The 144179-nt window shown below is 40.7% G+C and overlaps 1 protein-coding gene across 1 annotated transcript; it reads left to right on the top strand.

Moving 5' to 3' along the window:
- Nucleotides 1-59946: 59946 nt before the first annotated feature.
- LOC136851833 (uncharacterized) lies at nt 59947-117108 on the top strand. The gene is made up of 2 exons (XM_067126148.1): nt 59947-60082; nt 114921-117108. Exons 1-2 carry the CDS (start codon nt 59994-59996, stop codon nt 116236-116238), a joined length of 1407 nt encoding a protein of 468 aa, XP_066982249.1. The 5' UTR covers nt 59947-59993; the 3' UTR covers nt 116239-117108.
- Nucleotides 117109-144179: the final 27071 nt, after the last annotated feature.

The raw sequence follows: 144179 nt of genomic DNA, 5'->3' as shown, positions 1-144179 counted from the left end.
TTCAAGAAGTTGACATGCAGATAAAAATTGCCCTCTGACCATATAATCCTGATGGGTTCCGGCACTTGGTCTTCAAGACCTAAATTTCATAATCAATCAATCAACATGCCTGAGGCAGACCACTTCAGGTGTGTGCCCCAACCATCCTTTGATGCACCCAATAACAAGAACATCTCTGTATGTGGGAGTTTAAGGGAACTTGCGTAGGAGGTTCATGTAGTCCATCCACCAAGCAAGGTTCTCTGTTACTACCCTACTTCAGGGCATAAGGTTGGAGGGAGGGTCACTTGAGGCGTACCATGCAGCTTCAGTTGCCAGAGCACAAGCGGATGTGGCTTTGTGGAACGAGTATCACTGAAGATAAGCGACCAAGGACTGCATACCATAGCTGAACTGATTGTTCCTGTTGCGATAGGAATTGCTGAAACCCCCCGAGACCCAGCTGACCTGAATCTGACTGAAAGACTTACTGCTGCCATATCTATCGGCATACCTAGGTGCTTTGCCTACTGCTTTGGCATGAACTCTGACATCTTCCACTTAATCATAATTCCCAGGTTGCAACAAAACTACAGAGGACTGTCTACCAAAGTTGAGTAGGTTGTTCCTGTTGTTTAGCTGACACAAGAGTATGACCATCAGTCAGCATGCCCAGATATTTTGCTTTCTGTCAGTGTATGCGCTCTTGACTTCTCCCAGCTAATCACAATCCTTAGGTCATGACAAAAGTAGCCAGTCATCTCTGTAACACAGCAAGTTTATGTTCAGTATTGCGAATGGGCCCAAACTGACTCCAGAGAGAACATCTGGGGACTGTTTTTAATTGATTCAGAGGGCTGATGGATGGGCATCTGGAAGTATGCATCCTTCAGATCCACTGACTCTAAAAGTTGTGCTCTCTGATAGAATCCAACAAAAATATGCTGCTTCCAATTTTAACCAAATCTGTAGGACAAACTCATTAAAAGAAGAGAAGACCAGTGACCAGTCTCCAGCCACCAGTCTCCTCCGCCAGGAAGAGATGAGAGTGAAAGCCCAGAGAATGATGGTCTATGAATTCCAGCACATTTTCGAACAATGCCTCCCCTTCTGCTGATGTGGCTAGAGCTTTCGGAGATCCTGGGGGTAGTTTGGGAACAGTATCAGTAAAAGAGACAGAGGTGGTGTCTGTCCTTGAAGGGTGGGCTGTTATTATACTGAAGAACACAGACCACCCATGGCTCCATCTCCTGTCTCTGCCATCTTGCCTAAGACATGGTAGGCATCCCCTGTCTTGGGGTTGCTGGAGGGAACTGGAAACCTCACTGTCCCCCCACTTTCTCCTTCCCCTAATCAGAGATGAAGGGGGGAGGCTCAAAGGGCCGTGAAGGCTCTTAGCTTTTCCTAGATGAAGATGTCTGGGTTCCTTGTGTTTGTTTTGTGGAGAAGCCCCTCCCATCATCAGAAACAAAATACAAGCCCAACCTCAAAGGCTTGGCTTCAGTGTCCTTCGTCACCCCGGAGGACTTAAAAAGAGATTGTATAGTGGTTCAAGATTTCTCAGCTATTAGAATGCCTCTTTTCCCCTGAAGTCTCAGCTTTGCTCTTCAGAAAGTGTAAGTGAGAACCCAAGACCAATTTGTTCCACTGATCAAGACTACTCTCAGATCGATTTGTTTGGAGAACATTAGTAGTTTGTGCAAGTTCTGCCATATTGAACTCTCTCTGGTGGGCCAACAGTGGGAAAGTAACTTGCTCAACCTATTGGACAGCAGGGAAACGTACGGTCTATAGATCAGACTGATTCAAGACATCATTAGCAAGCAATGACCATAGCAGTCAGAATGACTGCTTTGTCTCCTAAAATACTTTATTGATGAGACAGGCTTGATAAAGGGCAGTGGTTTCATCCCTGTCCTCATTAAGCTCACATTATACCAGACACTCTCTCCCTTCCAACTGAATTAAAAGAACCCTTCTTCTTCGTTCATTTCCCTTCACTTCTAGACTGAACAAAAGTGCACACCATATACACGTCTAAGCTATTCAAGAAAAAGTGCGTTCTTCCGGCCAGTTACCCAATTTCAACAACTTTCCAACTCACAGTGAGAAATACTCCAGTATGAAAAGTGATGATTTGTAATTCTGTAGGAACAAATGCAAATTATCTTGAATTTGCAATTTGTTCCTATGAGAAAGTAAACCATATTTTATAAGGAGATTCACTATCTTAGGTCAGAGATATTGTTTGGGAAACTTGATTGGAGCAATACCCCTACTTCGTGAGCTCTAGTGAGGTGCATGAAGCAGTCACCTTTGCCAGATGACTCATACAACCAATTGATGACTGAAGCCAGGATCAGTTGATATGCTTAGACACTTCCTTTGTGTGCTTATCAGTATTAACTTACATTTAATGATACTCGGGCCCAAGATGTTGAGTCCTGTGCAGGTAGTACAACTGTTTCACCTACAAAGCAAGCCCTAGACTTCACTCTATTGATGAGATCAGGTTTGATGAAGGCACTGTGATTGCTTCCCTGAGATCCTACGCTGGCAAATGATCCTGTTACTCTCTCAAAACTGCCTTCGAAACTCAGGCTGAGGGGGAAGGACCCTTGGGCCATAACAGATCTCATAAATGCAGAGTGGATCCTCTCCCAAAAGAAAGGCATGTATACCAGCATGCCCTTGAGAAGGAGGAAAAAAATACATGTTTGAGTTTCTTAACCGTACCCCATACACAAGTCAGCTACAGTAGAGGATGTGTCAAGGTAGGAGACAGCATCAGACTCTTCTCTGTACCCCTTACAGAAATACAAACAGGAGGAGGCTAGGATAGTTGTGTTCAGGAAGTAAACAGCCACTCAGATTCTGTCAACTGTACCTCTGGCAGATATTCCCCACTCCCCTCCCCCCAGGTGAGCAAATGCTGTTGCCAACCCCAGAAGGAGGAAGCCATTCACTCAAAGTGCAACAGAAATTCTAATGAGAGGGCTTGTGAGATCTCTCCTTTCTTTCCAAGGAAGGAAGTAGAGGCATAAGGCAAGGAGGACGAGTCTTACTCTCCTCAGGAAACAGCAGCAAGTGATGAATTGCTTGGAATCCCAAGTGGAAACTTGTTGTTTAGTATTCCACCAAACCCACTGATGAAGCATTGGTAGGTAGTTACAATGCGGAAGATGGCGGGCATCATGTCCTTCAGCGCATTACACTTGTTATATTATATATAAGATGAGTAGAAAGGTCTTATTGTTTATATCTTTTTATATAAGATAAGTAGAAAGGTCTTATTGTTTATATCTTTTTCAAAATACACACCTTAGCATATATTTTTCATTGCTGTTAGATATACATTTTTCTTTATAATTGTGTCCTTGTAAGAGCAGCCACTGTCTGCGTTTATTACTCCCTTAAATTTTTACCGTGTTTTCATTTATTTGAAGTGTTTTTGATTACAGTGTTTTTCCTTCCTGTGGGTTTACTTGAGGCTACGTTCAGGTAGAGTGTACTAATAAAATTAGCATATTTGCATGTATGCAGAAAGAAGTGTTAGGAAAAGGTCAACGGCAGGTGATGATGACGATAGGAATGCGCATTAATGGGCAACTCATACAAGGGATAGACTCATAGCAAACGTCAGAAGGTCTTTTAGCTGCGAACTCACAGACCCGGATATATGGTTACAATAGGCATATTCTTTCATAGATTACATAAAGAGATATCAGTAGCTGGACAATATTCACAAGAACATATAAATTTTGGTCTGGTAACACACAGGAAGATTTTTAGATTATCAATAGACAGTTCTACTGGACAGAGCTGTATGTAAATGAGGTTTTAACATTGCGCTGCATTTTTTGGTTAATATTCAGAGTTATTCACTAATAGATACATCTGCTTTAGTTACAGATGAGATGTATAAATAGCAAACGAAATTAATGAATTCATGCTGAGTACAAGGTATCACATTTACAATTATGAATATGTACTGTGTTGAGTTGCAACTTGCTATATTGACAGCCTTGTTATTTGATAGGTTAATTAAATGGTTTATTCTTTTATCCAGCTTCGACACTTCATGTATTAAACCAGCAGCTACGTCTACTCACCTTTTTAATTTAGTTTATTTTACTGATCGGAATATCTAGTATTACAGTTAAGATAAGTTATTATGAATCGGATTGCAGAGTTCATAATTACATATCACATATTTTTAACAACTGCAAATCCATTTTTACAACTGCAAATCCATTTTTACAACTGCAAATCCATGCTTAACATGCAGACAAGCAATAACTTTGGCAATACAATGAGAAGCACTGAAGTAATTTCCATATCAACCAGAGTAATGTGGGTGTGACAATTTTTATATTAAGCATAGTACCTGTAATAATTTTCAGCTTAAAATTGTCGTGCCCGACTAAAATATTTATTCCCTCTCACCTGCAAGATTCTCTAAGTGTAGACTCCGTCGTCACTGCATTCTCGAACCTGCGATCGTTGAAGGGAAATTATCCTAAAGTACTGGTATCTCTCAGAAAGGCGTAATAGAGATGAGAGTTTAGTTTCCTGATTTAATGACGAAAGTTGATTACAATTTAAGTACAATTTTTAGTTACAGCTAGGAAAACGAAAACCCTCTATACAATTCAGTCTGTTTTGGGAGCACGAAAGCAAGGGGAGATATAACTCTCCCTGGTGGATGTTAACTCGAATCTGGTCTGCCTTGCTGATCTTCTGTCTCTGGAACCCCTGGGTTTCTTGTAATCCGCAATCTCCTCATCCCTCCAGTTTCCTATTGGAAGAATTTATCTGCAAGGCATCCCCTCAAACAGTTGATCAGTAAGGACGTTGATGGGTGTTGTTCAAGTCTCTCCTTAGAGGATTTGATTGGAAATGATCTTAGGAGGGGGTGTAAAAGACCCTTCCCTAGAATGTGTGATTGGAGGGTGTTGAAGTACATCACTTTGCCCAGCCCCCATTTTCATGGAATTTCCATGAAAACGCCTCCTATTGAAGGCGGGGTTATAGATCTGGCTGGCGTTAGCTTTTTGACGAGGTGCTGAATAATCCCTGAGTAAGCTAAATCGCAAGGCCATAGTTTCCAAATGTTACGATCGGTTTTATGGCCCTGGGCACGATATACTCGCTCACTGTTTTGAGTTCGTGTGAATCAGCACTTCTTAGTCTCTCGATGCGAAAACAACCCAGGCTTAATCATTCTTCTTTCCCTCTCTTCTCTATCTCTTTATTCTCCTTCTTTGTCTCTATGTTTTTTTTCTCTCTCTCTCTCTCTCATTTTCTTTCTATTCTCCCTAACTAATTTATCTAACAAAATGAATTTTAAGAAATATAAGCAGAACGTTCATCAGAGCAATACACAGTAAAACCCCCATATTTACGGGGAATGCTTACTACAACCCCAGTGAATAGTTAACATCCGCGAATAGTTAACACTTCCCCCTAAAAACACTTATAACTTCCTATCTTGAAAGTTCAAATACCAGATGTATACCTTAAACTAGCTATATGCCTTAAACTATTATCCTATTACTGTACTGATTGATTATGAAATTTAGGTCTTGAAGACCAAGTGCCGGAACCCATCAGGATTTTTCAGCAACATAATGAAGGTGAAATATATAAATTAGTGATATGATTGATAAGGAATAGGTGAATGATGACATGCTAGTAAAATTCAGTGTTAAAATATGAACATAAAAAATGAAGAATGATATCAGATAGAACCAACAAAAAATAGATATATATTAAACTTTTATATTCAAAATATATACTTAATATATACAATAAATATGACTAAAATCTATATTAAATACACTAAAATCATATCTCATTAAAATAACCAGATTCTTTCAGATAACCCATAAGATTATCTACCTCAACGTTGTCATTTAAAATTACAAAATAGTCTTCCCAGTTAGTAAATACTTTGCCCTAAGGCAATTAAATTTAGGACAGTGCACCAGCATGTGCTCAATGGATAGCTGACCACCACAGTGAGCACAAACTGTGGCACTTGCTCCCTCTAAAATATAGCTATGAGTGAAGCGGGTATGACCAATCCTAAGCCGTGTTAGGATAATCTCAAATTTTCTGTTACGATTAAAACCCAAACTCCAAAAATCGATACTTTTTTTAACGTTTCTGTACTTCCTATTTGTGGATAAAACTGGGGAAGTCCATCCTCTGCTGCCATTTTGTACGAATGTATCGTCTGATAACTGGACGCATATCCAAATGTGGCACCTTATTAGTTAAAAGATCACATCTTGCAGCATCCTTTGCTTTACTATCAGCCAGTTCGTTCCCTTCTAGACCAGTGTTCCCAGGAATCCAGCAAAACTTTACTGATTTGTGGTGAAGAGAAAGATAAAAAAGCCATTCCTGAGCCTTTTAAATTAAGGGATGGGTAGGGTTAAACTTCTTTAGGGCCTCTAAAACACTCATTGAATCACTATATATTACTGGGGATTTAAATTTCTTAACAGATGCAAGATTTAAAGCATTAACTATGGCTATTGCTTCAGCAATGAATATGGATGAGAAGTCTGATAACTTTTTCTATATATGATTTTCCTCACACACCATTGCACATCCTACTCCATCTTCCCATTTTGATCCGTCAGTATAGATTTTCCTGTCATTTATATGCCTCTCATCATGCTCCAAAATCTTGTTTCTGACTTCTTCTTCCGAATGATTTTTCTTCTTTGTCTCTTTAATGCAGACATCTATTGCTGGAATAAACCACGGAGGAATAGCAGGATGTTTCACTTGTAGAATCTTCTGCGTTTTTATACTTTCATCCTCCAGTTCACCCAGCTGTCTGATTTGAAATGGTATTGAAGATCTAGATCCAAAAATACTCAAGTCAAACTGTTTTAAGATCTCAAATGAAGGATTCTCCTTTGAGCTTTCCAGCCGCATGGTGTATCTCAGACCTAGCTTATGTCTCCTTAAGTCCAGTGGTAGCTGATGGAAATCTACATTAATACTTTCAACAGGTGAAATTCTAAAAGCGCCAGTGCAGATCTTAGCCCCATATTAACAACGGCCAATTCCTTAAGTTTATTCTTTGAAGCAGATGAGTATACTTGGCAGCCATAGTCTAACTTAGTTAAACATACTGCATTATAAAGTCTTAACAACGATTTCTTATCAGCATCCCAATTAAAATTAGATACTACTTTTAAAATATTTAGTGATCTCTTCACTTTCACTTTCAACTGGTCAATATGATTATTCCAAGTGAGCTTTTCATCAAAAACCATTCCTAAACATTTTACTTCAGTAGAGTAAGGTAAAATAATTCCATTTAAGGTAAGAGTTGGAATGGTTTCCTTAGTTCGGTGTCTGTAGAACTGAACAGCAACAGTTTTAGATTCGGAAAATCGAAACCCTTGCTCATTAGCCCACTTGCTTACTTTATCGATGGCTCTTTGAATGAACTTACTAGTAGATGCTGCATCATATCCTGTGCAGTACAGAACCAAATCATCTACAAATAAAGAGCCTTTTGTTGGCGGTGATATCTTTTCTGTTACTCCATTAATGGCAACAGCTAAGAGGGTGACACTAAGGACACTACCCTGAGGACTTGACTTATTAAAGATTATCTGGCGTCACAACTGCTAATGGTTATTGACGCCACTAAAATGGGATATATAAAGCCCATATATATATATACCCAAGCAAATAAATACATTTATTCGCATATACATACATGCAAAAACAAAATACTACTTTAAAATAAAGCATTAAAAACTTATTTAAACCTGATAAAATAAACCAATAGATATTCATAGAACCTATTAAACTTAATCGATTATAGTAAAAATTAGATCTTATTTAAAATACCAATATCATTTATACAACTAAACAGGCTACTTTCGTGAAAATCAGCCCCTAAAATCTTGGTAAGGGGAAAAACCACCATCAGTTCCCCTGCAACTTGGAGGAAAGTACCTTTTTTTTTCACCTGACAGACTGGGGCACTCGAGCTATCAGGTGTCTGACTGTCAGTGGCACCAAGCAGCCATTACAATAAGGCTGATGATCCACACTCATCAGAAAGCCATGTGTCACTTTTGTATGACCTATTCTAAGCCGACTGAGTATTACTTCCTTTTGCCTAGTCATTGATGAATACTTCCAAGGAAAGATGGAGTTAGCTATTTCTTTCATTTTTTGGTTTTCTAGCTCCCATGCAAATTTCCAGGAATCAAGGAATGCTGATTTAATGACTGGAAACATATCATTTGCAGGGAGGGCACACCTAGCTATATTACGTTGGTTGACAGCTGTTTTGGCAAGTGAGTCTGCTGCTTCATTTCCTGTCACACCAACATGTGCAGGAGACCAGCAGAAAGAAACCTTATTACCACTGATCTTAAACAACTGAAGCCACTCTAAAATTTCAATTATGATAGGGTGAAGTGAATTAAAATGACCAATAGCTGGCAAGACACTCAGTGAATCACAACATATAACGAAGTGTTCTCTAGCTTGACAGGCTATCTCTTTAAGGGTGGTTAGGATTGCATGACACTATGCTGTAAAAATGGATGACTTATCTGGCAACCATCCACTCTTATTAAAATTGGGAAATACAACCCCATAGCCAACGCCTGCGTCACACTTGGATCCATCTGTAAAAACTAAGACTGAACCATCATGGTCCGCCGAATGTTCTAAAAAGGAGATTCGCAGCATCTCAGCACTCACTTCTTCCTTGCCACCAGTGAAGCACCTGCAGTGCTCCACAGAAGAAAGCTTCCAAGGGGGCACAGCAGAATTCTTGACTGGCCAGACTTTGACCTTTGGAGGAAGATAATCTGTATCCAAATGGTTTTGGATAACATGGATTACGTTCATAGAGGCTAAAATATTTATCATTAAAAACTGCTTGGCAAGTTAATGAGCCAGGAATCCTCTGGACTCTATACCAGTATCGGACAAGTGATATCTGACGACATGAATTCAAAGGCAGTTCCCCTGCATCTACTAAAAGGCTTAGGGTTGGAGATGATTTAAAGGCACCACTCGCAATCCTGACTCCAGCATTATGTATCGAATCTAAAATAATTAGTTTTGTTTTCGAGGCCACTATGGCTTTGCAGAGGATTATTAGGAGATTCCTATCTGCTCCCCAAGACGTATGAGAAAGCATTCTTAAAACATTCAGAGCTTGCATACACTCAACTTTCAGATCTTTTAGGTAAGGTACCCAAGTCATTCTTTTGTCAAACAATAATCCCAAAAAAGTGTCTCTTTCTTACATGATATCCTCTGGTCATGTATGTAGAGATCAGGATTAGGATGTATACCTTTAATGCGGCAGAAATGTACGCAACAGTTTTCGACATAGACAATTGAAAGCCCCTTTTTTCTGCCCATTCAACAACTCTGTTAATGGCCAACTGCAGTTTTCTCTCAGCCACTGCCATTCGTGAGGCTGCAAATGATAAAGAGAGGTCATCAACAAATAGGCAAAACATTACAGTATATCTTTAGGAATCACAGAGGCAATGCCATTAATGGACAAAGCAAACAATGTCACACTGAGGACACTATCCTGTGGAACGCCTTCTTCTTGGCTGTGAAGAGATGAAAATGAGTTTTTGTACATGCAACTTACCCGTCAGATATATACTTAGCTATAGTCTCCGACGTTCCCGACAGAATTTCAAAACTCGCGGCACACGCACAGGTAGGTCAGGTGATCTACCATACCCGCCGCTGGGTGGCGGGAATAGGAACCATTCCTGTTTTCTAATCAGATTTTCTCTGTCGCTGGTTCCGTCAACATCTGTTGGTTCCTCCTGCTTTGATTTTCGTTTCTCGCTTGCTGAGGATCTGTTTTGGCCTGATTTTGGTGACGTATTGGATCTTTGGTTTGGCATATGCTATTGTGGACTGTTTTTTGGATTTGCTTTTTGGATTGTTCATTAAGATGTCTGATGTTAATGTTTCGCCTGTGTTCTGTGTGTGTGCTAGGCAAGAGTGTAAGGTGAGGTTGCCGAAAGCTTCGGTAGACCCTCACACTGTATGTATGAGGTGTAGGGGGAATGATTGTTCTTCGGACAATAAGTGCAAGGAGTGTGAGAATTGTCTGATCAAGAATGGAAGGTTTTGACTTCTTATTTGAAGAAGCTTGAAAAGGATAGAGTTAGGAAGGCTTCCTCCAGAAGCTCGAGTAGGTCTCGCTCTGCTGAGCACGAAGTAGAGATTAACACAGTAGACTCTCCTAATCCTTTGGTTTCAGCCCCTTCTCCCTTCATCGAACCTGTGGATTCGTCCTCTGAAATGGCTGCGATGAAAGCGGAACTTCTTTGGATGAAATCGCAACTGCATGCGATGAAGGAAGGTAAGAGTGACAGTGATATGTGCAGTGTCCCCAGTGCAGTGGAGGGGGCGTCTGATCGGCTCCGCATTGCTCCTAGGCCTAGACCTCTTCCAAACTCCCAGGACCAGTGGAGGAGGAATGTCGAAAGCCGCAGGGAGGATGTAGAGCATCCCCAACGATCAGGCGTCCCTTCGGCAGACCCTGTAGTTGCGTCCCAGGCTGCCTTGGATCGCCATAGAAAAGGCATCCTGAAGAAGTGTTTCTCGTCGTCTGACGCGTCTTCTCTGAGGCGCGGTTGGAGTTCGGCTGAGGAGTCGCGCCCTCTGAAGAGATCCTGGAAGGCTCCTAGAGTAGAGCTTTTGGACTCGAGCCCTGAGCGCTTCCCCGAGGATTCTCCTATAGTCAGGAAGAGAGCTCGTAGATCCCCTCCTCCTCTCAGCAGGAGTTAAGGATTCGACGAAGAAGATTTTGATCGGCCTCCAGGAGCAGTTATCAGCACTTGTTGGATCTCTTGCAAAGGATACCTCGTCTCTCGTAGGAAGGATGACTTTCTTCCTATTAAGAGTTCCAGGAAGCTCTCTTCTTCAACTCGTCGCTCTTCTCCTGCCAAGCTTCCTTCTACTAGCAAGTTTTCTTCGGCTCTCTCAGGCGCTCTCTTCTCCTTCCGCAGGCGCTCGTCTCCCAGCAGGCGCACTTCTTCCAGGCGCTCATCATCGGAGGGAAGCGCCTCTCCTTCCAGGCGCACTTCGCCTCGCAGTACTTCTCCTTTGGACAGGCGCTCGTCGTCTTCCAAGCTCCCTCCTTCCAGCAGACACCGCTCTCCTGCCAAGCTTCCTCGCTTTAGGCCCTCCTCTCCTGGAAGGCTCTCATCAGTGGACAGGACCCCCTCTCCTGTCAGGCGCCCGTCCGGTGTCAGGCGCCATTCTCCTGGCAGGCACTCTTTGTTGGACAGGAGTGCTTCTCCATCCAGGCTCGCTTCTCCTGATAGGCGCTCTTCTTCTTTTAAGCCTTCCTCTCCGCCTGCTGCATTGGAGGAAGTATCAGAGGAGGAATCTCCTAAGGACGCTGGAGTTTCAGATTACAAACGGTTGGCTTCGGTTCTGATTCAGGAGTTTGGAGATTCTCTTTGTCATGCTGCCCCTCCTTCTCCGGGATCTTTGTGGGACAGCACCAAGTCTGCAAGACCCTCTTCGTTCGTCAAGATGCGCCCTACGATCTCGATGAGGAAAGCCTTTAAAGGAGTCGGAGAATGGATGCAATCTAAGAAGGATGCAAGCAAGACGGTTTTCTCTTTCCCCCCTTTGAAACTTTTGGGAAAGTCAGGAATGTGGTATGAGACCAAGGAGCCTATGGGGTTGGGGCTCCCCACATCAGCAGACGCAGATTTTTCTAATCTGGTAGACTCCTCCAGGAGACTTTCTCTTTCTTCAGCGAAGGCGACTTGGGGAATGAGCGAAATGGACCATCTCCTCAAGGGTCTTTTTAGAGTTGTGGAAGTATTCAACTTTATGGATTGGTCTCTTGGAGCTTTGGCCAACAGGACTCTTCAACCCCGAATTCCTGTGTATGGATGACTTTGTGAGTGTTTTGTCTTGTTTGGACAAAGCCGTGAGGGACGGTTCATGGAAGTCGCTGCCTTATTCGGAGCTGGTATACTCAAGAAGAGGTCAGTATTCAGCTCTTTCCTCACGAAGTCCGTGTCTCCTCTTCAGAGATCCTCTCTTCTGTTTGCTCCTCTTTCTCCCCACCTTTTTCCTCAAAATTTGGTGAAGGAGATTTCTCGCTCTTTATCAGAAAAGGCGACACAACATCTTTTGGCCCAGTCATCGAAGAGGATCAGACCTGCTGTCCCTTTCGCCAAGAAGGAGAAGGCTCCCTTTCAGGAGCCCTTTCGAGGTGGTCCTTCCAGATCCTCCTTCAGAAGCAAAAGACCCGAGAGAAGAGGAAGGTCTTCCTCTCGTCCGATCAAAAGGACTAAGTGAGGAACGAGTACTCCAGACGACAGTGGGTGCCAGACTGTTACAATTCGCCGAAGTCTGGGCACAGAGAGGGGCGGACGACTGGTCCCTCTCCATTCTAAGAAGAGGGGTACCTTATCCCCTTCAGGAAAGTCCTCCCTTAACATCAACTCCCAGGGAGTTATCCGCCAGCTACAGGGATCCTGTCAAGAACCAGGCTCTTCTTCTAGCAGTGGAACAGATGCTAGAAAAGGAAGCAATAGAACCGGTTCAAGACCTCCATTCCCGGGTTTTACAATCTGCTTTTTCTGGTTCCAAAATCCTCGGGGGTTGGAGACCGGTTCTGGATGTAAGCTCCTGAATTTCTTTCGTGATCAAGACGAAGTTCAAGATGGAAACTACCTCTTCGGTTCTTTCAGCTCTTTCGTCCAGGGATTGGATGGTTTCCCTGGACCTGCAGGACGCTTACTTCCACATTCCCATTCATCCTTCCTCAAGAAAATTCCTGAGGTTCGTGATTCAGGGAAAAGTTTTTCAGTTCAGGTCCCTGTGCTTTGGACTTTCCACGGCCCCACAAGTGTTCACGGGCATTTTAAGGAATGTGGCACGCTGGCTTCACTTAGAGGGAGTGAGGATATCAATGTATCTCGACGATTGGCTGATCCGAGCTCAATCAAAGGAAAGTTGTCTGGAGTACTTTGTCGATCACCTAAAACTGACACAGTCCCTTGGACTATTAGTAAATTCAGAAATCCCAGGTTGTTCCGCAGCAGAGCATTGTTTACCTGGGGATTCTGATGGATTCTCAGGGGTTTTCTAGCCTTTCCATCCCAGGAGAGAATAGATCGCTGCATAGAAAAGGTGACAGTCTTTCTAAGGAGAGAACATTGTTCGGCGAGGGAGTGGATGAGTCTGCTGGGGACCATTTCCTCGCTGGAACAGTTCGTCTCCTTGGGAAAACTTCATCTGAGACCGCTTCAGTTCTACCTAAAGGAGAGATGGGACCAGAAGTCTCAGGACTTAGCAACTTTGTTCCTAATTTTGGACAAGGTAAAAGAGGATCTCAACTGGTGGTTAGACCCTCGAAAATTAAGCAAAGGACTGTCTCTTCAGTTACCGAGCCCTACCCTAGTGTTGTTCTCAGACGCCTCGAGTCGGGATGGGGGCAACACTAGGGTCGAGAGAAGTGTCAGGCACCTGGGAAGGAGACCAGGTGAACTGGCACATCAACAAGAAAGAGCTGACAGCCATACATTTGGCTCTCATCAAGTTCGAGTTCCTAGTCTCAGGACAAGTAGTCCAAGTGAACTCAGACAACACTACTGCCCTGGCTTATATAAGAAAACAGGGAGGAACACACTCCTTCTCCCTTTACGAAACGGCAAAAACGTTGCTGTTATGGGCACAGGAGAGGAAGATCAGACTCCTCACCAGATTTGTACAGGGAGAAAGGAATGTGAGGGCCGACCTTCTCAGCAGGAAAGATCAGGTCCTTCCCACAGAGTGGACTCTCCATTCAGAAGTCTGCGGAAAGCTGTGGAATTCCTGTGGGGAAGGCCGAATATCGACCTATTTGCAACCCACTGGAATGCAAGACTGGAAACTACTGCTCTCCGATATCGGACCCGAGAGCAGTTGCAATAGACACTCTTCTCCTAGAATGGACAGGATTAGACGGGTATGCTTTTCCCCATTCAAGATCCTGGGAGAAGTGGTAAGGAGGAGTTTGCGTTTCTTCGGAAGGCGCGAGACTGACCCTGGTAGCTCCCTTTTGGCCAGCTCAAGATTGGTTCACAGAGGTACTGGAATGGATAGTAGATTTTCCCAGATCGCTTCCACACAGGAACGATCTTCTCAAACAGCCCCACTTCAACAGATTCCACAAGAATCTCCCGCTCTCAGTCTAACTGCCTTCAGACTATCGAAGGTCTGGTCAGAGCGAAAGGGTTTTTCGCACAAAGCTGCAAAGGCTATTGCAAGAGCCAGAAGATCCTCAACCCTTCGCGTCTACCAGTCGAAGTGGGAGGTCTTTAGAAGATGGTGCAGGACCAATAAGATATCCTCTTCCAGTACCTCTGTGACAAACATTGCTGATTTCCTTATCTTCCTGAGGGAACAATGCAACCTCGCTGTATCCACAATTAAAGGATACAGGAGTATGTTATCATCAGTTTTCAGACACAGAGATCTGAATATCTCTGAAAATAAAGACCTTCATGATCTTATAAGGTCTTTTGAAACGTCGAAATTCATGACTTCGAAACCTCCCAGTTGGAATCTAGACATAGTCTTGAAATTCTTAATGTCTAAGAAATTCGAACCTCCTCATCAAGCTTCCTTCAGGGATCTCACCAGGAAGTCACTTTTCCTCTTTGCCTTGCCTCAGCTAAGAGAATAAGTGAAATACAAGCCTTAGACGGTTCTGTAGGTTTTAAGGAAGGTTCTGCTATATGCTCCTTTAAACCATTCTTCTTAGCAAAGAATGAAAATCCTTCTAAACCATGGCCAAGAACCTTTGAATTAAAAGGTCTTTCTTCAGTGACAGGACATGAGTTGGAGAGGACTCTGTGCCAGTCAGGAGCCTTAAATTCTATTTGAAAGAAAGAAATTACTGGGAGGATCGGTCGAAAGTCTTTGGTGCTCTGTCAGGGATCCTTCAAGAGCGATCTCAAAGAATGCCCAGCTTTCTTTTTTTATTAAGGATGTCATCAGGGAAGCTCATCTCTTCATGAAGGATGAGCACTTTTCAGCTCCTTAGAGTGAAAGCACACGAAGTGAGAGCCATTGCTACATCCTGGCTTTTCACAAGACGTTGTCTCTCCAGTCTATTATAGAGGCAACTTATTGGAGATGTAATTCAACGTTTGCATCTCATTATTTGAAGATATTAGAGTAACGTATGATAAGTGCTTCTCTCTAGGAGCATACGTATCTCATGGATTCGGTGCTGGGACAGGGAGCTGAATCCAATCCTATTTAGTTTAGTTAATTAGTTGTTTTTAATTGGCTTGGTGTGTGTTTTTATGGTTGGTTGGAAGAGGGTGGTGGAGTTATCTTCCTTTTCAATTCTTATCACTAACAAGGTTAGGCTTGGTCAGGTGGTCGGGATTGGTTGTCATGTTCCTTGTATTTTTATGGACACCTAGCTCTGTCATATAAGAGGATAGCCCCCATTGATATGATTCAGGTGTAGGCTCGGTCATGTAAGTGGGTCAGCCCCCTTTGACACGATCCATAGGCTCTGTCATGTTAGTGGGTCATCCCCATTGGCACGATCCAGAAGGGCTGTCAGTCATAGGTCACATCCTCTCTGAAGCTCCTGAGGCAAGCAGACTCATAGACAGTATCCATGAAGTCTTCTGCCCAATCAGGTAAGAACCATGGTTTTTTGTTTATCCTACAACATATGTTGTTTTCCCGTTTTTTAGTTATTTGCTGTCTCTTGCCCTCCTCCAAGGGTGCCATTCAGCTAAGTATATATCTGACGGGTAAGTTGCATGTACAAAAATGATATTTCTGAGTCCAGTCCTGTGTCAGCCGGTGAAATTCCATTACAGCACGAATTTCTAGGTATAACAATGCTAGATATACCAGAGAAAAAGAGCTTTCAGGAAAGCTGGGGTTTGTTACCTACCCAGTCGATCGTCTTTTAGAAGACGTCGGTATAATGAAGGGTGAGTGAAATACCACTACCACGGAAATATACTCTCTCCTTATCAAACCCCGAAAAGAGCGGAGAGCCGTTACAGCTCCCACACTCAACACCCGCCAGGACTTTATTTTACCAGCGCCACCTACTTCATTCCATTTTCTAGCACGTGATAATTCTGCTTCTTTTGTGTGCTCGTCCCTTTTTGGATTGTTTTAAATCACCTACAATGGCTTCGAGCACCTTTTCCATCTCTAAGTTAAGTACCATCTTCTTGTGGGGTTTTTGATCTGTTTTTTGGCTGTTTGGTCTCATAAATATGGGGATCTTCTTATGACGCCACGGGTCCCCCTCCTCAGTTTGTTTAGATCACATTTACTCAAAAATTCTGTTCTTTCGGTTGGAGTTTTTTCAAAGGTCATCGCTATTATATAGATTTTTGCCCTGAATTCTTCCTGGTGGTTCTTGTCCCAACAATTTTAGTTTTGTTCATGAAACTTACCTGTCAGATATATATATAGCTGTATTCTCCCGGAGGTGAGTCCGACAGAATTCACAAAACTTATGACACACGCAGTGGGGAGTCAGGTGGTTAGTACCCATTCCCGCCGCTGGGAGGCGGATATCAGGAACCATTCCCATTTTCTATTCAGATTTTCTCTGTCGCCGGTGTTGTCAACACCTGTTGTCTGCACCTCCGTCATAGGATTTGCTTTTTTGTATCTGATTGTCTTTGGTATTTTGACTTTGGATCGGTAGATCGGCATACGCTTTTTTGACTTTTCTTTGGTTTTGATTTGATTTGAATTAGACTATCATTATGTCTGGGTCTAGCTCTGCTAGTTACCGTGTGTGTGTGATGTCTGAGTGTAAGGTGAGGTTGCCGAAAGCTGCGGTTGACCCTCACACTGTATGTTCTAACTGTAGGAAGCATATATGCATGTTGAATGATAGGTGTGATGAATGTGCTTCTTTGTCTGAAAATGAATGGAGAGCGTATGATAAATATGTGAGGAAGTTGGAGCGTGATCGACTGAGGAGGTCTTCCTCCAGGAGTGCTTCTCTTTGCGGAAGTGTTGATGTCGGCCCTAACTCCCTGTACCTTTAGATCCTAACCCTGTGGTTTTGTCTCCAGCCCTGAGATCGTGCCAGTGGAGACTAATATGCTTTCCGCCATGATGGAATCGATTCGTGCATTAGAATCTAAGGTGTCAGCTCTCCAAGAAAAGTGTTGTGAAGTGACTAGTGCCCCCAGTGTAGTGGAGGGGGCGTCAGACCGGCCCCATCATGCCTCTAGGCCTGGACCTCTGCTGGACTCCCAGGACTCAGGGAGAGCATGTCGAAAGCCGAAGGAGGGTGACGGGAACCCCACCGGTCTGGCGTCCCTTCGGCAGGTCCTGAAAGACGTTTCCCAGGCTGCCCAGGCGCGATCTCGTGTTCGGGTCCTGAAGGACTGCTTCTCGTCTTCTGACACGTCCTCCCCACGCAGGGGTTGGAACCGTCAGATAGACTCTCGCCCTCTTAAGAGAAGCTTTAGGGAGGAGGACGCTTCACGCCCTCTCTCTCTACTCTGTGCTCCTCGCCAGAGTTTGTGGATGCGTTCCCCCAAAAAGAAGTACAGGACGTCATCCGAAGAAGACGTTTGAGCGCCTCAGCGCCCAGAGACAGAGCTCTCCCTCCTCAAGAGAAGAGGATTAGGACGCCCCCTCGTCCCTCTGCCTCCAGGTTCCGTGATTCTCCAGAGAGAGGCGTCACCAACGAGGACCCTTATTGCCTCCATGCAGCAGCAACTCTCCTCATTCATTGCAGAGAGAGAGTCCAGGTCCCGTCCTCGTCGGAAGGATGTTAGACTTCCAGTGAAGAGATCTAGGCGTTCTCCTTCTCCTGCTCCTCGTTCGTCACCTTCGTCTGCTTCGCCTGCCGCTCGTCGTGAAAGGAACCCTAGACTCGTCCCCAGAGGGTGTTGGGGAGGACCGTCTTGACGTCACCCCAGGACGTCCTCCCCTCCCTTCGTTCTAGACGTCATGTTCACCTTTTTGTTGATGACGCCGTTTCCCAGGCTTATGGGACGATCCTTGTCATGCTGCCAGACGTGGGCGCTCTGAGGGCGATCCTGACGTTCGTCATGCTGCCAGACGTGACGCTCGGCTGGACGTTCGTCATGCTGCCAGGCGTGGCAAGATTGCTGTCATGCTGCCAGACGTGGCGCCCCGATGGGCGTTCATGACTCCCTTCAAGACGCTCCACCTGCCGTTGCTGTCGGCTCTCGTGTGGTTCCTGGTTCTCCTGCTGCTTTGCACGCCAGTTCCTCTTCCAAGCAGAGGTCCCTGTCCTCCAACTTCTCTCTGCACTTCCCCGCCCGATGTTGGAGATAGACTCAGGGTCTCGGAGTCTGAAGATGAGATTAAGGATCAGTCCTCGCCGTCGGACTACCAGATTCTCGTCAAGCTGTTGAAGGAATTGTTTCCCGACAAGTTTCTGCCGGCAGTACCTCTCTCCCTCCTTCTCAACTGACTTCGACTAAGTCTAGGAAAGCTCCGGGATTTCTGAAGATGACTAAATCGCTTTCCACTACTAAGCGGGCCTTCAAGAAAGTCCATTTGTGGATGGACTCCCGCAAAGCTCAAGGAAAGTCTTCTTTCGCCCTTCCCCCTTCAAGACTCTCGGGAAAAGCGGCGATGTGGTATGAGACCGGAGAAGACTTAGGCTTACGTCTTCCTTCCTCATCTAAGGGAGACTTCGCCTCTCTCGTTGATTCGAGTAGGAGGTCTCATCTGTCGACGGCCAAGGTTCCCTGGACTCTTACGGAGATGGACCATCTTTTGAAGGGCCTTTTCAAGACGCTAGAAGTTTTCAACTTCCTTGACTGGTGCCTTGGAGCTTTGGACCTTAAGTCTCGGAGTCAGGACTCGATCTCCTTGTCGGACCTTTTGAGCATCTTGTCTTGCATGGACAAGGCGGTCCGAGATGGTTCTGACGAATTGGCCTCGCACTTTGCGACTGGAGTGCTCAAGAAGAGGTCTCTATTCTGCGGTTTCGCTTACGAAGTCCGTCTCCTTGGCACAGAAAGGAGAACTGTTGTTTGCTCCCCTTTCTAGTCATCTTTTCCCAGCTTCGATGGTAAAGGACATCGCTGCAAGCTTGCAAGAGAAGACCACACAGGACCTGTTGGCTCAGTCATCGGGCCCCTGCGGTTCCTGTGACCTCGACGACGTCAACCCGTCAGCAGTCACCCAAGATGAAGAAGCCCTTTCGTGCCGGATCATCTTCAAAGCCTTCTTCCGAGGAAAGAACCTCTCGAGAGGAAAAGCCCTTGCTAGAGGTAGGGGCAAGAAGTGATGTGATTCTCCTCCAGATACCAGTGGGTGCCAGGCTTCTTGCGTTTTCCGAGGCCTGGAAAGTGAGAGGGGCAGACAGTTGGTCCCTTTCGGTTTTAGAGAAAGGATACAAGATCCCTTTCCTTTCTCCCCTCCCTTAAGCCTTTCGCCCTTGGACCTCTCTCCGTCGTACGGTCCAGAGAAAACAAGAGATCCTGTACGACCTGCTGCGGCAAATGCTCGTCAAGAGAGCAGTAGAACAGGTCTTAGACCTGAATTCCCGGGCTTCTACAACAGGCTGTTCCTGGTCCCGAAACAGTCGGGGAAGTTGGAGACCTGTGCTGGATGTCAGCAGCCTGAACCGCTTCGTCGTGAAAGAAACTTTCAAGATGGAGACGGCTCAGTCTGTTCTAGGAGCCTTAAGACCAGGGGATTGGATGGTATCCCTCGACCTTCAGGACGCCGCTTTCCACGTATCGATTCATCCTCAGTCAAGGAAGTTCCTGAGGTTCGTCTTGAAGGGAAAGGTGTATCAATTCAGAGCTCTTTGCTTTGGCCTGTCCACAGCTCCCATGATTTTCACCGTCATCATGAGGAATGTAGCAAGGTGGCTGCATCTGGCAGGCGTCGTGTGTGTCGCTCTACTTGGACGACTGGCTGATTCGAAGGCGTCATCGAGGGAGAGGTGTCTGGAGGATCTTCAAGCAACTTTGAACCTGACGAAAGAACTCGGCCTGCTGGTCAACTTCGAAAAGTCACACCTGACCCCAACACAGTCCATCGTGTATCTGGGGATTCAGATGGACTCAGTGGCTTTTCGGGCTTTTCCGTCCCCGAACGTCAACAGCTGTGCTACGGAAAAAGTCCTAGCCTTCCTAGGGAAAGAAACATGTTCGGTGAGGGAGTGGATGAGTCTGCTGGGGACCATTTCCTCACTGGAAAAGTTTGTTTCCTAGGGAGACTACATCTCAGGCCTCTTCAGTTCTTCCTGCAAGACAACTGGGAAGACAAGGAAAATCTCGAGTTGTCTCTCAAACTTTCCTCGAGGTGAAGGAGCATCTCAGGTGGTGGTTGGATCCCTCGAAGCTTTCAGAGGGCGTGTCCTCAGCCTTCCGAACCCCGACCTAGTGTTGTTCTCCGACGCGTCAATGTCGGGGTGGGGAGCAACACTGGGGAAGAGAGAAGTGTCAGGCACCTGGAGAGGGGAACAGGTGACCTGGCATATCAATATGAAAGAATTAGGGGCGATTTTTCTAGCCCTTTTCTTCAAGATCAAGTGTCCGGTCGCACAGTCCAGGTAAACGCGGACAATACCACAGCTCTAGCTTACCTGAAAAAAAACAGGGAGGCACTCATTCTCGTTCCCTGTTCGTCCTTGCAAAAGAGATCCTGTTGTGGGCGAGTTCCAGGAACGTTACGATCCTGACGAGGTTTGTAGCAGGCGTTCAGAACGTGAGAGCGGACCTGCTAAGTCGTCGTCATCAACTGCTCCCGACAGAGTGGACTCTAAACCAGGAGGTGTGCCAAAAACTGTGGGGTTTATGGGGTCGACCCTTAGTAGACCTGTTTGCAACATCAAAGAACAACAGGCTTCCGCTCTACTGCTCTCCTGTCCTGGATCCAGGAGCAGTATCAATAGACGCCCTTCTTTGGGACTGGTCTCGTCTGGACCTTTACGCTTTCCCTCCCTTCAAGATCCTGGGAGAAGTGGTCAGGAAGTTAGCGTTGTCGCAAGACACAAGGATGACTCTGATCGCTCCGTATTGGCCTTACAAGGAGTGGTTCCGGAGGTAATGTCGCTACTGGTAGACTTTCCAAGGGTGTTGCCTCTTCGTCCAGATCTACTCAGACAGCCCCACTTCGAACGATACCATCAAAACCTCTCCGCTCTCGGTCTGACTGCGTTCAGACTATCGAAATCCTGGCGAGAGCGAGAGGTTTTTCAAGCAGGTGGCAAGAGCGATCGCGAGAGCCAGGAGAACATCTTCGATCGCGGTTTACCAGTCGAAGTGGGCGTATTTCGACAGTGGTGTAATAGCAGAGGGATTTCCTCTTCCTCGACCACTGTGAGCCAGATTGCAGACTTCCTTCTTTTTCTTAGGGAAGTTCCGAAGCTGGCAGTCTCTACTATTAAGGGATATAAGAGTATGTTGTCGGCGGTCTTTTCGGCACAGAGGAATAGATATCGCCAACAATACGGACCTCCATGACCTCATTAGGTCGTTCGAGACGACTAAGGTGCATCAGTTTTTGGTTCCATCTTGGAACTTGGACGTAGTTCTTAAGTTCCTGATGCAAAGCCCCTTTGAACCCCTTCATGCTGCTTCTTTGAGGACTTAACAAAGAAGACTTTATTTTTAGTTGCTCTCGCTACTGCAAAGAGAATCAGTGAGATTCATGCAATATCTAAGTTAATTGGTTTTAAAGGATACGATGCAGTGTGCTCTCTTCAACCGTCGTTTTTGCCAAGAATGAGAACCCGTCTCACCCCTGGCCCAAGTCCTTTGAAATGAAAGGTTTGGCGGGTATTCTGGGTCAGGAACCAGAAAGATTGCTTTGCCCTGTTCGGGCTCTAAAGTTCTACTTGGACAAGACAAAGAGTCAAGAGGTCTTGCGGATAGGTTATGGTGCTCGTTGAGAAGACCTGACGTCCCCATGTCAAAGAATGCGCTGGCTTTCTTCTTGAGGTCCACCATTCAAGAAGCGCATAAAAGTTGTCAGGAGAGTGACTTGAACTTTTGAAAGTTAAAGCGCATGAGGTTCGGGCTGTTGCAACGTCAGTAGCCTTTCAAAAGAACATGGCTCTGAACGATATTATGAATGCCACCTTTGGAGAAGTCATTCTGTGTTCGCCTCTCATTACCTAAAGGACGTAAGAACAGTGTATGAGTCTTGCTGTTCATTGGGACCTTACGTTTCGGCTGGTACGATCTTGGGGGAAGGAGGCAGTACCCATCCTATCCTGTAATGTATGGTTAGGAATAGTTTTTAAAAAATTTTTGGTTGTGTTTTTATGGTTGTGGGGGTAGACTGTGGGGCAGTCTTCCTTTCCTTAGTTTTTAACTAGTCACGATGTTTGGTAGGCCAGGTGGTTATTTTTGTCTCTTTGCTTCCTTCTTGAGGGCTATGATCTGGTCACATAGTGGTCACGTCCCCGTTGACAGATCATCTGGAACTCTCCAACCATATAAGTCTCTACCTCGTTGGAAACTCCAGTAAAGCAGACGCAGACTTGGGTGACAGTAATCACGAAGTCAGCTATGCTAAAAGGTAAGGAACCAAGATGTGTAATCATCTACATTGTTTTGTTTCTCAATCCTATGCTGTCTCTGCCCACCTCCAATGGTGCGATTCAGCTATATATATATCTGACAGGTAAGTTTCATGAACAAAATGATATTTTAATGATAAAATAAGGTTTGTTCATACTTACCTGGCAGATATATATTCGTAGTGCCCACCCTCCTCCCCTCAGGAGACAACGGCACTATGAAAATCTGAATAGAAAATGGGAATGGTTCTGATATCCGCCTCCCAGCGGCGGAATGGGTACTAACCACCTGGACCCCCCACTGCGTGTGTCGTAAGTTTTGTGAATTCTGTCGGACTTGGAGGAGAATACAGCTATATATATATCTGCCAGGTAAGTATGAACAAACCTTATTTTATCATTAAAATATAATTTTTGTTTTGTATTTTTGGCCTGTCGGCCTCTCTTAGGGTGATGCTCCGTCCAAGTACCCCCCCCCCACCAGGTTGGGTTCTTTTTCATTTAGTCTCATAGGCTATTATGTTATTCTTGAAGATGGTGCTCTTCTTTTAGTTTTAGTATTTTTAGTTTGTTTTGTTTATTGTTTTTGGTTGTGTGGTTTACCTCTTGTGGGCCTCCCCCCCGAGGTAGGCTACGCTTCCTGTGAACATATTTTTATTTTGATTGTTTTTATATGATGGTTGTAGTGTGGGCTCCATCCCTTGCCCGGGGTGCGGAGATCAGGTTGAGGGAGTTTTGGTTGCTGTTTCCTCCGGGATCGTTTTACGGGGTCAGAGTGAGCCCCTTAGTCCTCTTCCTCCAATTTTGGGGGAATCGAGTTCTTTGGATGTGTTTCCTCTAGGCTAGTCGCCTACTTATCCCCTACTCGTTCCTGGTTGGCTCTCGGCACAAAATTTCTCTCCCTGTTGGTTCCTCCTCTCCTTTACACCCCTTTTCTCCTTCCTAACCTATACTAGGTTAGGTTTATATTAGGCTACGCCTGGGAGGAGTTGGGCTTTGGGCTGTGTAGCTCCCTGGAGTAGGCTTCCCTTCCAAGTTCATTGGGAAGGAAGGATGCAGTTGAGCGGGTGTCATGTTCTCCTTGTCTCCTGTCCCTTTCCGGTAGCCTACTCCTCTTCACTACCCCCTCCCTCCTCCCCTCAGCTTTGCGACTTCGTGCGGGTGACGCTAGATGGCGTTTTCTCCAGTCAGGGACTCCTCCTATTGGTAGAGGGATTCGCTCCCTCCCATACCGTCCCCAGCTTCGCTGTGGTGGGGTGGGTGGTTCGTTTGCTCGAGCGTGTTTGAATCCTGTCTCATACCTCTCATCTCCCCATCGAGCTCTGGTTAGCGTGAAGGTGTGGCCCCACCCATATGTTATAAACATAGATCCTTTACCCGTTTGTTTCTCCGGCGGGAGGTGATGGTGGGATGATTCTATGTCACGCAATGGGCGTAACGGACTCCTCCGGTCTCCGGAGTGTTACCATCAATTGTTATTTTTATTGTTGATTATTGTTGTTATTATTTTGTTTTTTACCATATATAAGCGTGATTCGGTCCCACACCCGGGGCTCCGCCGTTATTTTTCTGGCAGCCCTTATGGTTGGTTCCTGGTTTCTCGTTCCTTCATTCCCGGAGTCTCCGTCTGAATCTTACCTTCCACTCTGTGCATTTAAAGTTTATTGGCCCAGTTTATGTTGGTAGTTCTTCTACGCCGGAGTATTCGGTTGTAGTTGAGTTTCCCGGCCTTGCCGACTTTATTTTGCTTAGAGTGTGAGGTTCATGTACTTTTACCTTTACAGACTGTTACTGTGAGGAGCCGGGTGTACCGCCTCCTTCAACAACCCTACGGGACACGTGAGTGTGCCGGACCCACGCTGGTTGTGCGGTCCGACTGGACGACCTGGTTGTTTGGGACCCCGATGGCTGTGAGGTTTGCTTTGCTCTCTCCTCAACCATCCAAGATGAGTCGGTAAGTGAAAGTCTTCTTTCCTCCGGTCCATGCTCCTCATGCGATACGTTGTTTATATTCACCGTCTGACTTTTAATTCTTGACTAACTGCAGGTTTCCTTGCAGGCGGACGAAGCTTCAAGAAGTCTGCCTTGGAATCCCTCCGGGCCTGGGTGGCTGGGTTCGGCAGGAATGTTCCGTCGGGGAAGCCCTCGACGTCCTCGACGCCAGGTTGAGGGACTTGCTTTTTACCCCGCGCACGGGTGGCGGCTGCAGTGCCAGAAGAACTTGCCACCCCATCATTCAACAGATCCGTGATGCGACCCAGCCACCTCAAGTGGACATCATGTACGCCGAGGTCTCGGAGGATGTTGCCGCCTAAATCTCGACTTGGAACCGATGAATACGGAGCAGGACCAGGTGGTAAGTGGTGAGGTAAGTGAGGATATTGGGGCGGGCCCCCATTGTTTGACTCACCTGCTTCATCTGTATCTTCGTTTGCAGGTTTTGTGAAGTCTTCTTCTTTGGGTGATAGAGCTCCGTCTGCTATCCCCAAGTTGAAGACTTCATGGAAGGCGAAGGGCTACAAGTCCTCGACTTCCAAGAAGGCATCGCCCTTCCCCGTCGAAGGCTAAGGTTTCAGGACCGGTAGCCTCCGGGAGTAAATCTAGTTCCTCCGGCAAAGGCGCGAGTAAGAGGGCTGCAAACCAAGCCCTCCTCGCCAGCCTTCTTTTGATGCACAAAGCCCTGTACAAAAAGTTCACGGAGGACCTAGATTCTAGGTTTGAAAGATCTCAGATAAGTTTGCCAACTATGACAATATACTGGCAGGTTTGGCTCGCCAACCTAAAGGCAGAACCGCAGTATTCTATCCCGACACTGCGGACCTCCCGCCGTTTGATGTCGGAAACCCTTGGCGGTTCTTGCACTCCGGGCCATCCAACATGATGGCAAACTTACCTAGACGGTCTGGGCACGAGGCGGTTGGAGGAGTTGGAGTTTTTCCCCGATCTCTTGCCCCCTTATCCAGGCTTCGTGAAGGCTTACTGAAGAAGCCTGGATTCGATCAGACAAGGTACCTAGGAGACTGTCATCATCCCTAGAGACCAGGCTCAATCGACTCTCCTGCGCACTCTGACGGAGTGGCAGGCAGTGAACACAAAATTGACCCCTTTCAAGGGCAATTTCACGATGTTCACCCTGGGAGAAGATCTTCCCACTCCTTGCATGGACAAAGTTGCTCTGGCTCACGGCCCGAGCATGCTTTGACGGGAATCCCTTTCCTCAATTAAGGGAAACAGACCCTACTTCCCTGGTATTCCCAGGAAGTAATGAGTTCTGGGTGGACGCCCGTCCACTTTCACTGTAGGCAAGCTGGACCCTCTTTGCGCTTCCACGCAGTTTAGCGAACAGCTCCCTAAGCTGCCGGAATCTTTGTTGAAGGCGGAGTTTGAGGCCCGGACTAAGTTAGCCCGGTCCTGAGCTCCGGCTGTCTTACTGAGGCTACTGCCGTCTCCGGCTCGACGAACCCTTTTTCCAGGTCCTAGCTAAGTCTTTCCTGGCGAGCTTCCAGTTAGACTTGCATGAGTTTATTATGGCTAGGCTGGAGTGCAGAAAATTTATTTTTACTGACGCTACAATCCGCCACGAGCCTAACAAGCTCATTAAAAGCTCAATCTGGGGACCTAACCTCTTCCCTGAAGAAGAGGTTACATCCGTCATGTCTGAGGCTACACGGGCCAATCAGAGTCTCAACTAGCGCTCTCGGTGGGGAATTCCCACTTATAAGCGCAAGACCCCAGAATCGGCCGGCCCCAGACGAGAGGAGGAAAAAGGTTCAGGAGACATAAGAGGCCCCATCAGGCGGTGGTTCAAGCCGTCCCGGTCTCGGCAGTGGCCCAGCCATCTACCTCTAAGTCCCAACCCCAACAGTACGTGTTGGTCCAACCAGCGGCGCCCTCCTATGTATCCTCACCAGCATACAACCCTACATATGAAGGCCGTGGATTTTTTCACGGCCTCAATAGGGTTGCAAGGGGAGGAAGGGGCAAGGCCCCCCACAGAGGAAGACCTAACACCACCCCAAGAGGGAGAGGACGTGGTAGAGGGAACAAACCCGCTCCCTCCCACTGAGAGAACGCAGGTAGGCGGTCGCCTGTATTGGTTCAGGGACCAATGGACCTTCAGCCCTTGGGCACACAGCATTGTGTCAAGGGACTAGGTGGAGCTGGATCAAGAATCCTCCCCCTCTAAACAGATTTTACCAGCCACCCACATCAATCCTACAGGATTATGTAACAGAATTGCTCAACAAACGGGCAATACAGAAAGCAAGGCACCTAAAGTTTCAAGGCAGGCTATTCACTGTCCCCAAAAAAGACTCCGATCAGCAAAGAGTGATCCTGGATCTGTCGCGTCTAAATCTCTACATAAAATGCGACAAGTTTCGCATGCTGCGGTAGCTCAGGTTCGGACTCTACTTCGGCGTGGAGCCGTCACCACCTCTATCGATCTTTCAGACGCTTATTATCACGTCCCGGTTGCGCGGAACTTCTCTCAGTTCCTCGGTTTCAGACTCGGGAATCAAGCCTACTCCTTCAGGGTCATGCCCTTCGGTCTGAACATTGCACCCAGGATATTCACCAAGCTGGCGGATACGGTAGTACAGCAGCTCCGGCCCCAAGGAATTTCCCTAGCAGCGTACCTGGACGACTGGATAATTTGGGCTCCAACTGTTCCGGAGTGTCAAGAAGCCACGTCCATAGTCACCAATTTCCTAGAGTCATTGGGTTTTCAGCTGAACAGGGAGAAGTCCGCCTGACTCCGGAGTCTCGGTTTCAGTGGCTGGGTCTTCAGTGGGACCTGTCCTCCCACACGTTATCTCTCCCTCCTTCCAAGAGGAAAGAGATAGCATCTCTCACCAAGAGGTTTCTCAAAAATCCGTCGGCATCCCGTCGGTCCCAGGAAAGAGTCTCGGGTCTCTTCAATTTGCCTCAGTGACAGACCTGCTCTTGAAAGCCAAATTAAAAGACATAAATAGAGTGTGGCGGAGTCGAGCAAACACCAAGCTCAGGGACAAGGTCTCCTCTATCCCTCGAATCTTAAAGACAAGACTGCGGCCTTGGACCACAGTCAAGGGCCTGTCCAAAACAGTTCCACTTCAGTTTCCCCCTCCGACACTAGTTATCCACACAGACGCTTCTCTAAGCGGCTGGGGAGGATATTCACCAAAACAGAAAGTACAGGGAACGTGGTCCACAATGTTTCAGCAGTTCCATATAAACACCCTGGAAGCCATGGCGGTCTTTCTAACGCTGAAGAAAATCCGCCCTCCCAATCGGATTCATATCAGGTTGGTGTTGGACAGCGCAGTGGTAGTTCATTGCATCAACAGGGGCGGCTCCAAATCAGGTCGAGTAAACCAAGTGATGGTAGCTATCTTCTCCCTGGCGAACAAGCACGGTTGGCACCTGTCAGCCACCCACCTAGCAGGTGTCCGGAACGTGGTGGCGGATTCCCTGTCCAGGACTACCCCGTTGGAGACGGAGTGGTCCCTGGATGCGGAATCTTTCCAATGGATTTGCCGCCGGGTTCGGGACTCCAAGTGGATCTGTTCGCAACGGAGAGCAACTTCAAGCTCCCTGTTACGTGGCCCCAACCTGGACCCTCAGGCGTTCGCCACAGACGCAATGACAGTAGATTGGAACAATTGGGAGAGGATTTATCTGTTCCTCCAATAAATTTACTGCTGAAAGTTTTACACAAACTAAGGACATTCAAAGGTCAACCAGCTCTAGTAGCCCCTATTGGCCGAAGAGCAGTTGGTTCCCTCTCCTTCAGGAACTGGGATTGCGGAGTCTTCGGTTCCCAAGCCCATTCTGACCCAGACAGTACAAACCAAGACTGTGTCAGCTTCCTCAAGGATTCAAGATGCCCTAGCTTTATGGACTTTATAAAGTTCGCAGCCCAAAAGGAGCAAACATTGACCCTGTCAATACTCTGTTTTTAGAATCAGATAAAAGAGATTCTACTATTAGACAATATGACTCAGCAGTCAAAAAATTAGCCTCCTTCCTGAAAGCATCTGAAGCCAAAATTATGACGACTAATTTAGGAGTTTCCTTCTTTAGGTCACTGTTTGAGAAAGGTCTGGCTCCACCACTATTACCACAGTCAAGTCGGCATTGAAGAAAGTATTTCTTTACGGCTTTAAAATCGACCTTACAGATTCCTATTTTTCATCCATCCCCAGAGCATGCGCTCGTCTGAGACCAGTATCACGTCCACATTCGGTTACTTGGTTTCTCAATGACGTCCTTAAGTTAGCATCAGAGTTGGATAACTTCCATTGCTCTTATCAGGATCTGTTAAGGAAAACCTTATTTTTAATTAGTTTGGCTTCAGGTGCTAGAATTTCAGAGCTGTCAGCTCTCACTAGAGGTGATAATTTTGTTAACTTCCTCCCATCCGGAGAAGTCCTCCTCTCCCCTGACCCTAGATTTTTAGCTAAGAACGAAGACCCACAGGACAGGTGGTCTCCTTGGAAGGTGGTGCCCTTCCTCAAGATCAATCTTTATGTCCAGTCCATACTCTTAAATCTTACCTCTCAAGAACTCCACAGAGTAAGTCGGTCCTCTTTTTTATCAGGGAGAAAGGTGGTACTCTTTCTCTTAATGGTATAAGGCAACAAATTCTGTATTTCATTAAACAAGCCAACCCAGACTCAGTTCCTAAAGTTCATGATATTCGAGCAGTGGCTACTTCTATTAATTATTTTCATAATATGGACTTTTCAGAGTTATAAAAATATACGGGTTGGAAATCACCTCTAGTGTTTAAACGCCACTATTTAAAAATCACTTTCGAAGCCCTGAAATATTCTACTATAGCAGTGGGAAGTGTCATCTCCCCACCTTAAATAATTATATCCTTTCCTTTTCCCCCCGCCCGCCTACCTCATTTGCTTCTCTGCTTATTCTCCTGGTTGTTTATGCCTCACTGCCTAGCTCTTCATATTGATATATTTGTATTTGCTGATGGAAAAGTGTAATCTGACTAGCCATAATTGTTTTCTTTTGGGGTACTGGGCAGTTTTGTTTGGCTCCACGTACCCCAGATATTTGTGTGTGTTATATTCATTAGTCTTGTCTCTTACGTGTTTAGCCTAAGTTTACATATATAGTTTTAAGGTTGTTTTTGCTTGTTCTGTGCACATTTCATGTTTCACTACTTTTAAGTAATTTTAAGATTTTGAGTTTTTTTTCCCCATCATACCGGGGACCTCCATTGTTTTGTAGTGCTAAGTTTATTGGTGTGCCTTAAAATTAAGTTACCTTACTTTTAAGTATTCTTGCTTCATGGAAGAGATTGCTTAATTAAAGTTATTTTCGTTACAATTTTGCTTTTTCTTCAGATTACCCTCCTTTTTCCAGTAGTAGCAGTCTTGGCATGATTCTCTATCTTTATTTCACCGGCTGACACGGGACTGGACTCAGAAAAGGGATTTTGACAGAGGAAAAATCTATTTCTGAGAAGGTCCCGTGTCACCCGGTGACCCTCCCTGTCTAGTCCAGTACTCCCCTACTTGCACATGCCAAGTCTGGGGTTAGTGCTAGCATGGAATGAAGTAGGTGGCGCTGGTGTCGCCGTCCTGGCGGGTGTTGAGTGTGGGGCTGTAACGGCTCACCGCTCTTTTACTGGGGTTTTGATAAGGAGAGATCTTTCAGTATATTTCCGTGGTAGTGGTATTTCACTCACCCTTCATTATACCGACGTCTTCTAAAAGACGATCGACTGGGGTAGTAACCCCAGCTTTCCTGAAAGCTCTTTTTCTCTGGTATATCTAGCATTGTTATACCTAGAAATTCGTGCTGTAATGGAATTTCACCGGGTGACACGGGACCTTCCTCAGAAATAGATTTTTCCTCTGTCAAAATCCCTTTTTTATGATAAAATAAAGTTTTGTACATACTTACCCGGCAGATATATACGATTAATGTCCCACCCAGCCTCCCTCAGGAGACAGGTGGAAGAGAAAATCTGATTAGAAAACAGGAATGGTTCCTATTCCCGCCATCCAGCGGCGGGTATGGTAGATCACCTGACCTACCTGTGCGTGTGCCGCGAGTTTTGAAATTCTGTCGGGAACGTCAGAGACTATAGCTAAGTATATATCTGCCGGGTAAGTATGTACAAAACTTTATTTTATCATAAAAATATCATTTCCATCTTTTACCCTGAACCTTCGAGTTTTTAGGAAAACTTGGATAAATAATGGTAATTCTTCAAAGAAATTCATAATCATGGAGGGTCTTCAAAATGCCATATCTCCAGGTTGTATCATAAGCTTTCTCCAGGTCAAAGAAAACTGATACATGATGTTTCCTGGAGATAAAAGCCTCGCATATTGAATTTTCTATATGCACTAAGATGTCAGTACAGGAGAGCATTTGACGAAAACCACATTGGGCTGGAGTTCTAAGGCCCTTCCTTTCTAATACTCATATAAGACGCACAGTGGCCGTTTTTTCCATCAACTTACAAATAAATGCATGATGTTAGAGCAATAGGACGATAACTAGAGGGAATAGCACCATCCTTCTGTGGCTTTAGAAAAGCTAATAATATAGCTATGTTCCACACAGCTGGAAATGCACTTTCTTTCCATATTTTATTGTTGATACTGAGCAAAAACTTTTGTGTTCCCACTGGAAAATTTTTAATCATTGCATAAGTTATGTCATCTGCACCAGGAGCAGATTCATTACATGATGACAAGGCAGATCAAAATTCATGAAAGGTAAATGGCTGGTTATATGATTCACTTCGCATGGGCGTAAAATCGAGAATCTTATTTTCCTTTTGAATATGTTCTCCATAACAAGGTGAACTTGGGTTTTTAGATGAAACTTTAGCAAAATGGTCAGCAAAAACCTCACTGACATCCTTCGGATTGACAACCATGTTTCCATTTACTAATAACACAGGTGGAGGTGTTGGTACATATTTGCCACTAATTTTTCTTATTTTGTTCCAGACTTCAGGTAAAGGGGTTTACCAATTAATTTTTGAGATAAAATCTACCCATGACTGACGTTTGGCTTGTTTTACTTGATGTCGGAATCTGGCTCGTGCCTTCTTAAATAAGATTAAATAATACGAACATGTATTTTGGCGATAGCGCGTAAAAGCTGCTCGCATTGCTTTATGAGCTATTTGATATAGAAGGTTCCACCAAGGAACTGGCTTTCTTTTAAATTTGCCAGTTGTACGAGGGATTGTCCTCCGGGCAGCATCAATACTAAGTTTACAAAGGAAATCCAGGGCATCTTCCAGTGACTGGAAATCTTCGATATCCATTTCTAAAAAAGTTGGGGTTTTGAATAATGCCCAGTTCGCTTTATCAATATCCAACGAGGTGATCTTGGTGTAGCAATTTCATCTACTACACTAATAAAGATCAGAAAATGATCACTCCTAATCCTTCACTCATTGCACTCTAGGAATAATCAAGATAACAATCAGGGCTGCATACAAATAAATCTATCACAGGAAAAGTCCCAGTTTGAATATGAAAATGTGTTGGTTCTCCAGAATTATGGACCACAGGCTCTTGGTCTTCAATAAATTGATAAATATTGTTTCCTCTAGAATTGGAAATTACATCACCCCACAAGGGGTGTCTTCCATTAAAATCACCAACAACAAGAAAAGGTTTTGGAAGCTGATTTACTAATCCCTCTAATTCTCGAATCAGATTATGATAGGTTCTATTTGGAGGTAAACACAGTGAACATATGGTATTTTTCTTTTTAAGAAAAATCTGAACAGCAACCGCTTGTAAATCTGTTTGTTTGCAGTGGGTGTTTTATGTGAGCTGTATTATCTCGCCTAATTAACATAGCACTTCCACCATGAGTCCTTCTTGCTCATCATGATCAGAATGATAAAAGATGTGTTCTTTAGGACATATGATTTTTTGTCCAAGCATAGTCTCTTGTAGGGCAATGCATATTGGTAAATTGTCTTTGACTAAAATCTTTAGAGACTCATATTTGGCTTGCATCCCCTGACAGTTCCACTGCAATATTGAAAGCCTGTGATCTATTACTATTGATAAATAATTATTATCTTTTACACGTTCTAACCTGGGGACCCTGAAAAACAATTGACTTCCGAGAGGAAGGTTTATTACCTTCATTTTCACTTTTATCTTTTCTTTTTTCTTGTGTTCTCTCTCTCTTTTACTATGATCTGATCTGGGCAGAGTTCCATTAGACGTAGTCGACCGTATTCCTTTTGGTATCTCTGCTGTACATGATTTAGGAACCTGTATTTTTGGTTGCTGGAGTGATGTACTATTTTGATTATTAAAAGAATACCCTTCTTTAATATCCAATTCTTTAGGTTTACCATTTCTATGTTTTTCTCCACGTGGTGTTGTCTCAGTCTGGTTTGACACTGTGACTGCAGCGGATGGTTGCTGTTGCACTGCATTAGTAGCTGGTACTTGTACACTGGGCTGCGGCTTCTTTACTACTGAGGAAATTGTAACTCCCGGTCTTATTTGGAGTTCGAATACCTTCTTTCTGGCTTCTTTAAAACAAATCCTTTCCATAACTTTAATTGTTTGCACTTCCTTCTCCAGAATAAATTTCACACAACTTTTTGAGGATGCAGGATGATTTTCCCCACAATTGATACAAGGCAGTGGCTCACTGCATGTTCCATGTGCTTCTTTGCCACAATTACAACATAAAGCAGGTTCTTCATTTATTTTCTTTCTGCATTTCTGGATCAAAATGACCAAACATCTGGCAGTGGTAACATCTCAAAGGTGATGGTATGTATGGTTTTACTTTGAAGTCCAGCCATCCTGCCTTGATAGGCAATTTATGGGTTTTAAATGTGAGAATCAGCGTTGCTAGGGGAACAATCTGATCCCCAACCATTTTTCCTCATTCTGACCACCTTCGCCACATTCTGTTCCTCTAATTCCTGCTGAATTTCTTCTGTGCCCAATAAAAGCAATTCAGGAGCATATATTACTCTTCGACTTTGGGTATAAAAAGGATGAGGGAAACATGTAACTTTTCGCCCTACTAAAGTATTCATCTTAGGCAGTTTTTCACTTTGTTCAGGTGAGGAGACTTCAAGTAATAAGGTCCCATCATCCTGTGGACGAATTTTTGATTCACAGTCACATACATTACTAATTTCCCTACTTGCTTTAAATACACTGATATTCCGCAATACGTCATCTTCGAGTTTAAGAACTATAAACTTATTGTATGAAACTAATTCATATATACCAGGAAAAATTTCCATTTTTCTTTTATTAGTCCTCTGTTTATTTAAGTTCTTTGAATTCATTTTTGCATTATTCTTTCCTTCCAAAACAAGAGAGGAAAAGGGTTCCATCGTAACGATGTTTGAGCCCGAATTGTCTGTTACCAAGTCCATTTCCATGCCAGGGTCAAAAAGTGAAGGAAGGGGTCGCCATAAAAAAGGAAAGATATAATTCGTCCGGGTAACCCCCATACCCACCATGGAGCCACAATTAGAAGAAGGGGTTATCCCTTTGACAAGGGCCTCCCTAGGGCTATTTCCCAGATATATACCCCACCCTCAGTGCTAAGGCATCATGATGTCCGTCGAGATCATGACCCGGCACCGAGGGCAGGGTTTGACATGAAACTTTCCCCTCGCTCGATCACGTCGGGTACTCGAGTTCTACAGGTGAGGTGGCGTGCCGTCCATTCTCACCTTCCATTAAAGCCAAAGCACAAGTCAAATCTTATCCAGAAACAAGCCAAAAGTCGTCAACATAAAACTCATACCAACTAGGAGGAGGAGGAGGAGGTAGAAAAACAAAAAAAATTTACAGAAAGAGGGAAAAAGGCTGACTAATTTTGTTAGACCAACAGCTGAGTCCTCAAGGACTAGTGAGAAAAACATCACCAGGCATCAGGGCCCAGCTGCTGGTCCCTAAGCCCCCTACCCACGACAGGGGGTCAGCATCTAGGGGAACTACTCTGAGGAACTCCCTCTTCTTGTAAGAAAGGTCGTGATACATGATTCCCAACTCTTACCTCTATATATCTTTCTGATAAAAACGAATTTATAAATCTGATCATTTTTCCTTTAATGCCTACCTTTTACAACTTTTTTACAATACCATAACGCCATGTGGTGTCATATGCCTTTTCCAAATCAAAGAAAACTTCTATTGTTTGGCACTGTTTAGCAAAACCTTGTTGAATTTGGTTTGAGAGCCTGAGCAAGGGATCTAAAGTAGATCTAGTTTTCCTAAAGCCAAACTGGAATGGAGAAAGCAATTTATTTGTTTCTAAGTGCCATACAAGTCTGGTGTTAACCATCTTTCCCATCAGCTTACAAACACAACTGGTGAGAGCTATTGGTCAGTAGCTGCTAGGCAAAGCACGATCCTTGTTTGTTTTCTTCATGGGGAGGATTAATGATGATTTCCAGCTCTTCGGAATAACGCCAGTTTCCCAGATTTCATTTATTGTATAAAAAGAAATTTCTTTGACTTTTCTGGGGGATGTTTCAGCATTTCATAGAGTATTTTATCTTTACCAGGGGCTGATGGTTTGGTATTCTGCAAGGCATCTTTGAGTTCCTGCAGTGTAAATTTTGCATTATATGGTTCAAAATTATTTTCACTTAAATCAAGAGAAATCCGGGCATTTCTAATGTCTTGGAATTCTAGAGAATAGTCCTCACCACTCGATGTTCTCGAGAAATGTTCTAATTTTTCTGCGACCCCCTCTGGTTGGGTGATTAGGTCACCACTTAGGTAGGCAGAGGTTCAGGGACAAACTTGCCATTTAGCTTTTTAATTTTCTTCCAAATCATTTTGGATAGGTTTTTGAGCTAATGCCATTAATGTAGTACATCCATGACTCTGTTTTTACTTTTTTAAAATATTTGTTTTGCTTGGCCACAGCACGTTGGTAAATAACTTTGGCTTGGGCAGTTCCACTCCTCTTGTATTTTTTGCAGCATTTTCTAGTGATCTTTCTCATACTACTGCAGGTTGTGTTCCACCAAGGAAGGGCTGGTCTAGAGGGCTTCCCTTTTGTTGTTGGAATAGAGGCAATTGCACTGTTGATGGTGGTGTCATTAAAGTAATTATATGCCTCTGAGATGGATGGAAATGATTTTACATTCTGGTCCATGAGAAAAACTCACTAAATTTCTTCCAGTCTGCTTCATCTACCTTCCATTTGGGAGGTGACTCAGATGGCTGATTCTTAACTTTTTTTATATGACTTGGGAAGTGGTCACTCCCATTTGGATATTCATTTACTAACCATTCATAATCAGTGTGACCACTAGATGAGCAAAAGCTCGGATCGATAGCCAAATAAGTGTTGGAGTAGATGTTATGGTAAGTCATGGCTCCATTATTGAGTATAGTGATATTATGATCATCTATAATACCCTCCAGCATCCTACCCTTAGCATCTGTCGTGTTCCCACCCCATATGGGGTTGTGAGCATTAAAATCACCAAGACCCCCTCGATTTAGAACCACCTTGACGTGGTGAGGGGCTCTTGAACCCCAGGAATCTGTTCCCGGGTTTGAGTCCAAGAGTCCCATATACCATTCTGTATTTCTTTGAATTAATTTTTGCGAAATTTTCCGATTTTGCTAAAATTGATTAGACTTGATAAATAGGAAAAGATATCATAACTGGGATTGGGTTTATATCTGAAGCTAAATAGTGGGAACTTATATATGCTGACCATCAACTGCCCGATAATGTTCGGACCTTAGAGATATCAAGCAGAACTATTCTTTAGGGCTGGACCATGGATTACAGGGGGGCCCGGTTCTGGGGATAGGACTCTCGGCATTCTATCCGGTTTGCCCATAATGTGATTAGAGTGAGGATGATAGTATTCATTCTCATAATACCTTCGGTCCTAGCGAGTGGGTTTGGCTTACACTTGGACCACTATAATCATGTTGTGCCATCCCCTGTAGGGTAGGATAGGGATGCGGACATTTGGGAGTCAGCTCTCACTTGTGGAAGAATAATCACCATGAAAGGCTGATGATCTCTTTTTAAGGTTTTCAGGTTTATTATTATTTTTTTATACCCTCTCAAATCTTTATGTCTAACATTTATAATGATTCAGTACCCCTGGACCCTCTGGTGGTGCTGTTCTGGCACAGATGACGACCTCTGCACCCACCTTGGAGATTGAAATTTCTCCAAATATTGATGACTTCTCGAAAAATAAATTGACAAAAGCAGCAGTAACAAATATCCTGATCCCCTTTGACTTCCCTCCCTGGACCCTCTAGCTATGCTTCAATGATGACAACTTCAAGCAAGGTCACGGACTTCTAAGAAATTTTCATCCAAAATTAAATCCTCAACACAGCCAGGGTTTGTGAAAATTTGAGAATGCTCCATGTCCAAGACTTACCAGTCTGTTGTGATTATGAAATTGTCTCGACAGCTCTGAAATCATTTGGAACTGTTGTAGAGATCAGGATGAACTTTATTGATATTGAATCTAAATGGGAAGCATGGGTTACGTTTAGTAGCCATGATGAGGCTCTAATGGCTAGTAGTATGATAATTGCCATACAAACAGGGAGCTTTAAAAGATAGAGTTCCCAAAGACATGGAAGTTTATGTGCTGTCTAAATGGGCCTCAGGATAAACCAGCGAAACCAGAATGCAGAAATAAGGACTCCTAAACTTCCTATTTGGGTGATAGCTTCAGCCAAGGAGGAGAATTATAACTACTATAAATTTTGCAGGTTTCTTCAGAAAAAGGTGGGAGGAATAAAGTGGTGATATTTCTCGTTTTGGGTAGAACACCATTCTTATTTATGCCAAATTCACAACCCAAGCATATATGCTGACCTTGTTGGACATAAAAATGATGAAATGATTATGAAGATCAAGCCCCACTTAAGCTTTAGTTATGGGAGAGGGGTACTATTTGATAAAGACCTATACGACATGACTGAAGAAGAAATTCTAGAAATGAGTCCCACTTTAGTTTGGAGAGTGAAAAAGGCAGCTATTGCCAACATGATCATTTTAACCCTTGTAGACTCTGAAGTACCTTCTCATGTCATAACTGAAAATGAAAGGGTATGAGTACATCCTTTCCAGCAAAGACCAATGCAGTGCTATCATTGCTTTGAGTTTGGCCACCTATCGAAAAACTGCAAAAATGCTAAAATTTGTATAAACTGCTCTGGTGTCCAATGTGATGATGAATGTAATAGAAAAGCAAAATGTGTTAATTGTCAATTGGAACATAAATCCAATAACAAAAATTGTGAAATTTACAAATTTGAACTGTCTGCAGTAAATAAAGCCAATGCAGAGCATATAAGTATCGGTTTTGCAAAAAGATAATTAGGTCAACAACCTAGGAGCTATGCTGAAGTTCTTAAGGCACAACCCCTATCTACTGCTAGGGGTGCAGTGGCAGCACCCTTTATTGTAGCAGGTGCACCAACCGCTGTGGTAGTGGCCCAGCCATCTGGGTCAGGTGCTCAGCCTGTTGAGGCTAGAGCACAAGCCTCCAAGGAGGATAAGATGGCAACTAACCCAACCACCTTGGAATTGTCTCAAGAAGTCTCTGCCTGATTTAATGGAGACTGAGGAACAAAAGCACCAAAAGAGGAGATGTTCCCCCTCATCCTCTCCTCCAGTTAAACATGCATCACTTAGTAATAGATACGAAGTACTAAGCTCGATGCAAGAACCCCAGCCTGAATTTAAACAAACTGACAAGAAAGGGAAACAAAATGACACCAGTAATTCAACAGACAATAAACCAAACCTGTCAAGACCAGTCCTTTCCAAATCATCTCTTGATAATACTCAAAACAAAAGAGAGTAAATGAAAAGGCTCCACCAAGCCCAAAAAATAGTCTTCACATCAATACTACAATGGAACTGTAGAGGTCTCAGGGGTCGAAGTGAAGAGCTGAAGGTACTGCTCCATGACCACAGCCCAGGTATAGTGTGTCTCCAGGAAACTAAGCATGGAAGCACACAAGATAATCCTGGGTTAAATTACAGCATATATAATTCTTCACCACCAATCGGAGATAGAGCTAAGGGAAGTGCATCAATTATTGCGCTCAGGTCGTTGCAACACTCCTTGCTATCAATTAATACTCATCTCCAAGCTGTAGCAGTAACTTTCATTTTAGACAAGCAAATTACAGTTTGCTCCATCTATCTTCCTCCTGATTTGGATTTCACTTATAATGATATTCATTTACTGATCAATCAGCTTCCTTCTCCTTTCCTCCTCCAAGGTGATTTTAATGCTCACAACCCCATATGGGGTGGGAACGCGACAGATGCCAATGGTAGGATGTTAGAGGGTATTATGGATGATCATAATATCACTGTACTCAATAATGGAGCCATGACTTAACATAACATCTACTCCAACACTTATTCGGCTATCGATCTGAGCTTTTGCTCATCTAGTGTTCACAGTGATTATGAATGGTCAGTAAATGAATATCCAAATGGGAGTGACCACTTCCCAATTCATATAAAAACAATTAAGAATCAGTCCTCTGAGCCACCACCCAGATGGAAGGCAGATGAAACAGACTTGAAGAGATTTAATGAGTCTGTTCTCATGGACCAGAATGTAAAATCTTTTCCATCCATCTCAGAGGTATATAATTACTTCAATGACATCACCAGCAACAGTGCAATTGCCTCTATTCCAACAACAAAAGGGAAGCCCTCTAGACCAGCAGTTCCTTGGTGGAACAAAACCTGCAGTAATATGAGAAAGATCACTAGAAAATGCTACAAAAAGTACAAGAGGAGTGGAACTGCCCAAGCCAAAGTTATTTACCAATGTGCTGTGGCCAAAGAAAATAAATATTTTATAAAAACAAAAAGAGAGTCATGGATGTACTACATTAATGGCATTAGCTCAAAAACACCATCCAAAATGATCTGGAAGAAAATTAAGAAACTAAATGGCAAGTTTGTCCCTGAACCTTTGCCTACCCTTAAGATAATTGGTGACCTAATCACCCAACCAGAGAGGGTCGCAGAAAAATTTGGAGAACATTTCTCGAGAATATTGAGTAGTGAGAACTATTCACTAGCATTCCAAGAAATTAGAAATTCCAGGATTTCTCTTGATTTAAGTGAAAATAATTTTGAACCATATAATGCAAAATTTATACTGCAGGAACTCAAAGATGCCTTGTAGAATACCAAACCATCAGCCCCTGGTGAAGATAAAAGTCAAAGAAATTCCTTTTAAATATAATAAATGAAATCTAGGAAACTGGTATTATTCCTAAGAGCTGGAAATTATCACTAATCCTCCCTATGAAGAAACCAAACAAGGATCCTGCTTTTTACCAGCAGCTACAGACCAATAGCTCTCACCAGTTGTGTTTGTAAGCTGATGGAAAAGATGATTAACACCAGACTTGTATGGCACTTAGAAAGAATAAATTGCTTTCTCCATTCCAGTTTGGCTTTAGGAAAACAAGATCTACTTTAGATCCCTTGCTCAGGCTCTCAAACCAAATACAACAAGGTTTTGCTAAACAGTGCCAAACAATAGGAGTTTTCTTTGATTTGGAAAAGGCATATGACACCACATGGCGTTATGGTGTATTATAAAAAAGTTGTACAGTATAAGATGGGCATTAAAAGAAAAATTATCAGATTTATAAATTCGTTTTTATCAGAAAGATATATAAAGGTAAGAGTTGGGAATCATGTATCTCGACCTTTCTTACAAGAAAAGGGAGTTCCTCTGGGTAGTGCCCTTTAGTGTCACCCTCTTTGCTATTGCCATTAATGAAGTATTAGAAAAGATATCATCACTAGTAAAAATATCTTTATTTGTAGATGATTTGGCTCTGTACTGCACAGGATATGATGCAGCATGGCTCTGTACTGCACAGGATATGATGCAGCATCTACTAGCAGGTTCATGCAAAGAGCCGTCAATAAAGTAAGCAAGTGGGCTGATGAGCAAGGATTTCGATTCTCCGAATCAAAAACTGTCCCTGTTCTGTTCTGCAGATGCCGAACTAAGGAAACCATACCAACTCTTACCTTAAAATTTAATGGACTTATTTTGCCTCACTCTACTGAAGTAAAATTTTTAGGAATGGTCTTTGATGAAAAGCTCACTTGGAATAATCATATTGACCAGTTAAAAGTGAAAGTGAAAGGATCACTAAATATTTTAAAAGTAGTATCTAATTTTAACTGGGGTGCTGATAAGAAATCGTTGTTAAGGCTTTATAATGTAGTATGTCTATCTAAGTTAGACTATGGCTGCAGAGTATACTCATCTGCTTCAAAGAATAAACTTAAGGAATTGGACGCTGTGCATATCCATCATTATTATTGAAGAAAAGTTTAACCAGACCACTGAGCAGACTATCAGCTCTCATGGGACTGGCCCGAAGGATTTGGATGAAATGACAGGCCTAGGCTAGAAGCCTAGCCCTCAGACCAAATAGGTCACTCGGTTATGGTGAATGGATGGATGTATGAGTTTTAGGGCAAAAGCCCAGGCACTGGGGCCAACAAGGCCATTCAGCGCCGTAATGGAAAGAAAATAAATTATGTTAAAAAAATGAATTCATGAAGGAAATGATTAATAAATAAAATGAAGTGATGTGACCAATAAATAAATGGTATGAAGTTTAATGAATGATGTGCTATATACATAAAAAAATTAATGTCATTAAAATTCTACTTGATGTAATAAATTAAAATAAAATTAAATATCGTTAAAAATTTTAATACACTTTAAAAAAAGAGATGATAGCAGAAATATCTGCTTCATCTCCCAAAATATCAGACAGGGATTTACACTGAAAATATCTCTCTCTTTGGTTAAAATATCTGGGGCAGACCACCAGAATGTGCTCCACTGTTAGTGTCTCACCACAGTAAGCACACTCTGGAGGGCTGCCCCTTCTAAAATAAACTGATGGGTCAGACGAGTGTGCCCAATCCTTAATCTCGTTAAAATAACCTCTGTTCGTCTGTCAAGCTGGAATGACGAAGACCACGGTAGTACATTATCCCTAATATTTCTATATTTCTTATTATTGGCAAGAAGGGGAGAAGTCCACCTTTCTTGCCATTTACTTAAAAACATAAGATCTAATGGGACCTTTTAGATCTGTATGAGGCACTTTTCTAAAAGAGGTTTCTGATAAAATACTAGCAGCTTTCGCTTCCCTAATCTGCCATCTCATTTCCACAAACCCCCACGTGAGAAGGGACCCAACAGAAAGAGACTGATTTACGTCGACAATATATATGAAAAAGCCACTCCTGAACTTTTTGAATTAATGGATGAAAGCTATTAAATTTTTTAATAGCTTCTAAAGGTGCTTCTAGAGTCTGAGTATATGACAAAATTAGAGTCACTACTTTGAAAACTAAATCTAGGGCAGACACTACGGCTGTTAATTCTGGCAGTAAATATTGATGCAGAGTCAGGTAATTTAGCTGTGTATGCTGTATCACCAAGGATAACAGCGCAACCAACACCACTATCTGACTTAGATCCATCTGTATAAATTTTTGTAAAATTAGTATGGGTAACATCGTGCTCTAAGAATTTTCCCTAATCTCTTCTACAGTGCAGTCCTTTTTGTTAAACAGTTTCTTTGCATATTGATGCTTCTGGGATAAGCCATGGAGGATTTACAGGATATTCTACTTCCAGGACTTTCTGGGATTTAAGGTGATTATTCCTAACATCCTCATTCAGTCGAATTTGGAATGGTTTAGAAGCTCTTGTACCAGAAAAACTTTGAGAGTCTGTTTCCTTTAGTGCTTGAAAGGAGGGATTTTTGGGAGCACTTTTCATTCTAGCCATGTATCGCAACCCTAGCTCTTGCCTTCTTAGATCAAGGGGTAAATGATCTGTGTCAACATAAATGCTTTCAACAGGCGAAGTTCTAAAAGCCCCTGAGCATATTCTCAACCCCATGTTGTGTACAACATCCAGTTCCTTTAGCTTGGTTTTACAGGCTGAGGAATATATCTGACAGCCATAGTCTAGCTTAGATCGACACAGAGAGTCATATAGCCTCAGAAGGGATTTCTTATCAGCCCCCAACTAAATCCAGAGACAACCTTTAAAATATTCATAGATTGTTTAACATTAAACTTTTAGGGCATTTATGTGGCTAGCCCATGTTAATTTATGGTCAATAGTCATCCCCAGAAATTTAACTTCACTTTTCATAAGGAAGGATGGACCCTTTTAAACTAAGTGTGGGAACCTCTTCCACACGCTGGCACCTGGTGAAATCTTACTGCAACTGTTTTGGAAGAGGAGAATTTGAAACCATTCTCATCAGCCCACTTAGTAATAGCATTAATAGACCTTTGCAAATGTTTACATACAGACAAGGAATCATATCCTGTGCAGTATATTGCAAGGTCATCGACAAAAAGCGAGCATTTAACAGGGGACAAGATTTTTTCAATCACACTATTTATTGCCACTGAAAAAAGTGTTACACTTAAAATGCTTCCTTGAGGAACTCCTTCCTCCTGCATAAAAGGTTGGGAGAAGGAGTTTCCCACTCTTACCTTAAAAAGTCTGTCTGATAAAAAGGAATATATAAACCTGACCATTCTTCCACATATGCCCATCTTGTGCAATTGTTTCATGATGCCAATTCTCCAGGTAGTGTCATATGCTTTCTCCAAGTCAAAAAATATGCCAATGGTCTGACACTGTTTGGCAAATCCTTGCTGGATTTGGTTAGTCAGCCTCAGCAGGGGATCAAGGGTGGAGCGGTTTTTTCTGAAACCAAATTGAAATGGCGATAGTAATCCCTTGGTCTCCAGGTGCCAAACCAGTCTAGTATTTATCATTTTCTCCATCAGCTTACATACACAGCTGGTAAGAGCTATTGGTCTATAGCTGGTGGCTTGGGAAGCATCTTTATTAGGCTTTTTAACAGGGACAATTATGGATATTTTCCAGTCCTTGGGTAAAATTCCAGTTTCCCATATTTTGTTTATACCTAGCCTACATTATACTGAACTCTATTCACATATTAACAGTATTATACAAACATCAACATAACAAATGTGCATCTTTTTCATGGATCTTTTAAAAAGTTATGCTTTACTACGTTGTTTCCAATTGTATTATAAATTGTGATCAATGTTTTGTTTTGGGAATCGGTATTAGAGTGTTTATTTCGCCGCATTTAACCAAGTTCAAAGCGCTTTTCTTACTTCTAGTTAGCGTAAATTAATATGGATACTTTATTTGGGACAAGGATGTTTTTCTTTATACGAAATGTTTTTAAGTCGAAATATAAGTTAAATAGGTCTCGTTGTGAAATTAATTTAACTATTTTTTCGTTAATATATGACGTTTGTGGGAATCGCGGCTGGCTGTTTTGGGGGCTTTTTTTTTTTTAGGAAAAAAAATCAAGATTCCGTTTGCTATTTTCTCTTGATTTCATCATAATACGCCCTTTACGTATTTATCTTTTATTGGCGTGAAAACAGTAGTCATTTGTATTCTTTCATGCCCAGTAGTTTTGATTAAAATACATTCTCTCCAGTTTTATTTACGGTCGAGTTTCATCCACGTTGCCGATGTACGATAATTTATAGTCATTAGCAGCTTGAATATTGTTTTCTCAGCTTCAGCTACAACTTGCAGCTTAAAGTTACTGTAGCAGTATATTTCCCTGCCGATCTTTTCTCCAAAGCGAACAAGGGTATAGTGTAAAAAATATATCAGTCCTATTGTACAGTACTTAACATCATTTGTAACATAACTACAGTAATTGTGTATTACCGTACAATGGTTGTAATACAAGCGCAACAGTTGTTATCCGATACGATTATTAGCAAAACAACAGTTTCCCTTTCGGTTGTTTATGGCTGTATGCATTTACACAAGAGTATAACATTACTAACAATACATTTATCATTCTCTTTTACTTTTTTAACTAGCAGATGGAAGAAAGAGATGGAGGAAAAGAAGTTGGTCTATTGTAAGTTGGTCTCTCTCGCTGCCTGCGCCTGCGCGAAATCTAAAAGTATTTCCTAAATATTTTCGTATCGGTATTCATTGCTAACCCCATCGTAAACTCAAAATCTCGTAACTTGAGCACTACCTGTATTTGATAATTGTCTTTTCTTTATTGACCAACTTTAGTGATTTATGGGATATTTTAATTCTAGGATGAGGTGCTTAGCTACTGTGTTTCGTGTATTCTAGCCTAATAAATGGCTAATCCGGCACCCTCTAGGTCCCAATGATGCCGGATTAGTGATGGTCAACCTGTATAAGTGGATATTGGCTCCCATATACAAATACCCCGTCAAACTCAGGTGTTTGTATTTAGAGACGATATCCACCCACCTCTGCCATGTTGACCGTGTAATGCGTTTGTTGCATGCAGCCATATTATGACTTTTTATCACCTCACCGTGATTCATATACAATCAGTAAGCTACAAATGTCCTTTAATATCCAATTCGCTCTACCTCGGAAATAATATATTTTCATATATGTTACCGAAGGGGATTTTTTTAGTTGATAATAAGTTCGTCGTCCCGTGGGCTTGAACCAGCGAAGGACAAGAACTCAGAACTACAGTGGACGCATTAACCTATCCGGCCAGCAAGTGAGGTATAAGTGGATATCGGCTCCCATATACAAATCCCCCGTCGAACTCAGGTGTTTGTATTTAGAGACGATATCCACCCACCTCTGCCATGTTGACCGTGTAATGCGTTTGTCACACGCAGCCATATTATGACTTTTTATCACATCACCGTGATTCATATACAATCAGTAAGCTACAAACGTCCTTTAATATCCAATTCGCTCTACCTCGGAAATAATATATTTTCAGGTATGTTACTGAAGAGGAATTTTTTAGTTGATAATAAGTTATTATCAGGTAGAGCTAATTGGATCTTAAAGGACGTTTGTAGTTACTGATTGCATATGAATCACGGTGATGTGATAAAAGTCATAATATATATTTTCAGTTTCGATTATTTTTGGTCAACATGGCATAAGGTGGGTGGATATCATTGGTAAATACAAACACCTGAGTTTGACGGGGATTTCAATGATGAGCTGATATCCACTTATACCTCACTTGCTGGCCAGATGGGTTAATGCATCCACTTTAGTCCTGAGTTCTTGTCAATTACACTGGTTCGATTTTCAACGTTAACTTATTATCAACTTTTTCCCTTTTAACATATATGAAAATATATTATTTCGAGGTAGAGCGAATTGATATTAAAGGACGTGGGAGAATTATATATACACATATATACCTATATATATACATATATATACATATATATATAATTTATATACATAGAAATAACCAACATACAATCACGTGTGGAACAGAAATAATTTTCTGACTCACGTCGGGATCGAACCCAGGTCTTTCAGGTGGAAGGCAAGGGCACTATCCACTAGGCCATACAAGTCTAAAAGAAGTTGGAACCTGAGAGAATTTCACCCAAGGAATTACCTGGGCAAGCTAACTGCTTGCATACCAACGAGATTTCCACATATATATATACATATATATATATACATATACATATATACATGTATATATTACACATATACACATACATATGTACATATACATATATATATACAGTAATACTTCGATCTTAACCGATTCGAAAGGTTGGGGAGGAATTCACACACACACACTAACTTTTCACTGGAATCTAACTAATGGGCATATACGTGATTTTTTTCACAGACACGAAATTCTCGAGAAACCCTGCAGAAGTGGGTGTTTAATTTTTTTTTAAGTAATTTACAAGTTTTCATGCTTTTATGTGTAAAATCTGTATGAAAAATGCATTTCATTCTTTTATGTGTAAAATCTGTATGAAAAATGCATTTCATGCTTCTATGTGTAAAATCTGTATGAAAAATGCATTTGATGTTTTAATGTGCAAAATCTCTATGAAAAATGCATTTCATGCTTTCATGTGTAAAATCTCTATGAAAAATGCATTTCATGCTTTCATATGTACAATCTGTATCGAAAATGTATTATTTTTATTTTTGTACATGCATAAATATGATGCAAAGGTAATTTCAGCACATTCACTTAGTGTACTTTTACAAGATGTGATACCCATTTGCAAAGTTACTGCACTTTTCAAAGATGATACCCCTGCAGAAAATGCTTGTTTAATGTTTGAAGTACATTTATAAGTTTTCATGCTTTTAACTGTAAAATCGACATGGAAAATTTATATTTATATTTCTGTACATAAATATCATCTCATTATGTCCATTTGCAAAGTCTTTGAGTGTCACAAGGACTTTACATGACCTTGAGATGAGGTTGTTCAGTCGTGCTGATAAAATGAATTCTTTAATGTAATATCAGAGATGTAACTAAGAGTTGTATAAGTGTCATTCTTTGAAAATTACTGTATTCTGTTCACCTCGGAGAAAAGTGCTGGTGCAATCTGTATGTGCATGTAATTACAGCACGTTCAGTTGGTGTACTTTTACAGGATGTGATACCCTGCATTTTTCAAAGATGATACCCCTGTGGAAAGTGTATAATTTTTAAGTTTTCGTGTTTTTAGGTGTAAAATCAGAATGGAAAATTTGTATTTATATATTTGTGCATAAATACGATACAAAAGCAGTACAGTTACTTTATTACAGTATCTCTCTCTCTCTCTCTCTCTCTCTCTCTCTCTCTCTCTCTCTCTCTCTCTCTCTCTCGTAGTTAGCGCTCAAACATACGTTTACAACTTATTATTCTCTGTACGTCATTACCTGTACAGTATATAATTGGAAATTGATTGAATTTACCTGTACTGTACTACCTTCTATGAACATTATGTACATGTTTTCGATGTTTTAACAATTGTACTTTTGTTGACTGTGACGTTTTGCCTAGTGCCTCAAAGAAAATGGCTTTTACTCTAAGTTGACAAAGAAATGGCATCCCATGAATTAGGGTAACATTAGTACCACGCACCTACTGTAAATGTGCTATTTTGAAACTGTGCAGTACTCAATTTTTATGTCAACCATTTACTGTATTCCTTTTTTAAAAGCTAAATTTTAAATAAAATTACACTAACTTTAGTTGATTTAAAAGTTAGCTTCATACTTTGGGAGCATGATTAGGGTCCCAGTACTTAAACTCTGGAAATAAACATTTATTAGCATTTTTAAAGACCATGCCAAACTTCAGAAAATTCACCTTGCACGAGAGAGGAGAGAGAACCTAACATCAGTCATTTTTCAAAGTATGACTGTATATATATATATATATATATATATATATATATATATATATATATATATATATATATATATATTGATAACATATATGAAATATATTATTTCAGTAGAGTCTGATATTAAAGTCATTTGTAGCTTTGATTGTATTTCAATCACGGTGATGTGATAAAAAGTCAGATATGTAATGTCATCATATTTTGTGTAATACTATATATATATATATATATATATATATATATCATAATATATTATATATATATCATATACACATATACATATACATATAAACATACATATACATATAAACCATATATATATATATATATATATATATATATATATATATATATAATATCATATATATATCCAATATATATATATATAATATATAGGCAATATATATATATATATATATATATATATATATCAGTATATATATATATATATATATATATATATATATATATATATGATTTTTATCACATCAACGTGATTCATATACAATCAGTAGGGCTACAAATTTTAATACCCGTTTTTAAACCAAAATAATATATTTTCATATATGTTATCACTTTTTTTAGTTGATAATAAGTTCAGTATCCTGTGGGCTCAAACCAGCAAATGACAAGAACTCAGGACTACAGTGGATGCATTAACCCACTGTACATATATATATATATATATATTTATATATATATATATATATCATATATATATATATATATATATATATATATATATATATATATATATGTGTACATAAATACATATATATACATACATACATCATACATCATTATATAGATATATACATATACTTTCCATACACCATACATATATACATATATATTATATAGCAATATCTTATATATATATATATATATATATATATATATATATATATACACATATATATACATATATATACATATATATACATATATATATACAACAGCTCGAAGAACAATCCAAGGCGGGTCAGGGAAAGGCACTGTCCTTATGCATTTTATTATAACATGCCGACGTTTCACAACTCCTCATAGTTGCATTTTCTAGGCTGCAAACAGCGAACATGGCAATCAGTAAATTAAAATCGAAATCACAAATCAGCATTACAATTACAATAAAACGTTCACAATAAAATGACTAAAACCTATCCTAAAAGAAGAAGTAAAAGGCTGTAACAACCTACCCAGAGGGAAGTTAAAAACAAACTACTGCACTCACATTGAGTATTACAAAAGAGAGAGAGAGAGAGAGAAAATAAATAAATAAATAAACATGTAAGAGGTGTCAAAGAAACGAGCGGGTAAAAGTTACTGCTACTTTATTACAGATCCAGGCAGTTTATATAGCGGCCGACTGGCGCCGGTCCGCGAAAGATAATGGAATTGACTGTGACCTGAGGTCGAAACAATAAACAATAATATGCAGTGAACGAGTACAATTTACAATACAAAACATACAGAACTTCAATATGGATACAGTCTTGATGCCTGTGAATGAAGAAACATATGATACACAATGTGTGACATTTGTATAAATACCGTATAAAGTAAAATGGTTAAAAATGTGTGACCTGGCACGTTTTAGGCGTGACTAATTGAGTTTGAAGAAAATGGGAAGTCACCAAAGAAAACATGCTCAGCGGAGACTTAATTAATGGCGCCGCTAAAACACTATCGCTGGCGCCGATGTGGTGACTTTACAAATACTCCCAAGACGAGGGACGTGTCTGACTAATCCCTGTATCTGCTGGGATGCTGAAGGGTGCCGCGGCTCCTTGAAGATAACGGAGGGCCTCCCGCCTGTGAGGCTGCTGGTTGGCGGTCCCTTCCTGGGGCGTCGCCCCGCGCCTGCGGGGTGAGGGCGTGCTGGAGTGCGGTTGGGCGGAAGGGGTGCTGCGCGCTGCGGGACTCTCCGACAGGAAGGCGGGCTTTAGCGGTCTATTGAAACCCAGTCGTTCTTGCCAGGGAGTGCCAGCTGGAACGCCTTGCTGTTCCGCTCCAGCACGCGGAAGGGTCCCCTGTAGGGCTTAGTTAGTGGTGGACGGATGGCGTCGACTCTGACGAAGACGTGGGTGGCGGATGACAGCTGTGGCGGCATGAAGGTGGTTGATTTGTCGATGTATGAGCGCCTGCAAGGCGAACTTGCCGCCACGTCGCGGAGCCTCTGCAGTGATGGGGAGTGGCGTTCATCCGTCACGAGCTCTCACCCGGCACCACGAGGGGTTCCCCATAGGTTTGTTCAGCTGCGGATGGGGTGCCGTCGGCTCTGGGGCGGTTCTCAACCCGAGGAGGACCCACGGCAGCTGATGTTTCCAGTCCTCGGCGGTGCAGCGGGCCATGAGGGATGACTTTAGGGACCTGTGGAAACGTTCGACCAGGCCGTTGGCGCTGGGTTGTACGCTGTGGTGGTGTGGTGCGTGGTTCCCAGCAGTTGAGCCAGGGCAGACCACAACTCGGAGAGGAAGGCGGGGCCCCTGTCGGTTGTGATGTGGTCCGGGACGCCTTGGCGGCTAACCCAACTGGAGAGCAGGGCCTCGGCGCGCACGCGCTGGCGGTGGCTTCTTGCATGGGTGTGGCCGGGCCACCTCGTCGAACGGTCAACCACCGTCAGGAGGTATCTGGATCCGCCTGATGGGGAAGGGGCCCGACGACGTCGATGTGGATGTGGCCGAAGCGGCACTCTGGCTGCGGGAACTCGCCTACCCCCAACTGCGTGTGACGACCCACCTTACTGGTCTGGCACTGCAGGCACTGTTTTGCCCAGGACGTGGCGTCCTTTTGCACCCCGTGCCAGACGAACTTTTTTGAGAGCAGTTTGGCCGTGGTCCTGCCGGAGGGGTGAGAGGCCGTGAATTATGTCGAATACCTGGTGGCGGCGTGAGGCTGGAACCAAAGGGCGGGGCTGGCCTGTGCTGATGTCACAGAGCAGGCTGGGGCCTTCCGGGGCGAGGGTCACGTCCCGCCACTTGAGGGATGTGATGGCGGTGCGGTATGCTGGGGTTTCTGGGTCAGCGGCCTGTTCTCTGGCAAGGTCCTGGTAATCTACACCAAGCTGCACTGCGTTCAACTCGACTCTGGAGAGGGCGTCTGCCACGGGATTTTTCTTGCCGGGAGGTACCTGACGGAACAGGTAAATTCGGCTATGGCTGAGAGGTGGCGCTGCTGTCTGGAAGACCATGCGTCCCCTGCTTCGTGAAGGCGTGAACCAGTGGCTGGTGGTCTGTGAAGATTGTGAAGGGCGTCCCCTCCAGGAGGAACTTGAAGTGCCGAACTGCGCGGTACATCGCACAGAGTTCCCTGTCGAAGGTGCTGTAGCGGGTCTCTGCGGGACTGAACTTCTTGCTGAAGAAGGCGATGGGCTGGGGGGCGCCGTTGATGATTTGCTCCAGAACAGCACCGCAGGCAACGTTACTGGCGTCTGTTGTCAGCTGGGGGGCCTTGGGATCCTGGTGTGCCAAGGCGGTTGCCTTGGTGAGGGCGGCCTTCGTCAGGGAAAAGGCCTGCTGCTGGCTGGGTCCCCAAGACAGGGACTTCGGTTGACCTTTTAGGACTTCCGTCAGGGGGCCGTGGTGTGCGCGATCCCGGGATGAACCACCTGTAGAAGTTTACCATCCCAAGGAACTCCTGGACGGCCTTGATGGAGGTGGGGGTCGGGAACTTGGCTACGGCTGCCACTTTCGATGTAAGAGGGCGGACGCCTGTCGGAGACACCTCGTGACCCAGGAATTCTGCTTTCTGGACGCCGAAGGTACACTTGTCAAAGCGGACGACGAGGCCGTTCTCTTGGAGGCGCTGGAGGACTGCTTTGATGTGTCTCTGGTGTTCGCTGTGAGACCTGGAAAATATGAGAATGTCGTCAACGTAGCAGACGCAGAATTTTAGGTCCCCCAGGATGCTGTCCATGAGCTGCTGGAAGGTGGCCCCGGCGTTCCTCAGCCCGAAGGTGGAGAAGGCGAACACATAGGACCCGAAGGGCGTGATGATGGCTGTCTTTGGTATGTCCTCTGGCGCAACAGGTACCTGGAAATAAGATTTAAGAAGGTCCAATTTAGTGAATATTTTGGCCCCGTGAAAGGAGGCCGTGAGGTCCTGCATGTTGGGTAGAGGGTAGTGGTCGGGCTCTGTTGCAATGTTGAGCTGCCTGTAGTCGCCGCAGGGTCTCCAGGAGCTGTCCGGTTTCTGCACCATGTGGAGGGGGAGGCCCATGGACTGGAGGCTTTCCTGCAGATGCCATCTGTTCCATCTCCGCGAATGCTTTTTCGCCTCCTGAAGGCGCTGGGGAAGCCTGCGGAACTTGACATGTGTCGGGGCCCTTTAGTCACTATATGGTGGTATATGCCGTGCTTGGCTGGGGCCCCGGGGACTTGGCGAAGCTCGGGCTTAAATACCTCAGGGAACTCCGACAGTAGGTGTGCATACTGGTGGGGGGCGACGGCGCTGATGGTGGGTCTGGGTCCCGCTGTTAACGGGAGAGACCGGCAGGAGTCGGTATTGAGGAGGCGCTTGCGCCCCACGTCGACTAGCAGGCCGAAGTGCGCCAGAAAATCGGCCCCCAGGAGTGGGGTTCCTACGTCCGCGACGATGAAGTCCCAGGAGTAACTCTGGCCAAGGATGGAGATCGACAGGAGCCTGGTGCCGTAGGAGAGGATGGGGGTTCCGTTGGCGGCCGTCAGGAAAGCGGCCGGGTCTGGTGTCTGGTTGCGGTCCTCTGGATGCTGGGAAGACCGATTTAAAGGCCCCTGTGTCGACCAGCATCATCCTGCCGGAGACGGTGTCGCGGACGTAAAAACCTACTGTTTTTGAGGCCCTGGGTTCTTCGGCTGCCATGGCGGCCTGTCCTGCTGGTCGCCGCCACCCCGTTTTTGAACGGGTTGAACGAGCAGGGCGGCAGGCAGTTTCGGCCGTCCTTTCCGAACCACTTGTGGTAGCGACAGAAGCCCGGGACCTCCATCTGCTGTGGTTCGGTGGACGTCTGTTGGCGATGGCGTTGACGGGCTGCTCTACGTCCTCTTCAGGCTGGACGGAGCTGACCGGCTGTGTGGCCGGTTTTAGCCGCTGTGAAGCCTTGACGGAGTCTGTGAGGTGTTGCGCCGCCTCTATGAGGTCCTCGACAGGCATGGTGTAGGGGTGAGCGATCTGGTTGCGTACTTCCGGGAGGAGTTGGCGAAGGTAGATTTTCCGTATGAAGCTTATCTCCTGCCGCTTGTTTGTGCCATCCAAGTCTGGTAGTGACAGGAGATCCACGACCATGCCCCAAGCATCTCTTGAATTGAGGTCGTGGCGTGGGTTATTGGCAAGGTCGATAGCACAGGCGGCCCGCTCAGCGATGGGCAGGGAGTAAGCTTCGAGGAGGAACTTTTTTGTGGCGCTGTATGTGAGGGTGTGTGTTTCGGGTATTCGCGAGATGAGTTTTCTGTACACGTCCTCCGGAAGGGCATTGAGCACTGTGTCGGCCTGTAAGATTTCGTCCGTGAGGTCTGCGATTCTGAAGTGGCTCTCCACCCTGCGCAGCCACATCGATGGGTTCCCCTGCGTAAGCGGCGGCAGCTTTACGGTGAGGGCGGCCCGCGATTGTGTTGCCTGGCCGTCGTGTGTTTGGGGCGCTGGTGTGGAGTTGCGGGAGGACCTCGATGCGGGGGCGGGCGCGGGTGTGATGGGAGGTAGGTAAACCTATGAGTCCGCGAGGTCCGCGTTTAACTGCATGAAGGAGGGGACACCCGCATCCATGCTCGCTCCTTTGATCTCTTACTGGAGTGGGGTATTTTCGCGTCCAGTACGCACTTTCGTGCGCCGTGTGGTTCCGCTAGTGACGCTGGTGGGGTACGCCGACGAGTCAGCACGGCTCAAACGCTGGTTACAGCGCTGTGTTTAGGCCGCTAAGAGCGTTTTGGAGAAATCCTGGAGCCAAGACTGAGTTGCCGTGTCGAGTCCGTTAATGGCTCCGGGATACTCCAGGGGTCACCACTGTAAGAGGTGTCAAAGAAACGAGCAGGTAAAAGTTACTGCTACTTTATTACAGATCCAGGCAGTTTATATTGCGGCCGACTGGCGCCGGCCGTGAAAGACAATGGAATTGACTGTGACCTGAGGTCGAAACAATAAACAATAATATGCAGTGAACGAGTACAATTTACAATACAAAACATACAGAACTTCAATATGGATACAGTCTTGATGCCTGTGAATGAAGAAACATATGATACACAATGTGTGACATTTGTATAAATACGAATAAAGTAAAAATGGTTAAAAATGCGTGACCTGGCACGTTTTAGGCGTGACTAATTGAGTTTAAAGAAAATGAAAAAAGTCACCAGCGGAGACTTAATTAATGGCGCCGCTTTCATAAACACACGCTCACACGATGTGGTGACTTTACAAACTTGCAGACAGAGAAGAAACAACTAACAAGACCATCAGGCAATAAACAGTTAAAATAGAGGATGTAAAATGGGAGTTTAATTGTTTTCAATTTGATAATAATAGATTCAAATATTGTTAAATCATTTGCAATTTTTGTACCTGTCCTATTACTGAAAAATTTTTATTTTCTATGAAAGTTTACATATCTTCGAGTGATTCCTGATATTAGACTGTTCAGGGCTGGACATGCTCCTGGTTCTGAAGCTTACTCCTCTATGAGCATTGATGCAACTGGGCAACAGCCTCCTAGTACATTCGACATAGATCCCTTGACTACATCTGGGGCACTTGCACGTGTATATATAATGTTGGATGTAAATAAGGGACTGAGCTGGTCTTTAAACTTGATTTTATCTGTTTGCCAACTGTTCAGGGTTCCTTCGGGATGAGCTTGAGGTTATTTTTTACAATGACTGTTTTGAAAGATGTTGAGAAATTTCTTCCTGAAAGAATCATCTTGCATATAAAGGGAATATTTCCTTTTATAAATTCATCTTAGGGACGGCGTAATATAGAGGAGGTGGCGTCATCTTCCTGTTCAACATGCTATTAACTGTTCAAAAAACAGTTTGGATGGAAAACAGTTGTTCCTGAAATAATTAGTGAGATATGTTGTTTCGTCGTGAAAAGTTAGCCAATTAGATGACAGAGTAAAAGCCCTGTGGAGGAGGGTAGAAAGAGCATTTAATTTAAAACTGAAAAAACAAGAGCTATAAAAATTCATACCGAAACCAGCTGTAAATACAGAGGCTATCTTTGGGATATATGCCAGTGTAGAATCCCTTTTGAGTTCCTGGACACCAGAACGTCCAAAAATGGGAGCTTGCTGTTAGATTCTTTTTCTAGAGTAAATTTTATGTTGGGGTGTTATTATATGCTCACTGAAGTCCAAGAAAGAGTCTGCATTAAATGAATTATTTTTAAATAAGACAAACGTGTCATCAACATAACGTTTTTTTATAAAATAAAGGGGAGGAAGGACAAGGGACAGGCGTCCATTATGCGCTCTTCCAGAGAGTTCATAAAAATGTTGGCAAAGAAGGTCCCAAAGGACTTCCCATGGCCATTCCTTCCACCTGCTTTTTACAAAACGCCATTAAAAATAAAGGCTGTGTCCAGCACTTATTAGCCAACTCTAAAAATTGTTTAAAATGATTCTTGTTGAAATTATTTTATGAAATAAAACATTGTCATCAGGAAAAAGCTTATTTAAAATAATCTGAATTGTTTCCTCCACAGGGATATTTGTGAACAGGGATTTCGACACTTCCAGGCTCAACCATGAATAAGTCGGAGTCCTGTTTAATAATTTATGTCTCCTTGAAGTCAGTGAGAGCAGTTTTAAGGTGTTAGGGCCTCTAGTTAATGGTTCCAGAATAGGTACTAGGAATTTAGTAAGATCATAATTGGCTGTGTTAATAGAGGAGAGAATAGGACACATTGGGACATCGGTCTTGTGTACTTTGGGCAATCCATACATAATACGGTATGAATACATAAATAAAATGGAAAATATTCTTAATGACACATCAGAATTTAAGAAACTCCCTGTGGAGGAAACAATTCAGATTATTTTAAATAAGCTTTTTCCTGATGACGATGTTTTATTTCATAATTTCAACAAAATCATTTTAAACAATTTTTAGAGTTGGCCGTGCTGGACACAGCCTTTATTTTAATAATGTTTTGTATAAACAGGTGGAAGGAATGGCCATGGGAAACACCATTTTTGGGACCTATGTTTGACAACATTTTTATGAACTCTCTGGAAGAGCATAATGGACGCCTGTCAGATGTTGTTGTTTTTGTTTTCCTCCCTTTATTTTATAAACATTTACAATTAAGGGGGATGGCCTCTGGAAAACGGGTGCTGGGACACAAGGGTCAATAAATACTGGTTACCACCATTTGTCTTGGGTAAGGGTCCAACACAGTCTATTATTAATTTCTCAAAGGGCTCGTGTGGAACTAATACAGGCTGTAAAGGAGCTTTAGGAATTACCTGGTTAGGTTTGCCAGCTGTTTGGCATACATGACATGACATGTCTATATGAAATCTCTTACATCCTTCCATAAATTAGGCCAATAGAATTTATCAAGTATCTTGTAATAAGTTTTATAGTTTCCCAAATGACCACCTGGACCATCTTGTGCAATTTCCATTATATGAGTACAAATACTGAAGTAGGGACAACAATTTGGTGTTTTTCACTCCATGTGTCAAGATTTGAATACTTACAATGGTAAAAGCGCATTAAGATATCATTATTATGATAAAAAGAAGGAGATTTATTCAAAAATTTCATATCAACGGACTTTACCATGCAAAAACAATGTAAAGATGGATCAGATTTTTCTGAGCAACTATAAGTTTATCCTAGACATTGTGTTACTTAAAAGATCTCTATCTACTTCAGCTTCGGGGACATTTATTTTTCTCCAGCTTGGGATCGAGTAACTATATGGGTTGGGGCTTGGTCAGTATCTTTCTCATCATTTTGTCATTCACTGGAATATCAGAGACAATCAAATTTGGAATAATTAATTTTTTCCATGAAATTGCCTAATAACAATGCAACCCCTTGTACTGGCAACTTTCTTTATCAGTCACCCCTAGTTTTTTTTCTTTTACAAGCGGACAATCAAGGTAGACATTTGCAAGAGGAATTGATGATATTCCAGTTAGATCCTTCACAACAACTTTCTCACCAGTTAGATTTTTCTTAACATTAGGTAAAGCCTTATTATAAACAAAGTTACAGCCCCAGTGTCTCTTAATATAGTGACCTTATTCATTTGCCCTTTCTCCCCAAAGGCTATTAACCCTTCAAACTTAAAGTCATCAAACACATCAGATACATTTGTACATACATGCAAGACAGGTTTACTTTTGGAGGTTGGAAAACTTACTTTAGGTTGCATAAAAGAACTGCGAAATTTATCAGATCCTTTACATTTAGGTTCTTTACAATTACGAATTGTATGTCCCTCTCTCTTACAATTACATTTAACCTGGTCAGGAACTTTGGGATTATCATCCGAATTCTGTTGGGGTTTTACTGAAACTGGTTTTACAAAAGTCTCAGCTCGTTCATTGGGAACAAACCTATGGACTAATGAATAAGTATCAGCCAAGGAAGCAGCCTTCAATAAATTCTTTTCTTGCCTATCTTCGATTTAAAGCATTACATTAGGGGGAACTTTCCTTTTAAATTCTTCGAGAACAATTAAATACATTAGGTCATCAAAAGTAGTTACTCGCACACTTAAGCCATTTCTTAAAAATTCTAAGCTTGTACTTTGAAGCAAATTCTAGAAAAGTTTAGTGTTGGATTTACATAGGTTACGAAATGCTTGTCGATATCCTTCTCTGTTATGGAAAATGCGTCTAAAATTGTCCTTTTACTTGTTCATAGTCATTAGCATCGTCTAGATGCCTAACAACCTTTTAGCAACCGTTTACCTGACAATTTAGGTTTAATGAGCCATACCCACTGTTCAACAGGCCAATTAAGATATTTTTAGCAGTTTCTTCAAATACCCTAAAATAATCTCCTGGAATTTACTCCGTGAAGAAGGGAACTAATTTTATATTGTTTGTCAAGTCAAAGGGTAATGATTCTTTTTCAGATTAATATCAGCCTTTCTTGTTTTGTTAAACCATCTTTTAAGAGCTAAACTAGCTGAAAACAATCATAATTCTAACCTAGTTTTCTCCATTTCCTCTCTAGAAGCTGCAAAGATAATTCTTCTTGTTTTACCTTAACAGCTAAACTAGCTTCTAATTCTAACCGAGCTTTCACCATTTCAAACTTTTCTCTTTCTTCTTGTAGAGATAACTACATTTTCAACTCCATTTTTCTCTTTCTTCTTTTAGAGATAACTCCCTTTTCTCTCTTTCTTTCTCTCTTTCTAACTCCATTTTCTCTTTTACAGCTCATAAAGCTAATTCTTCTTGTTTTAAAGATAACTGCGCCTTTTCACGCTCTACTGCAAGACGTTCAAACTCTAGCTTTTGTTCAACTGTAAGGAAAGTAGTTTCTGGAACAAGATAACGTCTAGCTTCAATACCCAAGGACCCAATATGCATATAATGCTCTATTATAACCTTCCTAATCTCAAACTTACGCATGCTAGAACGTACATCAATGTTTAAGTGCCTAGCTATTTCAATTAAGTCTGCTTTCTTAGCATAAGTTATAGTGTGCAATTCAGAAGAAGGATCGACCACAAACTTTTGTTATCAAATTTAGCCATTGTTGAAAAAAAGGAAACTTCAAAATGATGGAAACAACTGAATTTAAAGTTTTACACTGATTAAATTAGGACCATAATAATTAGTCAAGTAATAATTGTGAAAGTATAAACCTCAACATAGATTAAAAACAATAGGTTTTTATACACAAACATCTTAAATATTTGAAAATTGAATAAGGACGCACTAAGACACACTCTCAAGTATTCCATTCCGGTTCTATGAGAAATGAAGTATTTTTTGAAGCACAATCGCTCAGCTAATTTTATTTTGTAATTTACTCCACCTCAATTAGAACGGTAACTTTACATACATATGTCTTGGATTTTGTATAAAGATTCATTCTATACCCCACGGACAAAATGAATAACACATGGTACTGGTATCTATGGACCCAGGGAAAGACTATACACATGTGAAAGTCACAAAGTAATAAGATATATAAGGAACTTGTAAACAATGGAACGGCAGATTAACTAGTTAACCAACGCTTGGAGTCTCGGTTGGGAAAGAAAAAGGGAGCTGATAAAACCATTACACAGTCAAACGCAGACATTTACAAAACAGAACGAGTCGTTTTCTGTCACCGAGAATTTATCACACAATAATGTAAATAAATTATTTGTTGTCTAGCAAAACAAAAACAGTCACCTAACGAACTACAATTCAGAATGTTTTCATCAAATAAGGTTGAATAACAAATTACTGATTAAATGTAAAACCACTATCAACTGACACTTAACGAGGTTGTCAGATAGTATATCACAAAGATGTTATTATCCCGGACCAGACAGGCCCCCATTACTGTATATTGTTACAGATATAATAGACATTGTATTACTCAGTGTAAGTTAATTTTATACCCTTAGGTTCAGTAGACTATAGCAATAAAGAAATATCAAAAGGTAAGTGAACGATAATACGAAAGTACAAAAGTTAAATATTATTATTTAAAAATTATTAACAGCAAACAAGAAAACAAGTACAATTTGACAACTACATATCAGAAAAGTAAATTATCATGAATTGGAAATAGTTAGAACAAAATACAATTTGTTATTCAAGTTGATTTACAATACAAAACTTATACTTAAGCGTTTGACATGTCAAAGAAGGTGAACTGCTTCCTGCCAGGTACCAGGTTCTGGTGAGCTGAGTGGAGACTGTGAAAAAGTGAAACAGTAGTTTAAAGAAATATAGGCTGGGTGGAGGTAGAGTAAAAGCAAGGAGTTTAAAGACAAGAACAACCACTACTTCCGAAAGACAATAGAAGAATGGTATACGGAGGGGAAACAATCATACAGAAAAATAAACACAAAACTTAACTATAAAATTTACAGTAAAATGTTGAAGGTGTTTTTGATGCCTATATATATATATATATATATATATATATATAATGTGTGTGTGTGTGTGTATAATATAATTAACAAAACTGATACATAACATTAACATTTACAGGTCAAGATCTGGTTTCAAAATAGACGTTCAAAATACAAAAAGTTGATGAAGGCTGCTAATATGAAAATGGAACCAGATTATGGTGAGGATGAATTTACATCTCCTTCAATGAAGAGGAAACACTTGGTTCGAAGGTCAGTAGACCCCAGCTTGTTCCTGCACTACACTGACCATGAGTAGTAAGTAAATACGGTACTCATTAGTATGTTACATTTGCTTAATGGCAGTTCTTCATTTAGATGCATCGATTTAGTATAGGTAACAGGTTGGTGATCTCCCACCTTACTGCTTAGTGGAACTACCTATCCCTCTTCTTCTTTATTACCTATGCTAATCTACACTTCCTCAACTTTCTTTTTTGCTTCCTAGGGAGTTTTGGTAGCTTGGTCCCTCTTGAGCATCCCACTCATGAGATATACCACAAGGTTCCTACTCATTGCAAGGGTCACAAGTTTGCTGGCTGGTGGATGTGCAATGTGGGTTACACAGTTGCCAACACTTTTCACCACTTGCAGTGCACTTGCAGGGAGACCATGCCAGCCCCATTCTTGATGGGGCAGAACTCAAGAGGACAAATGACCATGTTGTTATAGTCCATCATAGCTCAGTTCCAAGACCCTCGATGATCATTTTCTGGATATTTCTGATCCTGGGGGGACTCTTCCTTTCATCTTCCAAGGTATTGCGAGGACATTGAATCTTTTTTTCATGTACCTCAAATCTTCCCCCTCGATTTGGGACCACTTTGACGTGGTGAGGGGGCTCTTGAACCCCAGGAATCTGTTCCCGGGTTTGAGTCAAAATTTATTCGACCTGATTAATAGGAAAAGATATCATAACTGGGATTGGGTTTATATCTAAAGCTAAATAGGGGGAACTGTGGTAGGACCATCAACTGCCCGATAATGTTCGGACCTGAGAGATATCAGGCAGAACTGTTCTTTAGGGCTGGACCACGGATTCCAGGGTGGTCTGGTTCTGGAGATAGAACTCTCCGCATTCCATCCAGTTTGCCCATAACATGATTAGGGTGGGAATGATTGTATTCTTGCAGTACTCTCAGTCCTAGCAAGCGGGTTTGGCTTACATTGGGCCACTCTAATCAAGTTGTGCCATCCCCTGTGGGGTTGGGTAGGGTAGGGAGTGTACATGTGGGAGTCGGTTCTCATTTGTGCCATTGGTGAAAGAGTAAACTCCATGAAAGGCTGATATCTTTTTAAGGTTTTCAGGTTCAATTTTTTTTAAACTTAAATCTTTATGCAAAGTAATTTTAAAGATTCAAGTACCCCTGGACCCTCTGATGACATTGTTCCGGCACAGATGACGACCGCTGCTCCAGCACAAAGCAGATCTTCTAGCATGGAAATAGACAGCTCTCTGGATAGTCCAAATGATCCAAATCAGAGTGGTCTTAAAACCTTAATATCCTATAAAACTCCCAAAAAGAGTAAATACCAACATGACCCAACCTTGACTCACTTGGACTCCCTCTTTGGGAGGGGAAGTTGGTCAAGGTTTCTAACCATGGAAGCTGACCAAAATATTTCAGCTTTAAAACTAGAATTATTTATTAAATAGGCATCCAATGACAGATCTGTCATTCAGACAAATAAAGAAAAAAACTTGGCTTATAGAAGCCACAACAAAAAGTCAGTCTGAAGACTATTTGTCTTTGAGAAATATAGACAGTATTAACATAAAAGTGAAAAAACAATACTATGAACAGCATTCAGAGTTCCATTGTACTTCCTGAAAACAACAACGAACCAGTCGATAAGAAAATGTTACTGCATTCTCTCAGAAAAAGGTACCCAAAGGTCCAAGATTGTGAGGTATATGTTGTACCAAGTAAAAACAGCAATAGACAAATATTAAAAATAGCAAAAATAAAATTTAAGGGTGAAGATCTACCTCAAAAAATAAAAGTTTTTGGCCAAAATAGAGAGTTAAGACCCTAAGTCCCAAAGCCACTGAAGTGTCAAAATTGCAGTAAGTATGGGCAAACAAAAAAAATTGTAGAAATGAACCGGTATGTGTTTATTGTGGATCTACTGAACATACCACACAGTGGAAGTGCATTGAACCTAAGTGTGTTAACTGTGGTCAGAATCACCATGCAAGATCCAAAGAATGCATGTATTACATTTACAATACGGAATTGAAAATACTACAAGAACGAACAGGGATGTCTATAAAAGAGGCTAAGTTGGAATTAAAAGTGAGAGGAATTCAAGATCCGTCTAAGAAACATACATATTCTTCAGTAACAAGAGCAAATAATGAAGCAAAAACGCAAACAGATAGAAGTAACAGAGCACAGAAAAGTAAATCTCAAGAAAAAATCAATAATATTTTAGAAATGAAAAATAAAATGGTAAAGAGTAAAGAAACAGGTACGAATGAGATGGATAATATTTTATCCAATTCATTTGAAATATTAATGCAAATTGAAACACAGGAGGATGCTACTATGTAAGTAACAGAGGAGGGTCGTGATGGACTGGAAATTAAAGATAAAAAAAAAAGGCCTTTGGAGAGAACACCACCCAAAATGAAGAAACCAACCGTTATGAGAGAAACATCGGTTAAGCCAAAGATAAGGAGATGAAAAAGGAACAAAAACAAAAGCAAGCTAAGAATATACCTTTATCTACTAAAATAATAGTAAAACCTGTGAAGGCAGAAGTCGAAAACACTGTAGAAGTAAAGAGACCATACCATAGATACAATGATTATGTCAAGGGAGAAGAGATTACTCCTTCTCCAGTAATTGGTACAAAAGCAAATGAAAAAAGAAATATACATGATAATACTTGTGGATGTTATGATTGTTTCATTGAATTATGCAATAACAACAAAAACATAACAAAAGATGGTTTAACAAACATTATAAGAAATTTTATGAAATAATAGAAAAAAAGAAACCACAGATTAGAGTAACCATGAAAAAGGTTGCAGGTGCATTTGAGCACTTAGTATATTATAAAGAAAAATAAATGAATGTCATGAGTAAATTATTGGAAAAATTCCAAATTGATAATACAAAAAAGAGAGTAACTCGACCGCTATAACAAAATATATATAATACAATGGAACGTAAATGGTCTACAAACCAAATTACACATAGGAGAAGTACAACGGTTATTAAAAGAATGTGAACCAGTGTTATGTTTACAACATGTCAACAAAACAATATCAACAAAAGGTAAATATACCTTAGCATCAACATTACGAGAGGAAGAAGGAAATTTAGGTACTGCTATATATGTACATAACAAAGTATGTTATGACAAAGTAGTACCTGTAAACTTCACTGATCTGCAAAACTGATAAGTATTAACCGGTTATACGAATAAATAAAAACGATAATTATGTAATTCATAATTTGTACAATCAACCTAATAAAAATTATGACATTGACAAACAATCGGGGACTGCCTTGCCTTAATTACTGATCTGCAAACAGGAAGAATACAAATAAAAAATAGTAATTGGTGATTTTAATTTATATAACAACCTAATAAAAAATGACTTTGGGACTGTAATAATACAGAAATCAAATAGAGCAGTGAAATAAAAAGAGGAGACTTCATAGATTCATATGACATGTGCTGTATAAATGATGACGAAATCAGGACATTTTTTCTAAAACACATGGAACATTTTCCTCAATCGACTTCATGTACAACAAACATAGTAGACAGATTGGATTGGAATACAGTTGATGACTTGCATACAAGTGATCATTTCCCAATATTAATTTCATTATTACAAAATAATCCCACCAAGCATGTCCCTCAATATAACATTTATAAAGCAGATTGGGAGCAATATGAATTCCACACTAGGAATATCCCACCATTTAAATATTTAAAAGACCATGGTGAAACTAATAAATTTCTTGTTGATTTCATTAAAAATGCTGCTGATAAAGCAAAACCAAAATCAAAATATCATCCAACAAAACACAAAGTCCCATGGTGGTCTGAAAAACTAACAGAATTAATAAAAAAATAAAACACCAAATTGGAAGAAAATTAGATGTATAATCTAAATAGAAAATACAGTAAAATAAACAAAACATTACCAGTACTAGAAGGAACTTTACAAAAAGTGACTCCGTTATTATTAGAAATTGATACACTAAAACCTCTGTATAACAAAATATCTGTAAAATTTAAAAGAGAAATAATAAAAGGAAGAATCATTTCATGGAGAAAATATGTATCAGATCACCCTAATAATACTCCCATACAAAAATATTGGAAAAATTCAGGAAGATAAATGGTACACATGTTAAACCACCTAGACATGCCATAATAAAAGATGGGAAAAGAATACTTGATCCTAAAGAAATAAGTAATGTAATTGGTGAAAATTTAGCAAAAGTAAGTAGCGACAAAAATTTAGATGAGCATTTCCGCACAAGGAAAAACAAAATAGAATTAATAACAATAAATTCTGAAACAATGGGAGGTATATATTATAATAGAAAATTTAATATGGAAGAGCTTAGAATTTGCTCTGTTGTACAGCAATAAATCTGCCCTGGAGGTGACAGTATTTGTTTTGGAATGATCTGCCATTTAGCACCTTTGGCAAAGACATACTTATTAGAGTTTTATAACCACTTATGGCTTTGAAATTTATTTCCTGATGAATGGAATAAAGCTATAATTATTCCTATCCCTAAACCTGAAAAAGATCCCAGTAATGTAAACAATTACAGATCAGTTTCTTTAACAAGTTGTTTATGCAAATTACTAGAGAAAATGGTAAATGCTTGACTGACATGGCACATTTGAGGAAATAAAATCTTGACTCCCACTCAATTTGGGTCACAGTGTAACAGATCTACACTGGATTCTCTGTCAAACTTGGAAGGCCACATACGAAGAGGATTTGAATGAAAACAAATTACTATAGCTGTCTTTTTTTTACATTAAGAAGGCATACAATACTGCATGAAAGTATGCAGTATTAAAAACGTTACATAAAAACAGCATCTGTGGACATTTACCTAGGTTTATCCAAAACTTTCTGACAAATCGCACTTTTCAAGTGAGAATTGACGTTGTATTGTCAAGTACTTTTTCTCTTGAAAATGGTGTTCCACAAGGAAGCGTCCTTAGTGCCACACCGTTTACTTTAGCAATTAATGATATCAGTAACAATCTACCTATTGGCATTAAAAGTAACTTGTATATGGATGATTTTGCCATATATTACTCAGCATCTTGAATAAAACATGCAGAGCGAATCATTAATAAAACTGTAATTAAAATAGATGAATAGGCCTCATCTGTAGGCTTCAAATTTTCTATACAAAAGACTCAAGCAGTAATATTTTATAAAAATAAAAAGTGGAATAAATGTTAAATAGATTTAAAAATCAGAAATCATTTCATACCAATTGGCCAAACAGCAAAATACTCACTTGAACTGGAAAGCCAATATAACATACATGAAATCAAAATGTAAAAGAGCATTAAACCTAATTAAAAAACTTCTGAACACTACTTGGGGAGCTGATAGACATACCCTTACTGTACTTTATAAAGCTTTCTATCATTGATTATGGAAGCGAAATATATGGCTCGGCATCAGACGTAATGCTGAAAACATTAGACCCAGTTCATAATGAAGGCCTTAGAATATGTTTATGAGCTTTTTGATCATCACCAATATCTTCTTTACAAGTTGAATGTGGTTAACTACCTCTGTCTGTCCATAGAGAGCTAGTAACAATGAAAAGTGCTCTGAGAATTCAGACAGATGATTCTCCAACCAAAAAATTATTTGGATTAAGAGATGTGTTTATAAACAATCATCCACCTTCCTTTCCCAATTAGAGCTAGAAGATTGTAAATATAAATATACAGAAATATAATATACAATTACCTGTAATGGACAATAAATAATTACCTCCTCCTTGGACAATGAATAAAATGAGAATTTGTACACACTTAAAATATGTATCAAAAAGTTATTCATATACCCCAGAACACAGAGAACATACAGGAGAACATATAATCCGAAAAGGTCCACATTATGCAATGTACACTGAAGGATCTAAGTCACAATACGGAGTGGGATATGCTGCAGTATCCCCAGACAAAGCATATCAATTCTCTCTGCCAGATAATGGCTCAATATTTACAGCTGAATTATGTGCAATAGCATCAACCATAAAAATAATTATAGAAACCTCATTTAATAATTTTGTTATTTATATAGTGACTCCAGAAGCGCTATAGAAGCCATTCAAAGTTGTAATAAAAAAATAATTTTGTACAACAAGTTTTCACTCCATAAATTGAATAATAATGGAAAAAATATTGAAATATGCTGGATCCCTGCCCATGTAGGGATTAAAGGAAATGAAGAGGCGGATAAAGCAGCTAAAGAAGCAGTCCACATGACAAGCGCAAATGTAAACAACCCTATAGTGACTATATAAGATATATAAAAACAATCATTGTAAGTAAATGGCAAAATATATGGAATGAAGAACCTGAAAATAATAAATTAAAACCGATAAAATCCAGTGTTCAAAATGGAGTTTGTCATATCAGAGAGAGAGGCACACACACAAGTAATTCTGCCGTTTCTTCAAATAGGCTGTACTCGTTTGACACATGGACACTTAATGAACAGTCCATGTAGCCTTCCTCCCAAATGCCCAGATTGCAATGTGTTGATAACTGTGAAACATGTATTATGCGAGTGTCAAAAATATAACCTGCAGCGATTATCAAATTTTGGAAATGAATCAATAAAAGAAATTTTATCAATCTTCAACATTCTCAGTAATACCCATTTTAACGTTCATGAGGAGCTGTGATTTAATTGATAAAATATAAAAAGTAAATAATAAAAATATGAAAACCTAATGAATTTTAAAACTAAATTTTAAAATTTTACTTAGTTTATTTTGAATTTTGGTATACTTTTTTAGTGCGTATATATGGAAACATGAGTATAAATGTATTTATTGTATGAGTGTGTACCAGTATGAGAGCGTATGCCTTTGTGCAACTTTTAATTTTATTTTCATTCATTCACCACCATACCGAGTGACCTATTTGGTCCAAGTGCTAGGCTTCTAGCCCAGACCTGTCATTTCATCCAAATCCTTCGGGCCAGCCCTATGAGAGCTGATGGTCAGTTCAGTGGTCTGGTTAAACTTTTTTTTTAAGATCATCACCAAAATTATCTTTACAAGTTGAATGTGGGGAACTCCCTCTGTCTCTCCATAGAGCTAGTAACAATGAAAAGTGCTGTAAGAATTCAGACAAGTGACTCTCCAACAAAAAAATATTTGAATTAAGAGAGATGTTTATAAATAACCATCCACCACCTTTCCCAATTACAGCTAGAAGATTGTTTGAGTCGCTGTATGTAAATATACAAGTGGTTTTAATAGTAAAATCACCTCCTCCCAGGACATTGAATAAAATGAGAATTTGTACACACTTGAAAGGTTTATCAAAAAGTAGTTTCCCATATACACCAGAACACCGTAGACAACATACAATAGAGCATATAAACTGAAAAGGTCCACATTACGCTGTATATACAGATGGATCTAAATCAGAAGACAAGTGTGGGATATGCTGCTGTGTCCCAAGACAAATCTTACCAATTCTCTCTATCTAATAATGCTTCAGTTTTCACAGCAGAATTTTGTGCAATTGCATTAGGTATAAAATATTATTTAAAGAAATATCATTCAATAATTTTGTGATTTTTAGTGACTCAGAAAGCACTATAGAAGCTATTTAGAGTTACAAATCAAAAAATAATATTGTACAACAAATTAAATTATTTCTTCATAAATTATATAATAATGGAAAAAATGTAGAAATATGTTGGATCACTGCCCATGTAGGGATCAAAGGAAATGAAGATGCAGACAAAGCAGCCAAATAAGGAACCCACATGACAAGACCCCTTGAGTAGGACACCTTGATGAGGTGAGGGGCTAAGGGACCCTGGCCTTTGGGCCCGGGGCCTGACGAATCATCCTACATGGTTTTGGTTTAAATGGCATGGACATTAACACATTCGCAAAATTTTACTGCTTAGGTGAGTCTGAGAAGGGATTGTTTTTTGGGAGGGTTTCGCATTCGAAGCTGATTTTGGGAGTTTTGATGGTTGAGTCTCCACCCAATATGGTTTGGACCTAGGAGATGGTGATGGAGTACGGTTGGAGTAACTCTCAGCAAGCAGATTGGCTTATACCTGGGCCACTGCGAGCGTATTGGTGCTATTCTGAAAGGGTAGGGTACGGGATGGACTGTTGGGAGTCACCTCTCACTTGTGCCATTGATGGAGAATGTGAATACCTGACTGATGCACGATACTGTAAGGACTGGGGATTGAGTGACATACTGGCTGGGTGTTAACTGGTTTATTGGTAGTTCCTTACTGAGATAAATGTACAGAATCTTCGAAGATGTTATGGCGCATTGGCTTCCTGGTAATGTAACGTCTACACACAGACAGGTAAAACAGAGATAAAGGTTCAGACATCTGTGTTTGTTGGCAGACAAACAGATGGCGATATCAAGAGACATGATTAACATACAGTGATGAAACATACATCAGTGGAAAGGCCAGGAAATTCTACATATGGCCAATTGCTTGAGATTCAAGACAGATTAATGAATACAATGCAGTAGCATAATATATGTGAAATAGAGAGACGTTTGGGTCTTCACAAACAAACACACATACAGTGCCCAGAAGATTGGTGGAACATTATGAGTACATGATTGAATGCTTGCATGGCAATGCAAGTAGTGGTGATTGTACATAAATTTGAGACAACAATGGTTAGAACTGGCGAAACAGACAGAAATATTGTATAATGGTTGAAATCGCGTTCCTGTAGTGAAAGAAAACGAGACACTTGCTTTGTGGTCCGATAGATGATGATTGCTTGACACACACACGGGTTTGGAAGAGGACAGCGTTGGCTCTTACAAATCTTCCCCAAGACGGGTAACGTCTGATTGTCATTGTTTGGAAGAGAATTACTGTCGGAGTCCAACGGGCTCTTAAATGGTTAGCAGGCATCAATACAGAAATTGTCTTGCTGGTCAATTGTAGTTAGCTCGCGGAAGGGCTTGGGCTAGGGGCGGATAGGAGGCTGAAGGGGGGCTGGCAGCAGGAGCTCGAGGAGGACGGGAGCGGGTTGAAGGGTGACGTCGGATGATCCTCGGTGGCCGGCTCGAGGGCTGAAGGATGACAGCAGCTGATCCTGGTAGCCAGCTCGGAGGGGCAGCAGCGGCTGAAGGATGACGTGGCTGGTCCTTCGTTGGTCAGCTCGTCCAGTATGAGTGTGTGGGGGCAAACCTTCAGGTTTCCTGGAGGAGGCATCCAGAATGGGGCCAGGTGGTGGGGTGGGTCATCTCGGGGGTTAGACTTCTACTGAGAACTCAGGAACGGTGGGAAGCAGTGAGGCGTTAAATGGTCTGTCGGCGTGTGGGTCGTCATCTTGGGTTGGCCGGGTCAGGAGGTCACTCCGGGGTCACCAGTGTAAGGACTGGGGTATGTGACATACTGGCTGGGTGTTAACTGGTTTACTGGTAGTTCCTTACTGAGATAAATGTACAGAATCTTCGAAGATGTTATTTTATTGAGCAGTAATGACCGTCACAACAGACAGGTAAAACAGAGATAAAAGGTTCAGACATCTGTGTTTGTCGCCAGACAAACAGATGTAGCGATATCAAAGACATGATTAACATACAGTGATGAAACATACATCAGTGGAAAGGCCAGGAAATTCTACATATGGCCAATTGCTTGAGATTCAAGACAAATTAATGAATACAATGCAGTAGCATAATATATGTGAAATAGAGAGACGTTTGGCGTCTTTACAAACAGAAACACACACACAGTTTGATACAGAAGATTCGGTGGAACATTAGTGAGGTACATGATTAGAATGCTTGCATGGCAATGCAATAGTGGTGATTGTACATAAATCGAGACAACAATGGGTTGAGAAACAGACGGAAATAATGGTTGAAATCGCGTTGAATGAAAGAAAAGAGGGCTTGCTTTGTTCCGATAGATGACGATTGACCAATAAACATAAACACACAGGTTTGGAAGAGACAGCGTTGGACTTACAATACTTTCTTGATATAACCAAGCAGTTTTGGGTTGGTGGGTGAGCCAGTTTGTATGTGGTGGTCTGTTGTGTGCTTGCTTGGCATGTTGCTATCTACAAGGAGGGAGGGAAAAATTTAATAAAAGCCACTGAATGTATTGAGAGCTAGATTGGTTCCATTCCCATTGGAAATTTAAAATGCTATGGAAAGAACCTTCTGATAAAAGCTGGTAATGAGATTATCAAATTTTAATCCTCTCGAAAGTGGAAGTATTGAATGTATTTCATCTCACAGACTCTTAACACACTGAAAGGGGTAGTTTACTCAAAAGACTTGCATGTTTTTAAAGAGGAGGAGATTCTCCATCGATGTCCTCCTTGTGTATCTCATGTAAAAAAACTGGGAGGGGATGCAGATATCCTTTTAACCTTCTCCTCCAATTACCTATCTGATACCATCATTGTTGACCATGAGAGGATGCAGGTTAAAAAATATAAAAGAAATCCCAGTATCGCAAATGCTTTGAATATGGCCACATCCAGAACTCTTGTGATAACAATAAAAGATATTCTGTGTGCTCTGGAGAGCACGATAATTTTGATGATTGAGAAGCAGCCCAATACTGTTTCTTATGTAAGGGTGCTCACACTCCAAATTCTAGGGCTTGCCCCAGATATAGATTTGAACAAGAAGTGTTGGCAGTGGCTAATAATGAACATGTCAGCATTAGCTAAGGAAAGCAAATGGTAATGGGGGCAAACAAAAGTGCCAACTCTACCTATGCTTCTGTAATAAAACTTATGAAAAATTCCAGCAATGTAAGGCCACCAATAACTGCACCTGATAGATATCACAGACCTGCTATTCCTCGGACAATAAATAATAATGAAAATCTCCAAACTAGTCAGAAACTTTTGCGGGCAAGTGCTTTGGAGTCCAATATCAAAAATTGTACTTCCAAAAGCACAGAAAATTTATCTTCCACCACATCCACAGCTGTCGATTCATCTCCAAAAATAAGGGTGCCAAAATCGGCCAATAATTCAGGAAAATATTCTGAAAATACTTCAAACAAGAATAAGCTAAAGGAACAATCCCAATTAGATAGAGCTAGTTCAGAGCCATCAGTCTTCACAGCCACAAACAAAAATAACAGCAAAGCTACAATTACAACTACCAAGAAGCACACAAGAAATACTTCCTCAAATAATTATAGATTTACAATAAAAACTTCAAATGGGTTCAGTATTATGGAAGAGGTATCTCCTCTTAGAAAGGTGGTTCCAAAAGTAGATTCAGAACAAAAATATCTGAGTTCAATTCAGTCTTGCAGCCCTAAGACAAATATGATTAGTGGTGCACAGAACCACAGTAGAAATTCTGAACATCAGGTTCATAATAAAAAATAAGATCAACCAAAGACCCTGAACTCCAATTCAGATGAAAAAGGGTTAAGAAAACAATCTCTTATAAAGGAGAATTTCCCACTCCACCCTAGGAACAATGCTTCCCCTCCAAGGAGTGGGAAGTAGCACATTTTACCACCTTAGCATTCTTGCTCAATATCCTTCAGTGGAACTGTAAAGGTCTCAGAGCCCATACATTAGACCTTAAAGTTTTAATGCATGAATTCAATCCAGGGATTATATGCCTGCAGGAAACAATGTTAGGCAACTCTCCTTGTAATCCTGGACTAAATTATTCAATATTTAAATCATATCCCCAATTGGTGATCGTGCCCATGGAGGTGCTGTAATTATTATTATTATTAAATCTCTACAGCACTCCACAGTACAACTAAATACAACTCTACAAGCTGTCGCTATTTCAGTCATTTTGGAAAAGAGGATAACAATCCGCTCCTTATACCATCCACCAGACCTTGCTTTTAATATTGGAGATATTCAGTCCTTAATTAACCAGCTTCCAGCTCCTTTACTTCGCCTAGGTGATTTTAATGCCCACAACCCTCTTTGGCGAAGTAGGTTTTTTAAACAGTAAAGGGAAATTAATCGAAGACTTTATTAACAGGAATAATGTTACCCTATATAATAATGGGCCAATGACTTTCCACAACATTCATGATAATCGTTTCTCTGTATTGGACCTTAGTATTTCTTCAAGAAGTATCCACCTTGATTTTAATTGGTCTGTTAATGAAGATTTAAATGGAAGTGATCACTACCAAATTCATTTGAAATATGCTGTAAGTACTCCATCTGAAGTTTTACCTAGTGGAAGGTAGAGGATGCAGACTGGGATAAATTCAGTAAGGGTGTCAATCTAGGTAGGAAGTTTGAGTCCTTTCATTCTCATCTAGATGCCTATGGTTACTTTATTGGATCTACTTTGAAGAGTGCTGAAGGCTCGATTCAAAAACAAAAAGGCAAACCTTGTAGACCTGCAGTTCCCTGGTGGAATAAGACGTGGTATTCTGAGGAAAGCGACAAGGAAGTGCTACAGACGTTACAAAACTAGTGACTCCCCTCAGTCTAAATTAATCTACAAACGTGCTTTAGCCAAGCAGCGGCGCTTTTATAAGAAAGCCAAAAAGAGAATGTTGGCTTTACTATATTAATGGAATATACTCCAAGACCCCACTAAGAGTGGTGTAGCGCAAAATAAGGAAGCTGAGTGGAAAATTTTGTTGTGTCACCATTACCCTCATTAAAAATAAATGACACTCTAATCACAGAGCCCACTGAAGTTGCCAATAAGCTAGGAAAACACTTTTGTAAAGTTTCCAGCCCTAACAATTATTCTTCAGAATTTCAAAGAATTAGGAATTCTGAAATGACACTGAAATTTGATTCAGGAAAATCTGAATCATACAACTACAAATTTTCCTTAAGAGAATTCGTGAGGCGCTCTCCTCAAGTGAATCCACAGCTCCAGGTGAGGATACAATCATATATGAAATGCTGAAACACCTCCCAGATGATGCCAAAAAATATTTACTGAAGATTATAAACAAAGTATTGGAAACAGAAATTTTACCCAAGGACTGGAAAATATCCATACAGTAATTGTTCCTATTAAAAAGCCTAATAAAGATGCTTCTCAAGCCACCAGCTATAGACCAATAGCTCTTACCAGCTGTGTGTGTAAGCTGATGGAGAAAATGATAAATACTAGACTGGTTTGGCACCTGGAAACCAAAGGATTATTATCGCCATTTCAATTTGGTTTCAGGAAAAACCGCTCTATCCTTGATCCCTTGCTGAGGCTGACCAACCAAATCCAGCAAGGATTCGCCAAACAATGTCAGACCATCAGCATATTTTTTGACTTGGAGAAAGCATATGACACTACCTGGAGAAATGGCATCATGAAACAATTGCACAAGATGGCCATATGTGGAAGAATGATCAGGTTTATATATTCCTTTTTAACAGACAGACTTTTTAAGGTAAGAGTGGGAAACTCCCTCTCCCAACCTTTTATGCAGGAGGAAGGAGTTCCCCAAGGAAGTGTTTTAAGCGTAACACTCTTTTCAGTGGCAATAAATAGTGTGGCTGAAAAAATCTTGCCCCCCTGTTAATGCTCGCTTTCTGTTGTTGACCCTGCCGTATACTGCACAGGATATGATTCCTTGTCTGTATGTAAACATTTGCAAAGGTCTATTATTGCTATTACTAAGTGGGGTGATGAGAATGGTTTTTTAAATTCTCCTCTCCAAAACAGTTGCAGTAAGATTTACCAGGTGCCGGTATGTGGAAGAGGTTCCCACACTTAGTCTAAAAGGGTCTATCCTTCCTTATGAAAATGAAGTAAAATTTCTGGAGATGACTATAAACCAAAAGTTAACATGGGCCAGCCGCATAAATTCCTAAAGATTACTGTTAAACAATCTTTGAATATTTTAAAGGTTGTTTCTGGATTTAGTTGGGGGCCTGATAAGAAATCCCTTCTGAGGCTATATGACTCTGTGTCGATCTAAGCTGGACTATGGCTGTCAGATTTATTCCTCAGCCTGTAAAACCAAGCTAAAGGAACTGGATATTGTACACAGGGGGTTGAGAATATGCTCAGGGGCTTTTAGAACTTCACCTGTTGAAAGCATATACATTGCTACAGATCATTTTCCCCTTGAACTATAGGGCAAGAGCTAGGGTTGTGATACGTGATTAGAATGAATAGTGCTCCCAAAAATCCCTCCTTTAAATTACTGTACTAGAGGAAACAAACTCTCAAAGTTTTTCTTGTACAGGAGCTTCTAAACCATTCCAAATTTGATTGAATGAGGATGTTAGGAATAATCATCTTAAATTCCAGAAAGTATGTAAGAAATTGTTTAACAGAAAGGACTGCACTGGATAAGAGATTATGGAAAATTAACAAAAAGGACTGCACTGAGAAGAGATAAAGGGAAAATTCTTACCCATGCTTATTATATAAAGATCTATACAGATGGATCAAATTCAGGTAGTGGTGTTGGTTACCCTGTTATCCTTGGTGATACAGCATACACAGCTAAATTACCTAACTCTGCATCAGTATTTACTACCGAATTAACAGCTGTAGTCTCTGCCCTAGATTTAGTTTTTCAAAGTAGTGACACTAATTTTGTCATATACTCAGATTCTAAAAGCACTTTAGAAGCTATCAAAAAATTAAATAGCTTTCATCCATTAATTCAAAAAGTTCAGGAGTGGCTTTTTTCATATCTATTGTCAGCGTAAATCAGTCTCTTTCTGTTGGGTCCCTTCTCAAGTGGGGATTCGTGGAAACAAAATGGCTGACAGGGAAGCGAAAGCTGCTAGTATTGTATGAGAAGCCTTTTTCAGAAAAGTGCCTCATACAGGCTTAAAAGGTCCTATTAGATCTTATGTTCTAAGATAGGTGGACTTCTCCTCTGCTTGCCAATAATAAAAAAAATATAGAAATATTAGAGATAATATACTGCCGTGGTTTTCACCATTCCAGCTTGACAGAAGAACAGAGGTTATTTTAACCAGATTAAGGATTGGGCACACTCGTTTAACCCATCGGTTCATTTTAGAAGGAAGCAACCCTCCAGAGTGTGCTTACTGTGACGAGACACTAACAGTGGAGCACATTCTGATGGTCTGCCCCAGGTATTTTAACCAAAGAGAGAGATATTTCTAGGGTAAATCCCTCTCTGATATTTTGGGAGATGAAGCAGATATTTCTGCTATAATCTCTTTTTTAATGTGTAGGAAATTTGTAACGATATTTAATTTTTTTCCTAATATATTTATTACATCACACCTATTGGTATTAAAAGTAACCTATACTGTATATGGATGATTTTGCCATATTCAGCATCTCGAATAAAACATGCAGAACAAATCATTAATAAAAGCATAGTAAAAATAGATGAATGGGATTTATCTGTAGGCTTTAAATTTTCCATAGATAAAACCCAAGCAATCATGTTTTATAAAAAATAAAAAGTGAAAAAAAGGGGAAGAAATAGACTTAAAAATCAGAAACCATAGTATACCAGTTGGCCAAACAGCAAAATTTTCAGGATTAGTATTTGATACTCACTTGAACTGGAAAGCCCACATAACATACTTGAAATCAAAATGTAAAATAGCATTAAACCTAATTAAAAAACTATCGAACACTACTTGGGGAGCTGAGAGACATACCCTTACTTTACTGTATAAAGCAACAGTGCTGTCTATTGTTGATTATGGAAGTGAAATATATGGCTCAGCATCAGACGCAACGCTGAAAACGGTAGACCCAGTTCATAATGAAGGCCTTAGAATATGTTCAGGAGCTTTTCGATCATCACCAACGTCTTCTTTACAAGTTGAATGTGGTGAACTACCTCTGTCTGTCCATAGAGACCGAGTAACAATGAAGAGTGCTCTGAGAATTCAGACAAATGATTCTCCAACCAAAAAATTATTTGGATTAAGAGATGTTTTTATAAACAATCATCCACCTCCTTTCCCAATTAGAGCTAGAAGATTGAGTCGCCAAATATATATATACAGTTACCTTTAATATTAAAATTACTTCCTCCTTGGACAGTGAATAAAGTGAGAATTTGTACACACTTAAATATGTATCAAAAAGTCATTCATATACTCCAGAATACCACAGACAACATGCAGTAGAACATATAATCCGAAAAGGTCCACATTATGCAATATACACCAACAGATCTAAATCACAGTACGGAGTGGGATATGCTGCGGTATCCCAAAACAAAACGTATTGGTTCTCTCTCCCAGATAATGCCTCGGTATTTATAGCTGAATTATGTGCAGTAGTATCAGCCATAAAAATAATTAGAGAAGCCTCACGTAATAATTTTGTGATTTATAGCGACTCCAGAAGTGCTATAGAAGCCATCCAAAGCTATAATCAAAAAAATAATATTGTACAACATATAAAGCTTTCACTACATAAATTGTATAAATAAGGGAAAAAGTATAGAAATATGTTGGATCCCTGCCCATGTAGGGATTAAGGGAAATGAAGAGGCTGATAAAGCAGCTAAAGAAGCGGTCCACATGACGAGCAAATGTAGACATCCCTATTGGTGACTATACAAGATATATAAAAACAGTCATTGTAAAAAAAATGGCAAAACATATGGAATGAAGATCCTGAAAATAATAAATTAAAACAAAATCCAGTGTTGGAAAATGGAGTTCATCATATCAGAGAGAGAGAGAGACACGCACAAGTAATTCTGACGCGTCTTCGAATAGGCCATACTCGTTTGACACATGGACACTTAATGAAAAATCCATCTAGCCCTCCTCCCAAGTGCCCAGATTGCAATGCAGTCATAACTCAAAATTACGCGAGGTTAGGTTCCGGAGCCCCTCATGCAAGGTGAATTTTCGCGTAAGTTTGGCATGGTCTTTAAAAATGCTAATAAATGTTTATTTCCAGAGTTTAAGTACTAAATATGACCCTAATCATGCTCATTTAAAAGCTAACTTTTAAGTGAACTAAAGTTAGTGTAATTTTATTTAAAATTTAGCTTATTACCCTTAAAAAAGGAATACAGTAAATGGTTGACATAAAAATTGAGCACTGCACAGTTTCATAATAGCGCATTTACAGTAGGTGCGCACGATATACTAATGTTACCCTAATTCATGGGATGCCGTTTTCTTTGTCACTTAGAGTAAAAGCCGTTTTCTTTGCGTCACTAGGCAAAACGTCACAGTCAACAAAAGTACAATTCCATAAAACATCAAAAACATGTACATAATGTTCATAGAAGGTAGTACAGTACAGGTAAAATTCAATCAATTTAAAATTATATACTGTACAGGTAATGACGTACAGAGAATAATAAGTTGTAAACGTATGTTTGAGCGCTAAATGAATGAGAGAGAAGAGAGAGAGAGAGAGAGAGAGAGAGAGAGAGAGAGAGAGAGAGAGAGAGAGAGAGAGAGAGATACTGTAATAAAGTAACTGTACTGCTTTTGTATCGTATTTATGCGCAAATATATAAATACAAATTTTCCATTCTGATTTTACACCTAAAAACACGAAAACTTAAAAATTATACACACTTTCCACAGGGGTATCATCTTCGAAAAATGCAGGGTATCACATCTTGTAAAAGTACACCAACTGAATGTGCTGTAATTTCATGCACATACAGATTGCACCAGCACTTTTCTCTGAGGTGAACAGAGTAATTTTCAAAGAATGACACTTATACAACTCTTAGTTACATCTCTGATATTACATTAAAGAATTCATTTTATCAAATGAGCGCGACTGAACAACCTCATCTCAAGGTCATGTAAAGTCCTTGTGACAAAGACTTTGCAAATGGACATAATACTTGTATGATATTTATGTACAGAAATATAAATACAAATTTTCCATATCGATTTTACAGTTAAAAGCATGAAAACTTATAAATGTACTTCAAACATTAAACAAGCATTTTCTGCAGGGGTATCATCTTTGAAAAGTGCAGTAACTTTGCAAATGGGTATCACATCTTGTAAAAGTACACTAAGTGAATGTGCTGAAATTACCCTTGCATCATATTTATGCATGTACAAAAAGAAAAATAATACATTTTCGATACAAATTGTACACATGAAAGCATGAAATGTGTTTTTCATAGAGATTTTACACATGAAAGCATGAAATGCATTTTTCATAGAGATTTTGCACATTAAAACATCAAATGCATTTTTCATACAGATTTTACACATAGAAGCATGAAATGCATTTTTCATACAGATTTTACACATAAAAGAATGAAATGCATTTTTCATACAGATTTTACACTTTAGTAAACCTACGTTAATTGTAAAAGGATTCAAAACGAATATGAAACAAAAATAAGTTTATTTTGAATGTGCATAATCTGGTTAGGTTACAGTTGCTCACATTGCCATCAAATAAGGGGTACATTTTTGCATGTAATACAAAATAATAATTGCTAATGCCTTCACCCATAAACACCAGACTGGCTAGTGCATCGTATTGCGCATGCGCATACGATGCTGAATGAAATTTTTCATTTAGTTTCATCCTTTTACATTAACTTCACTTTAGTAAACCTACGTTAATTGTAAAAGGATTCAAAACGAATATGAAACAAAAATAAGTTTATTTTGAATGTGCATCTTAGTGAGACGCAAATAAAAATTAAGAAAATATCATTTTTAATTTGTGAGTAATCCATCCGTGAAATTATTTGGCACATGAGAATGGACATAATGTTCAAAAGAATACAGATGTAGTCTTCCATCGACCAATTTTCTGAACTACATTGGGGTCGAATCCTTTTTCTACTGCTCTGGTGGCTCCAGTTGGACGGAAGCAACTAAGCCTATTGCTTCATTCAAGATAGTTCGGACTGCAGCACTAGATAATGCTCTGTAAGGTTTATTCAATGTTAAGAACACAGGGCCTTTGTTGTTCACTAATGTTTCTGTCCTATTAATATATTCCCTCAATGTTCGAACTGGGCATATGTTCTCATTCGAAGCTGGAGGAATTTCTATTACAAAGCCGTGCCGTTTGGTATAATTTTTGTTGCCATGAATAACCATAGTCATAGTGCCGTTGTCATTAAATGTCACCTGGTCTCGGGAGAACATGAAATTTTTGACTGTGCCCTCTTCATCCACCTGCACTGCATTTGGAGCTATGTCTGACGGGCGTAGCATAGATGTTATCGCTAGTAGACTGATGCATTTTAATCTAAGTTGTTTTACACTTATTGTTGCATTGTTCCAGAACTTAAAAGTATCCGTAAAAGCATCTGTAGGCATGACTTCAGATTTCTCTCGATGTTTCGTTGTAGATGTCTTGATTAATCCAGATGTCAAATGCTTAATCATAGTATCACAAGTCAGATTGTCCATTCCCAATACAAAGTATAAATGACTCATCGCTGCTACAGTGCAATTAATTGAAGACGCTGGTCGTTCACTCTTAGTCGATAACACTATCAACACATCTGCCAACGCTGAAGAGCTGGATGGCGGGAAAATTATCTCTAATTCACTGCAGATATCTCTAACTTTCCGAATTTGACAGTTGTATGGGTCGATTGTTGCTTTACTCCATCCGAACATCAGGCGCGATGCAGCCTGTAGCGACCATCCTCACTGAGTGCTGCGTTGTTGCCACATACTCTCCAAGCATACAATTTCCATCGACGGTTTCTTAGCGGTTCTGGTAACGACGGATTTAATTGTATAATTGCCTGTTTGTATATCCTGATCGGTGAACTGATTAACAGAGATTGCAGCGTTCAAAACCATGTTTGAGCCGCCACCATGGGGCTATAAACCGTCGCATGCGCCTTTTGATTCTGGATGAGATGTAATACTCGGTCGAGTAACCGAATCGGTGGATTTACAAAATTGTTTTCTAAATGCCAATCCGATTGAGCCAATGCGTCTACTCTCATACCATTTGGGTCCCAGTATCTTGATGTACGTTGGTAGTTGCGTCGTGAGGCGGAGGCAAATCTGTCGACCAGATGAGGTCCCCACACTGAATCCAATAGATGGAACATTGGGCGAGACAACATCCACTCACTTACTTGTCTTCCATCCGTGAGAGTTCGTCGGCTCTTATTCGCCTTTCCGCTCAAATGCCGGGCGTGAAGGGTTATGTTTTCCTCTAGAGCAATTTTCCAGATCTGCTTGCTGATATCCGTTAGATTTCAATTGGTCCGCCCATTTGATTGATATAAGCCACGGTAGTGACATTGTCGGATAATATTTGTATGCTCTTGGACTTTAATATCGGTAATAGAGCCTTCAAGCTGAGCAGAACCGCGACTAGTTCTCGCACATTGGAGTGCCGGTGGCTCATGTGGGCGTTCCACGTGCCATACGTGGCCTGGTCCCCGTAGTGGCAGCCCCAGCCGATGTGTGACGACGCGTCCGTCACGAGCTGCCCGGCCACGGAGGAAGGCAGGAGAGTCTTGCCGTTCCATGACGTCATAGAATCACTCCACCAACGAAGGTCTTCGATAGAACCACGATCAAGTTTTAACATAGATTCCCAAGTTGTTTTGGTTTTCAATAACCTGTGTATATTTCTAAGCATGAGTTTACCGGGTAAGACTGCTCTACTAATAAAATTACACTGTCCTGTCAGTTTAGCAAAGAACCCGAGCGGACAATTATTTAGACTTAAGTATTCGATAAATATCTTTTCTGAGTATTTATTTTTTGCTTTGGCACCTTGAGGACGGGCACACCGCTGTCACCAGTTTCTATCAGTAGTCCTAAATATTCAATGTTTTTACATGGTTTTAATTGTGATTTTTCATAATTTATTTTCCATCCCAACTCTAATAACGTTTTTACTACAAATTTAATATCACTGTCTATGCTCAAAATACTACCACAAATCAAGAAATCATCAACATACAATATACACCTTATGCCTTTTTCTCGCAGATATTTAACCACAGGTCTTAAGATTTTGGTAAATAAATAAGGACTTATAGCACAACCAAAATTTAAAACATTCCACTGATAGAAACTACCATTCCATTGAAAGCCAAAATATATTCTATATTCTGATTTTATTTGAACGTTGTGAAATCCGTCCTTCAAATCTACACTTCCGAACCAATCATTTTCTCGCACAATATTTGGTAAAATAGATAGATCCTCATATCTGACTTTTGGTACGTCTATATATTGGTTCACTGTTCTCATATCATTAATTAATCGGTATTTTTCTGAACCCTTTTTCTTAACGCACCCTAATGGTGTAATACATTTTGGTTTCACACTCACTTTACTGATGTAAGAGTTACTTAAGAGTTCTTTAATTTTTTCATCAACGAATGCACTTTCAACTTTGTTTAGCGAATGATTTGCAAGTTCACACTGAGGTGGTGTTTGGGTAAAAGGAATATAAACCCCGTTTGCAATCCAATCTTTCACGTTATGCGGCACATCTAATTTATCCCATAGAACACTGTGTTTCGAAAGATTTGCCATAACCTTGAACAATGGGGCTACTCATCCGCGCGCGTCGTGACTGCCGCGTCGGTGGCGCGCCAGCTGTCCACGCTGGCTGACGCGGCGTGTGGCTGATGGCTGTGCTGTCCGCGGCCTCTCCAGCCACCCCTGGACGCCGACTGAGGGCGCGTGATCGTTGCTGTGACTGGTTATTTGAACGGCTTTCAGGAGTGTGTCAAGCTGCTTGTCATCTAAATTACACGTTCCTCTATTAAGATTTCTAAATAATTGCGAGGTTTGAGTACCGAATTGTCCCGCCACGATAAGGGCGGACTGTTCCTGTCGAAGATAATCTATGTGGGCCTTCAAGACGGTGAATATTTCAACCAACTGAGTTTGCGATATATTATCTTCGATATTCCACATTAACTTGATCGCTGTTTCCACGTATTTTGCCGAGTTTGCAATAATATTTGCCGTGATCGTAGATTCTTTCTTTATTCCAGTTTTCGACGTGGATGTCTTATCCTTTATGGCTTGATATTCATCTTGGATGGATGTGTGTGTCCTCACTGGCGACATGATTCACCTGGGGACTGTACCTGACTGCTCCCACAGCGTTGGAGGATCGGGCGTATGAGGCGCCCAGCCACTGCTGTGTTGTCATGCAACGTTCCCGCCGACGCGCACTGTTTATCACATCTCCTGATGTTTGTGCGGATCGTACATCTGCTACGTCACTTTCAACTTTTGCTATGCGATCTAATATTAATTTCTGATCATCTCTTAACGAGGTTAACAGCTGCTGTAATTCCAAATTCGATAATTCCATTGCGGAGAAGCCGACATTAATGGCGGTGAGCAACCATAAACACCAGACTGGCTAGTGCATCGTATTGCGCATGCGCATACGATGCTGAATGAAATTTTTCATTTAGTTTCATCCTTTTACATTAACTTCACATAAAACATGAAAACTTGTAAATTACTTAAAAAATTAAACACCCACTTCTGCAGGGTTTCTCGAGAATTTCATGTGTCTGTGAAAAAATCGCGTATGCCCATTAGTTAGGTTCCAGTGAAAAGTTCGTGTGTGTGTGAATTCGCGCAACTCGAATCGTGTAAGATCGAAGTATTACTGCATGTTGATAACAGTTAAGCATGTACTGTGTGAATGTCCAAAATATAACCTGCAGCGATTATCAAGTTTTGGAAATAGACCAATAAAAGAAATTTTGTCGGAATCGTCAACATTCTCAATAGTACCCATTTTAATGTTCATGAGAAGCTACAAGTTAATTGGTAAAATATAAAAAATCAATCAGTCAGTATAATGGATTCTAAAACGAGTAAATTTTATGATTTTACTCAATTTATTTTGAATTTTAAAATACCTTTTTAGTGAGTATATATGGAAGCATGAGTATAAAACAGGTTTTGACGTAGGAAAAATCTATTTTTGGGTGAGGTAGCTGTGTCGTCCTGATGAAAGGTTCCCTTAAGCAGCTTTCTAGAGTACAAATACTGTTAAGTGTACCAGAGAAAAAAAACAAAAGGGTCTGTGGAGTTCCAACCCCCACTGCGACTATCCAATACGGATATTGTGTATGTAACGGACGTATGCAAGCATAGCCACAGATATCTTACCCCGCAACGGACGTATGCAAGCATAGCCACAGATATCTTACCCCGCATAGATTTAACATCGTCAGCTAGGAAGGGGTAACGATTGATATTGGGGAGCCATTACATCGCCTATGTCTCCTGATATCAGTGTGCATAGCTAGCGACGGACCTACGTCATTCCCGCAAGCCGGACTAGTTGCTTGGGGAGAATCCGTCACTGAGCAATCGGGTGGGGAAGGCCTAACTGTAACGGGTGGGTTCATCAGGACGTCACAGCTGCCTCACCCAAAAATAGATTTTTCCTACATCAAAATCCGTTTTTTGGGCTCGGGCTGTGCCGTCCTGATGAAAGTGTACCAGAGAAATTTGCATTGCTCAGAAGACTAAATCCGACCACACCAGGAACACCACCCTGAAAATTACTATTCCCGTCAGGGGAGTGACATGAAAAGTCAATCCAACCAAGCCAACCTCCATGAAATGCATATCTGTGAGTGGTTTGACCATACTAGAACCTCAGGCAAAGCCGAAGGTGAAAGTCTATGAACCGACGAAGAGTGGGTAGAGTGAGCCCCTTATACATAAAAGGACGAGGTGAAGGACAGACCGTCTTGAGGGTAAAGAAGGGACCCTTGGTCCCTTTTAACCATTAAATTAGATAACACTCAAGGTGGTGAGCAATACAGGTATAATAGGGGTAATTAATTGGTACACAACAGCAGGACATGCAGGAAGAAAACACCAAAGGACATTTATAGGATTTTATTACAATATTCAGTATTAAATTTAACATTCTGTGACAATAACACTTGTCAGCCAATAATCACTTAAACATAAAGTAACCATTACTGACCAGACTCGGCCAGGCAAATTACCAAACTATTAATATAAAGGAGATAATAGTACAGAATATGGCAGTGGAACGAGAGATGAGCATAGTTAAGACTGGGAGGGGAATGACCTTCCCCGCAGCGACAAGATGGTGCTTAACTTCTTGGATCTGAGTACAGTAGTGCCTGAAGAATACCTTAGGGGACTTCCAGCGTGTATAGCCCGCAAGGTCCTCAAAATCCATGTGTGGGAAGAAATTGATTGAAGAAGCAACTTTCCTAACATCATGACCTGCAGGCACACTGTCCGGGTCTGCTGTCTTAATGAAGTAAAGTATCTTGGATCTTACGCCGTCCTTGGAGATGTTGGCACCTGTAGTACAACGAAAGAGTTGGCCCCCTTTCCAAGCTGCAGTGGCCTGGAGGTAGGCCTAAAGACAGGATACAGGGCATAAAGTGGTGTCTTGTGGAAGCGACAGAATCCGCCAGGGATCCCAGCGTTTGGTGGGGAGCTCATTCTTTGCGAGGAATGAAGGATCTGGATAAAGAGTAGCTTCCCCAGAATCCGAAATCTGGACGTGACCAGGATCACGAGAAAGGGCCACTATCTCAAACGCGAGCACCGGAAGCCATTGCGAGCAGAAACAAGGTCTTCCTTGTCAACAACTCCAGGTCTACTGCATGATTAGAGGTATCTGAAGCCAGTTGTAGAACCTTGGACAAAGACCAAGTGATCGGCTTGGGTGGTTTAGCAGGGTTAAGGCGAGCGCGGGCCTTCAGGACCTTAGGTAGAAGGCCATCATTAAAATCAATATTGAAGCCATAGAATATCGGCTTATTGAGGGCTGACTTACAGGTGTTGATGGTACCAGGTGCTAAACCTTGGTCATGCAGAGATTTAAAGAAGGAGATGCAGAAGTCCAGCGTGATGGCAGATGGATTCTGCTCACGGACAAAGGACGAAAACTTCTTCCAGGAAGAATTATATTGATTCTTAGTGTCCTCCGCCTTGTAGGACTCCAGGAAGTCTATGTTAGCTTTCTGGATGCTGAAGCGTCTGTGGACTGCGAATTCAAGAAAACCATCAATCTATGGAGATAGTGTATGCCCCAAGGGGTAGTAGGGTTCGTATTTGTGAAATACTTAGCATCTGGAACCTGTCGCACTGAATGAAGTAGTTGAGCTTCAACAGATCCAGAATGACCCTCTTCTTGTCCGAGCCTTTCTTGGGAACACAGAAGAGACGGCCTTGAAATCGCAGGGACTTGGCCAGGCGGATGACTCATTTGGCCAAGAGGTCCTGAACGTATTCTTCCAGGAAAGGTGTCGAGTCCTGGAAGAACCCCTTGTTGGGAGGAGGTGGAGACTTCCACTTCCATCCAAGACCTTCGGACACTACACTGAATGCCCAGTCGCTGAATGTCCACTGATGTTTGAAGCAGACTAGGCGACCCCCTACCGGAAGGGTCTCATTGTTTGCCTTGTCCAGCTCCTCTGCCTCTGCGTCTGCCTTGGTGGTGTCCTCGAAGTTTGTTGCCGGCACCTCGGCCTTTACTGCCACGGTGACCACCTCTCTGGGGAAAGTTCTGTCCAGAGTGGTAGGTCTGAAAGTTGGCCTTACCTTGTTCATAGAAAGGGTTATAGGCATGAGAGGGGGCCGGGTAAGGAGGAGGAGGCATCTGGTACACAGGAGCGGGGAGAGGAGGTCCAGCTTGACGGTGTGACGTCTGCTTGGAACACTTGGCAGACTTGGGCTGAGGCCCTTGGCCAGGGGTAAACTTCCTCTTGTAACTGGAAGCATCCCACTTCTCAAGAAGATTTCTATTCTCCCGGGCAGCGGTATCGAGGATCTCTTTGACCAGATCATCGGGGAATAGCTTATGACCCCACACAGAAGAGTTGATCAGGCGTTTTGGCTCATGCCGAACCTTGGCGTTGGCAAGGATATGTTTTCGACATGCCCTGCATGCCTGACAGAAGGCATATAAGTCCCGTTGCATGGTGATCACATGGGATTTAGCCAGGGCTGTGTAGAGGTCCTTGCCCGGGTTATTGTCGATCAATACCTCCAACATAGTCTGGTGAGACAGGGAGGCTGACAGGCAGACTCTGCTCTCATACTCTGTTTTGAAGAGGGCTTCAGAAAGTAAGGGTAATCGTTCCTGAAATTGCTGACTGGCGCATTCATTAGCCAGCTTCCCCACGCTGAAAGTGAGGTGGACCCCTTTCCATATCTCAGAGTCATTCGGTAGTACAAGCAAGGTCGGCTTGCACTCTTCAAAGGTAGGGATGGCTTTTTCCTCAATAACGGCCTTGAAAACAGACTAAGCCATCTTCGTGGTGAAAGGAGCTACCGTCTCGTCTGGCGTCAAGTAAGAAGTGAGATTCTTCCCTAAGGCTGACACCTGAGCACTGGTACAGGCGGCCTTCTTCATCTCCGCCAGGAGAAGCTTTTGGGCCACAGAGTGCATAAAGATCACCGTTTCTTTGGGGATGGTGTCGTCTCGGAAGAAGGCTTCATCACTAAGCCTCACATAGCAATATGGGTAGGCCTCTTGACTAGGGTAAAATTCCAGGTCTTCTAATGGCCTGGCCCCTAGGCCTTCCCCACAGTGGAGAATGCCATCAGCCATAGGCATGGTGACAGCACAACGCCAAGGGTTCAGTGGGTTGAAGACTGGAAGTTGGGAGGCCGGTGGCAACTGACCCAACGTAGAAGCCGGTTGTGCAGGAGTCTGTATAGTCGACAACTCCGACAGAAATTCAGCTATTTTCCCATGAACTTGAGACTCCAAGGACTGCAGGAAGGAGCTCAGGTTCAAATCCTGGGCGGCATCGGCAGTGGTCAAGTTTGCCTCTGAGGAAGTCTCAGTGAAGGATGGACCCGTCCCAGACACTGGGGATGGCTGGAGCTTTCGAGACGGTGCAAAGGTCGTCTCACCGCTCTCGGATACAGCAGTAGATGAGGCAGCTGGAGAAAACAGACGAAGAGGTGTGGATGTGGTCCCAGACAGAGTCTCAGAGGGGTCTCCCAAGAGATCTGCTTCTTCCCCCAAGCGAGGAGTATCAACCTGCTCCTTGGTCTCGGTATCCAGATCCATGTCCTCGGTATTAATATCCAAATTAGCTAGAGCAGGGGTAGTGGTGTCCCAGGGTGACAGCTGCACCACAGGGACGGTGGCATTATACACCGCTGAAGGTTGAGCATCGGGAAAGAGGAGGGCTGTAAGTTCCTCAGAAGGAAGGTAGGGTTGACCCTTCTTCCTATTTTTACTAAAACCATGTACCCAAGTTTTTAACTCACGTTTAGCCCACTTCCGGTCCTTTTCAGGGACGGTAGGTCCGTAGCAGGCGGAGTGAAGAAGGTCCTTGCAGACACGACACTTTGCTGGGTCCCAGATGACAGCGGAGCCACGGGTGGAGGAGCAGTCAGCATGCTTCCGACAACACTTATGCCCACAGGGGTCGGGTATCGTCGACTTGCAGGTGAGATGGGTGCAGACCACTCCCTGTAAGGAAGAAAACTTCATTGAATATTTTTAGACATAAATGGGTCCGAAGACCCCAAGCCTTAGCCTAAATTAGTACAGTATACAATATTTCACAGAAATAAAGACAAGCTAGCCTAGCGGAAGCTCACGATTAATTTATAGGCTACGGAAGGATAGAAGGGCATTATCTGGGAATAACCAACCTTCATCAAATCCCTCATAATTCAGTAAGAAGGCACTGAAGCCAGGGTGCAAGGTGCCAAGCGACCGAAGTCAAGAAACACTGAAGTAGGGAGGGGGAGACTGAACATCAGAACTCAAATTCTGTTCCAGTCAGTAGAAAGGGGAACGGAGGGGCGGAGTGCCCGGGCCGACTGATCAATGGAGGCAAAGGGGTAGATGAAAGACTGACTGGGGAAGGACACGGCCTAGAGGGGAACAGCCTCAAGGGGGGGCTGCTGCTGAAGGGGATTCCGAAGAACCAACCTTCAGGAAGGTTCATTACTCCCAGATACAGAGAGGGTGTCAAAAGTCCCAAGATGGCCGCTAGGGGTGCGGACGGAAAGCAGGGACAGCGGCAACCCAGCTAGGCTACGGCCGACAGGCGGCCGAGCTGAACGTTGGCTGACAGCCACTAGGCTAGGTTCTATTCTAGTTGGAGGGGAATCCAGGCAGGATGAGGAACCAACACTAGAAAACGGCTGCAGCCGACATGGTCGACAGGCGGTCAAATGTTGGCAGACCTTGTAGGCCGACAGCCAACTAGGCTAGGCTCTATCTTAGTTGGAGGGGAATCCAGGCAGGATGAGTAACCGACACTAGAAAATGGCTGCGGCTGACATGGCTACAAGGCAACCGAGCTGGGAGGCCGACAACGATCGTCTAACCTTTCGGCCAACCGCTGCTAGGCTAGGCTAAATCCAAGGGTGGAGGAGATCCACAGAAGGAAGAGGGACCGTAGCCAGAAGGAGGCCGCGACCAACAGGGCGACAAGGACGACCACTAAGACACAGGGGGCAACATACACTCACGTCCTAGCATGCTAGGGGGGGCAAGAAGCATGAACGGAGAATCGGCCCGACACGTAGGCCGACGTCGGCCGAAGACGGAGCCGTCCACCTGGGGAACTGGTCAATAGGCAAGTCTGAAGATAGCCAGGACAAGGGACAGGCTAGCTCTGACGGGCGACAGCGAAGTTCATCCAGCAAAGGCTGGGGAACGGTCACAAAGCCTGCCAAAATTCAGGGGGAACTCCCCCGGTTGGATTAGGCTAACTAACGAAGGCCAAGGACCAGACGAAGCTAGCTAAGAGAAAGACCTAAATAAAGGTAAATACTAAATATCCTATCAAAAATAAACAAATAAGTAAATATATAAAATAATCATGAGCTTCGTTAAGGCGGCGAGACCGGAGTCGGCCAAGGAGGCTGAAACCGGTCACGAAAAAACTCTGGCTAAATGGCATAAAAAGGGAATGAGATCTCGTAATTGTCTCTCTAAACGTCTAAAAATACTCAACTTCTTAGAAGGAGGAGGAGAAGATGAAGCCATGATCCATATAAGAGAAAAAAGCAGCAAAATAACAGGTGGGAGTTACAGGGAATGAAACTCTAGCCGGCTGCTAAAAAGGAATGTCGTAGGTCCATTGCTAGCTACGCACACTGATATCGGGAGACATAGGCAATGTGACGGCTCCCCAATATCAATCGTTACCCCTTCCTAGCAGACAAGGTTAAATCTATGCGGGTTAAGATAGCTGTGGCTATGCTTGCATACGTCCGTTACATACACAATATCCGTATTTGTAACGACCCGAGTGGGCCGTTAAGCAGGTTCTTTAACATACTCAGGATGGGGCTGTCATGACTGACGGCAGATGCAACAAACAAAGGAGGAGAAAACAACAAAAACAATAAAATGAGCTTAATATTAATTTATTTTTGCAAGTATTTACAAGTGAATCAGGTCTGGTAAAAAGATAAAAACCATAAGTACAAAAAAAACCAAATGGCAGCACTAAACAAAATAAAGTTAAATAAACAATTAACTTCATAAACAAAAAGTAGCTTAAAAAAAAGGCAAAAATAAATAACAGCAGGCAGAAAAAAAAAACAAACATACGTCCTCCATCGGGGCACCAAGACAGCCCTCAGCTGCACAACAGGGACAAGAACCCACCAACCAGAATACCCCGATGGAGACGTCAGGACAGCCTCACGCTGTCATCAAAGATGAGCAGCTCGTGGTCACACGACTACTCATGGTCACACTCCACCTCTACGTCGTGCTCCATTTCGTATGCGTGCTCCAATTTGCTGCTCAAAAACTCGACCAACGTCGACTCCAAAAACTGCCTGCTGCCACTGCCGCTACTTTCGCTGCCCTACCAGACCCGACTGAAGCAAGAAAAACGGCAGCTCACCGACGAAAACATCAAAACAAAAAAAACTTGAAGGTAAGGAGGCAGCAATCCACAAAAGGGAACGAGCGGGGAACCAGCAGTTCCCGCAAAACCATCACTTAACGTGACAGTATTGGATAGTCGCAGTGGGGGTTGGAACTCCACAGACCCTTTTGTTTTTTTCTCTGGTACATTTAGCAGTATTTGTACTCTAGAAAGCTGCCTAAGGGAACCTTTCATCAGGACGACACAGCCCAAGCCCAAAAATGCATTTATTGTGTGAGTGAGTTCCAGTATGAAAGCATATACCTTTATACAGCTTTTATTTAATTTTCATTTTCATTCATTCACCATTGACGAGTGACTTATTCGGTCCCGGTACTAGGCTTCTAGCCTAGACTTTGCATTTCATCCTAAGCCTTCGGGCCAGCCCTATGAGAGCTGATAGTCAGCTCAGTGGTCTGGTTAAACTATTTTAATAATAATAATAATGTACTTCCTCAGAATAATGATGAGCTGGTTGAAAAGAAAACGCTATGAGACTCACTCAAAAAGAGATACCCAAAACTACGGGATTGCAAACTATATGATGTGCCAAGTAAACAGATGAATAAACAAATATTAAAAATTGCAAAAATAAAAATTTTAGGCCAGTCCAGAGAAGTACAGACTCATCTATTCTCAGATTTCTCTGTGGAACATATATATGCATTATTCGCTGAAAATACGCCCATTCATGGTATTTTTCACTGAGAAATATTCACTAATTACTATATTTTTGTTTCACTTTCATGACTAAATGCACTTTTTGTGATAAAACTATTAAAATACTCACGTAGTGCTCGAGTTACGATAGTTCACCTTACGATAATTCGATTTGGCAATGGGGTAAGCAATTAATACAAATACGACAATATTTATAAAATAATTTTAAATTTCCCGCGGGCGCAGGCAGCAGCTTACAACCAGGCAGTGAGAAAGACCAAATTACAATCAACCAGCTTCTTTTCCTCCAGCTCTTTATCCCATCTTCTAGTTAAAAAAGTAACAGAATGATAAAAGTATTGTTAGTAACATTATACTCTTGCATAAATACATACAGCCATAAACAACCGACCGAGAAACTGCTGTTTTGTTTATCACCGAATCGGATAACAACAGCACTTTTGCTTGTATTTCAACCATTGTACGGTAAATCACAATTACCGTAAGTTATAGTACAAATGACGTTAAGTAGAATAGGACTGATATATTTTTACATTATACCCTCATTCAGTATAGATTAAAGATCGGCAAGGAAATATAGTGCTAAATTTATGCTGCAAGTTGTAGCTGAAGCTGAGAAAACAATGTTCAAGCTGCTAATGACTATAAATTATCGTGCATCGGTAACATGGATGAAACTCGACCGTAATTAAAATAGGAGAGAAAGTATTTTAATCAAAACTACTGGGCAGGAAAGAATACATTACTGCTATTTTTACGCAGATAAATGATAAATACGTAAAGCACGTATTATGATGAAATCAAGTGAAAATACCTCCTTAATGAGAGACTGCTGTGATGTAGTCGCATGGCTCCAGCATAGAATATTCTTTCTCATGCTGTAGATTTGCGAAACGAGGGGAAATCATTCCCCCATTTGACTCTAAATGTCTCTCTGTCATCTTTTTCTTCTACTCCTTTTTTACTTCCTCCTCTAGCTTATTTTTCAGCTCTCTTCCATCTTCCTATCCACCCGTTATGACTATTTTTTTTTTTCCAACTCTTTGGCTTACATAGTGTGGATATTTCCACCTTCATTAAATGTCCTGTCTGTGTGAAAGGAAAGGGCATCATACCTTGGATTGGGGTTTATGTTCGAAGCTAAATGCAGGAACTGTGATAGGGAGCGTCACCCAATCCGATGATGTTTGGACCTGAAGGGTGTTAGTATGATGTCATATTGACACCTTGAAGGCGGAACTATCCCTGAGATCAGCCCATGGATTCCAGGGGTGGGCTGTTATTAGGGGTAGGTCTCCCAGCATATTTTCCGGTATGCCCACCAACATAGTCAGATTGGGGATGATTGTATTCTAGTAAGTCTCGGTCCCAACAAGCGGATTAGGCTTACACGTGCCACTCTGGTATGTTGGTGCTATCCCTTTTTGGGTAGGATAAGGGGTGGACATCTGGGAGTCAGTTCCCCCTCGACATGAGACCACCTTGACGTGGTGAGGGGGCTCTTGAACCCCAGGAATTTGTTTCTGGGTTCGAGTCCAAGAGTCTCATATACCATCAAATATTATTTTGGATTAAATTTGTGGAATTTTCCACTTTTAGTAAAATTTACTGGACCCGATAAACAGGAAAAGATATCATAGCTGGGAATGGGTTTATATCCGAAACTAAATAGTGAGAACTGTGGTAGGACCATCAACTGCCCGATAATGTTCAGACCCGAGAGTTACCAGATTGGTAGCTCAAAGGCGGAACTATTTGTTAGGACTGCACCACGGATTCCAGGGGGGTCTGGTTCTATGGATAGGACTCTTGGCATTCTATCTGGTTTGCCCATAACATGATTAGGGTGGGGATGATTGTATTCTTGTAATATTCTCAGTCCTAGCAAGCAGGTTTGGCTTACACTTGGGCCACTCTAATCATGTTGTGCCATCCCCTTTGGGGTAGGGTAGGGAGCAAACATTTGGGAGTCAGTTCTCACTTGTTAATATCGTCTTGACCCAACCTTGACTCACTTCGACTCCCTCTTTGGGAGTGGAAGTTGGTCAAGGTTTCTGACCATGGAAACAGAACAGCAAATCTCAGCCCTAAAGTTAGAAAACTTCTTATTAAAAAGACACTCGATGACAGAAATGTCGTTTAGACAAATAAAAATGAAGACGTGGCTTATAGAAGCCACAACAAAAAACCAGTCTGAGGACTATCTGTCAATAAAAAGTGTTGACAATGTAAATGTAAAAGTAAAGAAGCATGACACTATGAATAGCATTCAGGGTACTATTGTACTTCCTGAAAATAATGACGAACCGGTTGACAAAAATATACTGTTGGACTCTCTTAAAATGAGATATACCAAAATCCAAGACTGTGAGGTATATATAATACCAAGTAAACAAAATAATAAAGCATTAAGAGTTGCAAAAATAAAATTTGAAGGTCAAGAGTTACCTCAAAAAATAAAAATTTTGGGCCAAAATAGAGAACTGAGACCTTGTTCCCAAACCGCTACAATGTCAAAATTGTAGTAAGTATGGACACAAAGAAAAACTGTCGTAATGAACCTGTATGTGCTTATTGTGGATCTGACGAACATGCCACACAATGGAAATGTAGTGAACCAAAATGTGTAAACTGTGGACAGGATGATCATGCTAGGTCCAAGGAGTGTGTGTAGTACATATACAATACAGAATTGAAAATGTTACAAGAACGAACAGGGATGTCTATCAAAGAGGCTAAATTGGAATTAAAAGTGAGAGGAATGCAAGATCCATCTAAGAAACATTCATTTTCCTCAATAACAAGAGCAAAAAATGAAGCAAAAACGGAAACAGATAGAAATAACAGAGCACAGAAAAGTAAATCTCAAAAAAATTAATAATTTAGAAGTAAAAAATAAAATGGTAAAGAATAAAGAAAGAGGTACAAATGAGATGGATAATATTTTGTCCAATTCATTTGAAATATTAATGCAGATAGAAACACAGGAGGATGCTGCTACTAAAGTGACAGAAGAGGGTAGAGATAGACAGGAAATTAAAGATAAAAAAAGGCCTTTGGAGAGAACACCACCCAAAACGAAGAAACCAACTATTAATAGAGAAACATCAGTTAAACCAAAGATAAAGGAGATGAAAAAGGAACAAAAACAAAAACAAGCTAAGAATATACCTTTATCTCCTGAAATAATAATAGAACCTATGAAGGCAAATGTCGAGAACACTGAAGAAGTGAAAGAGAATCATACCATAGATGATAATGATTATGTCAAGGGAGAAGAGATTACTCCTTCTCCAGTAATTGGTACAAGAGCAAATACACATGATAATACTCGTGGATGTAATGATTGTTTCATTGAATTATGCAATAACAACAAAAGCATAACAAAAGATGGTTTAACAAACATTATAAGAAATTTTATGAAATACAGAAAAAAGAAAACACAGATTTGAGTAACCATGAAAAAGGGTGCATGTGCATTGAGCACTTAGTCTATTATAAGGAAAAACAGATGAATGTCGTGAGTAAATTATTAGAAAAATTCCAAATTGATAATACAAAAAAAGAGAGTAAAACCCGACCGCTATAAAAAAATATTTTCAATAGTTATATTATACAATGGAACGTAAATGGTCTACAGACCAGATTACACCTAGGAGAAATACAACGGTTATTAAAAGAATATGAACCAATGATATTATGTTTGCAACATGTCAACAAAACAATATTAACGATAGGTAAATATACCTTAGCATCTGCATCAAGAGAGGAAGAGGGAAATTTAGGTACTGCTATATATGTACATAACAAAGTATGTTATGACAAAGTACCTGTGAACTTTACTGATCTTCAAACGTCGAGTATTAGAATACGAATAAAAAACGATAATTATGTAATTCATAATTTGTACAATCAACCCCCCTCGACATGAGAATACCTTGACGTGGTGAGGGGGCTCTTGAACCCCCGGAATTTGATTCTGGGTTTGAGTCCAAGAGTCTCATATGCCATCGTATATTGTTTTGGATTAGATTTGCGGAAATTTCCACTTTTTGGTAAAATTTGGTCGACCTGATAAATAGGAAAAGATATCATAGCTGGGAGTGGGTTTATATCCGAAGCTAAATAGTGAGAACTGTGGTAGGACCACCAACTGCCCGATAATGTTCGGACCTGAGAGATATCAGGCGGAACTATTCTTTAGTGCTAGACCACGGATTCCAGGGGGTCTGGTTCTAGGGATAGGACTCTCGGCATTCTATCCGGTTTGCCCATAACATGATTAGGGTGGGGATGATTGTATTCTTGAAATACTCTGTCCTAGCAAGCGGGTTTGGCTTACATATTGGGCCATTTCTTTAATCATGTTGTGCCATCCCCTATGGGGTAGGGTAGCCCCTCGGACATTTGGGAGTCGGTTCTCACTTGTGCCATTGGTGGAAGAATAAAGAATATCCCAAATTTGAATAGATAAACCATGAAAGGCTGATGATATTTTGAAAGGTTTTCAGGTTTATTAATGAATTTTTTTAAAATTTTTACTTCAGTCTTAATGCAAAGTTGTATTAATGATTTAAGTACCCTGGACCCATTGATCTCATCGCCACAGTTGACGACCGCAGGAACCTCCTCTGACCTCTCTCTGGAAAAATCAGAAAAAAATACGAAAAATCAGAAAAAAATACGAACGTAATTACACTGGAGCCCTATGCTCCAATGAAAACAAGCCAAAAACAAATATCTTGACCCGACATTGACCCGCTTCGACCCCCTCTTTGGGAGTGCAAGTTGGTCAAGATTCCTAACATTAGAAACAGCGAAAAAAATATCGCCATTGAAACTAGAAAACTTCCTATTGAATCGACATTCAACTACTGAAATGTCATTCAGACAAGTAAAAGAACAGATGTGGTTGATAGAAACCACAACAAGAAATCAATCGGAAAATTACTTAAATAAAAAAATATTGATAATGTAAAAGTATTAAATATAAAAAACATGACAATGTGAACAGTGTACAGGGTACCATAGTACTCCCTGATAATGATGAACCAATAGAAAAGAAAATATTGCTAGATTCCCTTAAAAAAAGGTACAACAATATACAAGACTGCGAAATTTACAACATAGCTAGTAGACAGAGTAATGAAAAAATGCTAAGAATAGCAAAGATAAAATTTGAAGGCCATGAATTAAACTTAAAAATAAAAATCTTAGGCCAAAGCAGAGAACTGAGACCGTATGTCCCTAAACCACTACAGTGCCAAAACTGTAGTATGTATGGACATACAAGAAAAAATTGCCATAATACATCTGTATGTGCATACTGTGGATCTGACAAACATGCCACACAATGGAGGTGTGGTGAACCAAAATGCATGAACTGTGGACAAAATCACCATGCAAGATCTAAGGAATGTATATATTATATATACAATACAGAGTTGAAATTACTTCAGGAAAGGACAGGAATGCCTATAAAAGAGGCCAAATTAGAATTAAAGGTTAGAGGAATGCATGATCCTGCTAAGAAACGAACTTTTTCTACAGCAATAAGATCAAACAAAGAAACAAAAACGGAAATAAATAAGAGTAACAAAACCCTGATAGATCAACCTCAAAGAAAAATAACCACTTTGCAAGAAGAAGCTTATATAGCAAAGGACCAAGAAATGAATACAAGCACCACAGAAATATTAAAAGATAGTTATGATGAATTAGAAACTAAAGACCCCCTTAATGAGAGACTGCCGTGACGTAGTCGCATGGCTCCACCATGGAATATTCTTTCTCATGCTGTAGAATTGTGATGGGCAAGGGGACTCTCGAACAAGGGGAAAGCATTCCCCCCGTTTGAATCTAAATGTGTCTCTCTGTCCTCTTTTTCTTCTACTCCTTTTTTACTTCTTCCTCCAGCTTATTTTTCAATTCTCTTCCATCTTCCTATCCACCCGCTATGACTACCGCTTCTATATATGTATATGTATGTGTGTGTATGTATGTGTATATGTATATATGTGTATATATATGTACTCTATATATATGTATATTTTCTAACTCTTTGGTTTACATAGTGTGGATATTTCCACCTTCATTAAATTTCCTGTCTGTGTGAAAGGAAAGGGCATCATACCTTTGATTGGGGTTCATGTTCGAAGCTAAATGTGGGAACTGTGATTGGGAGCAGTCACCCAACCCGATGATGTTTGGACCAGAAGGGTGTTCAGTATGATGTCATATTGACACCCTGAAGTCGGAACTATCCCTGAGATCAGCCTATGATTCCAGGGGTGGGCTGTTATTAGGGGTAGGGACTTGGCATATTTTCCGTATGCCCACCAACATAGTCAGAGAGTGGGGATGATTGTATTCTAGTAATAGTCTCGGTCCCAACAAGCGGGGTTAGGCTTACACTTGCTCTCTGGCATGTTGGTGCTATCCCTTTGGGTAGGGTATGTGACATCTGGGAGTCAGTTCCTACTGGTGTCATTAGCTGAGAATAGGCCCTATGAAAAAGTCACTGTGCCTCTCAGTGTTCACCAGCAGTGTTTTTTTTTTTCATGGAAGGTCCCCATGTTGAAATTAGTACCTCTGGCCAAGTGACAATCAGACACGGTTGACGACCCAATGCCAGGCAAGAAGGAATACAGCCAGAATCCTCAACAAAGCATCTGGTTCCAGTATTGCTAGCTCTGGAACCATTTCCAATAAAGAAAAGCAAGAAGTATGGAAATAGTTCCTGGGGTCTTGTACCCAACTCATACGAAAAATATTTAAATTTGAAGCTCAATGGTGACAATATTGATATTTTGAGGTAAATAGGAAATTGTAAATGCTGTGGCAGACAACCGGCATTGTTCCTCAGAACAGTAATATGCTCCTGGTAGAGAGTATCTCCCCAGAGGAAAGCATGAAGTTGATGAGTTTGTCTGTTCCTATGGAGTAACGGTGGAGGCAATTCCCACTCCAGCTTCTGGAACTGCAGCAAGGGTTTGACTTATGCCCTCAGCTAATGGGTTTCTTCTGAGGAGAAACTTCAAATGAATTGAAAGATCAGGGTAATTAAGGTGAACAGGATCACAGAAGGTGGATAGAGATCGGATACCTCAACCTACCTTGATATTGACATTCAATAATGCTAAGACTCCCAGAGCAAGGTCTCTGCAGCCCATATAGATACAAAATAAAACAGTACATCCTGAGGCCCAGAAGATGTTTCCACTGCCAACGCCTCTGACACACCTCAGACGTGCCAGTCCAAAATACAAGAAAATCCTGCGGTTTGTGTCAACTGTGGAGATGATGAGCATGGTATGTGCACAAGGGAACCTAAATGTGTTCACTGTGGTGAGGGACATGCATCATCATCTCAACAGTGTGATATATATTTATTTGAAAAAGAAATTCAGGCATTAAGAGTGATGGAAAGGATAACTTTTAAGGAAGCAAGAGAGAGAGCAAAAGCTAAGATTGTAAGACCTGGTCTAAGTTTTGCCTCAGTAGTAGCAAAACCTAGAAACCAACAGAAAGAGACAAATAAAGTAACCAAAATAAGAAGCACAAAGGTAGAGTCAAAAAAAGAATCGCTGAAAAGACGCCTAACAGATTCATCAGAATCTATTGACGATGGTAATGTGAAGACAAGGTTCAGTAGAACCAACAAGGAAGACGTCAACTTAGAGCTAAGAAAAATTGAAGTGTCAGTTGAGACACACCCTCCACCATCTGCTTCTTTGGAGGCGGGGCCAGCGAGTGCTGGCCCGGTGCCAGCTTCTGTTGGTGCCAACTCCTCTTTGGAGGACAAACCAGCAGATGCTGGTCCCCCAGTGCCAGTCCTTGCTGGTGCTTCTGCCTCTTTAAAGGCAGAGCTGGCTACTGCCAGCAATAGCAAGACAGTTGAGGAGGTCTCTTTTAGAGAACACTTGCCTCTCGTCTCGATTGAGACAGAGAGAAATAAATTAAACTGCTCATGTCAAAGACACTGAAGGAAAGGATGCTGGCCTTTCAAGGTGGTTATCTCCCCAAGAAGCCAACAAAACTGCTCCATTAAATTGTCCTCCCAAATAGAAAAAGAACTCCTCCCAATCTTGTAAAAGGAACTGATACTGATGGTCCCAGACAGAAATAAATCCATCTCTATAATTCAGTGAACTGTCAGGGACTCTGAGCAAAGTATGAGGAAGTGAAGCTTTTGCCCTTATGAGCATTCCCCCTGTTGGGGGGTATGTTTGCAAGAGACCATGCTAGGTGAATATACCCTTGTCCTAGGGAATATGTTCACTAGAACTGAATTTGATTTTGAAGTGGAACACGTGGATCCCCATCTACATCCGTCGAGATACTCCACACTACAAAGTAAAACTAAACACTCCACTTTTGCTGTGGCTGTACGGATTAATTCTAAGAAGGCAGTATACCATATGTTCCCTTATATCTCCACCTTAATAGCCATGTCTCCTGAGAGGACTGAATATCATTAATGTGGCAGCTACTAGAGCCATTTCTTCTTCTTGGTGACTTCAACAGACATCCATTGTGAGATGTAATATCAAACCAAAAGGGAATATGATGGCATCTATCGTAGAAATGAAGATATAGGCCTTCTTAATACTGAGAACTACCTAATATCACATTCAGACTGGCATTGTCTCCTGCATTGACCTTTCAATTTGTAGCTCAATTGCAGTGTTGATTTTAGTTGGAGAACAAGTGACACTGGGCATATCAGTGACCATTCTCCAAATTATAATCAGCACCAATGATGATCCACTCATCCCAAGATCACTACGATGGTGCTTAGAAAGCAAATTGGAAAAAATTCGAAGATTTGAGCGAGCTGAAGGGGATGCCAAAGATTTCCTAAGTGTAGATGATGCCATCGATCTACTCAATGGAACTTTCCATACTGCAGGCTTACATTCAATTCCTCGAACTAAAGGACTTTTCAGGAGACGGCCAGTTCCATGGTGGTCAGAAGAATTAAGGCTGCTGCATCGAGCTACAAGGTCATCATTGACCAGGTGCCATAGACATCGCACCGTGGATAATGTCATCACTTATAAACAGTGTAGGGCACGATTTCGAAAAGCTATGAAAGCTGCCAGAAGACAATCATGGGCAGGATATGTATCCCCATTAACAGCAGAACACCAGTCAGCAGCATTTGAAGCAGTAAATAAGAAAATTCAGGTAAATTTACACCCAACTCTCCTCCAACTCTTAAAGTAAATAATAATCATGTCACTGATGCCACAGAAGTTAGTAATATATTTTCTGAACACTTTACCTGAGACTGAAAATCAGATAGTTCTGTGACATCATTTCCAGAATGATGGAAGAACAACAGGTACTTGATTTTTCATCAAACAAAAGTGAATCTTACAATATGCCTTTTTCTGAAAGGGAATTTGACTCTGCTTTAGCCAGGAGCAAGAACACTGCCCCTGGCCCCGATGAGATTCCTTATAAAATGTTTAAACACATTTCAAGGAACACAAAACTTTTATAATCAGCATTATCAATAGAATATGGGATGAAAGCAGCTACTCCTAGCATATGGAATTGCAACCATGTTTAATACCATTTCTTAAGCCTGAAAGATCCTTATGCAGCAAGTTATCGCCCCATTGCGTTAACTTGGTTGTTTGTGTAAATTAATGGAAAAAATGGTAAATGTAAGGCTGATGTGGTATTTAGAGCACAACAGTATCTTAACACCTTCTCAGTGTGGCTTTCGAAAAATGCACTCCACACTGGATATCTTACTGCAACTTGAAACCTCTGTCTGTGAAGCATTTGTTTCAAACAACACCACGTGACAGTGTTTTTTGATATAGAAAGGCATACTGACACTGCTTGGAGACATGGAAGCAAGACAATGATAACAGTGGCTCCACGAGGAAAATTACCTTTGATTTGTCAGACTACTTTACATCGTAGGTATTTTAAAGTTAAAGTTACAGTACTTTATCAGAGAAAAGGTGCTAAGAAGAAGGTGTTCCCAGGGCAGGGGTTCCAGTGTAACACTCTTTGCTCTGGCCATAAACAGTGTTACATCTGTTATTCAAAAGAGGTCCTAAAGACGTTATTTTGTGATGACCTGTCAATATCTTTGCCACCCGATGACTGTAGCCAAAGAGTTACAATTAACGATAAATAAAATAACAAGTTGGGCTGAGAAACAGGGTTTTAAAATCTCTGTAAGCAAGACTACTGCTGTCCACTTCTGCCGGATTAGGGGAGTACATCCTGATCCAGACCTCTATTTGTATGGCCATAGAATCCCAAGTGTAGAACAAATGCACTTCTTAGGCCTAGTTTTTGACAGCAGAATGACTTGGGTCCCCCATATCAAACATATCAAAGCAAAGTGCCTAGAAGCTCTACACATCTTGAAGGTGCTGTCTCACACCAGTTGGGGAGCTAGTAGAAATCTTATACTAAAGCTTCATAAAACCTTAATCTTATCAAAGCTGTCATATGGTTGTGAAGTATATTCTTCTGTTCTCATCTAACTTAAAAATTTTAGATTCTGTCTATCATTCAGGATTCGTATAGCCACAGGGAGCTGCTCATCACCAATATCTAGTTTGCTAGTCGATGCAGGAGAAATGCCTTGAACTCTATCACAGTCAATACATTTTGGATACTGGTTTAGAGTGCAAAGATTCCTAAATCTCTGGCTTTGCTGTGGCAACAGAAATATTTTTTAATAATGATGAAATCATCCATGTATCCTACTCCTTTTTAGCTATAGAATTAAAAAGATTTTAGAGGATACAAATATTGAAAATCCTACTTCTTGTGTGTATCCCATTATTCTGTCTGAAGGTACCTGCTGTGAAATTCTGCAGTGCATTTCAGTGGAGCAAAGAGGGATAACTGACAGGAAAATGAGGGCAATATTTTTAGAGCATGCTTCAGAGCATATGAATACAAGATTTATATTTACCGATGGTTCCAAATCCAATGCTGGCGTTGGTTATGGAGTTTTTAGTGAATCTTTTAACCGAAGAGGTGCGCTTCCTTCAGTTGCTTCAAACTTTACAGCTGAGCTGTATGGCATCTTAGTAGCACTGAACAGGCATTGCAATACTCCCAGTGTCTGGCTACATATCATTTTGTGACCTATGCGCCTTAGAGTCCTAAAGCCTCTACTGATCATCCTCAGTGCTGAAGACCTGCAGTGGATCTCTGCACCATTGTAGAGGAAGCATTGTTTCTTTGTTGGGTTCCTGCTCATGAACATATCAGGAAATGAAAAGGCAGACTAGCTAGCCAAATCAGCAGCACAAATTCGATACCCAGAAAATGTCCTGTTCATATCGTGATGCATTCCATATTATATGGAAATCCATCCAGCAATTATGGGCACTTCAGTGACAGAGTGGTAGGCCCCAATAAAATGAAAGAAATCACTAGTCAGACACACCTTTGGAAATATGACCCCAATGCCAAGGAAGTGGGAGGTTGTATTGTGTAGATTACGTATTACTATACACGCTAACTCACGCTTTTATGATGAATGGAGAATGAGCCTTCTGTGACGATTGCTTGGTTCCACTGGACTGTTAGGCATTTGCTGGTTGAGTGTCCCAAATTCGTGGAACTTAGGAATCATTTTTATCAAATAGCAGTGAAGAGGTGGTAATTATAACATGGCAAAACTGTTGGGAGAAAGTATGTGTATTAATATTTGTTATCTCTTTATCAAAGAGATTGTCTTCTCAATATATTTGACAGCTGTGCTGTCTTAGTATATATATATACATTTTTTTTTTTTTCTAAAGTTATACTGTTTATCTGATCAAATCTATTAATAGTTCTTTTTGTAAGAATTTATATATTTATTTATTTATTTTACTAGTTTTCTTTTGTTTTTCCCTTTTAATAAAATTTATATGTAGTTGTTTTTAGTAGAATTTTAATTTTAATTTTTATAACATACTATAAAAATGAAAAGATCACACTTAGTATTTGGCGTCGGTGACCCTGGTAGTTGTGACGCCAGATAACTCTCAATTAATCAATCAATCAATCGTTTATCATCATTGACAAGTGACCTATTAGGTCCCAGTGCTAGGCTTCTAGCCTAGACTTGTCATTCCATCCTAATCCTTTGGGCCAGCCCTATGAGAGCTGATGGTCAGCTCAGTGGTCTGGTTAAACTATTTTAATAATAATAATAATCCCCTTTGGGGTAGGGTAGGGATGCGGACATTTGGGAGTTATTTCTCACTTGTGCCATAAGTGGAGGAATGAACTCCATGAAGGGCTGATGATATGTTTTTAAGGTATTCAGGTTATTCTTTTTTCTCCTCCTCAAATCTTTATGCAAAGTGAAAATAAGATTCGAGTACCCTGGGCCCTTTGATGCAGTGACTCGCACAGATGACGACCGATGGAACTCTGTAACAACTCTTTCTTTTTGAAACAATAAAGAATCCAACATAATCACTGAACCTCCATACTCCAGCACACAAATAAATCAAAAAAGTAAATATCAAGCCTTGACTCCAACCTTGACTCACTGACTCCCTGGGAGTGGAAGGTCGGTTGGCTCTAACCATGGAAACAGAACAGCAAATCTCAGCCCTAGTTAGAAAAACTTCTTATTAAAGACACTCAACGACAGAAATGTCGTTTAGACAAATAAAACGAAGACGGGCTTATAGAAGCCACAACCCAAAAACCAGTCTGAGGACTATCTGTCAATAAAAAGTGTTGACAATGTAAATGTGTGTGCTAAGGAAGCATGACACTATGAACAGCATTCAGGGTACTATTGTACTCCTGAAATAATGACGAACCAGTTGACAAAAATATACTGTTGGACTCTCTTAAAATGATATACCAAAATCCAAGACTGTGGAGTATATAATACCAAGTAAACAAAATAATAAAGCATTAAGAATTGCAAAAATAAAATTTTGAGGGTCAAGAGTTACCTCAAAAATAAAAATTTTGGGTCAAAATAGAGAATTGAGACCTTATGTTCCCAAACTACAATGTCAAAATTGTGCAAGTATGGACACACAAGAAAAAACTGTCGTAATGAACCTGTATGTGCTTGTCAGATCTAACGAACATGCCACACAATGGAAATGTAGTGAACCAAATGTAACGTGGACAGGATCATCACTAGGTCCAAGGAGGTGTGTACTACATATACAATACAGAGTTGAAAATGTTGCAAGAACGAACAGGGATGTCTATCAAAGAGGCTAAATTGAATTAAAAGTGAGAGGAATAAAAGATCCATCTAAGAAACATTCATTCCTCAATAACAAGAGCAAAAATGAAGCAAAACGGTAACAGATAGGAAATAATAGAGCACAGACAAGTAACTCAAGAAAAATTAATAATTTAGGGAAATAAAAAATAAAATTGTAAAAAATAAAGAAACAGGTACAAATGAGATGGATAATATTTTGTCCAATTCATTTGAAATATTAATGCAGATAGAAACACAGGAGGATGCTGCTACTAAAGTGACAGAAGAGGGTAGAGATAGACAGGAAATTAAAGATAAAAAAGGCCTTGGAGGAGAACACACTCACCCAAAATGAAGAAACCAACTATTAATAGAGTAAAGACTAATAAACCAAAAGATAAAGGAGATGAAAAGGAACAAAAACAAAACAAGCTAAGAATATACCTTATCTCCTAAAATAGTAATAGAACCTAGTGAAGGCAAAATGTCGAGAACACTGAAGAAGTGCAAGAGAATCATACCATAGATGATACTGATTATGTCAAGGAGAAGAGATTACTCCCTTCCAGTAATTGGAACAAGAGCAAAACAAAGAGAAATACACATGATAATACTTGTGGTGTAATGATTGTTTCATTGAATTATGCAATAACAACAAAAGCATAACAAAGATGGTTTAACAAACATTATAAGAAATTTTATGAAATATAGAAAAAGAAAATACAGATTTGAGTAACCATGAAAAGGGTGCATGTGCATTGAGCACTTAGTCTATTATAAGGAAAACAGATGAATGTTGTGAGTAAATTATTAGAAAATTCCAAATTGATAATACAAAAAGAGAGAAACTAATCGCTATAAAAATATTTTCAATATTATATTTATACAATGGAACGTGAATGGTCTACAGACCAGATTACACCTAGGAGAAATACAACGGTTATTATAAGAATATGAACCAATGATATTATGTTTGCAACATGTCAACAAACAATATTAACGATAGGTACCTTAGCATCTGTGAACAAGAGAGGAAGAGGGAAATTCTTAGGTACTGCTATATATGTACAGCACAAAGTATGTTACACAAAGTACCTGTAAAATTTACTGATCTGCAAACGTCGAGTATTAGAATACGGAATAAAAACGATAATTATGTAATTCATAATTTGTACAATCAACCTAATAAAAATATGACGTTGACAAAATCAAAGAATTACTTAATAATACTAAGGAACCAACGCGTTAATAGAGAGATTTAATGCCTCACAACTCCAATGTGGACTGTAATTGTACAGAAATCAAATAGAGCAGGAATTAAATAGAGGAATTCATAGATTCATATGACATGTGCTGTATAAATGATGAGACGAAATCAGCACATATTTTCTAAACACACGGAACATATTCCTCAATTGACGTAATTTATGTACAGCAGACATAGTAGACAGATTGACTGGAATACAGTAGATGACTTGCATACAAGATCATTTCATACAATTTCTTTGCTACAAAATAACCACCAAACATGCCTCAATATAACATTTATAAAGCAGATTGGGAACAATATGAATTCCACACCGGGAATATCCCAACCATTTGAATGATTTGAAAGACCATAATGAAACTACGAATTTCTTGTTGATTTATTACAAATGCTGATAAAGCAAATACCAAAATCCAAATCTCATCCGACAAAACACAAAGTCCCATGGTGGTCTGAAAAACTAACAGAATTAATAAAATAAACACCAAATTGAAGATGACTAAATAATTTGAATAGAAAATTCAGTAAACTAAACAAAACGTTACCAATATTAGAAGGAACCTACAAAACTGACTATATTATTATTAGAAATTGATACATTAAAACTCTCTGTATAATAAAATATCTGCAAAGTTTAAAAGAGAAGTAATACAGGAAGAATCATTTCCATGGAAAAAATATGTATCAGATCTCTAAAAATACTCCCATACAAAAATATGAAAAATTCAGGAAAATAAATGCACACCCATAAGCAAACCACCTAGACATTACACTAAAAAGATGGGAAAGAATACTTGATCCTAAAGAAATTAGTAATGTGTAATAGGTGAAAATTTAGCAAAGTAAGTAGCAATAAAATTTAGATGAGCATTTCCGCACAAAGAAAAATAATATAGAATTAATAACACAAATTTTGAAACAGTAGAAGATATATATTATAATAGAAAATTTAGTATGGAAGAGCTAGAATTTGCTTGTTGAACAGCACAACGCCCCTGGAGGTGACAATATTTGTTTGAAATGATATGCCATTTAGCAATTTTGGCAAAGACATACTTGTTAGAGTTTTATAAATCACTTATGGCTTAGAAATTTATTTCTGATGAATGGCGTGAAGCTATAATTATTCCAATCCTCAAACCTGGAAAAGATCCCAGTAATGTAAGCAATACAGACCAATTTCTTTAATGTTGTATGTGCAAATTACTAGAGAAAATGGTAAATGCTCGACAAACATGGCACATACGAGAAAATAAAATTTTAACTCCCACTAGTTTAATGCGTAACAGATCTACATTAGATTCTCTGTAACTTAGAAGACCATATACGCCGAGGTTTTGAAAGAAAACAAATTACCGTAGCTGTCTTTTTTTGGCGGTCAAAAGGCTTATGAAACTACACGGTGGTATGCAAATTTAAACATTACACAGAAATAACATATGTGTATATTATACAGGGCGCTTATACAAAACTTTGATTAAATCGCAGTTTTCAGTGAGAATTGATGATGTTCTGCTCCAGAACATTTCCTTCTAGAAATGGTGTTCCACAGGGAAGCGTCCTTAGTGGCAATACTGTTTGATGGCAATTAATGATATCAGTAAAAATCTACCTACTGGTATTAAAAGTAACTTGTATATGGATGATTTTGCCATATATTATTCAGCATCTCGAATAAAACATGCAGAGCGAATCATTAATAAAAGCATAGTAAAAATAGATGAATGGGCTTTATCTGTAGGCTTTAAATTTACCATAGATAAAACCCAAGCAATCATGTTTTATAAAAACAAAAAATGGAAAAAAGGAGAAGAAATAGACTTAAAAATCAGAAACCATAGTATACCAATTGGCCAAACAGCAAAATTTTTAGGATTAGTATTTGATACTCACATGAACTGGAAAGCCCACATAACATACATGAAATCAAAATGTAAAAGAGCATTAAACCTAATTAAAAACTGTCGAACAATTACCTGGGGAGCTGATAGGCATACCTCATTTTATTGTACAAAGCACTGTGCTGTCTATCGTTGATTATGGAAGTGAAATATATGGCTCGGCATCAGACGCAACGCTGAAAACGGTAGACCCAATTCATAATGAGGGTCTTAGAATATGTTCAGGAGCTTTTCGATCATCACCAACATCTTTACAAGTTGAATGTGGTGAACTACCTCTGTCTCCATAGAGAGCTAGTAACGATGAAGAGTGCTCTGAGAATTCAGACAAATGATTCTCCAAACTAAAAAATTATTTGGATTAAGAGATGTGTTTATAACAATCATCCACCTTCTTTCCCAATTAGGGCTAGAAGATTGTTAGAGCTACCAACATGTATATACAATTGCCTGTACGTTAAAATTGCCTCCTCCTTGACAATGAATAAATGAGAATTTGTACACACTTGAAATATTTATCAAAAATCATTCATACTCCAGAATACCAAAGACAACATGCAGTAGAGCATATAATCCGGAAAAGGTCCACATTACGCAATATACACTGACGGATCTAAATCACACACGGAGTGATATACAAGTATCCCAAAACAAAACGTATCGTGCTCCTTTCCTGTACAGTTTCTGTATTTACAGCTGAGTTATGTGCAATAGAATCGGCCATAAAATAATTAGAGAAGTCTCACATAATAATTTTGTAATTTATAGCGACTCCAGAAGTGCTATAGAAACTATTCAAAGCTATAATCCCAAAATAATATTGTACAACATATAAAGTTTCAATCCAAATTGTATAATAAGGAAAAATATTGAAATATGTTGGATCCCTGCCCATGTAGGGATTAAGGGAAATGAAGAGGCTGATAAAGAAATAAAGAAGCGGTCCACATGACAAGAACAAATGTAGACATCCCTATCAGTGACTATACAAAATAGGTAAAAATAGTCATTGTAAAAAAAAAAAAATGGCAAAATATATGGATGAAGAACCTGAAAATAATAAATTAAAACAGATAAAATCCAGTGTTGGAAAAAATGGAATTCATCATATCAGAGAGAAAGACAAGCACAAGTAATTCCTGACACGTCTTCGAATAGCCATACTGTTTGACACATTGACACTTAATGAACAGTCCATGTGGCCCTTCTTCCAAAATGCCCAGATTGCAATGTGCTAAGGCCAGTTAAGCATATACTGTGTGAATGTCCAAAATATAACGTGTGCAGCGCCATCAAATTTTAAAATAGACCGGAGAAGAAATTGGTCAGAATCTTCAACGCTTCAATAGCACCTATTTTAATGTTCATGAGAAGCTGCAAATTAATTGGAAAAATATAAAAAAAAACAATCAATCAGTATAATGAATTTTAAAACAAGTAAATTTTATGATTTTACTTAATTTATTTTAAATTTTAATATACCTTTTTAGTGAGTATGTATGGAAGCATGAGTTTAAATGTATTTATTGTGTGAGTGTGTTCCAGTATGAAAGCAGTATGCCTTTTTTACAGCTTTTAATTTCATTTTCATTTTTTCCATCGCTGACAAGTGACCTATTAGGTCCCAGCAGTGCTAGGCCTCAGCCTAGACTTGTCATTCCATCCTAATCCTTTCAAATAGTCTTATGAGAGAGCTGATGGTCAGCTCAGTGGTCTGGTTAAACTATTTTAATAATAATAATAATGGACTCTTAAAATGAGATATACCAAATCCAAGAGTGAGGATATATAATACTAAGTAAACAAAATAATAGCATTAAGAATTGCAAAAATAAAATTTGAGGGTCAAGAGTTACCTCAAAAATAAAAATTTTGGGTCAAAATAGAGAATTGAGACCTTTATGTTCCAAACCGCCAATGTCAAAATTGTAGTAAGTATGACACACAAAGAAAAACTGTCGTAATGAACCTGTATGTGCTTATTGTGGATCTAACGAACATGCCACACAATGAAAATGTGTGAACCAAAATGTAAACTTTGTGGACAGGATCATCAAGTAGGTCCAAGGAGTGTGTGTGTACTACACATACAATACAGAGTTGAAATGTTGTAAGAACGAACAGGGATGTCTATCAAAGAGGCTAAATTGAATTAAAAGTGAGAGGAATGCAAGATCCATCTAAGAAACATTCATATTCCCAACAACAAGAGCAAAAATGAAGCAAAAACGGAAACAGATAGAAATAACAGAGCACAGAAAAGTAAACTCAAGAAAAATTAATAATTTAGAAATAAAAATAAATGCTAAAGAATAAAGAAAACAGATACAAATGAGATGGATAATATTTTATCCAATTCATTTGAAATATTAATGCAGATAGAAACGCAGGAGGGTGCTACACTAAAGTAACAGAAGAGGGTAGAGATAGATATGAAATTAAAGATAAAAAAGGCCTTGGAGAGAACACCACCAAAACGAAGAAAACCAACTATTAATAGAGAAACATCAGTTAAACCAAAGATAAAGGAGATGAAAAAGGAACAAAAACAAAAACAAGCTAAGAATATACCTTTATCTCCTAAAATAGTAATAGAACCTGTGAAGGCAAATGTCGAGAACACTGAAGAAGTGAAAGAGAATCATACCATAGATGATAATGATTATGTCAAGGGAGAAGAGATTATCTTCTCCAGTAATTGGTACAAGAGCAAATGAAAAGAGAAATACACATGATAATACTTGTGGATGTAATGATTGTTTCATTGAATTATGCAATAAATAACAGAAGCATAACAAAAGATGGTTTAACAAACATTATAAGAAATTTTATGGAAATATAGAAAAAAAGAAAAACACAGATTTGAGTAACTATGAAAAAAGGGTGCATGTGCGTTGAGCACTTAGTCTATTATAAGGAAAAAACAGATGAATGTCGAGTAAATTATTAGAAAAATTCCAAATTGATAATACAAAAAAAGAGAGTAAACCTGACCATAAAAAAATATTTTCACATATATTATACAATGGAACGTAAATGGTCTACAGACTAGATTACAATTTAGGAGAAACACAACGGTTATTAAAGAATATGAACTAATGATAATATGTTTACAACATGTCAACAAAACAATATCAACACAGGTAAATATACCTTAGTATCTACATCTAGAGAAGAAGAAGGAAATTTAGGTACTGCTATATATGTACATAATAAAGTATGTTATGACAGAGTACCTGTAAATTTTACTGACTTGCAAATATCAAGTACAAATACGAATAAAAATGATAATTACATAATTTATAACTTATATAACTAACCTTATAAAAGTTACGTACATTGATAAACTTAAAGATTTACTTAATACCAAGGAACCTACATTAATAGTAGGTGATTTTAATGCCCATAACCCAATATGGGACTTCGTCATTGTACAAACTCAAATAGAAATAGGTAGTAAAATAGAGTTCATGGATTCCAACGACATGTGCTGTATAAATGATGACGAAATTAGCACATATTTTCTAAAAGCACATGGAACAACAAGCATAGTTGACTAGATTGATTGAATACAGTTGATGACTTGCACACCAGTGATCATTTCCCAATACTAATTTCCTTATTGCAAATAACAATCCTGCAAAACATGTCCTCACTATAACATTTATAGCTAGATTGGGAGCTTATATGAAATGCACACTAGAAATATCCACAATTTGAATATTTAAAAGACCATAATGAAACTAATAAATTTCTTGTTGATTTCATTAAAAATGCTGCTGATAAAGCAATACCAAAGTCAAAACCCCATCCAACAAAATACAAAGTTCCCTGGTGGTCTGATGAGTTAACAGAATTAATAAATATGAAACACTCAATAGGAGACGTATTAGATACTTGAATAGAAAGTTCAATAAATGAATAAAAATTACCAATATTAGAAAGAACTTACAAAAATGACTATATTTATTACTGGTAGCTGAAAAACATTAAAATCTATATACAACAAAATATCTGCAAAATTTAAAAAGAAGTAATTCAAGGAAGAATCATTTCATGAGGAAATGAAATACGTATCAGATCTCTCTAATAATACTCCCATACAAAAAAATATGGGAAAAATTCAGGAAAATAAATGGTACCAATGTTAAACCAGCTAGACATGCCATATTAAATGATGGGAAAAGAACACCTGATCCAAAAGAAATAATGTAATATGAGAAAATTTAGCAAATGTAAGTAGTGATAAAAATTTCGATGAACACTTCCGCACAAAGAAAAATAAAATAGAATTAATAGCAATAAATTTTGAAACAATGGAAGATATATATTATAATAGAAAATTTAATATGTCAGAGTTGGAATATGCTCTCTCAAACAGCAATAAATCTGCTCCTGGAGGTGACAATATTTGTTTTGAGATGATCTGCCACTTAGCACCTTTGGCAAAGTCATACTTATTAGAGTTTTATAATCATTTATGGCTTGAAATTTATTTCCAGATGAATGGCGTAAAGCTATAATAATTCCAATCCCCAAACCTGGAAAAGATCCCAGTAATGTAAATAATTACAGACCAATTTCTTTAACAAGCTGCTTATGCAAATTGTTAGAGAAAATGGTAAATGCTCGACTAACATGGCACATTCGAGAAAATAAAATTTTAACTCCCACTCAGTTTGGGTCACAGTGTAACAGATCCACATTGGATTCTCTCTGTAACTTAGAAGACCATATACGTAGAGGTTTTGAACGAAAACAAATTACTGTAGCTTTCTTTTTGACATTGAAAAGGCATACGATACTACATGGAGGTATGCTATATTAAAAACTTTACAAAACAACAACATCCGTGGACATTTACCTAGGTTTATACAGAACTTTTTGACAAACCGCAATTTTCAGGTGAGAATTGATGATGCTCTGTCTAGAACATTTCCACTTGAAAATGGTGCTCCACATGGAAGCGTCCTTAGTGGAACACTGTTTATTTTAGCAATCAATGATATCAGTAAAAATCTACCTATTGGCATTAAAAGTAACCTGTACATGGATGATTTTGCCATATATTATTCAGCATCCCGAATAAAACATGCAGAACGAATCATTAATAAAAGCATAGTAAAAATAGATGAATGGGCCTCATCTGTAGGGTTTAAATTTTCCATCGATAAAACTCAAGCAATCATGTTTTATAAAAATAAAAAGTGGAAAAAAGGTGAAGAAATAGATTTAAAAAAAAAAAAAAACATAGTATACCAATTGGCCAAACATCAAAATTTTTGGGATTAGTATTTGATACCCACTTGAACTGGAGAGCCCACATTACATATGTAAAATCTAAAAGTAAAAGAGCATTAAATCTAATTAGAAAACTATCGAACACTACTTGGGGAGCCGATAGACATACCCTTACTGTGCTATATAAGGCAACAGTTCTGTCCATCATTGATTATGGAAGCGAAGTATATGGCTCGGCATCTGATGCAACGCTGAAAATGTTAGACCCTGTTCATAATGAAGGCCTTAGAATATGCTCAGGAGCCTTTAGATCATCGCCAAAATCATCTTTACAAGTTGAATTGGTGAACTGCCTTTGTCTCTCCATAGAGAGCTAGTAACAATGAAAAGTGCTTTAAGAATTCAAACTAATGATTCTCCAACCAAAAAATTATTTGAATTAAGAGATGTATTTATAAACAACCATCCACCACCTTTCCCAATTAGAGCTAGAAGATTGTTTGAGTCGCTAAATATACATATACCATTACCTGTAATATTAAAATTGCCTCCTCCTTGGACAATGAATAAAATGAGAATTTTTACACACTTGAAATATTTATCAAAAATCATTCATATACTCCAGAATACCAAAGACAACATGCAGTAGAGCATATAATCCGAAAAGGTCCACATTACGCAATATACACTGACGGATCTAAGTCACAATACGGAGTGGGATATGCTGCAGTATCCCAAAACAAAACGTATCAGTTCTCTTTCCCAGACAAAGCCTCTGTATTTACAGCTGAGTTATGTGCAATAGTATCAGCCATAAAAATAATTAGAGAAGTCTCATATAATAATTTTGTAATTTATAGTGACTCCAGAAGTGCTATAGAAGCTATTCAAAGCTATAATCCCAAAAATAATATTGTACAACATATAAAAATCTCACTCCATAAATTGTATAATAAGGGAAAAAATATTGAAATATGTTGGATCCCTGCCCATGTAGGGATTAATGGAAATGAAGAGGCTGATAAAGCAGCTAAAGAAGCGGTCCACATGAAAAGAACAAATGTAGACATCCCTATTAGTGACTATACAAAATATATAAAAACAGTCATTGTAAAAAAATGGCAAAATATATGGAACAAAGAACCTGAAAATAATAAATTAAAACAGATAAAATCCAGTGTTGGAAAATGGAGTTCGTCACATCAAAGAGAGAGACAAGCACAAGTAATTCTGACGTCGTCTTCGAATAGGCCATACTCGTTTGACACATGGACACTTAATGAACAGTCCATGTGGCCCTCTTCCCAAATGCCCAGATTGCAATGTGCTGATAACAGTTAAGCATATACTGTGTGAATGTCCAAAATATAACCTGCAGCGATTATCAAATTTTGAAATAGACCAATAGAAGAAATTTTGTCAGAATCTTCAACGTTCTCAATAGCACCCATTTTAATGTTCATGAGAAGCTGCAAATTAATTGGAAAAATATAAAAAAAAACAATCAATCAGTATAATGAATTTTAAAACAAGTAAATTTTATGATTTTACTTAATTTATTTTTTTTTAATATACCTTTTTAGTGAGTATGTATGGAAGCATGAGTTTAAATGTATTTATTGTGTGAGTGTGTTCCAGTATGAAAGTGTATGCCTTTTTACAGCTTTTTAATTTCATTTTCATTCATCATCATTGACAAGTGACCTATTAGGTTCCAGTGCTAGGCTTCTAACCTAGACTTGTCATTTCATCCTAATCCTTCGGGCCAGCCCTATGAGAGCTGATGGTCAGCTCAGTGGTCTGGTTAAACTATTTTAATAATAATAATAATGTGAAAGCTGATAGTCAGTTCAGTGGTTTGGTTAAACTTTTTAATAATAATAACACTGAGTTTTACTAGTATATCATCATTCACCTATTCATTATCAATCATATCATTAATTTATATATTTCACCTTCATTACGGCGCTGAATAATCCTGATGGGTTCCGGCGCTTGGTCTTCTAGACGTAAATTTCATAATCAGTCAATCAATCATCATACCGAATGACCTATTTGGTCCCTGTGCTAGGCCTCTGGCCTAGACCTGGCATTTCATCCAAATCTTTCAGGCCAGCCCTATGAGAGCTGAAAGTCAGTTCAGTGGTCTGGTTAAACTACTTTAATATAATAATAATAATATTGAACAGTTTTAGAGGTAGATTTTTATGCATAATGCCAAGTTCATACTCTCAATTTAAAAACGGTTGTAGAAATTGTTATTCTCTACTCAGATGGAGGAACTTGTAATGTTGAAGACACTTGAAGTTATAAGCCTGGAATGCCTGTAGAAGATTGCTGAATAATTTTCCAAATAATAATGGATAATTTATTACTACATATGTTAATTTTACTATCATTTTTTTTCTTAAAAATTCCTAGATAACTTAATTTGATGATCAAGTACAGTTATGAAAATCCTTCTTTAGAATGCCATACCATTTCAGTTATTTTTCAAGAGGTCATTTAAATAATGTGAGAACGCTGTATAAAAAAATCATAGATTATCATGTAAATGATTTGAGTTATGATATGGATTCTGGAATGAACCCTTAATTGTACCATACTTTTTCATGCATTTCCCTTGTTTTAATAATGTAGGTTTTAGGTTTTTTTCTTTCATTTTTTAGTCTAAAGCCATTTCCCCAAAAACATGTCTTGGTAATGTAGTTTTCAAGACCATTTCCTTTTTTCTATATTTTTTTTAGGTCTAAAGCTATTTCCTCAAACAACTATTGGCCCACAAGATCTACTGGTTCGTCCAAGAGAAGCCTTCACAAGACAGCAACACAAGCACAGCAGAAGTACAAACCTTTCCATCTGCCTTTGAATTTTTCTAGCTTTTCTGGATATTCAGTTCCTCCTCCAGACATTTCTGAGGGATTATCTGATTCGAGCAATCAGACTGAAAATACCCCCGATAGTTTTGATATACATCATGATAATGTTTGTTCAACTTCCACAGAAGCAATGAAGTCGCCTTATATCTGTGTAGGTCATTTACCAATTAGGGCTACCACTATTTTCCAAGACAGTTTGCAAGATTCAGTAGCCCCTCGCCAAACTAAGATTGTACACATACATAACCCACGTGATGCCCTGGAAAATTCTCCCACTTCATTTCAGAAAGCAGTTCAGCAATATTGTAATGTAGGTGAAGAGCTTGTTGGAGTGGAAGCACATCCTGAACAGAGAGAGATTTTAGAAACTGATTGTGGGAAAAGGGCAACGGCAAAGATTATGAAAGAAGTCCTTGCAAAGGAAAATGAATGTGTGGCCTCTCCAAAAGCTCTTTCAGAAGTACCTTCCCCAGACACTCAGAGTTGTAGTGCACCAGATAATTCTGAAAAGTCCCTACCTAATAATTTTAGGTATTCAGATGATTCTGGTATTGAACCTCATTTCCAGTCATACACTATCAGTCGTGAAGAATATGAAGCAATGGAAAATGCTGAAACTGTAGTATCAACGTCACTTCAGGAATGTTCACCAGAGAAAGAGGTTCTTTGTCAAATATATCCTGTTAAAAAAGTAGTAGGTCAGGATGCAGATCATCATAAATTTAATAGCTCTCCAAGAGAGAGAGTAAAAGATACAGGAATTAAGGATCGGGTTAGAAGTAGTACAGCATTACGATATAATGCCAGTACATATGAATCGTATGAAGATGGTGATACTTCGTGTAAATTTGTGAATCCTGCTTCATGCCAGAATGAGTTCAGTTATATTTCTAGCAATACTGAGAGGTTATACAATGAACTAAGTTATTTTCAAAATTATGCATACAATAATACCATACAGTTACTGGATATTCCCATCAATAAATCATCCAATAATGATTGTAGTCTTGCTGGACTTAACACTAATGCATCAACTGTACTTTTGAACCCAATTACATTGCTTGCAGAAACAGAGGAGTGTGATGATGAAGGATTTCCTGTTGATGACTGTAGCAAAGGTAGTGTTGAATTTAGCACCCTAGATCTTGATATGTTACATGACACTATTAAAAGGCAAATTTTGTGAGTGGCTTATAAATCTCTTTTGTTGGTTGCATAGTTTATTTTAATTCTTCTCTGTTCGTTGGCTTTAATCATACTTTGTAGTTTGTTACTGAAAATTTTTGTACTGTATGTTATTCTTTTGATTGTATCTTTAATATTTAGTTTTAAGATGTATTTTAGTCATATTTTCTCTGTATTCCCACTGATGAGGATTTTTTTTAAAGTGGTGAATTTTTGATTATTTTACAGGTTTTGTATTTTATGTTAACAGTTGTTCGACTTAAGAAATTATTTAATCTATAAAAATTATATGACTAAATCATTCTTGAAAATTTATGTATGAATTGATTTGTTCTGAAATGGTGCATACATAAAGTATATATGTAACTTTTGAAAGACTGAAGCTAGTTTGTCAAATAGTTACCTAGTTTTTTTTTATTTTACAGTCAACTTGAAAGTCCTTTTAATTTTTCTCATATACTTAATTGATTGTTTTCTAAATGCTCTGGTTGAAGTGAAAGACTTTTAATTATGTGTCATGTGGATGGGTTGTTCGAAGAATAAAATTTGATGATTTACTTAGGCTAAAATTGGATGATTTGTTGAGGCAGAAGTTGCTACTTTTCACAAAAAACTAGATTGCCAGACATATTATTACAATGTTTATTAATTTAGAGATTAAAAACTATGAAGTTATGAAAATGTGGACATGCACCATTACTGCATTGATTATTTGATGTTACCTCATATTTAAGTGTTTTTTCTTCCAATAACTAATGGTCTTCCGATTTCTTTATTTAGAATTATTAATGTAAAAACTTGTGCACAGTTTACTCCAGAATTACATTTATTGAGTTTTGTGGCACTGTAATAATAATGTTGAATCTAAAGAGGTGAGTGTTTTATTTTTTGTTTGAGGTTGTTTCTTAACAAATTGGTTCTTAGTTCTCCCTGGGTATTGTGGTGAACTTAATTGGTCATTTCCCCCGATTCCAACCCATTGACGAGTTGAGGACTTAGGGATCCACTGCAGGGAGTGTATATTCCTTTATGCTATTCTCTCTGCTGTGGATTCAACTGAACAATTGGAACTGTCAATCCTCCTCCTCCTGTTAATTTTCCCCTTCCTTTCTTCCTCTTTCGTTGACGACCTTGATGTGTTATTGGATTATGGAATTCACTGCTCTTTTAACTTGGAGGGTGGAGTTGGATGGCATGCCAACCCACTCATAAAACTAGAGTATCCGATGCAGTCAAGTGAGGGGAAATTTTTATGTCAAGCCATGCCCTCAGTGCTGGGTTTGGTCTCGACGGACTGATGACCCCTAAGGCACTGTGGGTGTGGTGTTTATACAGGTGAGAATCTCAGGACAGTTACCACTGTAGGTAACAGTATTGCTCCTCCCCCAGTTGGGCCTCCCTGGTGAGAGGACCTCATACTGGACGAAATTTACATTTTTCGTCGTATGGCAAACACATCAAACCTCCCTACAACTTATGGCACGGATATGGACTGTTCTAAGGAAAGCCCAAATTACAAAAGTCAAAGTGGTATTGAAACGTAAATACCATTTACTAAACTCAAAAAGCCTAAGTAACGTCATGACCTACTATTGACTCGCTTCGACTCCCTCTTTGGGAGTGGAAGTTGGTCAAGGTTTCTAACAGTGGAAACTGACCAAAATATTTCATCTTTAAAATTAGAAAATTATTTATTAAATAGGCATTCAACGGCAGAAATGTCATTCAGACAAATAAAAGCGAAGACTTGGATTATAGAACCCATAAAAAAAGTCAGTCCGAAGACTATTTGTCTTTAAAAAATATAGATATTAAATTAAAAATGAAAAAAAAAAAAAAAAAAACATGATACTATGAACAGCATTCAGGGTACCATTGTACTTCCTGAAAATAACAACAAACCACTTGATAGGAAAATGCTATTAGACTTTCTCAAAAAGAGATACCCCAAGGTCCAGGATTGTTGATTGTGAGGTATATGTTGTACAAAGTAAAAAAAAGTGATAAACAAATATTAAAAACAGCAAAAATAAAATTTGAGGGTGAAGATCTACCTCAAAAAAGAAAAATTTTAGGCCAAAACTGCAAGAGTTCAGACCCTATGTCCCAAAGCCACTACAGTGCCAAATTGTGGCAAGTATGGGCATACAAAGAAAAATTGTGGAAATGGACCAGTATACGCTTATTGTGGATCTACCGAACATACCATACAGTGGAAGTGCAGTGAACCAAAGTGCATAAACTGTGGGCAAGATCATCCTGCAAGATCCAAAGAATGCATGTACTATATATACAATAAGGAATTGAAAATGTTACAAGAAAGAACAGGGATATCTGTAAAAGAGGGTAAATTAGAATTAAAAGTGAGAGGAATTCAAGACGCAGCTAAGAAACTTATATATTCTTCGATAACAAGAACCAATAATGAAACAAACTCACATACAGATAGAAGTAATTGAACATCTTGATGTGGTGACCCCCTGATCCCAACCCCTTGACGAGGTGGGGGGCTTAGGGATCCACAGCAGAAAGAGTATGCTTCTTTTCACCTACTCTCACTGCTGTGGATTCAACTGATCATTGGGACCTTTAACTCCTTCACTCCTCCTCCTGTAAATTTTCCCCTTCCTTTCTTCCTCTTTCGTTGACGACTTTGGCATGATTTTGGATCATTCAATTGACTACTCTCTTTGAGTTGATGGAGGGTGGAGTTGGACGGCATGCCTCTCCACCCGTTCAGAACTCGAGTACCTGACGTGATCGAGCGAGGGGAAAGTTTAATGTCAAAACCCTGTCCTCAGTGCCGGGTCGTGATCTCGACGGACATCATGACGCCTTAGCACTGGGGTTATGGTGTATATCCGGATATTACCCCTAGGACAGCCCTAATTAAAGGGATGACCTGTCCTCCAATTGTGACTCCATGGTGGGTATGGGAATATCTGGATGAATTAATTTTCTTCGTTTTTATGTCAACCCCCTTATTTCTGCTGATGACTCTATGCTTTCCTCAAAGGATTTGGCCATGGAATCCCTCCAAAACTCTAGTATGGCTACTTTACAGCCATATGTACCAAACACTCAATCTCAAAGGAGAAGAACATTTAAAAGAATGACCCTTGAGGATCTTTTTCTCCTCCAGTGTGGGCTCAGTATATCACTCTCACTTTAAGTGAAGAAGTAACCCTCTAAGTGACTTGGTTATATACCGTTCACTTAAGAAAATTCTTGGCTGTGACAATCTTAAATTCTCCGTGGAAAAAAACAAAATCATAGTAAAGCTAAATCTGAAGAAGAATAAAAAAACTACTTGAAACTACAAAACTTGAATTCATCATGTAAATGCTTCTGACGAGGCGCATTATAACACTAGAATTGGAACTATGTTGTTGGATAAACTTAGAGTTGAAAATGACACCAATGAATCTGTGTGTGAAACATTAAAAAGAAGTCCTGCAAGATCAAAAACATAATGTTAAATCTGTTATTGTCTATGAGAGGAGAAGTGTTAAAACTGGACGAAGTCTGAAGATAGCTAAAATAACTTTTTCACAGCAAACAATTCCAACATTTATGAAAATAGGCAACAAAAAAATAGCAATTAAAGAAGAATATCCAAAACCTATGCAATGTAAGATTTGCTTGAAATTAAAACATACAGCAAAACGATGCAAGTCTTTGGCCTCACCAAGATGCTTTAAATGTGGCTCCTTGGAGCATAGTAGTGATGATTGCAGCAAAAAAAAAATGCTTTAATTGTAATGGTTCACACCACGCTTATGCAAGGGAGTGTGTATATTTCAGATATTTCCAAGAAGCCCTTACCAGATCAAGAAAATATGGTATAACAGTCAAGGAAGCTAAAGAAGACATGAAAGAAGAAGGAATACAACTTCCCGCAAAACATTTGCAGATGCACTCAAACTCAAAGTAAAACAACATCCAATGATGTCTCACAAACCACCCAATCTTCTGACACCAGAAATCAAATAACTGTAGAAGAATCAGATAAAAGCAATACCATGGAGATAAGTAATAAATTCAAAGTAATGTCCAACCTTGCTGTACATGATCATCTTGATGAACAGAGAGAAGATATCTCTGATAATTTACATCTTAACAAAAGCCAAAACAAAGAAGAAGATATATCTCAAATGATAATCCATAACAAAAACAAACTACAAAATACTAAAGAAATCGAAGAAATACTAAGAGAACTAGATGGACCACCAGAGATAGGAAAAAGACCTAGATCACACAGTGTAACGTCCTCGCCTAAGAAAGAGAACGACCTTCATAGTCCAAATAGTAAATCCCCTCGAGTAGGACGCCTTGACGAGGTGAGGGGCTAAGGGACCCTGGCCTTTGGGCCCGGGTCCTGACGAATCATCCTACATAGTTTTTGGTTTAAATGGCGTGGACATTTCCACATTCGCAAAATTTTACTGCTTAGGTGAGTCTGAGAAGGGATCGTTTTTTGGAAGGGGTTCGCATTCGAAGCTAATTGTGGGAGTTGTGGTGGTTGAGTCGCCACCCGAGATAGTTTGGACCTAAGAGATGGTGATGGGATTTTTCCCACTGCTATCTTGAGGGCGGAACCATCTCTGGGGATCAGCCCATCGGAATCCAGGGGGGGCTGGTTTTTGAGGTGGGACTCCTGGCTTTTGTCCGGAAGCCCACGAGTACGGTTGGAGTGGGGAGTCAGTCCCCATTAGTGGGGCAGAACTCCCAGCAGGCGGATTGGCTTATACCTGGGCCACTGCAAGCGTACTGGTGCTATCCTGAAAGGGTAGGGTATGGGGTGGACTGTTGGGAGTCAACTCTCACTTGTGCCATTGGTGGAGAATGCGAATACCTGACTGATCTACGATACTTTCTTGATATGACCAAGCAGTTTTGGGTGGGTGGATGAACCAGTTTGTGTGGTGGTCTGATGTGTGCATGCTTGGCATCTTGGGGTCTCTTCGTGGGCTTTGGGAGTGTGTTGGGGTGGGGAAGCTGAGCAGTAGAGCTGCCCAGTTTGTCCTTTTTTGATATGCTGTCGGGGTCTGTGCGGGGCTCTTGGGTGTCGGGTGTGCACTTTTTGGACCTTTGCATGTGGACTGGTTTAAACTTATGGCACAAATTTTTTTAGTTCTCCCTCCCCTGGATCCGATGACTTAACGGCACTGGCAACGACTTCTGGCATGAACATGGATACGGGCTTGGCTGTTGGACAGAACCAAACACTGAGACACCAGGGTGTTAATAAATCTGGTGGATTTGATTCAAATAATAGGGTCCTTTATTGCACTAATGTAAACTTATCATTAGATTACGAATGTTTATACAGTGTAGTGAAGCAATTCGGCAAAGTGGAAAGAATTAAATTAATTCTAGAAAAAGATAAGCAGTCATTTTGTGCTTTTATCAAATTTTCCTCTCCCTTGAAGCTAGTGAGGCACAACAAAGACTCCATGGCCACATTCTGAATGACTCAGTTGTCAGCACGAAAGTGTTTTCAGTTAAAAACTTGAATGATGAGCCATTTGACTTTGTTCCAAAGGCTGAAGAACATGGACCAGTCCCATGTACCAGAGCTCTTCCTCCCCCTTTATGGCATGTTGCTATCTACAAGGAGGGAGGGAAAATTTGATAAAAGCTGCTGACTGCATTGAGAGCAAGATTGGTTCCATTCCCATTGGAAATTTGAAACGGTATGGAAAGAACCTTCTAATAAAAGCTGGAAATGAGACTCAAGCAGTTCTGTTAGCTAACTTTAAACCTCCTGAAAGTGGAAATATTGAATCTATTTCATCTCACAGATTTTTTAATACACTGAAAGGAGTAGTTTACTCAAAAGATTTGCATGTTTTTAAAGAGGAAGAGATTCTCCATCGATGCCCTCCTTGTGTATCTCATGTAAAAAAACTGGGTGGTGATGCAGCTATCCTTTTAACCTTCTCCTCCAATTACCTACCTGATACCATCATTGTTGGCCATGAGAGGATGCAGGTTAAAAAATATAAAAGAAGTCCTAGACAGTGTCGCAAATGCTTTGAATATGGCCACATTCAAAACTCTTGCGATAACAATAAAAGATGTCCTGTGTGCTCTGCAGAGCACGATAATTTTGATGATTGCAAAGCAACCCGATACTGTTTTCTTTGCAAGGGTGATCACACACCAAACTCTAGGGCTTGTCCCAGATATAAATTTGAACAAGATGTGTTGGCAGCGGCAGATAATGAACATATTAGCATTAGTGAAGCAAAGCGCACGGTAATGGGGGCAAACAAAAGTGCCAACACTACGTATGCTTCTGTAATAAAGGGATTTTGACAGAGGAAAAATCTATTTCTGAGGAAGGTCCCGTGTCACCCGGTGAAATTCGATTACAGCACGAATTTCTAGGTATAACAATGCTAGATATACCAGAGAAAAAGAGCTTTCAGGAAAGCTGGGGTTATTTACCCCCAGATCGATCGTCTTTAGAAGACGTCGGTATAATGAAGGGTGAGTGAAATACCACTACCACGGAAATATACTGAAAGATCTCTCCTTATCAAAACCCCGAAAGAGCGGTGAGCCGTTACAGCCCCACACTCAACACCCGCCAGGACGGCGACACCAGCGCCACCTACTTCATTCCATGCTAGCACTAACCCCAGACTTGGCATGTGCAAGAAGGGGGGGAGTACTAGACTAGACAGGGGAGGTCACCGGGTGACACGGGACCTTCCTCAGAAATAGATTTTTCCTCTGTCAAAATCCCTTTTCTGAGTTCAGTCCCGTGTCAGCCGGTGAAATAGTGATAGAGAATCATGCCAAGACTGCAAACTACTGGAAAGCAAAGGGGGTAATCTGAAGAAAAAGGCAAAATTTAAGAAAATAATTTTAATTAAGGAATCTCTTCCATGAAGCAAGAATACTTAAAAGTAAGGCAACTTAATTTTAAGGCACACCAATAAACTTAACACTACAAAACACTGGAGGTCCCCGGTCTGAGAAAAAACCTCAAAAATCTTAAAATTACTTAAAAGTAGTGAAACATGAAATGTGCACAGAACAAGAAATACAACCTTAAAACTATATATGTAAACTTAGGCTTAAACATGTAAGAGACAAGACTAATGAAAATAACACACACAATTATCCTGGGGTACATGGAGCCAACAAAACTGTCCAGTACCCCACAAACGAAACAATTATGGCATAATCAGATTACAGTTTTCCATCATCAAATACAAATATATCAATATGAAGAGCTAGGCAGTGAGGCATAAACGACCAGGAGAATAAGCAGAGAAGCAAATGAGGTAGGCGGGCGGGGGGGAAAAGGAAAGGATATAATTATTTAAGGTGGGAGATGACACTTCCCACTGCTATAGTAGAATATTTCAGGGCTTGAGTGATTTTTAAATAGTGGCGTTTAAACACTAGAGGTGATTTCCAACCCGTATATTTTGATAACTCTGAAAAGTCCATATTATGAAAATAATTAATAGGAAGTAGCCACTGCTCGAATATCATGAACTTTAGGAACTGAGTCTGGGTTGGCTTGTTTAATGAAATACAGAATTTGTTGTCTTATACCATTCAGTGAAAAAGTACCACCTTTCTCCTGATAAAAGAGGACCCGACTTACTCTGTGGAGTTCTTGAGAGGTAAGATTTAAGTGTATGGACTGGACATAAAGATTGGATCTTGAGGAAGGGGCACTACCTTCCAAGGAGACCAACTGTCCTGTGGGTCTTCGTTCTTAGCTAAAAATCTAGGGTCAGGGGAGAGGAGGACTTCTCCGGATGGGAGGAAGTTAACAAAATTATCACCTCTAGTTAGAGCTGACAGCTCTGAAATTCTAGCACCTGAAGCCAAACTAAGTAAAAATAAGGTTTTCCTTAACAGATCCTGATAAGAGCAATGGAAGTTATCCAACTCTGACGCTAACTTAAGGACGTCATTGAGAAACCAAGTAACCGAATGTGGACGTGATACTGGTCTCAGACGAGCGCATGCTCTGGGGATGGATGAAAATAAGAATCTGTAAGGTCGATTTTAAAGCCAGAAAGAAATACTTTCTTCAATGCCGACTTGACTGTGGTAATAGTGAGGGAGCCAGACCTTTCTCAAACAGTGACCTAAAGAAGGAAACTCCTAAATTAGTCGTCATAATTTTGGCTTCAGATGCTTTCAGGAAGGAGGCTAACTTTTTGACTGCTGAGTCATATTGTCTAATAGTAGAATCTCTTTTATCTGATTCTAAAAACAGAGTGTTGACAGGGTCAATGTTTGCTCCTTTTGAGCTGCGAACTTTATAAAGTCCATAAAGCTAGGGCATCTTGAATCCTTGAGGAAGCTAACACAGTCTTGGTTTGTACTGTCTGGGTCAGAATGGGCTTGGGAATCTGAAGACTCCGCAAGCCCAGTTCCTGAAGGAGAGGGAACCAATTGCTCTTCGGCCAATAGGGGCTACCAGAGCTGGTTGACCTTTGAATGTCCTTAGTTTGTGTAAAACTTTCAGCAGCAAATTTATTGGAGGGAACAGATAAATTCTTCTCCCAATTGTTCCAATCTACTGTCATTGCGTCTGTGGCTAACGCCTGAGGGTCCAGGTTTGGGGCCACGTAACAGGGGAGCTTGAAGTTGCTCTCCGTTGCGAACAGATCCACTTGGAGTCCCGGAACCCAGCGGCAAATCCATTGGAAAGATTCCGCATCCAGGGACCACTCCATCTCCAACGGGGTAGTCCTGGACAGGGAATCCGCCACCACGTTCCGGACACCTGCTAGGTGGGTGGCTGACAGGTGCCAACCGTGCTTGTTCGCCAGGGAGAAGATAGCAACCATCACTTGGTTTACTCGACCTGATTTGGAGCCGCCCCTGTTGATGCAATGAACTACCACTGCGCTGTCTAACACCAACCTGATATGAATCCGATTGGGAGGGCGGATTTTCTTCAGAGTTAGAAAGACCGCCATGGCTTCCAGGGTGTTTATATGGAACTGCTGAAACATTGTGGACCACGTTCCTTGTACTTTTTGTTTTGGTGAATATCCCCCAGCCGCTTAGAGAAGCGTCTGTGTGGATAACTAGTGCCGGAGGGGAAACTGAAGTGGAACTGTTTTGGACAGGCCCTTGACTGTGGTCCAAGGCCGCAGTCTTGTCTTTAAGATCCGAGGATAGAGGAGACCTTGTCCTGAGCTTGGTGTTTGCTCGACTCCGCCACACTCTGTTTATGTCTTTTAATTTGGCTTTCAAGAGCAGGTCTGTCACTGAGGCAAATTGGAGAGACCTGAGGACCCTTTCCTGGGACCGACGGGATGCTGACTGATTTTTGAGAAACCTCTTGGTGAGAGATGCTATCTCTTTCCTCTTGGAAGGTGGGAGAGATAACGTGTGGGAGGACAGGTCCCACTGAAGACCCAGCCACTGAAACCGAGACTCGGAGTCAGGCGGGACTTCTCCTGTTCAGCTGAAAACCCAGTGACTCTAGGAAATTGGTGACTATGGACGTGGCTTTTGACACTCCGGAACAGTTGGAGCCCAGATTATCCAGTCGTCCAGGTACGCTGCTAGGGAGATTCCTTGGGACCGGAGCTGCTGTACTACCGTATCCGCCAGCTTGGTGAATATCCTGGGTGCAATGTTCAGACCGAAGGGCATGACCCTGAAGGAGTAGGCTTGATTCCCGAGTCTGAAACCGAGGAACTGAGAGAAGTTCCGCGCAACTGGGACGTGATAATAAGCGTCTGAAAGATCGATAGAGGTGGTGACGGCTCCACGCGGAAGTAGAGTCCAACCTGAGCTACCGTAAGCATGCAAAACTTGTCGCATTTTATGTAGAGATTTAGACGCGATAGATCCAGGATCACTCTTTGCTGATCGGAGTCTTTTTGGGAACAGTGAATAGCCTGCCTTGAAACTTTAGGTGCCTTGCTTTCTTTATTGCCCGTTTGTTGAGCAATTCTGTTACATAATCCTGTAGGATTGATGTGGGTGGCTGGTAAAATCTGTTTAGAGGGGAGGATTCTTGATCCAGCTCCACCCTAGTCCCTTGGACACAATGCTGTGTGCCCAAGGGCTGAAGGTCCATTGGTCCCTGAACCAATACAGGCGACCGCCTACCTGCGTTCTCTCAGTGGGAGGGAGCGGGTTTGTTCCCTCTACCACGTCCTCTCCCCTTGGGGTGGTGTTAGATCTTCCTCTGTGGGGGCCTTGCCCTTCCTCCCCCTTGCAACCCTATTGAGGCCGTGAAAAAACCACGGCCTTCATATGTAGGGTTGTATGCTGGTGAGGATACATAGGAGGCGCGCTGGTTGGACCAACACGTACTGTTGGGGTTGGGACTTAGAGGTAGATGGCTGGGCCACTGCCGAGACCGGGACGGCTTGAACCACCGCCTGATGGGGCCTCTTATGTCTCCTGAACCTTTTTCCTCCTCTCGTCTGGGGCCGGCCGATTCTGGGGTCTTGCGCTTATAAGTGGGAATTCCCCACCGAGAGCGCAGACTCTGATTGGCCCGTGTAGCCTCAGACATGACGGATGTAACCTCTCCTTCAGGGAAGAGGTTAGGTCCCCAGATTGAGCTTTTAATGAGCTTGTTAGGCTCGTGGCGGATTACAGCGTCAGCAAAAATAAATTTTCTGCATTCCAGTCTAGCCATAACAAACTCATGCAAGTCTAACTGGAAGCTCGCCAGGAAAGACTTAGCCAGGACCTGGAAAAAAGGGTTCGTCCGAGCAGGAGACGGCAGTAGCCTCAGTAAGACAGCCGGAGCTCAAGGACCGGGCTAACTTAGTCCGGGTCTCAAACTCCGCTTTACCAATGATTCCGGCAGCAGGGAGTTGTTCGCTAAACTGCGTGGAAGCGCAAAAAGAGGGTCCAGCTTGCCTACAGTGAAAGTGGACGGGGCGTCCACCCAGAACTCGTTACTTCCTGGGAATACCAGGGAAGTAGGGTCTGTTTCCCTTAATTGAGGAAAGGGATTCCCGTCAAAGCATGCTCGGGTCGTAGCCAGAGCAACTTTGTCCATGCAAGGAGTGGGAAGATCTTCTTTCTCCCAGGGTGAACATCGTGAAATTGCCCTTGAAAGGGGTCAATTTTGTGTTCACTGCCTGCCACTCCGTCCAGAGTGCGCAGGAGAGCCGACTGAGCTTGGTCTCTAGGGATGATGACAGTCTCCCTAGGTACCTTGTCTGACCGAATCCAGGCTTCTTCAGTAAGCCTCACGAAGCCAGGATAAGGGGGCAAGAGATCGGGGAAGAACTCCAATTCCTCCAACCGTCTCGTGCCCAGACCGTCTGTTGTAAGTTTGCCATCATGTTGGATGGCCCGGAGTGCGAACCGCCAAGGGTTTCCGACATCAAACGGCGGGAGGTCCGCAGTGTCGGGGATAGAATACTGTGGTTCTGCTTTAGGTTGGCGAGCCAAACCTGCCAGTATATTGTCATAGTTGGCAAACTTATCTGAGATCTTTCAAACCTAGAATCTAGGTCCTCCGTGAAACTTTTGTTATAGTTCAGTGGCCAGGGCTTGCGCATCAAAGAGAGGCTGGCGAGGAGGGCTTGGTTTTGCCAGCCCTCTTACTCGCGCCTTGCTGGAGGAAGCTAGATTTGCTCCCGGAGGCTACAGGTCCTGAAACCTTAGCCTTCGATGGGGAAGGGCAATGCCTTCTTGGAAGTCGAGGACTTATAGCCCTTCGCCTTCCATGAAGTCTTCAACTTCAACTTGGGGATAGCAGACGGAGCTCTATCACCCAAAGAGGAAGACTTCACAAAACCTTAAAATGAAGATACAGATGAAGCAGGGGAGTCAAACAAAGGGGGCCCGCCCCAACATCCTCACTTACCTCACCACTTACCACCTGGTCCTGCTCCGTATTCATTGGTTCCAAGTCGAGATTTAAGGCGGCAACATCCTCCGAGACCTCGGCGCACATGATGTCCACTTGAGGTGGCTGGGTCGCATCACGGATCTGTTGGATAATAGGGGTGGCAAGTTCTTCTGGTACTGCAGCGGCCACCCGTGCGCGGGGTAAAGCAAGTCCTCAACCTGGCGTCGAGGACGTAGGGCTTCCCGACAAAACATTCCTGCAAACCCAGCCACCCAGGCCCGGAGGGATTCCAAGGCAGACTTCTTGGAAGCTTCATCCGCCTGAAAGGAAACCTGCAGTTAGTCAGGAATGAAAAGACAGACGGAGAAATATAAACAACATATAATATATGAGGAGCATGGACCGGAGGAAAGAAGACTTTCACTTACCGACTCGTCTTGGATGGTTGAGGAGAGAGCAAAGCAAACCTCACAGCCATCAGGGTGCCAAACAACCAGGTCGTCCAGTCGGACCGCACAACCAGCGTGGGTCCGGCACAACGTGCCCGTAGGGTTGTTAAGGAGGCGGTACACCGGCTCCCTCACAGCGAACAGTCTGTATTGGTAACAGTACATGAACCTCACACTCTAAGCAAATCTAAAGTCGGCAAGGCCGGGAAACTCAACTACAACCGGAATACTCCGGCGGAGAAGAACTACCAAATTAAACTGGGCCAATAAGCTTTAAATGCACAGAGTGGAAGGTAAGGATTCAGACCCGGAAAACTCCGGGAATGAAGGAACGAGAAACCAGGAACCAACCATAAGGGCTGCCAGAAAATTAACGGTAAAAGCCCCAGGTGTGGGACCGGAATCATATATATGGTAAAACAAAATAATAATAATAAACAATAATCAAAAATAACAAATGATGGTAACACTCCGGAGACCGGAGGAGTGGGCTGCTACGTGAAAAAGAATCATCCCATTCACCTCCCCGCCGGAGAAACAAGTGGGTAAAGGATCTATGTTCATAACATACGGCGGGGCACACCTAAACCCTAACGTCGTAGCTCGATGGGGAGACAAGAGGTATGAGACAGGAACAAAAACACACTCGAAAGCAAACAAACCACCCCCCACCACAGCGAAGCTGGGGACGATATGGGAGGAGCGAATCCCTCTACCAATAGGAGGAGTCCCTGAACTGGAGAAAACGCCATCTAGCGTCACCCGCATTAGTCGCAAGGCTGAGGGGGGGGGGTAGTGAAGAGGAGTAGGCTACCGAGAAGGGAAGAGGAGACAAGGAGAACATGACACCCGCTCAACTGCATCCTTCCTTCCCAATGAACTTGGAAGGGAAGCCTACTCCAGGGAGCTACACAGCCCAAAGCCCAACTCCTCCTAGGCGTAGCCTAATATAAACCTAACCTAGTATAGGATAGGAAGGAGAAAGGGGTGTAAAAGGAGAGGAGGAACCAACAGGGAGAGAAATTTTGTGCCGAGAGCCAACCAGGAACGAGTAGGGGATAAGTAGGCGACTAGCCCAGAGGAAACACATCCAAAGAACTCGAAGAAATTGGAGGAAGAGGACCAAGGGGCTCACTCTGACCCTAAAACGATCCCTGTGGAAACAGCAACCAAAACTCCCTCAACCTGATCTCCGCACCCAGGACAAGGGATGGAGCCCACACTACAACCATCATATAAAAACAATCAAAATAAAATTACGTTCACAGGAAGCGTAGCCTACCTCGGGGGGGGAGGCCCACCAGAGGTAAACTACACAACCAAAAACAATAAACAATAAAATCAAAAATACTAAAACTAAAAGAAGAGCACCATCTTCAAGTATAACATAATAGCCTATGAGACTAAATGAAAAAGAACCCAACCTGGTGGGGGGGGGTACTGGACGGAGAAACTCCCTAAGAGAGGCCGACAGGCCAAAAATGCAAAACAAAAACTAAAATTGGAGGGGGAGCCACCGCACGGAACCACCAGGAAGGAATTCAAGGGGCTAAAATCTATATATAGCGATTTAGGAGAAAACTCCGACCGAAAGAACAGAAGGAGTCGCCTCGCGGTCGACATGGCTGAACGGGGACGCCGTGGCGTCATAAGAAGATCCCAATATTTATGAACCAAAACAGCCAATAAACAGATCAAAAACCCCACAAGAAGATGGTACTTAACTTAGAGATGGAAAAGGTGCTCGAAGCCATTGTAGATGAAGTAAAAAACAATCCAAAAAAAGGGACGAGCACACAAAATAAACGTATCACATGCTAGAAAATGGAATGAAGTAGGTGGCGCTGGTGTCGCCGTCCTGGCGGGTGTTGAGTGTGGGAGCTGTAACGGCTCACCGCTCTTTTACGGGGGTTTTGATAAGGAGAGATCTTTCGAGTATATTTCCGTGGTAGTGGTATTTCACTCACCCTTCATTATACCGACGTCTTCTAAAGACGATCGACTGGGGGTAGTAACCCCAGCTTTCCTGAAAGCTCTTTTTCTCTGGTATATCTAGCATTGTTATACCTAGAAATTCGTGCTGTAATGGAATTTCACCGGCTGACACGGGACTGAACTCAGAAAAACTTGTGAAAACTTCCAACAATGTAAGGCCACCAATAACTGTGTCTCAAGGCAAACCTCGTGAACCTGCAGTTCCCTGGTGGAATAAGACTTGTGTTATTCTGAGAAAGTGACTGATGCTACAGATGTTACAAAGCTAGTGGCTCCCCTCAGTCTAAATTAATCTACAAATGTGCTTTAGCCAAGCAGCGGTGCTTCTATAAGAAAGCCAAAAGAGAATGTTGGCTTTACTATATTAATGGAATAAACTCCAAGACCCCACTAAGAGTGGTGTGGCGCAAAATAAGGAAACTGAGTGGAAAATTTGTAGCGTCACCATTGCCCTCATTAAATAAACCTCTAGTCACAGAGCAGCACACTGAAGTTGCCAGTGAGCTGGGAAAACAGTTTTCACTAAAGTTTCCAGCCCTAACAATTATTCTCCAGAATTTCCAAAGTGGAATTCTGAAATGTGTCTGAAGTTTGATTCAGGAAAATCTGAACCATACAACTACAAATTTTCCTAAGAGAACTTCGTGAGGCGCTCTCCTCAAGTGAATCCACAGCTCAGGTGAGAGATACAATCATATATGAAATGCTGAAACACCTCCCAGATGATGCAAAAATATTTACTGAAGATTATAAACAAAATGTGGGAAACTGGAATTTTACCCAAGGACTGGAAAATATCCATAATTGTCCCTGTTAAAGCGTAATAAAGATGCTTCCCAAGCCACCAGCTATAGACCAGCTCTTACCAGCTGTGTATGGCTGATGGAGAAAATGATAAATACTAGACTGGTTTGTACCTGAGACAAGGATTACTATAGCCATTTCAATTTGGTTTCCAGAAAAAACAGCTCCTGCCCTTGATCCTTGCTGAGGCTGACCAGCCAAATCCAGCAAGGATTTGCCAAAAAAGTGTCCAGACCATTGGCATATTTTTTGACTTGGGAGAAAGCATATGTACTACCTGGAGAATTGGCATCATGAAACAATTGCACAAGATGGGCATATGTGGAAGAATAGTCAGGTTTATATATTCCTTTTATCAGACAGACTTTTTTAAGGTAAGGTGGAAGCTCCTTCTCCCAACCTTTTTTATGCAGGAGGAAGGAGTTCCCAAGGAAAGCTTGTTTTAAGTGTAACACTTTTTTCAGTGGCAATAAATAGTGTGATTGAAAAAATCTACTTTATGTTAAATGCGCTTTTGTCGATGACCTTGCAATATACTGCACGGATATGATTCCCTGTCTGTATGTAAACATTTACCAAAGGTCTATTAATGCACAATACTAAAGTGGGCTGATGAAATGGTTTCAAATTCTCCTCTTCCAAAACAGTTGCAGTAAGATTCTGCAGGTGCCGGCGTGTGGAAGAGTTCCCACCCATGGTTAAAGGGTCATCCTTCCTTACGACCCCCTTAATGAGAGACTGCCGTGACGTAGTCGCATGGCTCCACCATGGAATATTCTTTCTCATGCTGTAGATTTGCGACGGGCAAGGGGGCTCTCGAACGAGGGGAAAGCATTCCCCCCGTTTGAATCTAAATGTCTCTCTCTGTCCTCTTTTTCTTCTACTCCTTTTTTACTTCTTCCTCCAGCTTATTTTTCAATTCTCTTCCATCTTCCTATCCTATGTATATGTATGTGTGTGTATGTATGTGTATATGTGTATGTGTATATGTATATGTGTATATATATGTACTGTATATATATGTATATTTTCTAACTCTTTGGTTTACGTAGTGTGGATATTTCCACCTTCATTAAATTTCCTGTCTGTGTGAAGGAAAGGGCATCATACCTTGGATTGGGGTTCATGTTCAGGCTAAATGTGGGAACTGTGATTGGGGCGTCGCAATCCGATGATGTTTGGACCAGAAGGGTGTTGATATGATGTCATATTGACACCTGAAGCAGAACTATCCTGAGATCCTTCGTGGATTCAGGGTGGGCTGTTATTAGGGGTAGGACTCTGGCATATTTTCGGTATGCCCACCAACATAGTCAGAGTGGGGATGATTGTATTCTAGTAATAGTCTGGTCCCAACAAGCGGGTTAGGCTTACTTGTGCCTCTCTGTGTTGGTGCTATCCCTTTTGGAGTAGGGTAAGGGGTGGACATCTGAGAGTCAGTTCGTTCTGGTGTCGATTGTGAAAATAGGGCCCCATGAAAGTCAATAGATTGCCTTTTTCATATTCTTATAGATTGGTTGTGTGTTTTTTTTTTTTTTTTTTACCAATTTTTTCATGGGTCCCCATGTTGAAATTAGTACCCTGGGCCAAGTGACAATCGGCTTTGGTTGGCAGCCCAATGCCAGGCAAGAGGAATACAGCCAGGAATCCCCAACAAAAAGCATCTGGTTCCAGTATTGTCACTCTGGAACCATTTGCAATAAAGAAAAGCAAGAAGTATGAAATAGTTCCTGGGGTCTTTGTACCCAACTCATACGAAAAATATTTAAATTTGAAGCTCAATGATGATAATATTGATATTTTGAGGTAAACAGAAGTGTAAAATGTTGTAGCAGACAACGAAATATCCCCTCAAGAACAGTAATATGCTCCTGGTAGTATCTCCCAGAGGAAAGCATGAAGCTGATGAGTTTGTCAGCCCTTGCGGGAGTTACGGTGGAGTGCACTCCCCACTCCAGCTTGAACTGCAGCATGGGTTTGATTTATGCCCCTCAGCTAATGGGTTTCTCCGAGGAGAAACTTTCAAATGAATTGAAAGATCAGGGTGTAATTAAGGTGAACAGGATCACCAAAGAAGGTGGATAGAGATCGGATGCCTCAACCTGCTTTTGATATTGACATTCAATGTTTAAGACTCCCCAGGAGTATGTCTCTGCAGCCTGGCATGAATGCAAAATAAAACAGTACATCCCGAGGCCCAGAAGATGTTTCCCTGCCAACGTTTTGGACACACCCTTCAGGCGTGCGGTCAGAAAATACAAGAAAATCCTGCGGTTTGTGTCAACTGTGAGATATTGAGCATGGTATGTTACCAAGGGAACTAAATGTGTTCACTGTGGTGAGGACGTGCATCATCATCTCAACAGTGTGATATATTTATTTGAAAAATTCCAGGCATTAAGAGTGATGGAAAGGATAACTTTTAAGGAAGCAAGAGAGAGCAAAAGCTAAGATTGTAGACCTGGTCTAAGTTTTGCCTCAGTAGTAGCAAAACCTAGAAACCAGCAGAAGAGACAAATAAAGTATTAAAAGCACAAGGTAAGTCAAAAGAATGGCTGAAAGAGCGCCCTAACAGATTCATCAGAATCTGTGTGATGTTGTGCGAGAGACAGGAGTTCGAGTAGAACCAGCAAGGGCGTCAACTGACTGAAAAATTAGTGTCAGTTGAGACACACCCTCCACCATCTGCCTCTTTGGGCAGGCCAGCACTCATGGCCCGGTGCCAACTTCTGTTGGTGCCAACTCCTCTTTACGGAGGACAAACCAGCAGATGCGGTCCCCCAGCGCCAGTCCTTGTGGTGCTTCTGCCTCTTCAAAGGCCCAGAGGCTGGCTGCCAGCAATAGCAAGACAGTTGAGGTCTCTTTAGAGAACACCTCTGCTCTCTGTCCCGATTGAGACAGAGAAAGAAATCAAAAAACCGTCAGTGTCAGACACTGAAGGAAAGGATGTTAGCTCTTTCAAGGTGGTTATTCCCCCCAAGAAGCCAACAAAACTGCCCGATAAATTGTCCTCCCCAAATGAAAAAGAACCCTCCCAATCTTGTAAAAAGGAACCACTTCCATTATTCAGTGGAACTGTCAGGGACTCCGAGCAAAGTATGAGGAAGTGAAGCTTTTGCTCTATGAGCAATCTCCTGTAGGGATATGTTTGCAGGAGACCAAACTAGGTGAATATACCCCTTGTCCTAGGGAATATGTTCACTTCAGAACTGAATTTGGTTGGAAGTGGGAAATCCACGGTGGATCCCTCATCACATCACGTCCCGAGATACTCCACACACAAAGTAAAACTAAACACTCACTTGACTGTGGCTGTACGGATTAATTTAAGAAGGCAGTATACCATATGTTCCCTTTACATTCCACCCAATAGTCATGTCTCCCGAGAGGACTTAATATCCTTAATGTGGCAGCTACCAGAGCCATTTCTTCTTCTTGGTGACTTCAACAGCAGACATCCATTGTGGGGAGATGTAACATCAAACCAAAGAGAGATATGATGGCATCTATCGTAGAAAATGGGAATGGAAGGCGCTAATACTGGAGAACCTACACATTATCACATTCGGGCAGGTACTGTCTCCTGCATTGACCTTTCAATTTGTAGCTCTAATTGCAGTGTTGATTTTAGTTGGAGAACAAGTGATGACTGGCATACCAGTGACCATTCTCCAATTATAATCAGCACCAATGATGATCCACCTATCCCAAGATCCTGCTGATGGTGCTTAGAAAGCAAATTGGAAAAATTCAGAGGGTGGGCAGGCTGGAAGGGGATGCCAAAGATTTCCCAAGTGTAGATGATGCCATCGATCTCCTCAATGGAACTTTCCATACTGCTGGCTTACATTCAATTCCTCGAACTAAAGGACTTTTCAGGAGACAGCCAGTTCCATCGAGCTACAAGGTCATCATTGACCAGGTGCCGTAGACATCGCACCGTGGATAATCTGTACTTATAAACAGTGTAGGGCACGATTTCGAAAAGCTATGAAAGCTGCCAGAAGACAATCATGGGCAGATATGTATCCTCTATTAACAGCAGAACACCAGTCAGCAGCATTTGGAAGAAAATAAGAAAAATTCAGGGTAAATTTACACCCAATCCTCCTCCAGTCCTTAAAGTAAATAATAATCATGTCACTGATGCCACAGAAGTTAGTAATATATTTTCTGAACACTTTGCTCGAGTCTCTGAAAAATCAGATAGTTCCCCAGGACATCGTTTCAGAATGATGGAAGAACAACAGGTACTTGATTTTCATCAAACAAAAGTAGATGCCACAATATACCTTTTTCTGAAAGGGGAATTTGACTCTGCTTTAGCCAGCAGCAAGAACCTGCCCTAGCTGATGAGATTCCTTATAAAATGTTTAAACACATTTCAAGGAACACAAACTTTTATAATCAGCATTATCCAATAGAGATATGGGATGAAAGCAGCTACCTAGCATATGGGAATTGGCAACCATGTTACCATTTCTTAAGCTGGAAAAGATCCTCTCTATGCAGCAGTTACCGCTTATTCGCGTTAACTTGCTGTTTGTCAAATTAATGGAAAAATGGTAAATGTAAGGCTGATGTGGTATTTAGAGCACAACAGTATCTTAACACCTTCTCAGTGTCGCTTTCGAAAAATGCACTCCACACTGGATATCTTACTGCAACTTGAAACCTCTCTGTCTGTGAAGCATTTGCCTCCAAACAACACGTGACAGTGTTTGATATAGAAAAGGCATATGACACTGCTTGGAGACATGGAATTCTCAAGACAATGCATAATAGTGGTCTACGAGAAAATTACCTTTGTTGTCAGATCGTTTTTACATCGTAGGTATTTTAAAGTTAAAGTTAGTCACTTTATCAGAGAAGGTGCCAGAAGAAGGTGTTCCCAGGCAGTGTTCTCCAGTGTAACACTTTTTGCTCCTGAAAGCTATAAGCAATTATTTACATCTGTTATTCCAAAGAGGTCTTAAAGACGTTATTTATTGGATGACCTGTCAATATCTTTGCTGCCACCGGATGACGCGAAAGAAGTTACAATTAACGATAAATAAAATAACAAGTTGGGCTGAAACAGGGTTTAAAATCTCTGTAAGTAAGACTACTGCTGTCCACTTCTGCCGGATTGAAAGTACATCCTGATCAGACCTCTGTTTGTATGGCCTGCAGTCCATGGCAAGAACAAACGCGCTTCTTAGGCTAGTTTTTGACAGCAGAATGACTTGGGTCCCACATATCAAACATATCAAAGCAAAGTGCCTAGAAGCTCTACACATCTTGAGGTGTATCTCCACACCAGTTGAGGAGCTAGTAGAAATCTTATATACTAAAGCTTCTTAAAACTACACCTTAATTTTATCAAAGCTGTCGTGCAGTTTGTAGATATATTCTTCCAGCCTCTTCATCTAACTTAAAAATTTTTAGATTCTGTTCATCATTCAGGTATTCGTATAGCCACAGGGCTTTTTCGTTCATCACCAATATCTGGTTGCTAGTCGATGCGGAAAATGCCCTTGAACTCTATCGTCAGTCATCATTGCTTCGATGCTGGTTTAGAGTGCAAGACTACCCAAATCTCTGGCTTTGCTGTGGCAGGCAGAAATATTTTTAACAATTTTTATGAAAATCATCAAGGTAATCTACTCCTTTTAGCTATAGAATTAAAAAGATTTTAGAGGATACAAATATTGGAAAAATCCCCGTACTTCCTTGTGTGTATCCCATTACTCCTGTCTGGAAGGTACCTGCTGTGAAATTCTGCAGGTACTTCAGTGGAGCAAAGAGGGATAAATCTGATGAGGAAATGAGGGCAATATTTTTAGAGCATGCTTCAGAGCATATGAATACAAGATTTATATTTACTGATGGTTCCCGTCCAATGCTGGCGTTGGTTATGGAGTTTTGAGTGAAATCTTTTAACCGAAAGTGCGCTTCCTTCCAGTTGCTTCAAACTTTACAGCTGAGCTGTATGGCATCTTAGTAGCCTTGGAACATATTGCAATACTCCCAGTGTCTGGCTACTGTATTTTGTGACTCTAAAGTGCCTTAGAGTCCTGGGGAAGTCTTCAATACTGATCATCCCTTAGTGTTGAAGATCTTGCAGTGGATCTTCTAACTGCACCATTGTAGAGAAGCATTGTTTCTTTGTTGGGTCCCTGCCCATGTAGACATATCAGGAAATGAAGGCAGACAGAGCTAGCCAAATCAGCAGCACAAATTCGATACCCAGAAAATGTCCTGTTCCATATCGTGATGCATTCCATATTATATGGAAATCCATCCAGCAATTATGGGCACTTCAGTGGGACAGAGTAGGCCCCAATAAAATGAAAGAAATCACTAGTCAGACACACCCTTGGAAATATGACCTAATGCCAAGGAAGTGGGAGGTTGTATTGTGTAGATTACGTATTGGCCATACACGTTTAACTCACGGCTTTGTGATGAATGGGGAGAATAAGCCCTTCTGTGACGATTGCTTGGTTCCACTGACTGTTAGGCATTTGCTGGTTGAGTGTCCCAGTCTTGTGGAACTTAGAATCATTTTTATCAAATAACTTGATGAAGCAGGTGGTAATTATAACATAGCAAAACTGTTGGGAGAAAGTATGTGTATTAATAATGTTATCTCTTTTTATCAAAGAAGCTGGAGTCTTCTCAAATATATTTGACAGCTGTGTATCTTAGTATATATATATATATATATTTTTTTTTTTCTAAAAGTTATATTGTTTATCTGATCAAATCTATTAATAGTTCTTTTTAGCAGAATTTTATATATTTATTTAATTTTAGCTAGTTTTCTTTTTGTTTTCCTTTTAATAAAATTTATATGTAGTTCTTTTTAGCAGAATTTTAATTTTAATTTTTAATTTTTATAATACTATAAAGAAGGATGAAAAGATCACACTTAGTATTCGGCGTCAGTGACCTGGTAGTTGTGACGTAGATAACTCTCAATTAATCAATCAATCCTTCATACAGTGAAGTTAATTTCTGAGGATGACTATTGACCATATATTAACATGGGCTAGCCACATAAATCCCCTAAAGTTTAATGTTAAACAATCTATGAATATTTTAAAGGTTGTTTGTGAATTTAGTTGGGGGGCTGATAAGAAATCCCTTCTGAGGCTATATGACTCTCTGTGTCGATCTAAGCTTCAGACATATGGCTGTCCAGATTTATTCCTCAGCCTGTACCTTAAGCTAAAGAACTGGATGTTGTACACAGCATGGGGTTGAGGGAATATGCTCAGGGGCTTTAGAACTTCATGTTGAAAGCATTTGTATGACACAGAATCATTGCCTTGATCTAAGAAGGCAGAGCTAAGGTTGCGATACATGGCTAGAATGAAAGTGCTCCCAAAAATTCCCTCCTTTCAAGCACTAAAAACAGACTCTCGAAGTTTTTCCTGAGTACAAGAGCTTCTAAACCATTCCGAATTCTGAGCTGAATGAGGATGTTGAAATAATCACCTTAAATCCCAGAAAGTGTGAAGTAGAATATCCTGTAAATCCTCCATGGCTTATCCCAGAAACATGTGTGTAAAACTGTTTAACAAAAGGACTGCACTGTAGAAGAGATTGGGGAAAATTCTTGAGCACGATGTTACCCATACTAATTTTACAAAAGCATACTGCAGATGGATCTAAGTCAGATAGTGGTGTTAGTTGTGCTGTTATCATGGTGATGCAAGCGCCTTGTACTCTACTATGACAGATGAATCATCTGTACTAGAGCCTGTGAAATGCTTCTATGGAGTATGTGCTCTCTATTCTGATAACTGTAAAGACAGAATATTCTACTGGAGCTTTCTGAGATTTAAAGTGATTATTCTAACATCATTCAGTCAATTCGAAATGTTCGCTCTGTACTAAACTTCAAAATCTGGTTTAATTAGCGAAAGAGGACTTTGGAAGCAGCCATCTGTCTGGCCTGCTCTTTTCTGATCAAAGGTGTCAAATGATCTGTGTCGGCTTATATCTTTCAGCATGCAGCTGGTATTACTCCAACCCCATGTTGTGCAACCTGAGCTGAGGGCATAGTCTAGCAGATAACACAAATCTCAGAAGAATCCAGCCCTGTTCATTAAACAACTTTAAAATATTCGCCAGGCTTGTTTAACGATAAGCTTTAGAGGAGCGCTCATGGCTTTGTATGTTATGGTCGTAATCATCCCCGAAATTAACCACTGTCATGAAAAAAGAATTGATGATTGAGTGAAGTTATCTGTTGTCACTACAGAATAAATGTGATCTTTCATTTTTATATTATGTTATAAAAAGTAAAATTAAAGTAAAATTCTGCCAAAACTACATATAAATTTTATTAGAAAAACAAAACAACTAAGAAATAAATAAATATATAAATTCTGCTTCATATTAATAGACTGATCGAATAAACAATATATTTTAGAAAAAAAATACTATATATACTATATATACTAAAAGACGGCTATCAATATATTTGAGAAAGACCAACTTCTTTGAATATTTTTGTCAATGCACATACTTTCTTTCCCAACATTTTGCCGTAATTATTTGACAAAAAATGATTCTAAATGCAGAACAACGTCACTAACAGTCGGTGGAATTTCTTTTGTCGTCACAGAAGAGCTCATTCTCCCCATTCATCATAAAGCAGGCTGAGAGTTCGCGATGTGTAGCAATATAATCTACCTGGCACAACCTCCCACTTTCATGACGTCGTCATATTTGAGGTGTGTCTGACTGGTGATTCTTTCATTGTGGGCTCAGTTCTGTCCCCTGGTGCCCATAATGGATGAATTTCGCTATAATGAATGCATATCGTATGAGGCTGAGATGCCTGGTATCGGGGTGCTGCTGCTGGCCTTTGCTCATGCTGCCCTATTTCTGTATATTCACATGGTGAGACCCAACAAAAACATGCCTACCCCAATGGTGCAGAAGAATCCACTGCAAGTCTTCAACACTGAGAGATGATAATATTGAGCTTTCGAATAAAATTTTTAGAAGTCACAAATATTGTGACTGCTAAGAATAGCCTTCAAGGCTACTAAAATGCCATACGCTCAACTGTAAGACTGAAGCACTGAGTTCACCAGCTCCATGACAACGCCGGCGTGATTTGGAACCGTCGGTAAATATAAATCTTCTGTTCATGGCGTAACAAAATATTTGCCGCGTTTCTCGTCGAATTTATCCCCTCTTCCCCTTCCGCTGGCTGCCTCACGAAGCGGAAGCTCAATGGACCTGCACCTGAGAAGGCTGCGAGGATTTCAGCTGTTGTAATCTCTAGCGTCTTTTGTCACATGGCTAAAGGAGTAAGGACTACGCTGGACATTTTTCATAAAGAATTGTTAAAAATATTTCTGTTGCCGGCCAGAGATTTGGAAGTCGCGCTCTAAACAATGTCGAAAGCACAATGATGACTTGACGATACAGAGACGAAACATTTGCTCCTACATCATTTAACACAGCTTAGATGTGGTGATAGTTCTTCAATAACTATACGAAATACTGAATGATGAACGAATCAAGTACAGGATTGAAGACTCTAAACCATGCATTTTAACGATGGAAGTGGGTTTTATGGCTTTGAAAACAAGATTTCTACTAGCTCCCCCAGCTGGTGAACAACACCTTCAGGCTGTTGTGAAACTCTGGGCTTGCGCTTTGATATGTTTGTGTAAGGACGAAATCTGCTGCTTGTCAGAAGCGGAGCTAAACTGCGTTTGTTCACATGGCCCATACAAGCAGAGGTGCAGATCGGATACTCCCTAATCGGCGAGGAAAATGGTTGGCAATGTCTTACTTACAGAGATTTTAAAACCTGTTTCTCAACCCAACTTATTATTTGTTATGGATTAATTGTAACTTTCTTTAGACCTGGTAACGCTTTGTATATTGATGGTCGTAAACTCTTTTGTCTTCACTTCTCTTTTTGGTGTTTTGAATGTGACACTTGTTTATGGCCAGAGCAAAAAAAGTCGTACTAATTTACTGCCCTGTACCTTCTGCGGCGCCTTTATGATAATGCTGACTAACTTTAAAATACCTACGATGTAAAAATGATCTGTTTAAATAAAGATGACCTCGTGAACACTGATATGCGTGTGATTCCGTAATGCCAAAGCGGTGATGCATATGCCTTTTTCTATGTCGAAAACGCTTGTCGCGTGATTGTTTCTGCGAACAGGTTTCGAAGTTGCAGTAGTATCGGTGTGAGTGCGACCTCAGAAGCACACTGGAAGGTGTTGAGATACTGTTCTCCAACCTTACATTACCATTTTCCGGTAATTACACCAGGCAATGAGATTGGCTTTTGATGAACAATATTTTAGGATCTTTTTCAGGAAACTTGAAATGGTAACATGTTGCCAATTCCATGTGCTGGGAGTATGCTGCTTTCATCCCATATGTTGATAATGCTGATTATAAAGTTTTGTGTTCGCTGAATGTGTTAAGCGCATTTTATAAGAGAGTCTCATCGGGAGCCGAAACCTTGCTGCTGGCGATCATCACCTGAAAAGCGCTATTGTAGATTACACTTTTGTTTGATAAATCAATGCCTGTTGTTCTTCCATCATTTGCTGAAATGATGTCTGTCTGTTTTCGAAGACTCGGCAAAGTGTTCAGAAAATGCTATTGCCCAACTTTCTGTGGCATCGTAACATGTTATTATTTACTTTGAAGGACTGGAGGAAAGGTAGTGTAAGTACCACAATTTTCTTCAAATGCTGCGACACAGTGTTCTATAACAGATGCACCATCTGCCCATGGCAGCTTTCATGGCTTTTCAGTACTGTTTATGACTGACGTATCCACAGTGCGATCTGCCTGATCAATGACTGACTTGTAGCTCATGCAGCAACTATTCTTCTGACCGCCATGAGAGCACTGGCATAAAATGCCCTGAAAAATCACTGTTAGAGAGGTGATGTGGCCAACAGTATGAAAGTTCCGAACGAGGAGATCGATGGCATCATGCTGAGATACTGGCATCCCCCTTCCCTGCTCGCTCAAATCTTCGGAATTTTCAATTTGCTTTCTCTATCGTGTGGGTATCTTTAGACCAGAATGGTCATCATTAGTGCTGATTATAATTGGAGAATGGTGCAATATGCCGGTCATCACTGAGCTACTTCAACTATCAGCACTGCAGTAAACTACAAATGGTCAATGCAGGCTGTACCAGTCTGAGCCAGGTTACTTCAGCTGACCTGTATCTTCATTTTCTACGACAGATGCCGTCATATTCCTTTTGGTTACGATGCCTGTGGTGTCTTGCTGTTGAAAGTCGCCAGAAGAATATTTCTGTGCTATCTTGCGATGAGATATTGAAGTCATGCTCGGGTGTATTATTGGGTGAGTCTTCAAAGAGGAACATATGACATGCTGCCTTCTTCCGCGACCAGTGTTGGTTTACTTTGTGGTCAGTGAGTATCTCGACGGATGCTGGGCTCGAGGATCCGTGTTTCTCAAATCGAATTCGATTCTGGTGTTTATATTCTAGGACAGGAACATGTTTACTTTGGCATGATGCTCTTCTGTCTTTAACAGGAAGGGCGCTCATGGAAACAAAGCTTCGCTCACTAATACTTACGCTCAGCGACAGTTCCACTAGTCATAAGTGATTTATTTCTGTCTGAGACCATATCAGTATGGTTCACACAGGTGGGCTGTTTGGAGGAGACAATTTGCAGGCGGACTGTTGGCACAGCTGAAGGAAACAACACCACACGAAAAACCAGCTGTGTCTTTGACCGCTGAGCATTTGGACTCTTTTATCTCTGTCTCCAATGTTTGAAAGAAAACTGAAGGTGTTCTCTAAAGATTGCCTCTCAACTGTGCTTTGTATTGCTGGCGTGGCTCTGCTGAAGGCAGGCACCAGCAGGAATATAATACATACACTCCTTAGATCTTGCATGGTGATTTTGTCCACAGTTCACCACATTTTGGTTCACCCACACCTCCACTGTGTGGCATGTTTCTGAGTCAGATCCACAATCGTGATTTCACATACAGTGATTTTATTATCGGCAAAGCGCCAATTTTTTCTTGTATGTCCATACATACTACAGTTTTGGCACTGTAAAACCAGTCATTTTAACCAGGGACATATGCACATACAGGTCTCAGTTCTCTGCTTTTCCTTGGCCATAAGATTTTGGCCTGTATTTTTAAGGGTAGTTTCTGCTTTGGCCTTTTTTATTTTTAAGGGTAATTCATGGCCTTCAAATTTTATCTTTGCTATTCTTAGTGTTTTTCCATTACTCCGTCTACTAGCTATGTTGTATATTTCGCAATCTTGTACATTGTTGTACCTTTTTTTAAGGGAATCTAGCAATATTTTCTTTTCTATTGGTTCATCATTATCAGGGAGTACTATGGTACTCTGTACACTGTTCATATTGTCATGTTTTTTAACATGTACTTTTACATTGTCAATATTTTTTATATTTAAGTAATTTTCTTATTGATTTCTTGTAGTGGTTTCTATCAACCACATCTGTTCTTTTACTTGTCTGAATGACATTTCAGTAGTTGAATGTCAATTCAAGAGGAAGTTTTCCAATTTCAATGCCGATATTTTTCTTTCGTTTCTAGGGTCAGGGATCTTGACCAACTTCCACTCCCTAAGAGGGAGTCGAAGTGAGTCAAGGTTGGGTCAAGATATTTGTTTTTTTTTCATTGGAGCATAGGGCTCCAGTGTAATTACGTTTGTATTTTTTTCTGATTTTTCTACAGAGAGGTCAGAGGAGGTTCCTGCGATTGTCAACTGTGCCGAGTCGCTACCATGAAAGGGCCCAGGGGTACTCAAATCTTTCACACAACTTAGCATTAAGATTGAAGTAAATAATAATAATAAAAAAATAAATAAATAAACCT

Source organism: Macrobrachium rosenbergii, chromosome 3 (assembly GCF_040412425.1).
Source record: "Macrobrachium rosenbergii isolate ZJJX-2024 chromosome 3, ASM4041242v1, whole genome shotgun sequence".
NCBI classification, from domain to species: Eukaryota; Metazoa; Arthropoda; class Malacostraca; order Decapoda; family Palaemonidae; genus Macrobrachium; species Macrobrachium rosenbergii.
This window is presented reverse-complemented; position numbering and strand designations above follow the sequence as displayed.

Excerpts from the sequence above, each read along its gene's own strand:
- LOC136851833 (XM_067126148.1), top strand. The coding sequence starts at position 59,994 with ATGAAGGCTGCTAATATGAAAATGGAACCAGATTATGGTGAGGATGAA. Across the intron at positions 60,083-114,920 it reads AGGAAACACTTGGTTCGAAG|GTCTAAAGCTATTTCCTCAA; the intron begins GTCAGTAGACCC and ends TATTTTTTTTAG.